This window comes from Leucoraja erinacea, chromosome 15, assembly GCF_028641065.1.
Source record: "Leucoraja erinacea ecotype New England chromosome 15, Leri_hhj_1, whole genome shotgun sequence".
NCBI classification, from domain to species: Eukaryota; Metazoa; Chordata; class Chondrichthyes; order Rajiformes; family Rajidae; genus Leucoraja; species Leucoraja erinaceus.
In genome coordinates, this window is record NC_073391.1 from 42,957,523 (window position 1) to 43,101,701 (window position 144,179).

Here is a 144,179-nt window from a genome sequence, read left to right on the forward strand (position 1 = left end):
GTGGGAGGAAAGCGAAGATCTCGGAGAAAACCTACGCAGATCACGGGGAGAACATACAAACTTTGTCTATCTCTGCCTTAAAAATACCCATTGACTTGGCCTCCACAGCCCTCTGCGGCAATGAGTTCCACAGATTAACACAAGAAGTTCTTCCTTACCTCCTTTCCAAAAGAGCACCCTTTGATTCTGAGGCGATGACCTCTGGTCCCAGACTCTCCCACCAATGGAAACATCCTCTCCACATCCACTCTATCTATGCCTTTCATTAATCTGTAAGTTTCAATGAGGTCCCCCCCTCAATCTTCTAAACTCCAGCGAGTCGAGGCCCCGTGCTGTCAAACGCTGTCAGAGGCTTTTGGAGAAATGCATGTATATGCAGGGGTTAGAGGGGTATAGATTGCATGAAAGGAGATAAGAGTTAGTCTTTGTATCATGTTTTGCACATTGTTGGACAAAGAGACTGTTCTTTTACTGTGATGTTCTTTGTTCTAATTACACAGTCATTATAAGGGGTATTTTAACTGGGAAAATTCTTAAAATCTTCCCAACACTTGCTTCCTGTTGTTGTAAAAAGTAAAACTCAGATTGATACCAAATGCCTTGTCCGAAAAGCTAACGGCATAAATATTTAGCTTTGTTTAATTTATTTTCGAGATGCAATGCGGAAACAGGCCTTTCGGGCCCACCGAGTCCACTCCGACTGGCGATCCCCGCAGACTAACACTATCCTGCACACACTTGGGACAATTACCGATTCAAGCAAAGCCAGTTATCTACGAACCTGCACGCATTTGGAGTGTGGGAGGGAAACGGAAATCCCGGAGAAAACCCACGCAGGTCACGGGGAGAACGTACAAACTCCGTGCCGATAAGCACCCGCAGACAGGATCAGACCCAGGTCTCTGGCGCTGTGAAGGCAGCAACTCTACCGCTGCGTCACCGTGCCGCCATGACACAGTTTCTTCCGACGCGGCGTTCAAATTTTGCCTGTGATCCAAGAAATCTCCTTCGTGCAGTAGTTTAGTTTAACGTATTGTCATGTGCCCCCAGATACAGTGAAACTTGTTTTTCGTTGCGTGCTGTCCAGTCAGTGGAAAGACTAGACATGATTACAATCGAGCCATCCACAATGTACCAGCTCAAAATGCTGGCGTAACTCAGCGGATCGGGCAGCATCTCCGGAGAAAAGGAATAGGTGGCGTTTTGGGTCGAGACCATTCTTCAGACCAAAGTCCGAAGCCTGAAATCGAAGTCAGTCTGAAGAAGGGCCTCGACCCGAAACATCACATATTCCTTTTCTCCAGAGATGCTGCCCGACCCGCTGAGTAACTCCGGCATTTGGTGTCCACCTCAGTTTAAACCAACATTTGCAGTTCCTTCCGACACAGTGTACAAATAATAATAATAATAATAATAATAATAATAATAATAAACTTTACTACGGACTCGAGGTCAAGACAAGGGGCAACATTACATAAAAATGCATTGCATATTAAAAAATATCATAAAGTACATATAACATCTTAGTATATCACTTATAAAAGCATCATAAATTATATATTTAAAAAAAAACACACAATATATGTATTAAAAAAGAAGATGCAGGTTAAAGGGAATAACGTTTAACGCAAGATAAATTCTAGTAAAATCCAATGAAAGATAGTCCGAGGGTCTCCGATGAGCTGGATGGCAGCTTCGGACCGCTCTCTAGTTAGTGGCAAGGCGGTTCAGTCGCCTGATAAGATCTGGGAAGAAACTGCTGTAGGAAGGAACTGCAGGTGCTGGTTTAAACCGAAAATAGACACAAGATGCTGGAGTAACTCAGCAGGCGAAGGCAGCATCTCTGAAGAGAAGGAATAGGTGACGTTTCGGGTCGAGATCCTTCTTCAGACTGACTTTGATTTCAGACTTCAGACTTTGGTCTGAAGAAGGGTCCCGCTGAGTTACTCCAGCATTTTGAGCCGGTACACTGTGGATGGCTCGATTGTAATCATGTCTAGTCTTTCCACGGACTGGACAGCATGCAACAAAAAAGAGTTTCACTGTATCTTGGTCCACATGACAATAAACTAAACTACTGCACAAAGGAGATTTCTTGGATCATCAGAACATTTTGAACACCGTATCGCGAGAAAATGTGTGTGGTGGCACAGCGGTAGAGTTCTGAGTCTGGAGGGGTGCGTTTCCACACTTCTGTGCCTCTTGGTTGACGGGAGAGGGGAGAAGAGGGAGTGACCGGATGTCGTGAACACTCAAAGAGGAAAATGAGTTCAGTACATCCGTCCGTCTGTCTGTCTGCCTGTCTGACTCTACCTCGTGCTAGCTCCCTCTCCCACTTCTTGTCACACAGTTTCGCAGCTTCTACATTCACAGAAACTGGATTCATTGAAAGAAACCCCAGTTTATTAGGTAGCAAATCTTGCGTCTTTACCGCCGCCATTGCAGAGAGCATGGTGTCGGGGGTAGAATGCTGACATGGATAGAAAATTGGTTGGCAGACAGGAAACAGAGTAGGGATTAACGGGTCCCTTTCTGAATGGCAGGCAGTGACTAGTGGGGTACCGCAAGGCTCGGTGCTGGGACCACAGCTATTTACAATATTAGATGAAGGGGTTTCAAAGTAACATCAGCAAATTTGCAGATTACACAAAGCTGGGTGGCAGTGTGATATGTGAGGAGAATGCAATGAAAATGCAGGGTGACTTGGACAGGTTGGGTGAGTGGGCAGATGCATGGCAGATGCAGTTTAATGTGGATAAATGTGAGGTTATCCACTTTGGCATCAAAATCAGGAAGGCAGATTATTATCTAAATAGTATCAAGTTGGGAAAAGGGGAGGTACAGCGGGATCTGGGGTCCTTGTTCATCAGTCTATGAAAGTAAGCATGCTGGTATAGCAGGCAGTGAAGAAAGCGAATGGCATGTTGACCTTCATAATGAGAGGAGTTGAGTATAGGAGCAGTAACTGCACCTTCTGCAGTTGTATAGGGCCCTAGTGAGACCACATCTGGAGTATTGTGTGCCATTTTGGTCCCCTAAATTGAGGAAGGACATTCTTGCTATTGAGGAAGTGCAGCGTAGGTTTACAAGGTTAATTCCCGGGATGGCGGGGGACTGTCATATGCTGAGAGAATGTAGTGGCTGGACTTGTATAATCTGGAATTTAGAAAGATGAAAGAGGGTTAAGGGTTGGACACGCTATGGAGGCAGGTTCTCTGGATGCTTTCATGAGAGAGCTAGATACGGCCCTTAAAGTGAGCGGAGTCAGGGGATATGGGGAGAAGGCAGGAACGGGGTACTGGGGGTACTGATTGGGAATGATCAGTCATGATCACATTGAATGGCGGTGCAGGCTCTAAGGGCTGAATGGCCTACTCCTGCACCTATTGTCTATTGTCTATTGTCTCCGTACAGGCAGCACCCGTGGTCAGCATCGAACCCGGGTCTCCGTCGCTGCATTCGCACGCTCTAAGCCGGGAAACCGGGGGAAACACATGCGGTCACAGGGAGAACATGCAAACTCCACACGGTCAGATAGGGAGAGGATGAGCAGGCTCGGATACCTGAAGAAGGGTCGCGACCCCAAACGTCACCAATTCCTTCTCTCCAGAGATGCTGCCTGACCCGCTGAGTTACTCCGGCATTTTGTGTCTTTCTACAACTTAGGTCACGACTATTTTTCCGACCTTCACTCGTTCCGATGAAAGGTCTTGAAGGGCCTGTTGTGTGGCACTTGCCCAAATCTGCATCAATGGTTCCCAAGATAGACACTTCCTGTCAGTCCTGCTGAGTAACTCAGCGGCACTGACAGCATCTCCGGAGAGAAGGAAATGGTGTAATTTCGGGTCGAGACCCTTCTTCGCACTGAGAGTTACGGGAAAGGGAAACGAGACATATAGATGGTGATGTGGAGAGATGCAGAATAAATGAATGAAAGATATGCAAAAAAATAACAATAATAAAGGAAACGGGCCTTTGTTAGATGTTTGCCAGGTGAGAACAGGAACCTGGTGTGACTTGGGTGGGGGAGGGTTGGAGAGAGAGGAAGTGCAGAGGTTACTTGAAGCCATACCGCTGGGTTGTGAGCCTGTGGAATTCCCTGCGTCAGAGGGCGGTGGAGGCAGGTTCTCTGGATGCTTTCAAGAGAGAGCTAGATAGGGCTCTTAAAAATAACCGAGTCAGGGGATATAGGGAGAAGGCAGGAATGGGGTACTGATTGGGGGATGATCAGCCATGATCACGTTGAATGGCTCGAAGGGTCAAATGGCCTACTCCTGCACCTAATGTCTATTGTCTATTGTCTATTGTTGTAAGCTGCCCAAGCAAAATATGAGGTGCTGTTCCTCCAATTTGCGCTGGGCCTCACTCTGCCAATGGAGGAGGCCCAGGACAGAAAGGCCAGTGTGGGAATGGGAAGGGGAATTAAAGTGTATAGAAAACAGGAGATCAGGTAGGACTGAGCGGACTGTGCGAAGGTGTCAGCGAAACGATCGCCCAGTCTACGTTTGGTCTCGCCAATGTATGAGAGTCCACAGATAGACACAAAAAGCTGGAGTGACTCAGCGGGACAGGCAGCATCTCTGGGGAGAAGGAATGGGTGACGTCTCGGGTCGAGACCCTTCTTCAGGCCATATCTTGAACGACGAGCACAGTGGAAATGGCTGAGAGGTTTATATGTTCCATGAGGTAAATATCAACGTTGATCTCTCATGGACTGACCACAGTGACATGGTTGCCAAAAAAAACAGGAACCAAACCCTGTCCACTTCCTCGGGAGGCCAAGGAAACTCGGCACGTCGCCAACACCTCCCACAAGCCTCCGCAGATGCTGATATCCTGCGTTGGGTTGCGTCACAGTATGGTCTGAGAAATGCTTTGCCCAAGAAACCCAAGGACATTTGCACACCCCTGTCCTGGATTTGGCCCAAAACTCTGATAACAGAGGGGGACAGAAACTGTGCCTGAGTCTGGTGGTACACGCCTTCAACCTTCCGCCTGGACCTACCTGATCTACCCTAGAGGTCAAGGTTTAAGAATAAGGGCTTGGCCATTTAGGACAGAGATGAGGAAAAACCTTTTCACCCAGATGGTTGTGAATCTGTGGAATTCTCTGCCACAGAAGGCAGTGGAGGCCAATTCACTGGATGCTTTCAAGAGAGAGTCAGATTTAGCTTTTCGGGGCTAACGGAATCGCGGGATAGGGGGAGAAAGCAGGAACAGGGTACTGATTGTGGATGATCAGCCATGGTCATATTGAATGGCGGTGCTGGATCGAAAGTCCCAATGGCCTACTCCTGCACCTATTTTCTATGTTTCTAGGACACAAAATGCTGGAGTGACTCAGTGGGTCAGGCAGCATCTCTGGAGAGTCAAGAGAGTCAAGAGTCAAGAGAGTCAAGAGTCAAGAGTCAAGAGTCGTTTCGGGTCGGAGAGAAGGAAATGGTGACGTTTCGGGTCGCTACTTTTCTTCAGGCATCTTAGCCGGCTCATCCTCTCCCTTCCTGACCATGCGGAGTTTGCACGTTCTCCCCGTCACCGTGTGGGTTTTCCCCGGTTTCCTCCCACGCACCAAAGACGTGCAGGCTTGCAGGTTGATTGGCTTTCTGTAAAAATTGTGAATTGTCCCTTTTTGTTCCAGTCCTTCGCACTGACCAGAGTCGCCACCGTCGACTGCGCCTCCACTTCACGCTGCCTCAGGAAAACAGCCAACGTCAGAGTCTGAAGACAGGCCCCGACCCGAAACGTCACCCGTCCCCATTTCTCCAGAGATGCTGCCTGACCCGCTGAGTATAATCTCGTACTCTGTGTCGATCTTCAACATAGTCAAAGACCTTTCCCGCCCCTCTTCTCCCCGCTCCCATCGGGCAGGAGGTACAGAAGCTTGAACGTGAGCGTCACCAGACTCAGGAACAGCTTCTTCCCCCTCTGTTGAGGCCAGTTCATTGGCTATATTTAAGAGGGAGTTAGATGTGGCCCTTGTAGCTAAGGGGATCAGGGGGTATGGAGAGAAGGCAGGTACGGGATACTGAGTTGGATGATCAGCCATGATTATATTGTATGGCGGTGCAGGCTCGAAGGGCCGAATGGCCTACTCCTGCACCTATTTTCTATGTTTCTATGTTTCTGTTATCAGGCTTCCCACCAGTCCTTCCAGAAGCCAAGAGCAGCCCCGATCCCCCAACCTACCTCATTGCGGCCATTGCAGTTTTTCTCCGGAAAGTACTTTCGTTTAGTTTAGAGATACAGCACGGAAACAGGCCCTTTGGCCTGCCAATTCCGCACCGACCAACGATACCCGCCCATTTACACTATCCTACACACACTAGGGCCAATTTACACATACACCAAGCCAATTAACCTACGTACCCAGAAGCCTTTGGAGTGTGGGATGAAGCTGAATAATCTCGGATAAAACCCACGTGGTCACGGGGAGAACGTACAAACTCCATACAGACAACACCCATAGTCGGGATCGAACCCGGGTCTCCAACGCTGCAAGCGTTGTAAGGCAGTGACTTACACCGCTGCGCCACCGTGACCGCTCCATACTTTAACGTTATCACATACACTTTGGCCTCAAGAAAAATTGGCCGTTACGTCCTCATAAATGCAGAGAAGAATCGAGCAATAGTTCAGCCAGGTACCTTCACAACATATAAGAGACATTTGGACCGATACATGGATAGGAGAGGTTTAGAGGGATATGTGAGCAAAACCCTGGCCGGTGAGATTAGCACTGAGTCACGTCAGCATTTTATCCTTTTGCGCAAGATTTTCACGGACATGTAGGAAACCCACGCGGGTCACGGGGAGAACGTATAAACCCCGTACAGACAGCAACCGCAGTCAGGATCGAACCCGGGTCTCCAGTGCTGAGAGGCCGCGAAAGTCCGATAAAAGGTCGCTCGAAGGTCTCCACTGATGTAGATGGGAGGTCAGGACCGCTCTCTAGCTGCTGAGTATAACGGTTGCGAGGTCATGTTGCAGTTGTATAAGACGTTGGTTTTTATTTTATTTAACCTTTATTTAACCAGGAGAAGTCTCATTGAGATTAAAAATCTCTTTTACAAGAGAGTCCTGGCCAAGACAGGCAGCAGCACAGTTCCACAGTTACAGACAATAATTTAAAAACAACAGAGAACATATAAACAGAGTCACAGTCAGAACATCATCAAACAAAGCATGTACAGACAGAAGAGCCCGCTTCAACATCATTAAGAAGGGATTTAAATCTGTTTATAGAAACCAGCTCCTTAAGTTTCAGTTCATTCTGCAGCTGGTTCCATGCGAAGGGAGCAGCAGAACTAAATGCCCTTTTCCCCAGTTCAGTACGGACTTTAGGTACAGTTAGTAAGGACAAGTCCTCAGAGCGGAGCTGATAAGTTCCTGTGCTTTTTCCAATTACATACTTCTGCAGGTATGAAGGAAGAACACCGAGGATAGTCTTATAAATAAGGATATTCCAATGATGGAGTCTGCGGTTGGACAGGGCAAACCATCCAACTTGAGCATACAAAGAGCAGTGGTGCGTGAGGGTTTTAAAATTAGTAACAAATCTCAGTGCTCCGTGGTAGTCCGTGTCCAAAGACTGTAGGCATTTTGAAGATGCATTCATATATATGAGACCGCATTTAGAGTATCGTGTTCAGCTCTAGGCACCATGTTTCAGGAAAGGAGTCGTCGAGCTGGAAAGGGGACAGAGCAGGTTTATGAGGATGTTTCCAGGACTAGAGGGTGTGAGCTATAGGGAGAGGTTGAGTAGGCTGGGGCTCTATTCTCTGGAGCGCAGGAGGAGGAGGGGTGATCTTATAGAGGTGCGTAAAATCATGAGAGGAATAGATCGGGTAGATGCACAGTCTCATGCCCAGAGTAGGTGAATCGAGGACCAGTTGGCATAGGTTTAAGGTGAATGGGAAAGGATTTAATAGGAATCTTTTTCACACAAAGGGTGGTGGGTGTATGGAACAAGCTGCCAGGGAAGGTGGTTGAGGCTGGGACTATCCCCAACATTTAAGAAGCAGTTAAACAGGTACACGGTTAGGACAGACTTGGAGGGGTATGAACCAAATGCTGGCAGGTGGGACTAGTGTAACTGGGGCATGTTGGTCGGTGTGGGCAAGTTGGACTGAAGAGCTTGTTTCCACACTCTATCGCTCTTTGACTCTATAAGACGCCGATTGGTGGTGAATCTGTGGAATTCATTGCCACAGACGGCTGTGGAGGCCACGTCAATAGGTATTTCTAAGGCAGAGATTGATAGATTCTTGATTAGTATCAAGGTGCCAGGGGTTATGGGGAGAAGGCAGGAGAATGGGGTTGAGAGGGAAAGATGGATCAGCGGTGATTCAACGGCGGAGTGGACTTGATGTGACGAATGGTCCTGTGAATTATGAGCTGACCCGTTGAGTCACTTCAGCACTTTGTGCCTGCTTTGGTGAACGAGCATCTGTGGTTTCTTTTGGCTACATTGAATTAGTGATCGCGTTCTATCTGAATGATGAACGAGGTTTCCACGGAACCACCACAAAACCATAAAACTCCTTTCAATTCCTTCTTCAACTGAAGTTTACGTCTTTAAGTATAACACATGATGTCCTTGGTTTAATAAGGATATACACTGATTTTTTTTATTGCTTGGGTTAGATTTAGCTTCGGCAAGTTACTTTCGTCTTAGTTTTTTAGTTTTAGAGATACAGAGCGGAAACAGGCCCTTTGACCCACCGAGTCCGTGCCTACCAGCGATCCCCGCACATTGAATCTCTGGAACTCTCTGCCACAGAAGGTAGTTGAGGCCAGTTCATTGGCTATATTTAAGAGGGGGTTAGATGTAGCCCTTGTGGCTAAAGGGATTAGGAGGTATGGAGAGAAGGCAGGTACGGGATACAGAGTTGGATGATCAGCCATGATCATATTGAATGGCGGTGCAGGCTCGAAGGGCCGAATGGACTACTACTGCACCTATTTTCTATGTTTCTATTAATACTATCCTACACGCACTAGGGACAATTTTTTTCACACACACCAAGCCAATTAATCTACATACCTGTATGTCTTTGGAGTATGGGAGGAAACCAAAGATCTCGGCAAAAACCCACACGCGCCACGGGGAGAACGTACACACTCCGTACAGACAGCACCCGTAGTCGGGGTTGAACCCGGGTCTCTGGTGCTGCAAGTGCTCCTGAAATGCATTTGGGTTGGGGTTAAGGTTCGTGAAGCCGCACACAATACTGCCGCAATGATGTCACTTGTGCGGCACGGTGGCGCAGCAGTAGAGTTGCTGCCTCACAGCGCCCGAGACCCGGGTTCGATCCCGACAACTGCCGCTGTCGGCACGGGCGATGTACGTTCTACCCGTGACCTGCATGGGTTTTCTTAGAGATCTTCGGTTTCCTCACACACTCCAAAGGCTTGTAGATTCTTCTTCTTGCGTTTGAGGCAGCAGAAGTTATGATGTTAGGGCTCATGTTGTCGACCTCCCCACGGTGAGCCCCTGTCAACTGACCTCAGTCAGGCAAACGGCAACAAACCGAGACAGCGGCAGGAATAACAACGAACAAACAACAGCAGCTTGCAGCCCGAATGCAACCTCAGTCGCCGCAGCTTGGCACCAACCTTTTAAGGGCGGGCACCTACGGATGTCGAACTGCATGGCATCGCCCCGCTGCAGCTGAATGCGGAAGGTCTCACCAAGACCAAGACCACCATCGTTGAACATCTGCTACAGACCCACAAAGTCATTGCAGGTTTGTAGGTTCATTGGCTTTCTATAAATATAAATTGTCCCTAGTTTGTGTGGGATGCTGTTGGTGTATGGGTATCGTTGGACGGTGCAGACTCGATGGGCCGAAGGGCCTGCTTCTGCACTGTATCTCCAAACTAAACTAAACTAAATGAAGTTTCACTAGTGAATTGTACAATTGCAACATAACATTCCAACGTTTAAAACTCTTTGCAAGTGAAAAGTAGAGTAGGAAATGTGACCAGGGCAGTCGTGTTTTCACACCTTACCCTTCCATATCTCTACTTTCCCTCTCCCTTGACTCTGTCCGAAGAAGGGTCTCGACCCGAAACGTCGCCCATTCCTTCACTCCAGAGATGCTGCCTGACCTGCTGAGTTACTCCAGCATTTTGTGTCTACCTTCGGTGAAACCGGCATCTGCATTTTCTTTTATTATACAGAGACAGTAGGAATGAAGGTTCTTGCACAAGTTATCGATCAATGTCTACTCTGTATATTCAGCCTGATCACTGAGTGTTTCTAGAGTCATGGAGTGATAGATTTACTGCATCGGTTTTGTTTTCGTTGACAAGTAGTTTAAATTTAAAATGTCCCTGCAAGGGTTAATGTAAGCACCCAAAGTGGTTCACTTTATGATGACTGCATATTCCAATAGGCCAGGTTTGGAGGGATATGGACCAAACGCAGGCAGGTGGGGGCTGGTGCAGCTGGGACATGTTGGCCGGTGTGGGCAGTTTGGGGGCGAGGAGCCTGTTTCCATTCTGTATCACTCAATGATTAGAACTGGTGTCAAGGGTTATGGGGAGAAGGCAGGAAAATGGGATTAGGAGGCAGAGATCAGCCATGATTGAATGGCGACTCGATGGGCCGAATGGCCTAATTCTACTGCTATAACCTGTGAACTTGTGACTATTGGGATCATTCTATTGTTGGGGGATTTCCACTGACTCCTGAACAGTGGATTATTGGCTCCAAAGACGAGTCCTGACCCCAAACATCACCTGTCCACGTTCTCCAGAGAAGACACCCAGCAACTGGTGATGTCTGAATCGCAGACTTCAAGCAGTCATTGCATGCAAGGGATATGCAGCAAAATTCCAAACATGGCCCACAGCTGTAATGTATAAAAATGGCCTTTATCAAAATCTGACAATGTGCACTTTAACCGCATGTGGTTTTGTTTGTATTACAAATCTCCCAAATTGTGGAGTACAGATGGGTCTTTGTCCCAAACATCATGGAGGACACTGTAAGTATGTTCTCTTTGCAAGTTTGTTTGCATTGCTCGACTTGATTATGGGGGTGGGCTGTTATTGCATGTTGATGTCCTGTAAAGTACCGATGTGTCATCAGCGATTATTCCAGGAACACCAGCGAATCTTTCAAGTCAAGTCATGCTAGGCTTATGTTATTAGTGCCCCATGGTTCAGGCGCTGCAAAAACCCGCAGCGTTAGAGGCACACAGACTCTGCAAACACTTTCAATAGCAACACGGTCTGTATTTTGTATCCCGCCTTGCAGGTAAGCTTGCATGCTCCATCCCCTTCTGTCGTGGTGTAGACTGACTACCCCCCCCCCCCCCCCCCCCCCCCGTCACTCTTTGCACATCACCAATCCTGGACTTTTCACTCATCCCTTTAATTTCACCGTTTAGAACATAGGAAAATAGGCGCAGGAGTAGGCCATTCAGCCCTTCGAGCCAGCATCGCCATTCAATATGATCTTGGCTGATCATCTAAAATCAGAGTTCAAGAAGGAACTGCAGATGCTGGAAAATCGAAGGTACACAAAATTGCTGGAGAAACTCAGCGGGTGCAGCAGCATCTATGGAGCGAAGGAAATAGGCAACGTTTCGGCCCGAAACGTTGCCTATTTCCTTTGCTCCATAGATGCTGCTGCACCCACTGAGTTTCTCCAGCATTTTTGTGTACCATCTAAAATCAGTACCCTGTTCCTGCCTTTCTCCCTTGATTCCGTTATCCCTCAGAGCTAAATCTAACTCTCTCTTGAAAACATTCCGGTGAATTGGCCTCCACTGCCTTGTGTGGCAGAGAATTCCACAGATTCACAGCTCTCCGGGTGAAAATGATTTTCCTCATCTCAGTCCTAATATATTTTGTTATGTTTCATGACTGTTGGCAAACTAATTTCCCTCCTGGGATAAATATCGTATCGTATCATACACACGAGGCTAATGTATGAGTGCCATTCATTGCATTATGCTGCATTTTCTAGCATTGGGTAACCATTCAGAAGCCGCATGAATAACATGGTCAAATGCAATTTAACCACAATTTAAAATATCGTGAACTTCCCTATAATAGCAGTCTGAGCAAAAACGTCATTTGGTACTTTGGTTAATAGTGATACTAAATCCAGTCAAACAGATGAAATGTATATGCACACACGCACTGGCACACAGAGGCACAAATGCATACACACACACACACACACACACAAAAACACACACACACACACACACACACACACACACACACACACACACACATATATATATACACACACACACACACACACACACACACACACACACACACACAAATGCATATATGCATGCGCACCCACACACACACACACACACACAAATGCAGGCACACACGCATGCACTCACACACATCCTCTCTCTCACACACTCACAAACACAAATGCAGGCATGCACGCATGCACTCACACACATGCACTCACACACATACTATCTCTCACAAACACACGCATGTAACTAATTGAGAATCTGCCTGTTAAACCATAATAAATGTAACTTGCTAGTGCAAGGTAAAGTCAGAAAAGTCCGATCAAGGATAGTCCGAGGGTCACCAATGAGGTAGATAGTGTGTGTAAGCAGGAACTGCAGATGCTGGTTTAAACGGAAGATAGACACAAAATGCTGGAGTAACTCAGCGGACCAGGCAGCATCTCTGGAGAGAAAGAATGGGTGGCGTTTCAGGTCGAGACCCTTCTTCAGACTGAAAGTCACGGGAAGAGGAATCGAGGACCAGAGGACATAGGTTCAAAGTGAAGGGGAAAAGATTTAATAGGAATCTGAGGGGTATCTTTTTCACATAAAACGAGCTGCGGGATGAGGTGGTTGAGGCTGGGATTATCGCAGCACTTAAGAAACAGTTAGACAGGTACATGGATAGGACGGGTTTGGAGGGATATGGACCAAACGCGGGCAAGCGGGACTAGTGTAGCTGGGGCATGTCGGGCAAGCTGGGCCGAAGGGCGTGTTTCCACGCTGTATCACTCTATGACTCGTGTTCTCCTGTAGGCTGGGCAACATTTGCCAACAGCTGTGCAGTGAACAGTTGTAGAACAGAAACCTGGCGAGACGGGAATAGAGGAAGGGGATGGGAGCGGAAATCCCAGTGAAGAACTAACTTGTCCCAAACAAACCCTCAGTTCCCCATTTATCAACATTCCCCTTTGCTACTCTCAGTTACTAATCATCTGCTTGGCAATGTTGCAAAAATTAAAACTCCTTCACAAATAGTACTTGGGCAAAAACTAAGGAAGGAATGAAAATGGATAAGAGGGAGGGAGGGGGCTTGTTTCCCCCCCCCCCCCCCCTCACCTGTATCCACCTATCACTTGCCAGGCGTTGTCCTGCCCTCACTTTTGAACTCAGGCTTTAGATGCAGCATGGAAACAGGCCCTTCGGCCCATCGGGTCTGCGCCGACCAGCCATCTGTCGGCGACCCCGTACACTGCCAGCACTATCCCACACACACTGGGGACAATTTAGCCAAGTGGCCCACAAACCTGTACGTCTCTGGAGCATGGAAGGAAACCGGAGCATCCCGGGGAAAACCCACGCAGGTCACGGGGAGAACGTGCAACCTCCGCACAGACAGCACCCGTGGTCAGGATCAAACCCGGGTCTCTGGCGCTGTGATACAGCAGCTCTACCAGCTGCCACCAAACATTTACCAACATGTATAGCTGTTGTTCTTCAGCGGCGGATTTGGCTCATCTCATGGAATGCCCGAGTAACTCAGCGGGGCAGGCAGCCTCTCCGGAGAGAAGGAATGGGTGACATTTTTGATCGAGACCCTTCCACAGCTGCACGATGTGACTTGCCAGTTACTCACAGTCATTTCCTAGACTCATTTACTTGAGAAAGTCTTGAACTTTATAAGTCACGCGAATTGTGCAAGAGACTCGAGTTTACGCCAAGTAAATTGTGTATCTTATAAAACTGAACATTGGCTGGAAATGTTTTATTGATAGCATCTGTAATGTGCCATTCTTGGATTCAAAAATTCGACTTCGACACACTAAAGTGCCTGTCCCAAGAGCATGCGACTCCATGCGGCAAGCGCGACCTAGCGTGGTCGCTTGAGCCGTACGGCCTCAAGGGGCCGGTCCCACTTCGATCGCCGGAGCCGTATGGAGTTGTGCGGAGCTGGTCCCGACATCCGAAAAACTGACCGTGTTCAAAAATTTCGCGCAACAGCGGCCTGCCGGCCCGCAGCCGTCTCGACGCTGTACGCACCGCCTCGACGGGCGTGCGCTGTGCCTATGTCACGCGCGAACTTCCCGCGGACTTTACTCAAACTTCACGTCACTCACTCAACCTCCGCGCGGCCCCCGCTTCCAATTTGGTCGCGCTTGCCGCATGCAGGTCGCATGCTCGTGGGACAGGCCCTTTACACACAGAACGTTCTCAGTAAGATCGCCTAGTGTTACCTGCCACAGGCTCACTGGGCGCTGCGGTGTATTTGCTGCCTTACAGCGCCAGCGACCCGGGTTCGCTCCTGACTCCGAACGGGTGATGTCCGTCTGTGCAGAGTTTTCACCTTCTTCCCGTGGCCAGCGTGGGTTTTTCTCCGGGTGATCCGGTTTCCTCCCACATCCCAAAGACGTGCAGGTTCAAGCCAAGTCAAGTTTATTTGTCACATACACATACGAGATGTGCAGTGAAATGAAAGTGGCAATGCTCGCGGACTTTTGTGCAAAAAGACAAACAACCAAACAACCTATAAACACAATCATAAACACACATATTCTTTTACATAATAAATAATGGAAGGAAAAACGTTCAGTAGAGTTAGTCCCTGGTGAGATAGGCGTTTACAGTCCGAATGACCTCTGGGAAGAAACTCCTTCTCAACCTCTCCGTTCTCACCGCATGGCAACGGAGGCGTTTGCCTGACCGCAGCAGCTGGAACAGTCCGTTGCAGGGGTGGAAGGGGTCTCTCATGATATTGTTGGCTCTGGAGTTGTACCTGCTGATGTATAGTTCCTGCTGGGGGGCAAGTGAAGGTTTGTAGTTGGCTTGGTGTATAATGTGAAAATTGTACCCAGTGGGCAGGAAGGAACTAATGTATGAGTGATCGATGGTTGGCGTGGACCCGTTGGGCAGAAGGGCTTGTTTCCACACTGTATCTCTAGACCAAACTAAACTAAACTAAATTAAACTAAACTAAACGAAACTAAACTAAACTAAACTGCTTTCTTGGATCTCGACCCGAAACGTCACCTATTCCTTTTTTCCAGGGATGTTGCCTGACCCTGTAGGGAACCTTCGTTCGACTTGTTAATTTATAATTACCAGTAATTAATTGATTAATTGAAAGATTCCGCACGGAAACAGGCCCTTCGGCCCACCTAGTCCGCACAGTCTCTGTGGTGGGGCCCTCTCCGCTGGGTGATGCTGTCACTGGTGGAGCTGGGTCTGGTGGAGCTGGCTCTGGTGGAGCTGGCTCTTCTCCCACCGGTGGCTCATCCGCGTCGACTACCTCACTGTTGGTCTGCACACTTTGCCATAATGTCCCTTTTTGCCACAGTTGTGACACACAGCATCTTTAGCAGGGCATTCCAATTTTCCATGCGAGGGCATTTTTCCACATCTATAGCAGGCCTTTGAACCTGGCTGTGGCTGTGTATTAAATTTATTTTTGCCTGGTGTTTGTGCTTGTGGCTGAGGCTTTGAGGGAAATTTGGGTTTTCTGTAGCTTTTAGCATGCACAGCATCAACATTTGAGCACTTGCTAGCACCGCTATTTTCTCCTCTTAAGTCAAACCGCTGTCGTCTAACTTCTTCAGACTGCCTTGTCTTTGTTATAGCAGTTTCAAGGGTTAGGTCTCTGTCTAGCTGTAGCTTTTCGGACAATGAGACGTTTCTCAGCCCATGCAATACACTAGCGTGTTCACCTGGTTTTCTGCCGACGTCGCGTTTAAATTGCTTGCAAGCCTGAAGCGGTCGAATCTCCTGATCCAACGCTCCCATTCTTGAGGCTTGGTAAAATCGAATGGCTCTGGAGGTTGTATTGTGAACGTAGCAGTTGGTGTAGGTTGCGCCATATCTGCCAGCTCGTCTCCTATTTCCCGCCAAAACGATACACCGTCCTCTTCTTCTTTATTTATTTTCTTGCTTACAAGTATCCCACTTCTGACACCATGTCGAGTTATGCTTGTAATAAGGCTCGTACCACGACGTAAACAGAGTATACCTTTAATCTGTACAATAACAGCAGCCACTGCAACAGCCTCGTGTAAGCCCAGGCCTCTCTCTCCAACTGCCGACACCCTGGGTTTTCCAGACACAACCGGTTACTGGAGCCTGGCTTCTGGCAGGGTCCTAGTGCCCCTCTGCTCAGCCTTACACTATTAAAGCATAATACCACACTCCTTACACACTATGGGACAATTTACAGATGGCCAATTAACCTACAAACCCACGGGTCTTTGGGATGCGGTTTTTAACCCACATGGTCACAGGGAGAACGTGCAAATTCCACACGGACAGCGTCCAAGATCAGGATTGAACCCGGGTCTGTGGCGCTGTGAGGGAGAGGCTCGACCAGCTGCGCCACCGTGCTGACCAGAATCGTGTAAATACCCCAAAATTGTGGTACAAGACATCGTTTCAATCAGACTATTCAAGTCAAGAGTATTTTATTGTCATACCTGTATGTCCCAACAAAAGAACAACAACATTGGGCAGTCACGGTGGCGCAGCGGTAGAGTCACTGCCTTACAGCGGATGCAGCGCCGGAGACCCGGGTTCGATCCCGATTACAGGTGCTGTCTGTACGGAGTTTGTACGTTCTCCCCGTGCCCTGCGTGGGTTTTCTCCGAGATCTTCAGTTTCCTCCCACATTCCAAAGACATACAGGTTTGCAGGTTAATTGGCTTGGTAAATGTAAAAATGGTCCCTAGTGGGTGTAGGATAGTGTTAATGTGTGGGGATCGCTGGTCGGCGCGGACCCGGTGGGCTGAGGCGACTGTTTCCTCTCTGTATCTCTAAACTAAACTAAACTAAACATTCTTACTTGCAGCAGCATAACAGCCCCCGCAAACATAATATGCACAGAAATACAGTCCGAAGAAGGATTCCGACCCGATACGTCACCTATTTCTTAGAATCATAGAGAATAGGTGCAGGAGTAGGCCATTCGGCCCTTCGAGCCTGCACCGCCATTCAAAAAGATCATGGCTGATCATCCAACTCAGTATCCCGTACCTGCCTTCTCTCCACACCCCCTGATCCCTTTAGCCACAAGGGCCACATCTAACTCCCTCTTAAATATAGCCAATGAACTGGCCTCCACTACCTTCTGTGGCAGAGAGTTCCAGAGATTCACCACTCTCTGTGTGAAAAATGCTTTTCTCATCTCGGTCCCCAGCTTCTCTCCAGAGATGCTACCTGACCTACTGAGTTACTCCAGCGTTTGGTGTCTATCTTCAATACAAACCAGAACCTGCTGTTCCTTCCCATGCACAGAGATAAAGTATAATAAACAAAAGAGATAATTCATATATCAAAGCTGAAAAAGGTTATACATTAATGATAGGGTTTTTTAAGCTGAGTAAATCATTTAACAGCAATATTGTGGAAGAATGAGTCCCCGCGACGTATAACACACGGTTTTCTAGTTATGTATATGCTGATCATTCAAGGAAACAGGCTATTTTGGATTTATTGTGTTGAGCAATGAGAAAGGAGAATTAATAATCTGTTTCGTAATGTAATAGAATTATATTTAAACAGTTGAGTCATTCAGGTCAAAAGTGGGAAGGAGAATTTTTATTCAAAATCTGGTGAATCTTTTTTTCGCCAGAGCGTTTTATCAGGTAATTTTTTTTACTAATCTTTTACTTATCCTCCAAGATTGTGGAACCAGGTGTTTTAGACTTTAGGCTTCATAGAAACATAGAAACATAGAAACATAGAAAATAGGTGCAGGAGTAGGCCATTCGGCCCTTCGAGATTGCACCGCCATTCAATATGATTATGGCTGATCATCCAAATCAATATCCCATCCCTGCCTTCTCTCCATACCCCCTGATCCCTTTAGCCACAAGGGCCACATCTAACTCCCTCTTAAATCTAGCCAATGAACTGGCCTCAACTACCTTCTGTGGCAGAGAATTCCACAGATTCACCACTCTCTGTGTAAAAAAATATTTTCTCATCTTGGTCCTAAAAGACTTCCCTCTTATCCCTCTTACAGCAGGTAAACAGGCCTTTCGGCCCATCGAGTCCACGCCGACCAACGATCGTCCCGTACACCAGCACTATCCTGCGCGGGTACACAAAAATGCTGGAGAAACTCAGCGGGTGCAGCAGCATCTATGGAGCGAAGGAGATAGGCAACGTTTCGGGCAGCTCTTCCAGCACTTTGTGGCCTTTTGGGCATTAATCAGCAACAGCAGTTCTTTGTTTAATTTAGTTTCATTTAGTTTAGTTTAATGATACCCACCGAGTCTGCGCCGACCAGCGATCCCCGCACACTGAGGAAGGACATTCTTGCCAGAGAGGGAGTACAGAGAAGGTTCACCAGACTTATGCCTGGGGTGTCAGAACTTTCATATGAAGAAAGACTGGATAGACTTGGCTTGTACTCGCTAGGATTTACAAGATTGAGGGGAGATCTTAGAGAAACTTACAAGATTCTTAAGGGGTTGGACAGGCTAGATGCAGGAAGATTGTTCCCGATGTTGGGGAAGTCCAGAGCAAGGGGTCACAGTTTAAGGATAAGGGGGAAATCTTTTAGGACTGAGATGAGAAAAACATTTTTTACACAGAGAGTGGTGAATCTCTGGAATTCTCTGCCACAGAATGTAGTTGAGGCCAGTTCATTGGTTATATTTAAGAGGGAGTTAGATGTGGCTCTTGTGGCTGAAGGGATCAGGGGGTATGGAGAGAAGGCAGGTACAGGATACTAAGTTGGATGATCAGCCATGATCATATTGAATGGCGGTGTAGGCTCGAAGGGTTGAATGGCCTACTCCTACACCCATTGTCTATGTTTCTATGTTTATACTAACACTATCCTGCACACACTAGGGACAATTTACAGTCTTTACCGAAGCCAATTAAATTTCAAACCTGCACGTCTTCGGAGTTGGGAGGAAACCGGAGCACCCGGTGAAAACCCATGCTGGTCACGGGGAGAACGTACAAACTCTCTACGGCTGCGCCATCGTGCCGCCCCACTGCTTAGACGATGATAATCCCTTACTCAGTTATTGCGGATAATCGGCAATAACGAACTCCATTCCTCCTCTCCACGTTCCGTTATAACGAGGGTTTCACAGCAATACTCTAGATAAATACCAGCAAGCCACAATCAACTGCAATAGATAGAGCAAAGGGGAAGGTACAGAGTGCAGAATATAGTTGGAGGAAGGAACAGCAGATGCTGGTTTAAACCGAAGATTAGGGCTCTTAAAAATAGCGGAGTCATGGGATATGGGGAGAAGGCAGGAACGGGGGGTACTGATTGGGGATGATCAGCCATGATCACATTGAATGGCGGTGCAGCCTCGAAGGGCCGAATGGCCTACTCCTGCACCTATTGTCTATTGTCTATTGACACAACATGCTGGAGTAACTCAACGAGACAGGCAGCATCTCTGGAGCAAAGGAAAGGGCAGCCACAGTGGCGCAGCGGTAGAGTTGCAGCGCCGGAGACCCGGGTTCGATCCCGACTACAGGTGCTTGTCTGTAGGGAATTTGTATGTGACCACGTGGGCTTTCTCCGAGATCTTCGGTTTCCTCCCACACTCTAAAGACGTACAGGTATCTGGGTTAATTGGCTGGATGTATGGGTAAATTGTCCCTAGTGTGTGTAGGTTAGTGTTAGTGCGCGGGGATCGCTAGTCGGTGCAGACGCGGGGGGCTGAAGGGCCTGTTTCCGTTAAAAACTAAAAACTGAACAGGTGGCGTTTTGGCTCGAGACCCTTCTTCATCAACTTCTGCAGGATATGGTCCTCCGCATCGGAGCACATCAGCTCGATCAACAAAGTCCAATGTTCTGCACTTTGCAGAAGGTCTCCAGAGGTGGTCAGTGGGTCAGGGCCACTCTCTAGCTGGTGAGAGGACGGGTTCGGTTGCCTGATAACAGCTGGGAAGAACCTCTGCAGGAAGGAACTGCAGGTGCTGCTTCAAACCGAAGATAGACACCAAAAGCTGGAGTAACTCAGCGTGGCGGGAGAGGAGGAATGGGGGACGTTTCGGGTCGAGAGACCCTCCTTCAGACTGGTTAGGGATGAGGGAAACGAGAGATATAGATGATGATGTTGATAGATGGCAGGTATAGGATACTGAGTTGGATGATCAGCCATGATCATATTGAATGGCGGTGCAGGCTCGAAGGGCCCAATGGCCTACTGCTGCACCTATTTTCCATGTTTCTATGTTTCTATGAGATAAAGAACAATTAAGAAACTTTCCCTGAATCTGGTGGCGTGCGTTTTCACACGTCTGCACCTCTTGCCTGATGGGAGAGGGGAGAAGTGGGAGTGACCGGGAGGTGAGACTGGTCCTCGATTAACATTAATTAACCTACCAATCTTGGAATGTGCGCAGGTGTTTATTACCTCCTAAAATTCTGGAGATTCCAGAAATGTTTCCTCAATGTGAAAGGCAACAAAGAAAAATAAACACAGCAGCGAAAGAGAGATAGGAAAGGGGAAGCACACCCGGCTAACCCTGACGTAGGGAAATTGTTTGCGTCTATTAATACGAAACCAGATAAAGTTCCGCTTTGAAGTCATGGAAATTTGCAGAATGATCATTGATCAATAAAAGTGAAATCATGCCTCATAAATCTGTTAAAAGATTAGAACGTTTGAATCAAAGATTCAAATTCCTCAAGGTGGAAGTTGTAGGTGAACCTTTTATGTTCTGGTGCTCCGCAAAACTGATTGTGGACTTTGGAAGGAGTAGGATGGGGACCCACAGTCCCGTTTATATAATGGTTGAAAGGGTCAAGAGCTTCAAATTCCTGGGCGTGCACCTAGGTTATTAAACTTGGCTCAGACAAAACTCTGAACATTAATAGCCCGTTATCTGTTATTTGCACTTTACCAGTTTATTCATTCACATCAAATATTTTTATAATGGTATATGGACACGCTGATCTGCTCTGTAGTCATGCCTACTATGTTCTGTTGTGCTGAAACAAAGCAAGAATTTTATTGTCCTTGCTTTGGGACACATGTCAATAAACTCTCTTGAATCTTTTGAATCTTGATAATTCCTCAAGATAAAAGGTCGCACCTTTAGGAAGGAGATAGGGACGAATTCCTTTAGTCGGAGGGCGGTGAACCTATGGAATTCATTGCCACAGGCGGGCATGGTGGCCAAATCAATGGAAATATCTAAGGTGGAGTTTGACAGATTCTTGACGGGATCGAACCCGGGCCTCATGGCGCTGTAAAGCGGCAACTCTACCGCTGCACCACCGTGCCGTCACATGGAACAATGGCACAGAGAGGCGAGAGGGTGTGTAGCGAGCACATGGATGGGTTTTGAAATAACACATGGCGTTCCACGTCACGGTGACACTCGGTGACATTTAGTGACAAAGAAAGCAAACAATGCTGGCATTTATTTCCAGAAGGCATGGACAAAAACAGGGATGTAGTGCCGAGGCTCTCTATAAGATGCTGGGCTGGCCGCATTTGGAATATTAAGAGCAATTGTGGGGTCCATATCCGAGGAAGGATACGCTGGCTCTGGAGAGGGTCCAGAGGAGGTTCACAAGAATAATCCCAGGAATGAGTGGGTTAACCTATGATGAGCATTTGTCGGCACTGAGCCTGTACTCGCTGGAGTTTAGAAGAATGAAGGGAGGGCCACCAAGCCCACCCTGTCCAGCGATCACTCCTACACACTAGTTCAAGTTAACCCACAGATTTAGTGAATGAATTTTATTTACAGCATTTAAGCACAACTTTATTAAATCACAGATATAGAGTCATAGAGTAATACAGTGTGGAAACAGGCCCCTCGGCTCAACTTGCCACAACGGCCAACATGCCCCAGCCACACTCGTCCCACCTGCCTGCGCTTGGTCCATATCCCTCCAAACCTGTCCTATCCATGTACCTGTCTAACTATTTCTTAAACACTGGGATAGTCCCTGCCTCAACTACCTCCTCTGGCAGCTTGTTCCATATACCCACCACCCTTTGTGTGAAAAGGTTATCCCTTAGATGTCCTCTGGTCCTCGATTCCCCTACTCTGGGCAAGAGATTCTGTGCATCTCAAAAGGATTTGAGTATAGGAGCAGGGAGGTTCTACTGCAGTTGTACAGGGTCTTGGTGAGACCACACCTGGAGTATTGCGTACAGTTTTGGTCTCCAAATCTGAGGAAGGACATTATTGCCATAGAGGGAGTGCAGAGAAGGTTCACCAGACTGATTCCTGGGATGTCAGGACTGTCTTATGAAGAAAGACTGGATAGACTTGGTTTATACTCTCTAGAATTTAGGAGATTGAGAGGGGATCTTATAGAAACTTACAAAATTCTTAAGGGGTTGGACAGGCTAGATGCAGGAAGATTGCTCCCGATGTTGGGGAAGTCCAGGACAAGGGGTCACAGCTTAAGGATAAGGGGGAAAATCCTTTAAAAACCGAGATGAGAAGAACTTTTTTTCACACAGAGAGTGGTGAATCTCTGGAACTCTCTGCCACAGAGGGTAGTCGAGGCCAGTTCATTGGCTATATTTAAGAGGGAGTTAGATGTGGCCCTTGTGGCTAAGGGGATCAGAGGGTATGGAGAGAAGGCAGGTACGGGATACTGAGTTGGATGATCAGCCATGATCATATTGAATGGCGGTGCAGGCTCGAAGGGCCGAATGGCCTACTCCTGCACCTAATTTCTATGTTTCTATGTTTCTATCTACCCGATCTATTCCTCTCATGATTTTACACACCTCTATAAAAGCTATAAGATATGGTGCGGTGCAGAATGGTTTCAATTTCATAAGTTCATGATAGGAGCAGAATTAGGCCATTCGGCCCAACAAGTCTACTCTGCTACTCAATCATGACTGAGCTATCCCTCCCTCCTAACCGCATACTCCTGCCTTCTCCCCATAAACCCTGACACCCGTACTAATAGTAAGATTAAATGAGAACTTACCAGTTTGACGTTTGATCTTTAATTTATGAGGAGTCACGTTGAGGGACTACGTGAAGAAGAAGGCCCGTCCAGGCGCACAGCGTCAATCTTCAAAGCAGCGGTGTGAAATCACGGTGTGAAACCGAAGGAAAATAGTAAGCTACTTGATACCAACTTAACTTACCTTTGATCTTTATTAGGGCGGGAGCGGAGGGCACGTAGTCCCTCAACGTAACTCCTCATAAAATAAAGATCAAACTTCAAACTGGTAAGTTCTCGTTTAATCTTACTATTTTACTTCAGAGTCACGTGAGTGACTACGTGAAGGTTTTAAAGCTTCTGTGATTTCAGGCCGTAGATTCAATTTCCGGCGTATCACTGCATTTGATTGATTCTATGAGTGAAAGACAGTCAATAACATGCAACCATAACATTTATGTAATTAGTTAATGGTTTATTTATGATAAACATTTTGTGTCCCCTTTTAATCACATTTAATACTGAATCCAAAACAGTACCACCAAATACACCAGGGTCTGCAATCTCTTTGTGGTAATACTTGTAAAACATCTTTTCATTTGCCCATCCTGCGGCCGCGAGGATATGGTCTATTGGATCGTCCGAATCCTTGGCCGCCGTTGGTGCTGCCACCCTGGTGGAATGAGATTTGTCAGTATCAATTCCTGCATCCAATAGGACCTGCTTCAGCCATCTGGAAATTGTTTATGTTGACACTTTTTTGTGTGTTTTCTTATGGCTGATAAATAATGCGGATTCTAAACCTCTAAGGTGCTTAGTGGTCTCAATGTAGTGTTTCAAATATGTCACTACACAAAGTCTTTGATCTGTAGGATATGCTGAAAAGACCAATTTACACCCCGTGACTCCTGGTCTGCTCTGTTTTAGCAAGTCATAGACATAGAATGTAATTTCCTCTGTTGTCATTCCCATTCTGTCTATACGTAATTTGTGCTGAAACTAATGCCATTAACATGACTACTTTCATGGTAATTTTGTCTAAAGACAAATTTGAGATGGGACTCAATCCCTAAGTAACATGAGTACATCCCACACATTCCAGATTTCCGTATATCTCGGTCTGTGAGGTTAAGCATTAAAGATGCCCTTCATGTATTTACAGACCAAGGGGTGTGATCCTAGAACCTGTTGTTCAGATGCTCTCGATAACTATGCAGAGAGGGCACTCCTTGCAGTGTTGATCGCACTATAACTTAAATTTGCATCAAAATGTAATGTAGACAAGAATTCTACAGCATCTGAAGTGTCTGCAGTGTGGTATGAAATGTTTTGTGTTGCACAAAACTCCTCCCATTTCTTAATGTAAGAAATGTACTGCTTCTGGGTACTATCCCTCCAGGATCCTGCAATTACATCCATAGTGCGATCTGATAGTCTTCTTCCGACATATGGCCTTTTTAGAATCTGCAAATCAACAAATCAATACGATCATGTAAAGGATGAAAATCACCAGTTACAGGGTGCACGAGTAGGTTTTCTTGTCTTGAGATATGCATTAGAGGTTCTGTAACCATTTTTAACACTAGTGGATACCATGGTTGTGTGGGTCAATCTGGGACAACCAGTAATGCTGAAGCCTTATCTTGTTTGATCTTTTGTCGACATCTACTGATAAGACAAAAAAGGGAGGAAATGCACGTAAAACATTCCACCCCAATTTAACGAGAATGCATCTACCCCTGTTGCACCTGGTTCTGGTTCCCATGAAACATATTGAGGCAACTGATGGTTCAATCTGGATGCAAATAAGTCCATTTCTGGTTTTCTAAATTTTTGAACAATGTTATGGAAAATGTCACAATTTAACTTTGTCATTAATTTTCGTGACCTAATATCTGTAATTATATTGAATTTACCTGGGAGGTAAATTGCAGAAAGCCAAATGTCTCTTGTAATGCACCAGTGCCAGATCATGTTTGCCAATCTGTCACATGCTTCTGACTTGATTCCACCCATATGATTGACATATGCTACTGCCGTAGTGTTGTCAATCTGAACCTGCACATGCAAATTTTGCATCTTAGCGCAAAGGGCTTTAAGCCCATGAAATGTACTCAATAATTCAAGATAGTTAATGCCATGTGCCTCGAGCAAAGGTTCTTCCTCAGCATTCTACCTACCTCCACAGCTCGAGATGGTATCAGCAGCTCCCCAACCTAGTGCGCTTGCATCGGTTTGTAGAATGATAGCTGGTGATTCGACCAGAATTTTTTCTGTAAGAATAATGAACATTCATAATCCACCATAATATATCATCAATTGCTAGTTGCATGGGTCTATCAAATGCCTGGAATGTCTTTTCAATGCTTGGACTTTTGCTCGCTGCAGTTGTTGGTAATGCAGTGGACCAAACTGAACAACTGGAAAATAAGCAATTAGTTTGCTAAATAGGCTTGCCACTTTCCTGATTGATGGTTGTTGATCTGAAATTAGTTTGTTACAACCTTCAATTAACTGCAGCTTGTCCTTGGGTAAGGTCACTATCATGTGCTCTGAATTAATAGTGAACCCCAAGTATTCAATTATTTTATTAGGTGACAGTCTAGATTTATCTGGATGTATAAGAAAGCCCAGATTTTGAAATGTTAGTTTGATTTCTAAAACTGATACTGTTGTTGTGGCTTCACCACAATAAAATATCATCTAAATAAGCCATTGTTCAAGCGCTTTTGATTGCAACATGCGCCTTAATTTAGTTCAACAAAGAAACTGACAAGTTACTAAAGAACTGGCCCTGGGCTCTTAATAATGCTAAAATTGGTTTTAGCAGTTTTGTAAACAATCTAGGGCTGATGTTATCTCATTAGGCAATGCTTTGAATTGCCACAATTGATTCATCCAGATAAATTTCAAATATCTACGATCGTTAACATGCACGGCCACAGAGTAATATGCATCTTGGAGATCTATGCTTTCCATACAGCAATCTGTTGAAATTAGACGCAAAGCATTAGCAAATGTCTCCATTTTGAAATGTTTATATTGTACAAAAGGGTTGAGACTTGTTAAATCTGAAATGATTCTACAGCCACCATCCTTTTTTGGTCTAGAAAATACTAGATATAAATTGGTGGTTTTGATACACTGTTTTTTCCATCACCCCTTTTTTACTCAAAATGTCAAGTTCTACTTGAATGATTCTATTCTCTTCTTTAGAGAAAGAATGTATTTGGCTTGGGATATGTTGAGTAGGGGAATTATCATGTTGGTAGAATTCAATTCTAAACCCCTTTATACTGCAGAGTATATAAGCGTTAGATGTTATTATACGCCATTCTTTTTAGGAAGAATTGTAACCTTCCCCCAATTTGTGAATATGAAACATCTGATATGTTTCTATCAGAACCAGAACCACCTACCTCAGGGTTTACTGGTGTCACTTTTTGTACCTTGCCCCTTGTGGGAATACCATGTCCTCCACGTCCTGGGGTCGTGCGCCAATAGCGCGTATACGGGTACGAGCGACTTGTTCCTTCACCAGCTCCAGCCACCCTTCGGTACGGAATTTGCCTTCGAACTGTTCTGCCAAACATCGGTGGTTTCATCATACCCATCGTTTAAGACTTTCAGTTTTTTGGCTAGATCTTCTCCAAAGAGTAAGTTCAGCAATTGTTTATTCGATGGTTTACAGAGCCCTGCAAACATATGATGCATCGTAGTTTTACGAATACAGTTTATTTCAAAGTGTGCATTACACATCATCCCCATAACATCCTGTTGTGACGTTGTCACATTCCCTTCTTCCAGGTCTTCCAGGCAAACGCCGTGATGCTTGACCCCATTAATCTTAGTACCCGCTGTAACCTAATTTCTTGTGCGCGTATTGCGGTGCCCATATAACTCCATATTTCGCTGTTTTGTGCTGGGGCTGCTTAGCAGAGCGCAATTCTGCGGGATTTCGTATTTGTTCACAATCTTATCCATCGTTGGTTCTTCCAAGTGATGGGAAAGCAGGTAATTTATACTTTCTGCTATATCCTCTGGTCGAGGTTGTCCCTTGTGTGTGGGACTATAGAATTTTTGGGCCAGACCTGGTACTTTGCGTTGTTTGTATTGGGCTGTGGTCTTCATATGATTCTCTGTGATGAATCTTCTGGATATTCCTCCTCATAATAGGGTTCACCTGACATTTCATGCGCTGGCTCTCTGATAGGCCTACGCTTCGTCACCCCTTTTTTGGGTATCGCAGGCTCTTCCATAGAACCATATTCTTGCAGCCTTCTCTTGGATGCTGCTTCATATGCTGGCTTTCCTGTAGGCCTGTATTGTTACACTAGTTCACCTGCCTGCGCTTGGTCCATATCCCTCCAAACCTGTCCTATCCATGTACCTGTCTAACTATTTCTTAAACACTGGGGTAGTCCCTGCCTCAACTACCTCTGCTGGCAGCTTGTTCCATACACCCACCACCCTTTGTGTGAAAAAGTCATCCCTTAGATGTCCTCTGGTCCTCTATTCCCCTACTCTGGGCAAGAGATTCTGTGCACCCAATCTATTCCTCTCATGATTTTACATACCTCTGTAAGATCTATAAGATATGGTGCAGTGCAGAATGGTTTCAATTTCATAAGTTCATGATAGGAGCAGAATTAGGCCATTCGGCCCATCAAGTCTACTCTGCTACTCAATCATCACCGATCTATCCCTCCCTCCTAACCGCATTCTCCTGCCTTCTCCCCATAAATCCTGACACCTGTACTAATCAACAATCTATCTATCTCTGTTGACTTGGCCTCTACAGCCTTCTGTGGCAAATAACTCCATGGATTAACCACCCTGATACCTAGATTAGAGTGTATTAGAAACAGGAACAGCTTGGACATACTTGGATTGATTACTCTGGAACGCCAGAGATTGCAGAAAGACCCGATGGAAGTATATTAAATGATGACAGGCATAGATCTTGGTGAGACCACACCTGGAGTATTGCGTACAGTTTTGGTCTCTAAATCTGAGGAAGGACATTATTGCCATAGAAGGAGTGCAGAGACGGTTCACCAGACTGATTCCTGGGATGGCAGGACTGTCTTATGAAGAAAGACTGGATAGACTTGGTTTATACTCTCTAGAATTTAGAAGATTGAGAGGGGATCTTATAGAAACGTACAAAATTCTTAAGGGGTTGGACAGGCTAGATGCAGGAAGATTGTTCCCGATGTTAGGGAAGTCCAGGACAAGGGGTCACAGCTTAAGGATAAGGGAGAAATCCTTTAAAACCGAGATGAGAAGAACTTTTTTCACACAGAGAGTGGTGAATCTCTGGAACTCTCTGCCACAGAGGGTAGTTGAGGCCAGTTCATTGGCTATATTTAAGACGGATTTAGATGTGGCCCTTGTGGCTAAGGGGATCAGGGGGTATGGAGAGAAGGCAGGTACGGGATACTGAGTTGGATGATCAGCCATGATCATATTGAATGGCGGTGCAGGCTCGAAGGGCCGAATGGCCTACTGCACCTATTTTCTATGTTTCTATGTAGGTGGGTCGCCAGGAGGTCCTAGTGGGTTTTGTACGTTTGTACGTGCGCCCCCGTGACCCTGCGTGGGTTTTCTCCAAGAAGCTCCGGCTTCCTCCCACACTCCAAAGACGTACAGGTTTTGTAGGTTAATTGGCTTGGTATAAAGGTAAAATTGTATAAAGGAAAATGTGTGGATGCAGGGATCGCTGCTCAGTGCGGACTCGGTGAGCCGAAGGGCCTGTTTCCATACTGTATATAAAATCTTGAGAGGAATAGATTGGGTAGATGCACAGAGTCTACCAGAGGACATAGGTTTAATGTGAATGGGAAAAGATTTGACATGAATGTGAGGGGTGACTTTTTCATACAAAGGGCAGTGGGTCTAAGGAACGAGCTGCCGGAGGAGGTAGTTGAGGCAGGGACTATCGCAACTTTTGAGAAACAGTTACAGGCGCATGGATAGGACAGGTTTGGAGGGATATGGGCCAAACGCGGGCAGGTGGGACCAGGGACATGTGGGCACGTTTGGGCTGACCGGCTTGTTTCCGCACGGTATCACTTTCTGACTCTATGTCTCAATGTATATCCAAACTAAACTAAACTAAAGTCTGAAGATCAGTCCTCCAACTTTGCTGACTGATACAAGACGAGAAATTGAAGAACATCTCCTAGCTGCCCGACACACTGAACCTTTGGTTTATCATTGCTCAATGTTCTTCCAGTATGAATTTTGCCCTGAAGTTACTATTTTAAGACGTGCCACAGTGTCAGGCACAACTTAATTATATCAGTTGATACTGAAATCTAATCTCTTTTGTAGGTTAGCTTCATGCTACAGTGGCAAAGAACAGAGCAAGGACAGTAAAGGTTTTGACTGTAATTACAAATGACACTGAGTGTCCTGTTACCATCTTTGAATCCAACTAAAGGGTCCCTGTCCCACTGTACGAGTTTACCCAAGAGCTCTCCCGAGTTTAAAAAAATCAAACTCGTGGTAAGTACGTAGTGGGTACGTCGGAGCTCGGGACGTCTCTTAGCAGCTCGTAACGATAACGGCAGGTACTCGGGAAACGCGGTAAGCTCGTGAAGTTTTTTCAACATGTTGCAAAATGTCCACGAGAGCCCCGAGTAACTACGAGCGGCTGTTACCGTAATTCTCTGAGTTCGAATCAGGGGAAACTCGGGAGAACTCTTGAATTACCTCGCACAGTGGGACAGGCCCTTAAGGCTTCATTACGAAGATAATGTGGCACAGTGGTAGCTGAACACACTTTTCGGCATCTGCATACAATGGGTGTCTGTCTTGTCGCAGCGCCAGAGACCCGGGTTCGATCCTGAGTAGCGGTGCTTGTCTGTACGGAGTTTGTACATTCTGACCTGCGTGGGTTTTCTCCGAGATCTTGCATTTCCTCCCACACGCCAATGACGTGCAGGTTTGCAGGTTAATTGGCTTGGTATAAATGTTATCAATTGTCCCTGGCATGTGTAGGGCGGCAGACCAAGGCCACGCCGACTAGCGATCCCCGCACGTTAACACTATCCAACACACACACCAGGGACAATTTAGACTTCTGGGCCTGTCCCACTCAGGTGACTTTTTAGGCGACTGCAGGAGACTATGCGGTCGCCACGTGGTCGCCACACGTTCGCGGGTGGTTGCCAGGGAGTTGCTGTCATGGCCGTGAGGAGTTCCCGCAATCTGGGACCTAGTCGCGGCCTCATTGTGGTCGCTGCAAATCTTTCAACATGTTGAACAATTAGCGGCGACCGGAATGAAGCCGCCATGGGGTGTAGCGAGAATTCGCGTGCCGTAGGAATCGGCCACCATTTATTATCTAAATAGTAATTTTAAAAAAACAAATATATAAATAAGTGGTATCAGGACCTGGTAACGGGAGGTAAAATAACAAAAACAGACTTGGTTGGTAGTCCCCCTTCTGCGGAGTTTAATGGTATAATAGAGCGATTGTTTCTATTTTCTCTTTCTTTCTTTTCTAGGGTCTATTTTCTCACTTTACTTCCTTCTCTAACTTCTTTCCTAAGGGGCTTTCTTTTCCCAACACTCTTGCACTTCACGACTCTCTTGCACTTTCTTTACTTTCCTTACTTCTACCTTTTTCTTAAAGCTCAAAAAAAATGAAGCGGTACAAAAAATGTATTAAGATATATGTGTTGTGTAGGATTGTAATTTACCGTACTTCTAATAAAAATAAAATTAAAAAAAAAAAAAAAAAAAAAAAATGGTGGCCGACTGGGAAATGGGGAGATGCAGCGAGACCTGGGTGTCATGGTACACCAGTCATTGAAGGTAGGCATGCAGGTGCAGCAGGCAGTAAAGAAAGCGAATGGTATGTTAGCTTTCATTGCAAAAGGATTTGAGTATAGGAGCAGGGAGGTTCTACTGCAGTTGTACAGGGTCTTGGTGAGACCACACCTGGAGTATTGCGTACAGTTTTGGTCTCCAAATCTGAGGAAGGACATTATTGCCATAGAGGGAGTGCAGAGACGGTTCACCAGACTGATTCCTGGGATGTCAGGACTGTCTTATGAAGAAAGACTGGATAGACTTGGTTTATACTCTCTAGAAGTTAGGAGATTGAGAGGGGATCAAATAGAAACTTACAAAATTCTTAAGGGGTTGGACAGGCTAGATGCAGGAAGATTGTTCCCGATGTTAGGGAAGTCCAGGACAAGGGGTCACAGCTTAAGGATAAGGGGGAAATCCTTTAAAACTGAGATGAGAAGAACTTTTTTCACACAGAGAGTGGTGAATCTCTGGAACTCTCTGCCACAGAGGGTAGTTGAGGCCATTTCATTGGCTATATTTAAGAGGGAGTTAGATGTGGCCCTTGTGGCTAAGGGGATCAGGGGGTATGGAGAGAAGGCAGGTACGGGATACTGAGTTGGATGATCAGCCATGATCATATTGAATGGCGGTGCAGGCTCAAAGGGCCGAATGGCCTACTCCTGCACCTAATTTCTATGTTTCTATGTTTCTATAAGGTAGACAGTCAGAACCTTTGTACCTATACTTTTTTTTTACGAGTAGTAGCTCTATTCAATAACCAAAAATCTGTAGCCTCCTTTTGCTCTGGTATTTTATGTAATTCACATGTTTAATCAATAATGTTTAATTATTAATGTTTAATGGTTTATGTGTCATTCCTAACTGTCACTGTACGTCATGTTGTCACTTGTGTGCGGAGCACCAAGGCAAATTCCTTGTATGTGAATACTTGGCCAAGGAAATTATTCATTCATTCATTCATTCATTCATTCATCACAGACATTGTGGGTCAAAGGGCCTGATCCTGCGCCATATTTGCACATGTTCGATGTTTTACACTTCAGGCATAGTTGAAATGGGGTGAAAGAAATAAATCTTCGGCCTCTTGAATGGGTCTAAAATGTTCGGCCTCCTTATTTAAAGGTAAAAAGGACTATTCTCGCGCCGAGGTCAACATTTGATCATTGCTGTGATAAATGTCACAAATTCTGCACATTCCAAAAGTCCACTTCACCATTTAATCTGGAGATAGACACAAAGTGTTGGAGTAACTCAGCGGGACAGGCAGCATCTTCGGAGAAAAAGGGTGAGCGACTTTTCAGGACGAGACCCTCCTTCAGACTCTTCTGCACCGGTTTTTTTTTGTTTTCGTAACTTTTTGAAAAGGGCTTGAGACAAGCTCAGTTAAGTTTTTTTTAAATAGTTTAGAGATACAGCGCTGAAACAGGCCCTTCTGGCCCACCGAGTCTGCACCGACCAGTGATCCCACACTTTAACACTACCCTACACACACTAGGGATAATTTTACGTTTAAACCAAGCCAATTAACCTACAGACCTGCACGTCTTTGGAGTGTGGGGGGAAACCAAAGATCTCGGAGAAAACCCACGTGGGTCACGGGGAGAACGTACAAACTCTGTACAGATAAGCACCCGTGGTCGGGATCGAACCCGGGTCTCCAGCGCTGCAAGCGCTGTAAGGCATCAACTCTACCGTTGCACCACCTTGACAAGTCCGTGAAAAGTCCTGTCAATTCCATGACCATAGTCTTTGTTCATATCACAATACTGAGAATGCCAGTTCTGATGGTGCAGAGTCTGCTGCCTCACAGCGTCAGAGACCCGGGTTCGATCCTAACCACGGGTGCAGTCTGTACGTTTACCCCCGTGACCTGCGTGGGTTTTCTCCGGGCACTCCGGCCCCCTCGCACGCTCCAAAGACGTGCGGGCTTGCAGGCCAATTGGCTTGGGAAACAACCGTAACTGTATAAAGTGTGTGCGCGGGATAGTCCCAGTGCGCACTATCGCTGGTCGCAGTGGCGTAGGGTGGGTTTTGAGCGCCCGGGGCAGTTTAAAGTTTTGCGCCTCCTCATTAGCGGGGGGGGGGGGGGAGAAGGGGGGGAAAGGGGAAAGGGAAAGGGGAAGGGAAAGGAAGGGGAAGGGGAAGGGAAGGGGGAAGGGAAGGGAAGGGGGGGAAGGGGGAAAGGGAAAGGGAAGGGAAGGGAAGGGGGAAGGGAAGGGAAGGGGGAAGGGAAGGGGGAAGGGAAGGGGGAAGGGAAGGGAAGGGGGAAGGGACACGTTTTTGGTCTCTGCCTTCGGGGGATGCGACTTCTTTTGTCATATCCCCCGTCTCCACCTGTGCCCGAGGCCTAGTGGCGGATCTGGCGGCCTTGGAGCTGGGGCAGAGGCAGCGGCGGCTGGGACAGCGGCAGCGGCGACCAGAACTCGGAGCGGGGACAGCGACAACGGCGGCCTGGCCTCGGAGCTGGGACGGCGGCAGCAGCTGGGACGGCGGCAGCAGCAGCGACAGCCTGGCCTCGGAGCGGGGACAGCGGCCTGGCCTCGGAGCTGGGCAGCAGCAGCGGCGGCCTGGCCCGTGCTGCTTTTATACTCACAGCTCCAGGTAACCCCTCCTTGCTCCAACGGCTCCCCGGGCCTCTTAATTTTATTTAAAAAATGTATCCAACAATTTTTTTTTGAGCCCCTAAAAATTTAGTGCCCGGGGCAACCACCCCACTGCCCCCCCCCCACGCTATGCCACTGGCTGGTCGTCACGGGCTCGGTGGGCGGAAGGGCCTGTTTCCGCGCTGTGTCTCTAAACGAAACTAAAAAAAAAGTTCCTTCCCACATAGTCAACACTTAGCCGGCAATCTGCGATGCCTTGCGTAAGACATTGTCAGTCATCGTGTGTGATCTTAGAGACAGAACATTCTCGGGAATGAAGACTGTGGTAGTCAAGAGATCAGATGGCCATTAGTAAGATTTGGCAGCCACACAATACATACACAATGTAAAACATTATTTCATTCCCATCTATTCAACAGCCGCTGGGAATAAGATCAAACAAAGTCCTTTCCAGGAATAACAAGGCATGGAATTAACAAAAACACTGCTGGAACCACTGAAGGCACAGAAAACAAAACCCTTGGAGTGGAGATGAGGAAGAATTTGTTTAGTCAGAGGGTGGTGAATCTGTGGAATTCTTTGCCACAGAAGGCCGTGGAGGCCAATGGGTATTTTTAAGGCAGAGATAGATAGATTCTCGATTAGTACGGGTGTCGGGGGTTAGGGGGAGAAGGCAGGAGAATGGGGTTGAGAGGGGGATTAGATCAGCCATGATGGAATGGCGGAGTAGACTTGATGGGCCGAATGGCCTAATTCTGCTCCTGGGAGTCATAAACATGAACTTCTGAAAATAAAAATTGCTAGCAATACATTGTGGGTGGAAAAAGTACCCACTGGTTAAAGTTTAGAACAAAACTTCCCTGAACATTAGCGCAGAGCTGGACGATTTGGAAAGGGTGCGGAGGAGGTTTACCAGGAACTGCAGAGGCTGGTTTACGAAGAAGGACATGACGGGTCAGGCAACATCTCTGGAGAACATGGATAGGTGACATTTCAGGTCGGGGCATTTCTTCTGCCTAGACAATGTCAGTCTATGCAATGGGGGTCAAGGAAAGAGTGTTCACGCCACGGCCTCCTGTTTCCACCAATCTTTCCACCGCCACGCACAAGAAGCCACAAAGCAGTCACCATTGTATGTAGATGTTGAGACATGTGTTCATCTCTGGCTGGACAGCTTCTAATCTTGTGTGCGGACTCGATAAGAAGAAGGAGTCTATTCAACCAGTCTGAAGAAGGGTCTCGACCAAAAATATAGATACATAGAAAATAGGGGCAGGAGTAGGCCATTCGGCCCTTGAAGCCTGCACCGCCATTCAATATGATCATGGCTGATCATCCAACTCGGTATCCTGTACCTGCCTTCTCTCCATACCCCCTGATCCCTTTAGCTACAAGGGCCAAATCTAACTCCCTCTTAAATATAGCCAATGAACTGGCCTCAACTACCTTCTGTGGCAGAGAGTTCCAGAGATTCACCACTCTCTGTGTGAAAAATGCTTTTCTCATCTTGGTCCCCAGCTTCTCTCCAGAGATGCTACCTGACCTACTGAGTTACTCCAGCGTTTGGTGTCTATCTTCAATACAAACCTAAATCCTAATGGATTTCCCCTTTATCCTTAAACTGTGACCCCTTGTTCTGGAAACGTCACCTATCCATGTTCTCCAGAGATGTTGCCTAACCAGGTGAGTTACACAACTAGGCCACAGTCCAGACCTCCCATCCACCTCTGGAGACCTCAAACTATCTTTCAATGGACTTTATCTTACATTAAATGTTGTACCTTTTATCATTACCTGTGTCCTTACAGTTTGCAATAGTGTATAGTCTTTGACTGGATAGCAGACAAATTCACTCTACCGAGGCACATGCGGCAATAATACATTAAACTGAAATGCTGTAAATTTCAGTGTGAAAAAGGGTCTTGTCCCGAAACATCACCTGTCCGTGTTCTCCAGAGATGTTGCCTGACCCGCTGATTACTCCAGCATTTTTGTGTCTACCTTGGGTGTAAAGCAGCATCTGCAGTTCTTTCTTTATTGCACAGGTCCACTACCAATTTTCCGGCACCCTTGGTTCCCGAGCCTTGCCGTATTATCCATTTTGCCGGATCCACGGAAGTCACAGCCTCAGAGGAGCCGAGAAACCGGCTCGTAAACCCGGCCTCGGAAGTCGGCTATGGGATCGGATCTGCCGGCTCCGGCCGAGCCGGAGTTCCAGAGCCCCAGCCTCAGGGGGCAAATTTGACCCGCCGATCGGCCGCGGAAGTCCCAATGATGTCGAGATCGGTCGCCTCATCCGGCCCAGGCGCCACATTTTCGGAGGGACTTCGGGGGAGTGCGTTCTCATAATTTTGTCCGGATTGAAGGAGGTGCCGGATTGCCAGTTGCCAGATAATCGGTGATGGACCTGTGATCTGTCCATGTTATTCAGTCAGTATACTGGATCTGTACACTGTGGGTGGAATCATGTACAGACTTTCCGCTGACCGGGTAGCACGCAACAAAAAAACTTTTCACCGCACCCCGGTATGGGGCGGCACGGTGACGCAGCGTTAGAGTTACCGCCTCACAGCGCCAGAGACCCGGGTTCAAACCTGACCAGGGGTGCTTGTCTGTACGGAGCTTGTACCTTCTCCCCGTGACCTGCGCGGGTTTTCTCTGAGATCTTCGGTTTCCTCCCACGCTCCAAAGACGTACAGCTTTGTAGGTTAATTGGCCTGGTGAAAATGTATGAATGTAAAATTGTCCCTGGTGTGCGTAGCGTAGAGTTAGTGCGTGGGGATCGCTGGTCAGTGCGAACTCAGTGGGCCGAAGGGCCAGTTACTCGACTGTATCTCTAAACTAAACCATACTAAACTGAGTATAGAAGTTGGGAGGTCATGTTGCAGTTGTATAAAATGTTGGTGAGAGTATTGTGCATGTTATAAGAAAGATATCGTCAAGCTTGAAAGAAGGGTTCAACGAAGATTTACGAGGATATTACCAGGACTAGAGGATGTGAGCTACAGTGAGAGATGTGGGGTAGGCTGGGTCTCTATTCCATGGAGTGCAGGAGGATGAGGGGTGATCTTATAGAGATGTACAAAATCATGAGAGGAATAGATTGGGTAGATGCACAGGGTTTCTTGGCCAGAGCAGGGGAATCGAAGACCGGAGAACATAGGTGAAGGGGAAAAAGTTTAATAGGAATCTGAGGGGTAACTTTTTCACACAAAGGGTGGTGGGTGTATGGAACAAGCTGCCAGAGGAGGTAGTTGAGGCTGGGATTATCCCAACGTTTTAAGAAATAGTTAGACAGGTACATGGATAGGGCAGGTTTGGAGGGATATGGATATGTACCTGGGACATGTTGGCCGGTGTGGGCAAGTTGGGCCGAAGGGCCAGTTTCCGCACTGTATCGCTCCATGACTATGACTTTAACCTAATCAATGATACTAAACATGGCAATAATAGACAAAACAATATTCGTAGATCGGACAGATTTTCCAAGGTTCCCGAAAAGAAAAATTACGTGTAATTCCGTATTCTCTTTTCTGAGGTTCTGCATAACGTACAGGACATGACAACTGCGTATTCTGAACTTTCAGACAAGAATACTTTCAGATCAGACAACTAGCAGTGGAAAGTTTGTGGAAAATGACAGGAAGCTCTGCTTTGTAAAGAAAGGTTGAAGGCGGAAGGAAACTTATTCTTGCCCACGGGACACTTAGATAAGAAGGCCTGGTATTCCCCTATGTTATCTGTTATGTTAACATTTTTAAAAAAAACACAGTTTGAAAGATTACAAATCAAACATAAAGTGTTTATGTTATAACTACAGGATAAGCGCTCACTCAACTCAGAAAATCAAGCCCAAAGCCAAAGTATTATCTAACTATCTAACTAAATATACCAACTCACAATAAATGACTCCACATGCAAGAAACAGCGACAATGGGCAATAGACAATAGGTGCAGGAGTAGGTCATTCGACCCTTTGAGCCAGCACCACCATTCACCGTGATCATGGCTGATCATCCACAATCAATCAATCAATCAAGTTTTATTCGTCTCACAGTATGGTATGGCAACTGCTCTGTCTCCGACCGGAAGGCATTGCAGAGGGTGGTGAAAATTGCCCAACGCATCACCGGTTCCTCGCTCCCCTCCATTGAGTCTGTCCAAAGCAAGCGCTGTCTGCGGAGGGCGCTCAGCATCGCCAAGGACTGCTCTCACCCCAACCATGGACTGTTTACCCTCCTACCATCCGGGAGGCGCTACAGGTCTCTCCGTTGCCGAACCAGCAGGTCGAGGAACAGCTTCTTTCCGGCGGCTGTCACTCTACTAAACAACGTACCTCGGTGACTGCCAATCACCACCCCCCCGGACACTTATTATTATTTATTCAAATCGTTTGCTATGTCGCTCTTCAAGGGAGATGCTAAATGCATTTCGTTGTCTCTGTACTGTACACTGACAATGACAATTAAAATTGAATCTGAATCTGAATCTGAATCTGAATCTCTTGCACATAAGTGCAAGTGAAATGAATTTGTCAGCAGCGGTACAATAAAAAAAGAACACACAATACACAATAAAAATTTACACAAACATCCACCACAGTATTCATCACTGTGGTGGAAGGCACGAAATTTGCACAGACAGTCCTCCTCCATTTTCACCCGTGGTCGGGACCTCAACCCTCCGCAGTCGCCACTGCAGGCGTCCAGATGTACAGACAAGGTAAGTCCAGGTAAATCCTGAAGGTGCCTCCCCACCGGAGACCGCGGCTTCAAGATGGTGTAGGCCGCAGGCCGGCGGTCGAAGATTTAAAGTCCCCGCCGCGCCTCAGCCAGAGGCACCGCAGGCCGCAGGGCCGGCGGTCAGAGCTCCTCTCTAGGGATCCCTGGCGAGGGACCCCGCTCCTGATGATAAGTCCCTGCCGCGCCCACGGTAGAAGTTGGCCGCGGGCTGGCCGTCGGAGCAATTCGTCTCCGTCCCCAACACGGACGCTGCAGCAGCTGGAGCTCCGCAGACAGCGGCTTCAGGCTGCCGCGGGCCAGCGAATGGAGCGCTCCCTCCGGCGACCCCCGGCGAGGGCTCGCCCGCTCCGCGACGAAAGTCCTCGCTGCGCCCACTGCGGAAGCCCCGGGTGCGTCTCCGGGAAAGGCCGCACCGATCCTTGCTGTTAGGCATGGAAAAAGTCGCCTCTCCGTGGAGAAGGCAACCAAAGCGGTTTCCCCCTCACCCCCCCACACAAGACACACAAAGAAACATTAAAAACATACATTAAAACATACTAAAAAAACAAAAAAAGTTGAAAAAACTAACACGCTGCTGGCAGGGCTGCCGGCTTGCAGCGCTCCCACCGACCCCTTTCCAGTACCCCGATCCTGCCTTCTCCCCATATTCCGTGATGCCACTATCTGTAAGAGCCCTATCTAACTCTCTCTTGAAAGCATCCAGAGAATTGGCCTCCACTACCTTCTGATATTCTTCTTAGCCCCCCCCCCCCCCCCCCCCCCCCCCACGGTCCTGGCTGACCATGGGTGTCTCCAGGGTTGGAGGACGCCAGTGCGTGACTTTATTTAATGTGGGGAGACTGGTGCACAGACAGACACCTCACGGTCCTTGACAGATCTGGCTCAGGATCCAGTGGCATGGAGTCCAAGACGACCGGAGACCCTTTTCTGCTGCAGCCTTCATCAAATCCGGTTCAATGCATAACACTAAACCCAGAATTGCCTTCTCCCTGGTTGGCTCCAATACAAGCTGTTCAAAGAATCCATCATGAAGGCATTCTACAAAGTCCCTTTCTAGGGGTCCAATACCAACCTGATTTTCCCAGTCTACCTGCATGTTGAAATCTCCCATAACAACCACAGCATTATTTTTGCTACATGCCAATTTTAACTCCCGATTCAACTTGCGCCCTATGTCCAGGCTACTGTTTGGGGGCCTGTAGATTAGTCCCATTAGGGTCATTTTACCCTTCCTTAGTTCTATCCATACCAGTGGTTCTCAACCTTTTTTTGGCCATGCCCCACCTAATCACCTCTAAAATCCTGATGTTTCCCCCAATGTGGTGATATATAATTCTTATCATTTAAAAAGTGAACTCCGTTTCAGCTGAAGAAGCTTAAAACGGCAATACCTTGGTTTAAACAAGCTTCAAAAGAACATGGCCTCGCACGCTTCGTGCGACGTGCATGAAGAGCGATGGCGCGGTGATTATGTAATAACTACACAATAAAGACACTTTTTTCCCCAAAAAAATTATTTACTCAAAATAACATCTGAAACATAAACTACATATGTTTACCTGATGGAAAATCCAAAAAAATAAAAATTGAAAATTTGGACCCAGACCTCCTCAGTCGCGCTCAATTGCCCCCCTTAAAAATCAAATTGCCCCCCTGTGGGGCGTGCGCCCCATGTTGGGAACCACTGATCCATACTGACTCCACATCTCCTGTTTCAATGTCATCCCTTGCAAGGGACTGAATTTCATTCCTCACCAACAGGGCAACCCCAACCCCTCTGCCCACCTGTCTGTGCTTTCGATATGAGGTATACCCTTGAATATACAGTTCCCAGCCATGGCCCTCTTGCAGCCATGTCTCAATAATTCCCACAACATCATAGTTGCCAGTTTCTAACTGAGCCTCAAGCTCGTCCACTTTATTCCTTATACTTCGCGCATTCATATACAGCACTTTGACCTCCGTATTCACGTCCCCCCTCGCAATTGGCCCTGACCTTACTCTGTTGTCCAATTCTCAAACTTCCCCTTCAACTCCATCTTTATACTCCCAATTTGTCAACCCCTCCCACTATTTAGTTTAAACCCACACGTGTAGCCCTAACAAACCTGCCTGCCAGAATAACGGTCCCCCTCTAGTTAAGGTGTAACCCGTCCCTTTTGTACAGGTCACCCCTACCCCAGAAGAGATCCCAGTGGTCTATAAATCTAAATCCTTGCTCCCTGCACCAGCCCCTCAGCCACACATTCAGATCCCCAATCTCCCAGTTCCTGTCCTCACTAGCACGAGGTACTGGAAGCAATCCAGAGATAACCACCCTAGAAGTCTTCTTCCCAACTCTCTGAAGTCACGTTGGAGATCCTCCTTCCTCTTCTTCCCGATGTCGTTTGTGCCCACGTGCACAACTACTGCCGGCTGTTCACCTTCTCTCTCTCTCTCTCTCGAGGATGTTCAGAAGTCGGCTCGTGACATCCTGAACCCTGGCGCCATGGAGGCAACAGACCACCCTCGCATCTCGTCTGCTGCCACAGAATGTCCTGTCCGCTCCTGGAGTCTATGATGGAGTCACCCACCACTAGGGCTCTGCCCGATGTCTGTCTCGCCGGTCGAGTCCCATCTCCAGGATTGGAGCCACCGACTGGAATCTTGTGTTGGAATCTTGTGTTGGAATCTTGTGTTGGAATCTTGTGTTGGAATCTTGTGTTGCAACGCCAAGTGCTGGAGTAACTCAGCGGGTCAGACAGCATCTCGGGAGAAAAAGGATGGGTGACGTTTCGGGTCGGGACCCTTCTACAGACCGAAACATCACCGTCCTTTCTCTCCAGAGATGCTGCCTGACCCACTGAGTTCAGCTCCGTTTAGAGGAGCATTGCAGAAACAGGTCCTTCGGCCCATCGAGTCTACACTGAACAACAATCCCCGCGCATTAACTGGGGGACCATTTTTACACATACACCAAGTCAATTAACCTACAAACCTGTACGTCATTGGAGTGTGGGGGAAAACGGAAGATCTTGGAGAAATCGCACGCGGGTCACGGGGAGAAGGTACTAATTCCGTACAGACAAGCGCTCATAGTCTGCATCGAACCCAGGTCTCTGGCGCTGTAAGGCAGTAGCTCTACCGCTGCGCCACCGTGCCTCCCTAGTGCTCCGAGTTACTCTAGCACTTTGTTTACCTTTGGTGTAAACCAGCACCTGCAGTTCCTATTGTACGCAGTCAGTGGGCCAGTATGTACCGCATGTTGCCACACGCATAGATGGAAACAAACTACACTTATGTCAAACATAATTACGTTTCAGAGCTGAGGTTTATTTGCATTGTAGAGCAGCCAACAACTAATTATATTCCAGCGAACAAACTTTAAAGCCAGTCTCTGACGCATTCTGCACATCGCTCTCATTGTGCTCCAGTCCGTAACATTACCTATTACAGTTGCTAGAATCGTTATCAAATAGATCTTACACCGCCCAACTAGTTCCATCTGTATAGAGGTATGTATATGTATAAAACCCCCCCCCCCCCATCTCCCTTCTGTTTTTTTTTCTGTTTCTTGTTTGTTGCGCTAAATTGTATGTATGCACTGAGTACGAGCAGCTTTCAGTTTCACTGTACATGTATAGTGACAATAAATGGCATATCTATATCTATATCAGATAGATCTTTAACTAATCTCATAGAGGTGTATAAAACCATGAGAGGGTCGATGCACAGAGTCTCTTGCCCAGAGTAGGCGAATCGTGGACCAGAGGACATTGGTTTAAGGTGAAGGGGGGGGAAAGAATTAACAGGAATCTGAGGGGTAACTTTTTCACATTAAGGGTGGTGGGTGTATGGAACGAGCTGCAGGAGGAGGTAGTTGAGGCAGGTACTATTGCAGCGTTTAAGAAGCATTCAGACAGGTACATGGTCAGGATGGAACCCGGGTCTCCAGCGTTGCATTCGCTGTAAGGCAGGAACTCTACCGCTGCACCACAGTGACCGCCCAATGCCCTGTGTCTTTATCAAGTTGTCAAGCTGGAAGCAACACACATGGAGATACACATGTACACACACACACTCATGGAAACAGGTCCTAGGGTGAACTGGCTTAGCAGCTTTAAGTCTGCAATAATTTCCGTTCAGCATGGCAAGACGCCAAGTTTGAAATGGTGGTGACTCATGAATTATCTTGGGGCAATGTCTGTAATCCAGCGACAGAATGTTCCTGTAGCTGGAAACGAGACAATGATCGCATTTATGTCGTATTTCATCACTTTCTAAAGACGCTACAAAAATGCCTCCCCGCCCCGTTTGTGATCTCGAACATCCAGGAACAAAAGAGACCGTGGAGTAAACACTGCCTGGTCTATCATGGATACTGACCTCCCCACCATTGATTCAGATTCAGATTCAACTTTAATTGGCATTGTCAGTGTACAGTACAGAGACAACGAAATGCAGTTAGCATCTCCCTGGAAGAGCGACATAGAATATGATTTCCATAAATAAATCTATTTACATGTATACAGACATAGCGATTTTCCTGTGGGAGGAGTGTCGGGGGGGGGGGGGGTGATTGGCAGTCACCGAGGTACATTGAAGGGATCTAAAGGAGTCGCTGCCACAAAGCATCGTCAGAGACCCACACCACCCTGGCCACACTCTCATCTCACCCCTGCCATCAGGAAGAAGGTTTCGTTTAGTTTCGGACGGAACTGCAGATGCTGCTTTAAACCAAAGATAGACACAAAGAGCTGAAGTAACTCAGTGGGATGAGCAGCATCTCTGGAGAGAAGGAACGGGTGACATTTCCGAAGAAGAGTCTCGACCCACACCAAACGGCATTTCGTTTGGACCTCAAGGGGTCCAAATGACAATTAAATGTATCTTGTATCTTGTATCTTGTATCTTGTATCGACCCGAAACGTCACCCATTCCTTCTCCCCAGAGATGCTGCCCATTCCGCTGAGTTACTCCAGCTTTTTGTGTCTATCTTAGTTTAGTTCAGTTTAGTTGAGAGGTACAGCGCGGAAACAGGCGTTTCGGCCCACCGTGTCTGCGCCGACTAGCGATCCCCGCACGCTCCTTCTTCTTCTTGCATATGGCGTGCACACTAGCCCCTGTCCCACTTAGGAAAGCTGAACGGAAACCTGTAGAGACTTTGCGCCCCACCCAAGGTTTCCGTGCAGTTCCCGGAGGTTCCCAGAGGTTTGTGTCAGTCTCCCTACCTGCTTCCACTACCTGCAACCTCCGGCAACCACCTACAACCTCCAGGAACTGCACGGAAACCTTGGGGCGCAAAGTCTCCAGAGGTTGCCGTTCAGGTCTCCTAAGTGGGACAGGGGCATCGAGTTGTAGGTCCATTTGTTCTATTTGATCTTGTTCGTGCACGTCGGATTGATTGCATTAGTCGAAACAGGGTGGACCATGTGAAGGTTGCAATCTCCCAACCCCCCCTTCCCCCCCCCACCGCACACCAACACCACCCTACAGAAGTATGTCTTTGGAGTGTGAGAGGAAACTGAGGATCTCGGAGAAACCCACAGAGGGAACATACAAATTCCGTACCATAGACAAGCACCCGTAGTCGGGATCGAACCCTGGTCTCCGGCGCTGTAAGCGCTGTAAGGCAGCAACTCTGCCACTGAGCCACCGTGGCCGGCTTTGGTACATGATACATGATACATGATAAGCCTGAAAACTCTGACCACCAGGTGGAGGAACTGCCTCTTCCAAACTATTAGCCTCTGGGAGTCGTGCAAACAGCATCGTAACTGCAGATTGAAACCCATCCACCAACAAAGCCGCAATCCCACATTCCTTCCCTCCAGTGATGCGGCCTGTCCCGCAGAGTTACTCCCACGCTTTGTGCCAAACTTCGCACTAATTGTTGGCACTGATACCTTCAGAGGAACCTGAAACTGAACCACAGACTGTCCAGCCTGCTTTCATCACGATGAATGAATGGTAGAACAATGAGTGCAATCTGTTCTTTATTCCGTGCTGGAAGGAACAGCAGACGCTGGTTTACACCAAAGACAGACAGCACAGAAAATGCTGGTAGTGACTCAGCAGGACAGGCGGCATCTCTGGAGTGAAGGAATGGGCGACGTTTCTGGGTCGTGACCCCACCTTCAGACTCTTGACCCGAAACGTGACTCTCGACCATCCTTCTTCAGCCTGAGTTACTCCAGATTTCTGTGTCTCCCTCCGAGCTGCCGAGCTGTATTGAGAGAAGCGCGGGTTGGGTACTGTGCAGAAATGTTCAGGTCAACCTGGAGACCACGGAGACACAAGGAACTGCAGGTGCTGGAATCGTGAACAAAACACAAAGTGCTGGAGTCCCTGGGGAAAAGGGATGGGTGACGTTTCGCGTCGAGGCCTTTAGTTTAGTTTAGTTTAGAGATACAGCGTGGAAACAGGCCATTCGGCCCACCGGGTCTGCGCCGACCAACAATCCCCGCACATTAACGCTGTCCTACACCCGCTAGAGACAATTTTTACATTTACCAAGCCAATTAACCCACAAACGTGGGAGGAAAGCGAAGATCTCTGAGAAAACCCACGCAGGTCACAGGGAGAACGTACAAACTCCATAAAGACAAGCACCCGTAGTTGGGATTGAACCCGGGTCTCTGGCGCTGCATTCGCTGTAAGGCAGCAACTCTACCGCTGCGCCACCGTGACCGCCCTTTTACTCGGACTGAAAGAGTCCCCCTGAGACTGGGAAGTACTTTTTCTCCAGAGATGCTGCCTGACCCGCTGACTTACTCCAGCTTTTTGCGTCAACTACGAGACGCTCTGAAGCAGATCCTGAGAAGGAATGGGCGACGGTTCGGGTCGGGACCCTTCTTCGGAGTCGGGAAAGAGAGGGGGAGACTAGAGACATGGCAGGGCAAGGCGTGAAAATGACAGATCAAAGCAGATTACGATTAGGAAATGTAGAATGCTTCATTGTTAACTGAGGGGAAGGTGACAACGAGGCTTCCAATTAGTAACATTTAATCAGGAGGACTTTGGACTCAGGAAGAGCTGGAAGGAGTTCTGACAATAGACAATAGGTGCAGGAGTAGGCCATTCGGCCCTTCGAGCCAGCACGGCCATTCACTACGATCATGGCTGATCATCCACAATCAGCACCCCATTCCTGCCTTCTCCCCATATCCCCTGACTCTGCTATCTTTAAGAGCTCTATCTAACTCTTTCTTGAAAGCATCCAGAGAAATGGCCTCCACTGCCTTCTGAGGCAGAGAATTCCACAGATTCACAACTTTCTGAGGTGCAAGGCCAACAAATTCAAATGCAGATTCCTACCACAATTAATAAGTTTTATTTTTCATCAATAGGAAAGATCCTCTTGTCCTGCGCAGCGGAGGGTGACTCTGAGTAAGATGGCCAAAAATCACAGCCGTAAGTGGTAGCGTTTTAAAAAAAAATCAATATGCAGTGCAAACAGGAAGTGGTCAAGATTTGAGTTTTAATTATATAGATAAGAGAGTGATTCAGCCAGCCTTTATTGTCACAAGTCACACACTCTGTCTGATGCTCGAGTTATAACAGTTTTGTGATTAATGATCCATATCTCTGGACTCATATTCCACTCAATGTAATTTCATGAGTTTAGTAACTCAGCGGGACAGGCAGCATCTCTGGGGAGAAGGAATAGATGACGTTTCGGGTCGAGACCCTTCTTCAGACCGTTTAGTTTAGTGAGAAGGTAGACGCACAGTTTCTTGCCCAGAGTACGCAAATCGAGAACCAGGGGACAAAGGTTTAAAGATTTAATAGGAATCTGAGGGGTCAAACACAGGCAGGTGGGACAAGTGTAGCTGGGACATGTTGGCCAGTGAGGGCAAGTTAGGCCAAAGGTCCCGTTTCCATACTGTATCACTCTATGACTCCAGTTTACTTTAGATATACGGTGTGGAAACAGGCCCTTCGGCCCATTGAGTCCACGCCGACCAGCGATCGTCCCGTGCACTAGCACTATCATTCACACTAGTGAAAATTGCAATTTTACCGAAGCCAATTAACCAACAAACCTGGAGTGTGGGAGGAAACCAAAACACCCGGAGAAAACCCACGCGGTCACAGGGAGAACGTACAAACTCCGTACTGACAGCACCCATAGTCTGGATCAAACCCGGGTCTCTGATGCTGTAAGGCAGCAACTCTACCTCTGCGCCACCGTGCCAGCCCTAAAAGAAGACAAAGCAGAGGCAAGCCACATTAATATAGTCCAAAAGTCATTACCGCAGTTCCTTGCCTCGGCTACTCCAACCACACATTCCATATGTACAAATATATATTTTATCTAGGGTCATAGAAGCAGCATGGAAACAGGTCCTTCGACCCAACTTGCCCACACTAACCAACATGTCCCATCTACACTAGTCCCACATGCCTGCATTTGGCCCGTATCCTTCTAAACCTGTCCTATCCATGCACCTGTCTAAATGTTTCTTAAACGCTGCGATAGTACCTCCTCAACTATCTCCTCCGGCAGCTCGTTCCATGCACCCACCACCTTCTGTGGAAAAAAGTTGGCCCTCAGGTTCCTATTGAATCTTTCCCTCCTCACCTTAAACTTATGTCCTCTGGATCTCGATTCCCCTACTCTGGGCAAAATATCTGATCTATTCCTCTCATGATTTTTTACACCTCAATAAGATCACCCCTCATCCTCCTGCGCTCCAAGGAATAGAGTCATAGCCTGCTCAACCTCTCCCTATAGCTCAGGTCCTCGAGTCTTGATAAAGACCCACTATTCTGTGGAGAAAGGCACTAACAGGCTTACACTTAGTGTAAACTCTTTAAAGGATCTCACAGCAGAGACAAAATGACACTAATAGAGTAATAACAAGTACCTGCAACAGACTCCAGTACCCTTGTGTCTTTGTGCCGGAGCCCCCAGAGGAAACCAACCAGGGTCGCGGGGAGAACGTGCAAACTCCGCGCAGACAGCACCCGTAGTCATGATCGAATCCGGGCCTCTGGCGCTGCAAGGCAGCAACTCTACCGCTGTGCCACCATGCCGCACCACTTCATGCAGCACCACGCAAGGTATTTCTGCAGCTCTGCAGTAATTATCACCTGTAGCTAATAATCATTAGCCAAATAACACTCATGCAATCAATGACATTCCAAGCACTATTTTTAGCATTTGCCGGTTGTAAATTACATGCGTTGTTCTTCAATAAAGCCACTATGATCATGTCTGGCGTGATTCATTGGTGACTTTCGACAACTAGGTGAGCTGCAATATTATATTATATCGGTGTGGTGAAATTAAGCTGTAAATCAGCATTGTCAGGGCCAACTGGCACTAATGCAATACTGGATTTAGTGTTATGTAATCAACCAGATTTGATAAAGGAATTTAAGGTTAAGGAGTCATTAGGAGGTAATGACCATAACATGGTCAGGTTTAATCTACAATTGGAGAGGGAGAAGTGTAAATCGGAGGTGTCTGTGTTACAGTTGAATAAAGGAGACTATGGGGCCATGAGGGAGGAGCTGGCCAAAGTTGACTGGAAAGATACCCTAGCACGGATGACAGTGGAACAGCAATGGCAGGTATTCCTGGGAATAATACAGAAGGTGCAGGATCAGTTCATTCCAAAGAGGAAAAAAGATTCCAAGGGGAGTAAGGGGCGGCCGTGGCTGACAGGGGACGTCAGGGACAGTATAAAAATAAAAGAGAAGAAGTACAACGTAGCAAAGATGAGCGGGAAGCTAGAGGATTGGGTAATGTTTAAAGAGCAACAGAAGATAACTAAAAAGGCAATACGGGGAGAAAAAGATGAGGTACGAAGGTAAGCTAGCCAAGAATATAAAGCAGGATAGTAAAAGCTTCTTTAGGTACGTGAAGAGGAAAAAAATTAGTTAAGACCAAAGTTGGACCCTTGAAGACTGAAAAAGGTGAATTTATTATGGGGAACAAGGAAATGGCAGATGAGTTGAACAGGTACGTGAATCTGTCTTCACTAAAGAAGACCCAAACAATATTCCTGATATAGTGTTTAAGAAGGAACTGCAGATGCTGGAGAATCGAAGGTTTGTATTTTAACATTGTGTTTTTTTACCTGCTTTTAACTATTTATACTGTTCCATCAGGGACTGGATTGTTTTTTAGTGTTATTATGTGTGAAGTGTTTTAAATTTTATGTGCGATGCTCCGCTATTCACTGGGAAACGTCTTTTCATTTTGCACTGTAACAACTGTTGCTTGCAAGATGACAATAAAGGTTGATTGATTGATTGATTGATTGGTACACAAAAAAGCTGGAGAAACTCAGCGGGTGCAGCAGCATCTATGGAGCGAAAGAAATAGGCAACGTTTCGGGCCGAAACCCTTCTTCAGACTGATCGGGGGCGGGGACAAGAAAGGAAAAAGGAGGAGGAGCCCGAAGGCTGGGGGATGGGAGGAGACAGCAGGGGGACTGAGGAAGGGGAGGAGACAGCAAGGACTAACAAAATTGGGAGAATTCGATGTTCATGCCCCCAGGATGCAGACTCCCCAAACGGAATATGAGGTGCTGTTCCTCCAATTTCCGGTGCTGCCACTGTGACCATGGAGGAGACCCAGGACAGAGAGGTCAGAGACGGAGTGGGAGGGGGAGTTGAAGTGCTGAGCCACCGGGAGGTCAGCTTGGTTATTGCGGACCAAGCGGAGGTGTTCGACGAAACGTTTCTGGATCTGTCCTGGGTCTCCTCCATGGCCACAGTGAGCAGCACCGGAAATTGGAGGAACAGCACCTCATATTCCATTTGGGGAGTCTGCATCCTGGGGGCATGAACATCGAATTCTCCCAATTTTGTTTGTCCTTGCTGGCTCCTCCCCTTCCTCAGTCCCCCTGCTATCTCCTCCCAACCCCCAGCCTTCGGGCTCCTCCTCCTTTTTCCTTTCTTGTCCCCGCCCCCGATCAGTCTGAAGAAGGGTTTCGGCCCGAAACGTTGCCTATTTCCTTCGCTCCATAGATGCTGCTGCACCCGCTGAGTTTCTCCAGCTTTTTTGTGTACCTTCCTGATATAGTAGTGGCCAGAGGAGCTGGGGTGATGGAGGAACTGAAGGAAATCCACATTAGGCAGGAAATGGTGTTGCATAGACTGATGGGACTGAAGGCTGATAAATCCCCAGGGCCTGATGGTCTGCATCCCAGGGTACTTAAGGAAGTGGCTCTAGAAATCGTGGACGCATTGGTGATATTTTTCCAGTGTTCTATGGATTCAGGATCAGTTCCTGTGGATTGGAGGGTAGCTAATGTTATCCCACTTTTTAAGAAAGGCGGGATAGAGAAAACAGGGATTAGATAGACCTGTTAGACGGACATCGGTGATGTGGAAGATGCTGCAGTCAATCATAAAAGATGAATTTGCGACAGATTTGAATAGCAGTAACAGGATTGGTCCGAGTCAGCATGAATTTTTTGCAGAGGTTACTCAGGAAATTGACGAGGGTAAAGCAGTGGATGTTGTATATATGGACCTCATAAGGCCTTTGACAAGGTTCCTCATGGAAGGTTGGTTAAGAAGGTTCAATGGTTGGGTATTAATGGTGGAGTAGCAAGATGGATTCAACAGTGGCTGAATGGCAGATGTCAGAGAGTAATGGTGGATGGTTGTTTGTCAGGTTGGAGGCCAGTGACTAGTGGGGTGCAACAGGGATCTGTGTTGGGTCCACTGTTGTTTGTCATGTACATCAATGATCTGGATGATGGTGTGGTAAATTGGATTAGTAAGTATGCAGATGATACTAAGATAGGTGGGGTTGTGGATAATGAAGTAGATTTTCAAAGTCTACAGAGAGATTTATGCCAGTTGGAAGAGTGGGCTGAAAGATGGCAGATGGAGTTTAATGCTGATAAGTGTGAGGTGCTACATTTTGGCAGGACAAATCAAAATAGGACGTACATGGTAAATGGTAGGGAATTGAAGAATGCAGGTGAACAGAGGGATCTGGGAATAACTGTGCACAGTTCCCTGAAAGTGGAATCTCATGTAGATAGGGTGGTAAAGAAAGCTTTTGGTGTGCTGGCCTTTATAAATCAGAGCATTGAGTATAGAAGTTGGGATGTAATATTAAAATTGTACAAGGCATTGGTGAAGCCAATTCTGGAGTATGGTGTACAATTTTGGTCGCCTAATTATAGGAAGGACGTCAACAAAATAGAGAGAGTACAGAGGAGATTTACTAGAATGTTGCCTGGGTTTCAGCAACTAAGTTACAGAGAAAGGTTGAACAAGTTAGGGCTTTATTCTTTGGAGCGCAGAAGGTTAAGGGTGGACTTGATAGAGGTCTTTAAAATGATGAGAGGGATAGACAGAGTTGACGTGGATAAGCTTTTCCCACTGAGAGTAGGGAAGATTCAAACAAGGGGACATGACTTCAGAATTAAGGGACAGAAGTTTAGGGGTAACATGAGGGGGAACTTCTTTACTCAGAGAGTGGTGGCTGTGTGGAATGAGTTTCCAGTGAAGGTGGTGGAGGCAGGTTCGTTTTTAACATTTAAAAATAAATTGGATAGTTATATGGACGGGAAAGGAATGGAGGGTTATGGTCTGAGCGCAGGTATATGGGACTAGGGGAGAATACGTGTGGCACGGACTAAAAGGTGAGATGGCCTGTTTGAGAATGCAGGGTGTAATTGTTACATGGTGGGTGATGGGCATATGCATTACAATGGGGAAATCATGCTGGACTAATCTTCTGGAATTTTTCCACTTGTAACTAGGAAAAAACAAGGGAGAGCCAGATGTATTTTAAATGGACTCAAGTCAGGAAAAGGGAAGTATAAGGTCCCGACATAGGGGTCCTTGTTCATCAGTCTATACGGTTTTATTCATCACATTGCACATAGAGTGCAAATTCATTTCACTTGCAATGCGACGAATAAATCAGTATTGTATTGTATTGCCTGTAGGTTAATTTGCCCCTATACACTGCTGCCGGTGTGCAGGGAGTGGATGAGAAAATGGATAACATGGAACTAGTGTGAACGGGTGATCGATTGTCAGTGTGTATTCGGTGGGCTTGAAGGGCCTGTTTCCATGCTATCTTTGATAACAAACACAAAACACTAAAGGGGCAATCAGTAGAGGCAATCTACGAATTATAAAAAGGCATGCGCTCCTGGAAATAATTTAATTTACCCTTCATCAGACCCGTCTTGACTTGGAATTCTACCATTAATTTCTTGTCACCGTTTAAGATCTTGGAATACCTCAGGGAATGATGAGAATACTTTCGCCAAACGATTACTGGGAATTCCCCATTGTTGAGAATGCTGAGAATTCCCTAATGTTGATGTCTGTAATACTTTTGCCTAACATCCGCTGGGAATTCTCAAAGACATTCCGGGAGACAAATTAAATGACTCATGAAATGATGGTTTAAATAAATCAATCATTTATGTATATTTTTTAGATTAAAGAGGGGCTTTTGGTCCTCGCACCACCCGGCGTGGCTTCAATGGCCGCGGGACAATCGCCATCGCCAGCCGGGGGCTTTGACTTTGACTCTGACATCGGGGGGGGGGGAGAGTGCAGTGGAGAGATAAGTTTTTTTTGGCCTTCCATAACAGCTATGTGATGGATGTTTATGTAAAATGTAATTATGTTGTGTCTGGGTCTATTTGTGTGTAATGTATGGCTGCAGAAACGGCATTTCGTTTGGACCTCTAGGGGTCCAAATGACAATTAAATTGACTCTCTCTCTCTTGACTCTCTTTTAGATAAATAATTAAAGAGGAAACCTCATGCCTGTATATCGGCCATCGTATTTAAACTCACCGCCATTAGGCTATTAAACACCACAATCTCAAACAAGCAGATAGAATGTGTAGGAAGGAACTGCAGATGCTGGTTTAAACCGAAGATAGACACAAAATGCTGGAGTAACTCAGCGGGACAGGCAGCATCTCTAGAGAGAAGGAATGGTGACATTTCGGGTCGAGCCCCTTCTTCAGAAGCTCATATAAGCTCTGAAATGCATAGACTATTATTCTGATTATTGCACTATTATTGTTTGTTTGTTTTTTATGTGTCCATATGCATGTGTGTGTGTGTGTGTGTGTGTGTGTGTAGGTGTATGTACACACACTGAACCTTTTTTAGGTAGGAAAGAACTGCTGGTTTAAATCGAAGGAAGGTTAAATCTGAAGAAGGGTCTCGACCCGGAACGTCTCTCTCCAGAGATGCTGCCTGACCCGCTGGGTTACTCCAGCATTTTGCGTCTACCCTGAAATGTTTTTATTCATTAATTATATTCTTTACAGTGTACTATGTTTACATGTTGTGTTGTGCTGCTGCAAGTAAGAATTGCATCGTTCTATCTGGGACGAATAACAATAAAACACTCTTGACTCTAATTAACGTCTATTTCATTCGCCCCAGTGACAACTTGAGCAAAATTCACCATTCGGCCCGGCACGGTGGCGCAGCGGTAGAGTTGCTGCCTCACAGCGCCAGAGACCCGGGTTCAATCCTGACCTCGGCTGCTGTCTGTACGGAGTTTGTACATTCTTCCCCGTGACCTGCGTGGGTTTGCTCCGGGTGCTGCGGTAACCTCCCACACTACAAGGACGTATGGGTTTGTAGGTTAATTGGCATCGGTAAAATTGCAAATCGTGCCTGGTGTGTGTAGGATAGTGCTCGTGTGTTAGGGCATCGCTGGGGGGCTAAAGGGACAGTTTGGCGCCGTGTGTCAAAAAAAAAACATCCACTGAGATCCTCCTATTATCTCTAAAAACTGGATCAAAAACGAAACTGATTTGTTCCACACAAACAAGTCACCACAACTGCAAGTTGAGGCATTAACATTTAAGAATGTCCCTAAGGCGTATGAAAATTTGGCTCTTTTAATATATGTTGTGTTTTCAGAATTTGTGCAACAAATTTTATATTATGCAGAACACAAAGTGCTCGAGTAACTCAGCAGGTAAGGCAACATACCTGGAGAATGTTTAGGAAGGAACTGCGGATGCTGGTTTTCATCGAAGATAGACACAAAATGCTGGAGTAACTCAGCGGGAGAGGCAGGGATGGAAATGGTGATGTTTTGGGTCTGAAGGAAGGTCCCAACCCGAAACATCACCCATTCCTTCTCTTCAAGAGATGCGGTCTGTCCTGCCGAGTTACTCCAGCATTTCGTGTCTATCTTCAGTGTAAAGCAGCATCTGCAGTTCCTTCCTGAACATATCTGGAGAACATGGATAGGCAATGTTTCAGGTAGGATAGTTTAGTTTAGTTCAGTTTAGAGATATAGTGTGGAAACAGGCCCTTCGGCCCACCCAAGTCCACGCCCACCAGCGATCCCCGCATATTAACGCTATCCTACACACACGGGACAATTTACACTTATACCCAGCCAATTAACCTGCAAACCTGTACGTCATTTGAGTGTGGGAGGAAACCGAAGATCTCGGAGAAAACACAAATTGCTGGAGTAACTGAGCGGGCCAGGCAGATTCTCTCTGGAGTAAAAAAGAATGGGTGACGTTTCGGGTCAGGACCCTTCTTCAGACTCCAAAGGGACTGCCAGTTACTCCAGCACTTTGTATTCTATGCACCTGCAGTTCCTTGTATTATACTTGGCTGAAGTTCCTGAACGCATAATATAGAGAGTGTATGGAACATAAAACAGTGCAGCACAGGAACATGCCCTCGAGCTCTCCATTCCATGCCCAATGTGATGCGTAGTTAGACTAATCTCCTCTGCCTGCATGTTTCGTTCAGAGATACAGCGCGGAAACAGGCCCTTCGGCCCACCGAGTCCGCGCCGACCAGCGATCCCCGCACATTAACGCTACCCAACACAGTGTGGGGACAATTTACATTCAACCAAGCCAATTTACCTACAAACCTGTACGTCTTTGGAGTGTGGGCGTGAAACCGAAGATCTCTGAGAAAACCCACGCAGATCACGGGGAGAACGTACAAACTCCGTACAGACAGCACCCGTAGTCAGGATTGAAGCCGAATCCCTGGCGCTGTGATTGAGCTATTCTTGCTATTGAGGGAGTGCAGCGTCGGTTTACAAGGATAATTCCCGGGATGGCGGGACTGTAATCTGCTGAGAGAAGGGAGCAGCTGGGCTTGTACACTCTGGAGTTTAGAAGGATGAGAGGAGATCTCATTGAAACATATAAGATTGTTAAGGGTTTGGACACGCTGGAGGCAGGAAACATGTTCCCGATGTTGGGGGAGTCCAGAACCAGGGGCCACAGTTTAAGAATAAGGAGTCAGCCATTTAGAACGGAGACGAGGAAACACTTTTTCTCACAGACAGTGGTGAGTCTGTGGAATTATCTGCTTCAGAGGGCGGTGGAGGCAGGTTCTCTGGATGCTTTCAAGAGAGAGCTAGATAGGGCTCTTAAAGATAGCGGAGTCAGGGGATAGGGGGGAGAAGGCAGGAACGGGGTACTGATTGGGGATGATCAGCCATGATCATATTGAATGGCGGTGCTGGCTCGAAGGGCCGAATGGCCTACTCCTGCACCTGTTGTCTATTGTCTCTTGTGAGGCAGCAACTCTCCCGCTGTGCAACCCTGTGATGTGATGCAGATCCCTCCATTCATTCCACCCTTATACAAAACAGTGGTGAACACTGCCCAGTCTGTCACAGTTACTCTCCTCCCCACCATGGAAGGGGTCTACACAATAGTTACTTGTGGATTCCACGGTCAATGTCTCTTTAGCCGTTCATCTTTGTCTCTCCCCAGAGTTATCTTTAACCTTACCTTCCCTGTTGTTCAGAAAACCACAGGTTTACTAAATACCATCATGGATGCTGACCTCCCCGCCATCGAAGAAGGGATCTACAGGAGTCGCTGCCTGAAAAATGCAGCCGGCATCATCAGAGACCCACACCACCCAGGCCACGCTCTCATTTCACTCCTGCCGTCGGGTGGAAGTTACAGGAGGTACCGAACGTACCAAAGTGTCAGCGGTTCTGGGGAGAAACATAGAAAATAGGTGCAGGAGGCGGCCATTCGGCCCTTCGAGCCTGTTTCGCCATTCAATATGATCATGGCTGATCATCCAACTCAGTATCCTGTACCTGCCTTCTCTCCATACCCCCTGACCCCTTTAGCCACAAGGGCCACATTTAACCCCCTCTTAAATATAGCCAATGAACTGGCCTCAACTACCTTCTGTGGCAGAGAATTCCAGAGATTCACCACTCTCTGTGTGAAAAATGTTGTTCTCATCTCGGTCCTAAAAGATTTCCCCCTTATCCTTAAACTGTGACCCCTTGTTCTGGACTTTCCCAACATCGGTAAATATATATCTAAACCTGTCCTATCCATGCACCTGTCTAAATGTTTCTTAAACGCTGCGATAGTACCTCCCTTAACTATCTCCTCCAGCTGCTCGTTCCATGCACCCACCACCTTCTGTGTAAAAAAGTTGGCCCTCGGGTTCCTATTAAAATCTTTCCCCCCTCACCTTTAACTTATGTCCTCTGGATCTCGATTCCCCTACTCTGGGCACAATATCTGATCTATTCCTCTTGAGATATTTTTACACCTCATCTTCCTGCGCTCCAAGGAATAGAGTCCTAGCCTGCTCAACCTCTCCCTATAGCTCAGGCCCTCGTGTCTTGGTAAAGACCCGCTATTCAGTACCACTTCATCCAGTACCACACAAGGTATTTCTGCAGCTGGAGTAATTAATACCTGTAGCTAATAATCTTTAACCAAATAACACTCATGCAATCAATGACATTCCAAGCACTATTTTTAGCATTTGCCGGTTGTAAATTACATGCGTTGTTCTTCAATAAAGCCACTATGATCATGTCAGGCGTGATTCATTGTTGACTTTCCACAACTAGGTGAGCTGCAATATTATATTATATCAGTGTGGTGAAATTAAGCTGTAAATCAGCATTGTCAGGGCCAACTGGCACTAATGCAATACTGGATTTAGTGTTATGTAATCAACCGGATTTGATAAAGGAATTTAAGGTTAAGGAGTCATTAGGAGGTAATGACCATAGTATGGTCAGGTTTAATCTACAATTGGAGAGCGAGAAGGGTAAATCGGAGGTGTCTGTGTTACAGTTGAATAAAGGGGACTATGGGGCCATGAAGGAGGAGCTGGCCAAAGTTGACTGGAAAGATACACTAGCACGGATGACAGTGGAACAACAATGGCAGGCATTTCTGGGAATAATACAAAAGGTGCGGGACCAGTTCATTCCAAAGAGGAAGAACAATTCCAAGGGGAGTAAGGGGCGGCCGTGGCTGACAGGGGACGTCAGGGACCGTATAAAAATAAAAGAGAAGAAGTACAACGTAGCAAAGTTGAGTGGGAAGAAGATGATTGGGTAATGTTTAAAGAGCAACAGAAGACAACTAAAAACATCCACTGAGATCCTCCTATTATCTCTAAAAACTGGATCAAAAACAAAACTAATTTGTTGCACACAAACAAGTCACCACAACTGCACATTGAGGCATTAACATTTAAGAATGTCCCTAAGGCGTATCAAAATTTGGCTCTTTTAATATATGCTTTGTTTTCAGAATTTGTGCAAAAAATATTATTTTATGCAGAACACAAAGTGCTCGAGTAACTCAGCAGGTAAGGCAACATACCTGGAGAATGTTTAGGAAGGAACTGCGGATGCTGGTTTTCATCGAAGATAGACACAAAATGCTGGAGTAACTCAGCAGGACAGGCAGGGAAGGAAATGGTGATGTTTTGGGTCTGAAGTGAGAAAATCTTCCTGCATCTAGCCTGTCCAACCCCTTAAGAATTTTGTAAGTTTCTATAAGATCCCCCCTCAATCTTCTAAATTCTAGAGAGTACAAGCCGAGTCTATCCAGTCTTTCTTCATATGAAAGTCCTGACGTCCCAGGAATCAGTCTGGTGAACCTTCTCTGTACTCCCTCTATGGCAAGAATGTCTTTCCTCAGATTAGGAGACCAAATCTGTACGCAATACTCCAGGTTGGTCTCACCAAGACTCTGTACAACTGCAGTAGAACCTCCCTGCTCCTATACTCAAATACCTTTGCTATGAATGCTAACATACCATTCGCTTTCTTCACTGCCTGCTGCACCTGCATGCCTATTTTCAATGACTGGTGTACCATGACACCCAGGTCTCGTTGCATCTCCCCTTTTCCTAATCGGCCACTATTCAGATAATAGTCTACTTTCCTGTTTTTGCCATCAAAGTCGACAACCTCACATTTATCCACATTATACTGCATCTGCCATGCATTTGCCCACTCACCCAACCTATCCAAGTCACCTTGCAGCTTCCTAGCATCCTCCTCACAGCTAACACTGCCCCCCAGCTTCGTGTCATCCGCAAACCTAGAGATGTTGCATTCAATTCCCTCGTCCAAATCATTAATATATATTGTAAATATCTGGGGTCCCAGCACTGAGCCTTGCGGTACCCCACTAGTCACTGCCTGCCATTGTGAAAAGGACCCGTTTACTCCTACTCTTTGCTTCCTGTCTGCCAGCCAGTTCTCTATCCACATCAATACTGAACCCCCAATACCGTGTGCTTTAAGTTTTTATACTAATCTCTTATGTGGGACCATGTCGAAAGCGTTCTGAAAGTCCAGATATAACACATCCACTGGTTCTCCCTTATCCACTCTACTAGTTACATCATGTGTTTATCGTTGTTTTATTGTATGGTATTATATGTATGACTGCTGCAATTTCGTTCAGACTTCGGTCTGAATGACAATAAAAGGCTATCTATCTATCTATCCTCAAAAAATTCTATAAGATTCGTCAGACATGATTTGCCTTTCATAAATCCATGCTGACTTTGTCCAATGATTTCACCACTTTCCAAATGTGCTGCTATCCCATCTTTAATAACTGACTCTAGCAGTTTCCCCACTACCGACGTTAGACTAACTGGTCTGTAATTCCCCGTTTTCTCTCTCCCTCCCTTTTTAAAAAGTGGGGTTACATTAGCTACCCTCCAATCCTCAGGAACTGCTCCAGAATCTAAAGAGTTTTGAAAAATTATCACTAAAGCATCCACTATTTCTGCGGCTACTTCCTTAAGTACTCTGGGATGCAGCCTATCTGGCCCTGGGGATTTATCGGCCTTTAATCCATTCAATTTACCTAACACCATTTCCCGGCTAACCTGGATTTCACTCAGTTCCTCCATCTCATTTGACCCCCGGTCCCATGCTATTTCCGGCAGATTATTTATTTCTTCCTTAGTGAAGACGGAACCAAAGTAGTTATTCAATTGGTCCACCATATCCTTGTTCCCCATGATCAACTCACCTGTTTCTGACTGCAATGGACCTACATTTGTTTTAACTAATCGTTTTCTCTTTACATATCTATAAACACTTTTGCAGTCAGTTTTTTATGTTCCCTGCCAGTTTCCCTTTCATAATTAAGCCCTTTGTCCTCCTCTGCTGAACTCTGAATTTCTCCCAATCCTCTGGTAGGCTGCTTTTTTTGGCTAATGTGTATGCTTCATCTTTTGTTTTGATACTACCCCTGATTTCCCTTGTTATCCACGGATGCACTACCTTCCCTGATTTATTCTTTTGCCAAACTGGGATGAACAATTGTTGTAGTTCATCCATGCAGTCTTTAAATGCCTTCCATTGCATATCCACCATCAACCCTTTAAGAATCAATTGCCAGTCTATCTTGGCCAATTCACGTCTCATACCCTCAAAGTTACCTTTCTTTAAGTTCAGGACCCTCGTTTCTGAATTAACAACCTCCCTATAAATGTAAATTGTGCAGAATAGTATTAATGTGCGGGGATCGCTGGTTGGTCCAAAACGCCGCAGCGAGACTCTTGACGGGCACCCGAAAAAAGGGACCACATCACCCCGACCCCGGCCTCTCTCCACTGGCTCCCTGTGCGGTTTCGAATAAATCTCAAGATCCTCCTGTATGTCTACAAAGCCCTAAACGGGCTCGCCCCCACCTACATCAAAAGTCTGCTTACCCACCACACCACCTCCAGGTCCCTCAGATCGGACGACTTGGGGTTACTGAACATCCCGCGGTCTAGGCATAAGCTCAGGGGCGACCACGCCTTTGCGGTTGCAGCTCCTAGACTGTGGAACAGCATCCCTCGTCCCATCAGAACTGCCCCCTCCATCGACTCCTTTAAGTCGAGACTTAAAACTCATCTTTACTCCCAAGCCTTTCTTGACGTCCTCTGAGTGAGGGCTATATGTATGTAGTGATGTATGTACTTAATCTATGAACCACTGTTGTATAACGTTAGTACCTCCACCAATGTAAAGCACTTTGGCCAACGAGAGTTATTTTTTAAATGTGCTGTAGAAATAAAAGTGACTTGACTTGACTTGACTTGTGCGGACCCGATGGGCCGAATGGCCTGTTTTCGCGTTGTATCTCCAAACTAAGCTCCTTCGCCTGTGGACATTTAAACCTGACACACGTGCTAACAGAAACTCGCTGCCACCTTCCCCTCAGCTAACAATGTATCATTCTACATTTCCTTGAACCTCGCCCCCTTTGATCTGTGTTTTCACACCTTACCCTTCCATATCTCTGTGTCTCCCTCCCCCCTGACTCTCATTCTAAAGAAGGGTCTCGACCCGAAACGTCACCCATTCCTTCCCTCCAGAGATGCTGCCCGTCCCGCTGAGTTACTCCAGCGTTTTGTGTCTATCTTCGGTGCAAACCAGCATTTGCAGTTACTTCCTAAAGCTTTCATTGCGTGCTGTAAGATACCCCCCACCACCCCCCATCAGTCTGAAGAAGGGTCTCGACCCGAAACGTCGGCTATTCCTTGTCACCATAGATGCTGCCTCACCCGTTGAATTTCTCCAGCATTTTTTGTCTACTTTCGCTATTCAAACATCACACCGAATGCTCATATATAAATAAATTTCAATTTTTTAATTCATATATTAAACACATAAATATATCAGTGCAAACTTTGCGAATATTAATTGTAAAAACTCGCGAAAAACGTCTGTAGCAAAAATAAATCAATGCTTTACAATTTGAAAAATGTTACACACTTCCAGCCAGACTTTCAGAGTCTTTGCTAACTCCGTGTCAACGTGATTACCGACCGGCAGTAATGACCGATATTTGCATTAGAAACTCGAAGCAACGAACTTCAAGTAAAAACATTTAAAGTGCTTTGCAGTTATTTCAGTTATTGTGTTACGAGTTCTTTATTTACACACGGCGACCACAGTCTCAGGTGGGTGACCGTAGTGTAGCAATGTTCCTTTCATACAAGTAAAAGTCCTTTGTTGAAAACGTCTCTTCAGCAGAATCGCTCTTCAGTGGATAACCGAAGATGGGCACAACGTGCTGGAGTAACTCAGCGGGGGACTCAGCAGCATCTCTGGGGAGACGATGTTTCGGGTCGAGACTTGTTCTTCAGGCTTGAGAGTCGGGTCCAGGGACACGACAGATGCGGTCGAAGTGGTGGAGAGACAAAGAACAATGAATGAGAGAGTTGCAAAGTCTTGAGCTAAACAAACATCTCTTCGGTGAAGTCAGTCTTTTTTTTGTTTGCGTTGAAAACATCATGCTTTGATTGTGGATGATCAGCCATGATCACATTGAATGGCAAGTGCTGGCTCGAAGGGCCGAATGGCCTACTCCTGCACCTATTGTCCATTGTCCATTGTCCATTGTCTATTGCCTATTGTCTCCCCATCAATATCTTTTCCCGGACAAGCGTTTTTGGGATCCACGGTCTCACGTGGATTTGGCGTGGAGCGTGGCGAGGGTGCCCAGAAGCCGGTCCCAGTGCGTGAAGTATGGTGCATAGTTGGCCTTGAACTTCATGTGGTGCAGGTCGTGGTGGGGTGCACCCCCGAACAGGCCGAATGGCACCAGGCGGTGGGTGGCCCAGGGGAGGTCATAGCCCGAGTGGTCCTCCACCGACAGCCAGATGTTGACGGTGAAGAAGAGGAAACTGCAGAGCGGGTGGCACCCGAGGATGACCGGGTTGACGGCGGCGAAGAATCCCAGGGACAGGGTCTCCCAGGCGCCGGAGTGCTCGGTGGTGAGGGCGAAGGTGGCCGTGTACTTGTGGTGGGCCTTGTGGAAGGTGCGGTAGAGCCAGGGCACCTTGTGGTGAAGGAGGTGCCACACGAAGTACTGGAAGTCGAAGAGCAGCAGGCAAGCCAAGATGTCCAACACCGTCCTGGGCAACTCGGGCGCTGCGAGCGGAAGGTCCATCGGGCTCCAGTACCAGTGTCCCACGGACAAGGGGAAGATGAAGATGAGGTGGTTGTACAGGGTCTGGACCAGGCAGTTGGCCATCATCTTGACGCTGGGGTGGTTCTGAGCCTGGATCTTGTACCTCTGCAGGGCGACCACCCGTGGGGCTAGGAGGTCCATGACCACGTACGGGAGGCAGAAGGACAAGTAGACCCCCAGCGAGAAGCTCACGGGGAAGAAGGGGGACCTGATCCAGCCTTCCAAGCCCAGCAGGCGGTCCCATAGTGGCTGCAGGCAGAGAGTCGGAGATCCCGGCGGCGGAGCGCTGCAGTTCATGGTGCAAGTTCTTGTTCCTTTCACCAGTCGTTGCAAACCATTTATATGCTGCCCGAGACCGGAGGGGCGGGATCTACTGGGACAACCCCCTCGTCATCTCCTACTGGAGGTGCCTCGTAAGACAGCCGGGAGTAAAAAAAGTTATACGCGACTTTAAAACAAAAAAAACCTGGGTTTACTCAACTCAGCGAGTAACTGAAGTCTGAAGGTTTAAAGGTTTAAGTCTGAAGTCTGAAGGTTTGAACCAGCATCTGCGGTTCCTTCCCTGCACCAAGTTCACGGAGCTGCGCAAAAATGCTGGAGAAACTAAGCGGGTGCAGCAGCATCTATGCAGCGAAGGAAATAGGCAACGTTGCCTGTCCCAAAAACAGCGGGACAGGCGACATCTCTGGAGAGAAGGAATGCGTGGCGTCTGGGGGGTCGAGACCCTTCTTCCAATTAGTGTTGTTGCTCGGGCCAAGAGAAATACAGTTGGTGAACAATACTGGAAGCTGTGGGCTGATTCTAGGGGAAGTCTGAATCAGAATCAGAATCGCACTTTTTTTGCCAAGTATGTTTTGCAACATACGAGGAATTTCATTTGCCAGGTCAGTCATACAATTAAAAGCACCAAGTCACTCAACAACACATTTTAACATCAACATCCACCACAGTGACTCCTTCCTACACATTCCTCACTGTGATGGAAGGCGAAATAACGTTCAAGTCCCTTCCCTTAGTTCTTCCTCGGTCATGGGACGTTGACGGGACGATCTTGACTCCTGTAGCCGATGGCATTGGGCCTCTCCGCATCGAGGCGATCAGCTCCAGCATCGGGGAGGGGGATGTCAGCTCCCCCGCGCCGGGCGGTCGAACGTCGCGTCGGGGCTGGTCGAACCTTCCGCGACGCTGGGGCTCCCGACTCGGCCTCACCCGAGACTGCGAGCTCTTGATGGTAAAGTCCGCGGTGGGAGCGATCCCAGGCAAGGGATCCGCTCCGATGTTAAGTCCGCGCATCGCGATAGAGCTCAAAGTCAGTCCGAGGAGGCTTCCAGCTTCATCGATGGAAGGCCGCAGAGCGCGTCGGAGAATGTGATCCGAAAATGAATCGCATCTCCGGCAAGGTAAGAACTTGGAAAAAAGTTCTTGGAAAAAAGTTGGAAAAAAGTTTCCCCCGATCCCCTCCCCCCTCCCCCACGTAAAACAAACCGAAGAACATTAAAACAAACTTTTATCAACACGAAAAACAACAAAAAGAATGAAAAAAAGGAACAGACTGCCAGAGGAGCAGCCATCGCCGTAGGTATTTATTAAAATCAGTGGGGTCAAGGAAAGAGAATTCACGTCGCGACCCTGTTTCCACCAATCTTTCCACCGCCACGCACAAGAAGCACAAGAAACAGAATTATATGCAGATGCCGAGAAGTGTAGCCAGGTTTGGCTGAACAATGACTAATCTTGTGATATGGGCTCGATAAGATTAAAATCAGTAGTCTGTGATGTGTGAAACAAAAGGGAACTTCTAAATGGCAAACTTCAATTAAATATGGTACTTTAAAATGAACTCTGAGACCGTGGCTGATCCATTTAGTAACACATATGTGTGAACTTCACTGATAAGATCCAAAGATGTTCTGATAATTCTTACTCAGAACCACTTCACTTTCATACAAAGGGTAGTTTCCCGTCGGTGGGAAATCCATAACTTTTTACATTTTGCTTTGTAACTCATCTTACTTTTTTTTTCCACTTATTTTTCTTTGCATAAAGTTCTATTTAAGGGCTTTTCCGTTTGAATAAGGGCTGCTGCCAGGTTTATTTAAGATCATTTTGTTTGATTTATCTTTCAGCAAAAATTGGGCGGATTTGAATCTGACCTCCGCGTGGAGTCTGACCTCTGTGTGGAGTTTGCATGTTCTCCCTGTGTGGTTTTTAAGTTTAGTTTAGTATAGAGGTGCGGCGCGGAAACAGGCCCTTCGGCCCATCGAGTCAGCCCCCACCAGCGATCCCCGCACAATAACACTATCCCACACACACTAGAGACAATTTACACTTATACCAAGCCAATTAACCTACAAACCTGTACGTCTTTGGAGTGTGGGAGGAAACCGAAGATCCCGGAGAAAACCCACGCAGGTCACGGGGAGAACGTACAGACTCCATACAGACAGCAGCCATATTCAGGATTGAACCCGGGTCTCCGACACTGCAAGCGCTGTAAGGCAGCAACTCTACCGCTGCGCCACCGTGCCTTCCTATTTTCTCCGGGTGCTCTGGTTTCCTCCCACACTCCAAAGACATGTGGTTTATGTAAGTGTGTAAGTTAATGCATTTCGTTGTCTCTGTACTGTACACTGACAATGACAATTAAAATTGAATCTGAATCTGAATCTGAATCTTGGGTTAATTGGCTTCAGTAAATTGCTCCCCCTAGTGTGTAGGATGCGAAAGTGGAATAATATCAAACCCGCGTCAGGGTGATCGACGGTCGATGGGCTGAAGGGCCCGTTTCCTAAACCGTAGATGCTGGAATACAAAACAAAAAGATACTAAGCGCTGGAATAACTCAGCGGGTCAGGCAGCATCTCTGGAGAAAATGGAAAGGCAATGTCTCAGGCTGGGACCCTTCTTCTTTCAGGCAAAATGGTCCAGACCCAAAACGTCACCTATCCGTTTTCTCCAGAGATGCTGCTTTACCCGCTGAGCTACTCCAGCACTTTGTCCTTTTCGTGTATTAACCAGCATCTGCAGTTCCTTGTTTCTATTGGAGATAGACACAAAGTGCTGAAGTGTCTGTTCCTGTTTAGGTGTTTACTTTCCTCCAATTCTTTCCCTTCGTCTGAGCAAACAATTCCACCATGCTCATCAACAAGGAACGTGGGATTACCTGGAACTAGTGTGAACGGGTGATCGATGGTCGGCGTGGGCTGGGCGGGCCAAAGGGCTTGTTTCCATGCTGTGGCTCCATTCTGGGGGCCTTTTCAGAGGTTGTAGTGTTTAATAGATTGATGGCTGTAGAGAAGAAACTTCTCCTGAACCTGGACGTTACGGTTTTCAGGCTCCTGTACCTTCTTGGCAATGACAGGAGTGAGATGAGAGCGTGGCCAGCATGGTGTGGGTCTCAAGTGATGGTGGCTGCGTTTCTAAGGCAGCGGCTCCTGGAGATCCCTTCAATGGTGGGGAGGTCAGTACCCGCGATGGACAGAGTAGCAGTCACCACTGTTTGAAAATCTTCTTTGATCCTGGGCGCTCGAGTTGCCGAACCAGCCCGTGATGCGTTCAATCAATATGCTCTCCACTGTACACCTGCAGAACTTCAAGAGACTATCCGTTGACATACTGAACCTCAAAAGCAGGAAGAAGAAGGATTGTCTTTCTACACATCACACAGTGATTCCCCAGCAAACCCCCACCCCAAGATAACCACTGATATTAGTAACTCAGCGGGACAGGCAGCATCTCTGGAGAGGAGGATTAGGTGACGTTTCGCTTGGAGACACCTCTTTGAGAGCCAGTGGAAAGAAAAGGGAGCGATATTGCACACACATACACACGTACTCACACACAAAAATGCGTACACGCATGCGCACACACACACACACACACAAATGCAGGCTCGCACGCATGCACTCACACACATACTCTCTCACACACACACACACACACGTAACTCATTGAGAATCTGCCTGTTAAAACATAATAAAAGGAAAAGCCAGAAAAGTCCGATCAAGGATAGTGCGAGGGTCACAAATGAGGTAGATAGTGTGTGTAAGAAGGAACTGCAGATGCTGGTTTAAACCGAAGATAGACACAAAAAGCTGGGGCAACTCAGCGGGACAGGCAGCATCTCTGGTGAGAAGGAATGGGTGATGTTTAGGTTCGAGACCCTTCTTCAGACAGAGAGTCGGGGGAAAGAGAAGCGAGGGATAGTGACGATGATGTTGAGCAGTGGTTCCCAACGTGGGGCGTACGCCCCACAGGGGGGCAATTTGATTTTTAAGGGGGGCAATTGAGCGAGACTGAGGAGGTCTGGGTCCAAATTTTCGATTTTTATTTTTTTGGATTTTCCATCAGGTAAACATATGTAGTTTATGTTTCAGATGTTATTTTGAGTAAATAATTTTTTGGGGGTAAAAAAGGTCTTTATTGTGTAGTTATTACATAATCACCGCGCCATCGCTCTTCATGCACGTCGCACGAAGCGCGCGAGGTCATGGGAGAACCTTATTTATTGAATTGGATTTAGAAATGCGATTCAAAGAGCTTTTGCTAAGTTACCCTTATAATATCTATTTCCTCCGTTTTCTCTCAAGGGAAAGCAAGGGGGGGGGGGGGGGGGGGCATCGGGATTTTAGAGGTGATTAGGTGGGGCATGGCCAAAAAAAGGTTGGGAATCACTGATGTAGAGAGAAAGAAAAATGAATGTAAGATATGCAAAAAAGTTATAATGATAAAGGAAACCGGCCGTGTTTGTTGGGTGAAAATGAGATTACTTGAAAACGAGAAAACGAGATTACTTGAAGTTAGAGATTCTAACTTCAAGTAACCGGGGTTACTTGAAGTTAGAGAAATCATCATTTATACACTAGGCGGTAAGCTGCCCACGCGAAATATGAGGCACTGATTTTGGACAACATTAGCAAGTTTGCAGATGACACAAAGCTGGACGGCAGTGTGAACTGTGAAGAGGATGTTAGAAGGTTGCAGGGTGACCTGGACAGGTTGAATGAGTGGGCAGATGCGTGGCAGATGCAGTATAATATAGATAAATCTGAGGTTATCCACTTTGCCGGCAAAAACAAGGGGGCAAATTATTATCTCAATGGGGTTAGGTTAGGTAAGGGGTAGGTGCAGCAAGACCTGGGTGTCCTTGTACACCGGTCACTGAAAGTTGGCGTGCAGGTACAGCATGTGGTGAAGAAAGCTAATAGAATGTTGGCCTTCATAACCAGAGGATTTCAGTATAGGAATAAAAAGGTTCTTCTGCAGTTGTATAAAGCTCTGGTAAGACCACATCTGGAGTATTGTGTACAGTTTTGGTCTCCTAATTTGAGGAAGGATATCCTTGTGATTGAGGCAGTGCAGCGTGGGTTCAAGAGATTGATCCCTGGGATGGCGGGACTGTCATATGGGGAAAGATTGAAAAGACTAGGCATGTATTCACTGGAGTTTAGATGGATGAGGGGGATCTTTTAGAAACATATAAAATTATAAAAGGACTGGACAAGCCAGTTGCAGGAAAAATGTTCCCAATGTTGGGCGAGTCCAGAACCAGGGGCCACAGTCTTAGAATAAAGGGGAGGCCATTTTAGACTGAGGTGAGAAAAAACTTTTTCACCCAGAGAGTTGTGAATTTGCAGATTTCCATGCCAGAGGGCAGTGGAGGCCAAATCACTGGATGGAGAGAGAGTTAGATAGAGAGAGTTAGATAGAGCTCTAGGGTCTAGTGGAATCAAGGGATATGGGGAGAGGCAGGGACGGGTTATTGATTGGGGACGATCAGCCATGATCACAATGAATGGCGGTGCTGGCTCGAAGGGCCGAATGGCTTCCTCCTGCTTCTGTTTTCTATGTTGCTATGTTTCTAAACAGGTCCTTTGGCCCAACTTGCCCACACTGGCCAACATGTCCCAGCTACTCTAGTCCCACCTGCCAGCATTTGGTCCATATCCCTCCAAACCTGCCCTGTCCGTGATTCTCGAAAATCAGAGGACATAAGTTTAAGGTGACGGGGGAAAGATTTAATCGGAATCTGAGGGGTAATTTTTTCACACAAAGAGTTATAGGAATACGGAGCAAGCTGCCGGAGGAGGTAGTTGAGGCAGGGAATGTCACAACGTTTAAGGAACATTTAGACAGGTACATGGATGGGACATATTTAGAGGGATAAGGACCAAACGCAGGCAGGTGGGATGGGGGCATGTTGGTCGGTGTGGACAAGTTGGGCCGAAGGGCCTATTTCCACGCTGTATCACTCTATGACACTGTGAATCAAAGACAGTATCAATTGTGGAAAAGCACACACACACACACACAGATTAGAAATGAGATGAAAGAGGAAGAGACCGTCACGAAGGGCAGGGCTGGGATTACAGAGAAGCTTTTGGGGGAAATACCGATACCGAGTCCCAAGTCCAACACAGGAACCAAATCTGGCCCCAGCCAGGCAAACAGGTGGTTATCTTGCAGCGCGGAGGTGTTGGGGAATAACTGTGTGATGTGCGGAAAGTCGTTCCTTCATCTCCACGCTCCCCTCGGGCAGAAGAAAGTGCGCAGCACCAGACTCAGGAACAGCTGCTTCCCCTCTGCTTCACAGGTACTGAGACCGCACCCTCCCCACCACCATCAAAGGGATCGACTGAAGTCACTGCCTCAAAAATGCAGCCAGCATCATCAGAGACCCACACCACCCTGGCCATGCACTCATTTCACTCCTGCCATCGGGAGGAAGGTACAGGAGCCTGAAAACCGTAACGTCCAGGTTCAGGATCAGCTTTTTTCCCTACAGCCATCAGGCTATAGAATCATAGAAATATAGAAACTAGGTGCAGGAGTAGGCCATTCAGCCCTTCGAGCCTGCACCACCATTCAATATGATCATGGCTGATCATCCAACTCACTATCTCTCCATACCCCCTGACCCCTTTAGCCACAAGGGCCACATCTAACTCCCTCTTAAATATAGCCAATGAACTGGCCTCAACTACCTTCTGTGGCAGAGAATTCCAGAGATTCACCACTCTCTGTGTGAAAAATGTTTTTCTCATCTCGGTCCTAAAAGATTTCCCCCTTATCCTTAAACTGTGACCCCTTGTTCTGGAACAATAATGGGACACTACAATTTCCAAATCAACTCCGAACTACATAGACTTGGTAACATTGTTTTTTTTCTATTTACACAATTATTGTTTATCTGTTTTACATGTATGTATGTATGTATGTATGTATGTATGTATGTATGTATGTATGTATGTATGTATGTATGTATGTATGTATATATATATGGGGGCCGAAACTGCTCACAATACTCCATATGTATATATGCTGGGCAAGTACTTGCTGGAGCTTAGAAGGATGAGGGGGCACCTCATTGAAACTTACCGAATAGTGAAAGGCTTGGATAGAGTGGATGTGGAGAGGATGTTTCCACCAGTGGGAGAGTCTAGGACCAGAGGCCATAGTGTCAGAATTAAAGGACGGTTCTTTAGTAAGGAGATGAGGAGGAATTTATTTAGCCAGAGGGTGGTGAATCTGTGGAATGCATTGTCACAGACGGCTGTGGAGGCCAAGTAGGTGGATATTTTTAATAATAATCATAATCATAATAAATTTTATTTATGGGCGCCTTTCAAGAGTCTCAAGGACACCTTACAAAAATGTAGCAGGTAGAGGAAAAACATGTAAGGGGAATGAAATAAATAGTAGAGACTTGACTAGTACACAAAGTAAATACAGAATTCAATACAAAACACAGTATGAGGCAATTAATGCACAGATGAAAAGGGACGGCACGTGGGGCTAAGGATAGGCAGAGGTGAAGAGATGGGTCTTGAGGCGGGACTGGAAGATGGTGAGGGACACGGAATTGCGGATCAGTTGGGGGAGGGAGTTCCAGAGCCTGGGAGCTGCCCTGGAGAAGGCTCTGTCCCCAAAACTGTGGAGGTTGGACTTGTGGATGGAGAGGAGACCGGCTGATGTGGATCTGAGGGACCGTGAGGGTTGGTAGGGGGAGAGGAGGTCAGTGAGATATGGGGGGGGGGGGGGGGGGCAGATGGTGGAGGGCTTTGTAGGTGAGGACCAGGATTTTGTAGGTGATCCGATGGGAGATGGGAAGCCAGTGAAGTTGTGAAGTGTGAAGTTGTTTGAGGACTGGAGTGATGCGATGCCAGGATTTGGTGTGGGTGATGAGTTTTAAGGCAGAGATTGACAGATTCTTGATTAGTACAGGTGTCAGGGGTTATGGGGAGAAGGCAGGAGAATGGGGCTGAGAGGGAGAGACTGACCAGCCATGATTGAATGGCGGAGTGGGCTAGACGGGCCAAATGGCGTAGTTCTACTCCTAGAACCTCTGCTCCAAAAATGACACAAGGTGCTGGAGTAACTCAATAGGTTAGGCAGCATCTGTGGAGAACATGGATAGTCTTAAGATGTGCCCCGACATTATGTATCGATGTTCTCCAGAGATGCAGCCTGTCCAGGTGAGTTCCTCCCGCATTTTGTGTCTTTTCCTGACAATTAAACTCCCTTGACTTGGAATAATGGAACAACGGCGCCCACTGCTGGTCAGAATAGTTTTGAGTTCTTTGTTTGTTAACAGCAGGAGGGGTAGAAACATGTAAACATTGAAAATAGGTGCAGGAGTCGGCCATTCGGCCCTTTGAGCCAGTACCGTCATTCAATATGATCATGGCTGATCATCCAAATTCACTACCCCGTTCCTGTTTTCTCCCCATATCCCTTGATTCCGTTCGCCCTAAGAGCTAAAACTAACTCTCTCTTGAAAACATCCTGTGAATTGGCCTCCACTGCCTTCTGCGGCAGAGAATTCCACAGATTCACAACTCTCTGGGTGAAAAGGTTTTTCCTCATTTCAGTCCTAAATGGCCGACTCCTTATTCTTAAACTGTGACCCCTGGCTCAGCGCTTCAATAATCTTCCGGCAAGATGGCGCAGCGGTAGACTTGATGCCTCGGAATGCCAGAGGCCCGGGTTCGATCCCAACTACGGGTGCTTGTCTGTGCGGAGTTTGTACATTCTCCCCGTGACTTGCGTGGGTTTTCCCCGGATGATCCGGTTTCCTCCTACACTCTAAAGACCTGCAGGTTTGTAGTTTGACGGGCTTCAGTAATAATTGTAAATAATCCCTGGCATGTGGGGTAGTGCTAGTGTACGGGCTGATCAATGGTCAGCGCGGAGTCGGTGGGCCGAAGGGCCTGTTTCCGCGCTGTAGACATCTAACAAATCTCCCCTTTATCCATTCTCCCCACTCTAGTACTATCCTAAAGATGTCTCCGGACACCCCCACAAATGTGCATATTAGTCGCCTCTACTCTCTGATCATCCTCGCAAATAAACCACATATTTCTACTGTAGAGCTACGCTGGGCGAACTGCTGCCTCACAGCGCTAGATTTTGGCTAACTGTCTGTGTGGGCCCTGTACGTTCTCCCCGTGACCAAGTGGGTTTCCTCCGGGTGCTCCGGTTTCCTGTGGAATCCCGAAGACGCGCGGGATTGTGGGTTAATTGGCCTCTGTAGACTGCCCCCTAGTGGGCGGGGAGCGGGATGAGAAATTGGAACAACATAGAACTGGTGTGGACAAAAGTGCTGGAGAAACTCAGCGGGTGCAGCAGCATCTACGGAGCAAAGGAAATAGGCAACGTTTCGGGCCGAAACCCTCCTTCATACTGATGATGTTGGGGGGGGGGGGGGGGGGGGCGTAGAGAAGAAAGGAGAAGGAAGAGGAGGAGCCCAAGGGCTGAGGGAGAGCTGAGAAGGGGAGGAAACAGCAAGGGCTACCGGAAATTGGAGGTCAATGTTTATGCCGCTAGGGTGCAGACTGCCCAAGCGGAATATGAGGCGCTGCTCCTCCAATTTCCGGTGGTGCTCACTCTGGCCATGGAGGAGGCCCAGGACAGAAAGGTCGGATTTGGAATGGGAGGGGGAGTTGAAGTGCTGAGCCACCGGGAGATCAGGTTGGTTCATGCGGACCGAGCAGAGGTATTCGGCGAAACGATCGCCAAGCCTACTGCTTGGTCTCACCGATGTAGATCAGCTGACATCTAGAGCAGCGGATGCAAAAGGTGAGGTTGGAGGAGATGCAGGTGAACCTCTGCCTCACCTGGAACGACTGCTTGGGTCCTTGAATGGAGTCGAGTGTGAACTACTCGAGTCGAACTAGTGTGAACGGGAGATCGATGGTCGGCGTGGACTCATTGGGCCAAGCGTGTAAGAAACATAGAAACATAGAAAATAGGTGCAGGAGTAGGCCATTCAGCCCTTCGAGCCTGCACCGCTATTCAATATGATCATGGCTGATCATCCAACTCAGTATCCTGTACCTGCCTTCTCTCCATACCCCCTAATCCCTTTAGCCACAAGGGCCACATCTAACTCCCTCTGAAATATTGCCAATGAACTGGCCTCAACTACCTTCTGTGGCAGAGAATTCCAGAGGTTCGCCACTCTCTGCGTAAAAAATGTCTTTCTCATCTCAGTCCTAAAAGATTTCCCCTTTATCCTTAAACTGTGACCCCTTGTTCTGGACTTCCCCAACATCGGGAATAATCGGGAAAGGAATGCAAATGTGAGATAACATAGAACTAGTGTGAACGGGTGAACAATAGACGTGGATGTTTTGTGCATGGAATTAACCACCTATTCCACAGAACACAGATACATGAGAAAGGGCACCACATTTAGTGCAATTGAGCAAAGAACACAAAACTATTCTGACCAGCAGAGGGCGCCGTTGTTCCATTATTCCAAGTCATGGATACGTAATGTCAGATTCAGATTCAGATTCAGATTCAATTTTCAGTGTACAGTACAGAGACAACGAAATGCATTTAGCATCTCCCTTGAAGAGCGACATAGCAAACGATTTGAATAAAAAATAATAAGTGTCCGGGGGGTGGGTGGTGATTGGCAGTCACCGAGGTACGTTGTTGAGTAGAGTGACAGCCGCCGGAAAGAAGCTGTTCCTCGACCTGCTGATTCGGCAACGGAGAGACCTGTAGCGCCTCCCGGATGGTAGGAGGGTAAACAGTCCATGGTTGGGGTGAGAGCAGTCCTTGGCGATGCTGAGCGCCCTCCGCAGACAGCGCTTGCTTTGGACAGACTCAATGGAGGGGAGCGAGGAACCGGCGTTGGGCAATTTTCACCACCCTCTGCAATGCCTTCCGGTCGGAGACAGAGCAGTTGCCATACCATACTGTGATGCAGTTGGTAAGGATGCTCTCGATGGTGCAGCGGTAGAAGTTCACCAGGATCTGAGGAGACAGATGGACCTTCTTCAGTCTCCTCAGGAAGAAGAGACGCTGATGAGCCTTCTTGATCAGAGTAGAGGTATTGTGGGTCCAAGAGAGGTCATCGGAGATGTTGACTCCCAGGAACCTGAAGCTAGAAACACCTCCGTCCCGTTAATGTGAATGGGGGTGTGCGTGCCGCCTCTGGACTTCCTGAAGTCTACAATGAGCTCCTTGGTCTTCTTGGAGTTAAGGGCCAGGTTGTTGTCAGCGCACCATGCTGCTAAGTGCTGGACCTCCTCCCTGAAGGCCAGCTCATTGTTGTTGCTGATGAGGCCAATCACCGTTGAATCATCTCCATACTTGATGATGGTGTTAGTACCATGTACAGGTGTGCAGTCATAGGTGAAGAGGGAGTAGAGGAGGGGGCTCAGCACACAGCCCTGAGGAACGCCGGTGTTCAGGGTGAGGGTTGAAGAGGTGTGCTTGTCTAACCTCACAGACTGGGGTCTGTTGGTTAGAAAGTCCAGTATCCAGTTGCAGAGGGAGGGGTCGATGCCCAGGTTACCGAGTTTGGTGATCAGTTTTGATGGAATAATGGTGTTGAATGCTGAGCTGTAATCGATGAACAGCATTCTTACATAAGTGTCTCTGTTGTCGAGGTGGAAGAGGGCGGAGTGAAGTGCCGTTGAGATGGCATCCTCCGTACTCCTGTTCTTGCGGTAGGCAAACTGATAGGGATCCAGTGTGGGGGGTAGGCAGCTTTTGAGGTGTGCCAGGACCAGCCTCTCGAAGCACTTGGTGATGATGGGGGTAAGTGCAACTGGGCGGAAGTCGTTGAGGCTTGCCGCAGTGGAGTGTTTTGGCACTGGCACGACGGAGGTGGCTTTAAGGCAAGTGGGGACAACTGCTTGGGCAAGTGACAGGTTGAAGATGTCAGTCCAGACGTCTGTCAGCTGCGCAGCACAGGCCCTGAGCACGCGCCCGGGGATGCCGTCAGGGCCACTAGCCTTACGTGCATTAGTCCTACTCAGTGCCACGTACACGTCGTAGGGGGTGAGTGTGAGGGGTTGGTGATCGGCAGGTAGCACAGCCTTGATGGCCGTCTCTAGATTGTCCCTGACAATCTAGAGACAATGTCGGGACACATCTTAAGACGTTCCATGTTCTCCACAGATGCTGCCTAACCTATTGAGTTACTCCAACAACTTGTGCCGTCTTTGAAGTCCAGTGAAGTCCGGATATAACATTGAAGTCAGATAAACTCAGTTATAAAAAGAGGGTGTGAGCAGAGGAAACTGGGGGATGTTCATCTGGAGACATATAAAATCCTAAGGGGCATTGATAAGGTGAACATCCACAGTCTTTTTCACTCGGGCAGTTCATATCTTCGTGTTCATAAGTGAGATGAGTAGAATTAGGCCATTTGGCCCATCACGTCTACTCCGATCTATCTCTCCCTCCTAACCCCATTCTCCTGCCTTCTCCCCAGACACCCTGGCAGAGGTTGGTGGCACGGCGGTGCAAAGATGGAGTTGCTGCCTCACAGCGGCAGAGACCCGGGTTCGAACCCGACTAGCGGTGCTTGTCTGTACGGCGTTTGCACGTTCTCCTGGTGACCAGCGGGGGTTTTTTTTCCGGGATCTCCGGTTTCCTCCCTTACTCCAACCACGTGCAGGTTAGTAGGTAGGGTTGCCAACTTTCTCACTCACAAATAAGGGACAACAGGTCAAAATACAGGACAAATTCCCGACGGCAATTCGTTGACCGACTCGGCCGTGGCTGGGTGAATGATGAGTTGGCCCGGGTGCTGGACTGCACACAAAGCCCAGCCGGCGGGCCAGCTGAGGAGTTTTGCAAAGTCCGACTCATGATCGGCCACGAGAAGGAAGGGTGGTGGTGTCGGCGGTAAGCGAAGGTCCGATGTTCGGACAGCTGGCCGGACTGCCGGCCGACGGGGCCACGGGCGAGGCGCTGCTGCTGCACTCCATGGGCTGCACTATGTCGGGATGGGAGAGGCGGGGCCGGACGCGAGTAGTAGCAGTCAAATACGGGACAATGGTGGTCCCGTACGGGACAAACCAATTTAGCCCAAAAAACGGGATGTCCCAGCTAATACGGGACAGTTGGCAACCCTATTAGTAGATTAATTGGCTTTGGTAAAATGGTAAATTGTCCCTAGTGTGAAGGATTAAGATTCATAGAATAGATTCATAAAAAATAGGTGCACGGGTAGGCCATTCGGCCCTTCGAGCCTGCACCGCCATTCAATATGATCATGGCTGATCATCCAACTCAGTATCCTGTACCTGCCTTCTCTCCATACCCCCTGATCCCTTTAGCCACAAGGGCCACATCTAACTCCCTCTTAAATATAGCCAATGAACTGGCCTCAACTACCTTCTGTGGCAGAGAGTTCCAGAGATTCACCACTCTCTGTGTGAAAAATGCTTTTCTCATCCCGGTCCCAAAGGATTTCCCCCTTATTCTTAAACTGTGACCCCTTGTTCTGGACTTCCCCAACATCGGGAACAATCGTCCTGCATCTAGCCTGTCCAACCCCTTAAGAATTTTGTAAGTTTCTATAAGATCCCCCCTCAATCTTCTAAATTCTAGCGAGTACAATCCGAGTCCATCCAGTCTTTCTTCATGTGAAAGTCCTGACATCCCAGAAATCAGTCTGGTGAACCTTCTCTGTACTCCCTCTATGGCAAGTATGTCTTTCCTCAGATTTGGAGACCAAAACTGTACGCAATACTCCAGGTGTGGTCTCACCTGTTAGATCACGGGTGATCGCTGGTCGGCACGGACTTGCTGCGCATGTTTCCACAATGTATCTCTGAAGTCTAAAGTAAAGTCTACAGTTTAAAAGAATCTAAACTTCAAGGGCAGAGGTTCAAGGTGAGAGAGTAATGAGAGTAAAAGGGACCCAAGAAGCATCTTGTACATGAAGAAAGTGCGAGGTACATGAAAATGGATGAATATCTGTCAGAAGATACGGTACAGATGGGTACACACATTACTTTTTAACCACACAGGGGCAATAGACAATAGGTGCAGGAGTAGGCCATTCGGCCCTTCAAGCCAGAACCGTGATTCAATGTGATCACGGCTGATCATCCCCAATCAGTACCGGCAGGTAGACAGATAGGAAAGGTTTGGGGGAGATGTTAGCCAGGGGCTGCAGATGGATCTAGCTTGTTAAGGCAGCTTGGTTAGCATCGAGGAGATGGGGCTGAAGGGTCTGATCTGTGCTGTAGGACTCCTTGACCATGCTTCTAAATAGGAGACATAGCTTTCGAATAAGGGGTCATCTATATAAAATGTTTTTAAGAGGAATTGTCGGAACTTCGCAAACCAAATAGGAGTGGCAATTGAATTATTAAATGTGTTCACGGCCGATAAACGTTTGTACTTTTAATCTTGAGCATAACATTGGGACAAGTGGGAATAGGAATGTGGCCAAGATCAGACTAATAGTAAACACAAAATGCTGGAGTGACTCAGCGGGTCATAGAAACATAGAAAATAGATGCTGGAGTAGGCCGTTCGGCCCTTCAAGCCAGCGCCGCCATTCAATATGATCATGGCTGATCATCCAAAATCACGACCCGTTCCTGCTTCCTCCGCCTATCCCTTGACTCCGTTAGCGGTAAGAGCTAAATAAAGGGCCTGTCCCACTTGGCGGTTTTTTTTCCGGCGACTGCCGGCATCATTGACTGACGTATCAGGTCACCGAAGAATTCTCGGCGTGATGCGGCGGTGATGATGTATTGAAGTGTCGCAACATTTATTTTGTGTCGCCGCTGGATTTTGAAATGTTCAAAATCTTTTGGCGACCCTGATATGACGCTGGCAGTCGCCGAAAAAAAATCGTTAGCTCTCTATTGAATATATCCAGTCAATTGGCCTCCGCTGCCTTCTGTGGCAGAGAATTCCACAGATTCACAACTCCCCGGGAGAAAAAGTTGTTCCTCAACTCAGTCATAAATGGACTACCCCTTCTTCTTAAAGTCCTAAATGGCCTGTCCCTTATTCATAATGGCCTACCCCTTATTCTTAATCAGGAATTCTTAAAAGGAATAGGTGACGTTTCAGGTTGAGACCCTTCTTCAGATTGAAGATTGTAGAAGGGTCTCAACCAGAAACGTCACCTATTCCTTTTCTCCAGAGATGCTGCCTGACCCGCTGAGTTACTGCAGCATTTTGTGTCTGCCTTCGGTGTAAACCAGCATCTGCAGTTCCTTCCGACACATTTTAACAGACTAATAGAACAAGCAAGAGAGTTTGTTAATATGAAATTACAAGAAACTAAGTAACAAAGATGCCCCATGGATAAGACAGGTTTGGAGGGCGATGGACCAGGCGCAGGCAGGTGGGGCTAGTGTAGCTGGGATATGTTGGCCAGTGTGGGCAAGTTGGGCCGAAGGGCCTGTTTCCACACTGTATCACTCTGTGACTTTGCATCTGGCCCATATCCCACTAAACTGTCCCTACCCACATACCCGTCCCAATGTCTTTTAAATATTGTTATATTACCTGCCTCACCAACCTCCTCCGACAGCTCGTTCCATACACCCACCACCCTCTGTGTAAAAACGTTGCCCCTCAGGTTCCGTCACGGTGGCGCAGCGGTAGAGTTGCTGCCTCACACCGCCAGAGACCCGAGTTCGATCCTGACTGTGGGTGCTTGTCTGTGCGGAGTTCGTGCCTTCTCCCCGTGTCCCAGCGTGGGTTTTCTTCGAGATCTCCGGTTTCCTCCCGCACTCCAAAGGAGCGCAGGTTTGCAGGTTAATTGGCTTGGAATAAATGTAAATATTAAAATTGCAAGTTGTAAACTGCCCCTGGTGCATGTAGGACACTGTAAGTGCACGGGCATCGCTGGTCGGCACGGTCTCGGTGGGCCGAAGGGCCTGTTTCCGCACCGTAGCTATAAAGTCTAAAGTCAGGGGGTTTGCCAGAGGTGATGAGATGGGTGACGATCTGGGAGGTGGTGGCATGGTGCGTGTCCACGGGCTCATGGTCAAGGATAGACAAGTGGATGGCAGCACGGTGGCACAGCGGTAGAGTTGTAGCCTTACAGCACTTGCAGCGCCAGACACCCTGGTTCGATCCGGGTTCAATGGGCCGAAGGGCATGTTTCCGCGCTGTGGGGGAGGGGGGGGGAGTCAGTCTCAGTCTACCCCACGACAGAAGGGGGAGGAGTTGTACAGTTTGATAGCCAAAGGGAAGAAGGATCTCCTGTGGCGTTCCGTCCTGTATCTCGGTGGAACCAGTCTGTTGCTGAAGGTGCTCCTCAGGTTGACCAGTGTGTCATGGAGGAGGTGAGCTGTATTGTCCAGGATGCTCCGCAGTTTGAGGAGCATCCTCCCCTCCAAGACCAACCTCCCGTGAACCCAACTCCACCCCCAGGACGGAGCCAGCCTTCCCGATGAGTTTGTTGATCCTGTTGGCACCCGCGGCCTTTGCCCTGCTGCCCCGGCACAAGGCAGCAAAGAAGATAGCACTGGCCACCACCGATTGGTAGAACATCTGCAGCATCTCACTGCAGAAGGAGCGGAGCGGAGAGTACTCTCAAAAAGTACAGCCAGCTCTGTCACTTCTCGTATAGGGCCTCAGCATAGAAACATAGAAACATAGAAATTAGGTGCAGGAGTAGGCCATTCGGCCCTTCGAGCCTGCACTGCCATTCAATATGATCATGGCTGATCATCCAACTCAGTATCCCGTACCTGCCTTCTCTCCATACCCCCTGATCCCCTTAGCCACAAGGGCCACATCTAACTCCCTCTTAAATATAGCCAATGAATTGGCCTCAACTACCCTCTGTGGCAGAGAGTTCCAGAGATTCACCACTCTCTGCGTGAAAAAAGTTCAGCATCCCTGGACCAGTCCAGTTTACTGTCCAGGTACACTCCAACGTATTAGTACTCCCTGGTAAACTGATGTAAAGATACATCTGTCAGAAGGTAAGGTAGAGATGGGTACAAGTATGACTTTTAAAACACACAACAGCAGGTAGACAGATAGGAAAGGTTTGGGGGGAATGTTAGTCAGGTGCTGCAGATGGGTCTAGCTTGTTAAGGCAGCTTGGTTAGCATTGAGTAGATGGGGCTGAAGGGTCTGATCTGTGCTGAAGAACTCCCTGACTATATTTCTAAATAGGAGACCTAGCTTTCGAATAAAGGGGTCATCGATTTAAAATGTTTTTAAGAGGAATCGTCGGATCTCCGCAAAATAAAAATAGGAGTGGCAATGAATCATTAAATGTGTTCAAGGCTGATAAACTTTTCTACTCTTAATTTCGAGCATGGGGATGAACTATCTGGACTCAGCCCACCCAGTGGACTATAAAAACACCGCCCACTGTCTCTGGTCCAGCCAGTTCTCGGAAGGAAGACGGAATCCTGAACAGCAGCATGAGGTAAGGGACATCTTCACTCTGCACAATGATATCGGAGATCAGGACCTTCTCAAGGCACTGACGCCGACATTAGCCGGGTGAGTGGAGAAGTTCTCAGAATAGAGATACAGCGCGGAAATAGCAACTGCGGCTCACCGAGTCCACCCGACAAGCGATCCCCGCACATTAACACTATCCTGCACTCACTGGGGACAATTTACATTGATACCAAGCCAATTAACCTACAAACCTGTACGTCGTTGGGGTGTGGGGGGAAACTGAAGATCTTGGAGGAAACTCACACAGGTCACGGGGAGAACGTACAGCCAAGAGCCCGTAGTCAGGATCGAACCCAGGTCTCTGGTGCTGAAAGGTAATAGCTCTACCGCTGCGCCAACCCCGTCACCCGTTAGGAGTTGAGAGGTCATGTTACACTTATATAAGACATTGGTCGGGCCACATTTAGAGTATATGGCGTGTTGAATTTTGGGCACCGTGTTATATGTCAAGCTGGAAAGGGTGCAGAGAAGATCTATCAGGGTGTTGCCAGTAATCGAGGGTTTGAGCTATAGGGAGAGGTTGAGCAGGCTGGGTCTTTATTCCTTGGAGTGTAGGAGGATGAGGGGTGATCTTATAGAGGTGTTTAAAATCATGAGAGGAATATATGGGATTAATGTATAGAGTCTATTTTTACCCAGAATCAAGAACCAGAGGACATAGGTTTAAGGTGAGAGGGGGGGGGGGGGTTTAATAGGGACCCGAGGGGCAACTTTTTTACAGAAAGGGCGGTAGGTGCATGGAACGAGCTGCCGGAGGAGGTAGTTGAAGCAAGTTCTATCGCTGCGTTTAAAAATCATTTGGACAGGTACAGGACAGTTTTAGAGGGTTTATGGGGAAAAGCCAGGAGAATGGCACTGAGGGGAAAGATAGATCAGGCATGATAGAATGGCGGAGTGGATTCGATGCCCTAATTCTGTCAAATGGCCTAATTCTGCTCTATGATTTATGAACTTACGATTAATTCTAAATTAGGATAGTGTAGAGATACAGCGCAGAACCAAGCCCTTCCACGGTGACCAGTGACCACCCCATACACTCACACTATTCTACACGCAAGGGACTATTTACAGTTCTCGGAGAAAACCTACGCATGTCATGGGGAGAACGTGCAAACTCCATACAGACAAGCATTGTTATCATTACAGTGTTGTCATTCTTATCCACGATGCACCTATCCACTTATAGTAGTGGCCTGAGGACCTAGGGTGACGGGGGAACTGAAGGAAATCCACATTAGGCAAGAAATGGTGTTGGATAGACTGATGGGACTGAAGGCTGATAAATCCCCAGGGCCTGATGGTCTGCATCCCAGGGCACTTAAGGAAGTGGCTCTAGAAATCATGGATGCATTGGTGATAATTTTCCAATGTTCTATAGACTAAGGATCAGTTCCTGTGGATTGGAGGGTAGCTAATGTTATCCCACTTTGTAAGAAAGGCAGGAGAGAGAAAACAGGGAATTGTAGATCAGTTAGCCTGACATCGGTGGTGGGGATGATGCTGGAGTCAATTATAAAAGATGAAATAGCCTGGATAGCAGTAACAGGATCGGTCCGAGTCAGCATGAATTTACGAAGAAGAAATCATGCTTGACTAATCTTTTGGAATTTTTTGAAGGTGTAACGAGGAAAATGGACAGGGGAGAGCCAGTGGATGTAGTGTACCTGGACTTTCAGAAAGCATTTGATAAGGTCCCACTTAGGAGATTAGTGGGCAAAATTAGGGCACATGGTATTGGGGGTAGAGTGCTGACATGGATACAGAAGTGGTTGGCAGACAGGAAACAAAGAGTAGGGATTAACGGGTCCCTTTCAGAATGGCAAGCAGTGACTAGAGGGGTACCGCCAGGTTCGGTGCTGGGACCGCAGCTATTTGCAATATACATCAATGATTTGGATGAAGGGATTCAAAGTAACATTAGCAAATTTGCAGATGACACAAATGTGGGTGGCAGTGTGAACTGTGAGGAGGATGCTATGAGAATGCAGGGTGACTTGGACAGAGTCTGAGGAATTCTCGGCCTCAGAGGGCGGTGGAGGCAGGTTCTCTGGATGCTTTCAAGAGAGAGCTAGATAGGGTTCTTAAAAAAAGCGCAGTCAGGGGATATGGGGCGAATGGGGTACAGATTGGGGATGATCAGCCATGATCACATTGAATGGCGGTGCTGGCTCGAAGGGCCGAATGGCCTACTCCCGCACCTCTTGTCTATTGTCTATAACCCCCCCCTCGCACCAATCAGCGTTCAGGGAAGGCCTCACACGTCCCCGTGAACGCAACGCACGCCCGGAAGAGGGGCAGGTGGTCGACAGGCAGAACCCTCGACTGTCCATCGCTGGGACCTGTGAGTGGCAGCATCTTGGTCGGCGGCCATCTTCGGCAGGCCCAGCGGCAAACGGACAGGGAGGTCCCCCTTCCACCCACTGAACAACCGACCAAACCTCCCTATTCTGTTCCGGGCAACCTAAGATCAGGAGCGTGGGGCTGAAATGCAGCTAAAACTTGAGGAGCTTTTTTTGCCTTGTGCTATTCAGTCAGCACAGGCACGGGATTCGCTATCAAAATATGGAGGGGGCCGGGGGACACAATTTCTTGGCGGCCACGCGCGCATGCGCACACTCACACACACGCGCGAGGCACAATCCAGCGCTAAATGCAGCTCAACTCTGCCTGTCTCGCCGGGTTAACCTGCAGCCCTACCTGGACTGACGGGACGCCAACGCTGCTTCTCCGTGCTGGCTGTAAACCTGGCCGATATTTCCCGCAAGTCCAGGCAGGGCTGTAGGTTAACCTGGTGGGACAGGCAGAGTTGAGCTGGGTTTAGCACTGCTTCTCTGTGCTGGCTGTGAGCCTGGGGGCACCGCGCCCAACGTCTCTGGCCACCCCCGGGGGGGGGGCACTCAGGTGGGGACGGGCACTCAGGTGGGGACGGGCAGCACAGGTGAGCCGGGATCGATCCTGGCTGCGGATGAGGCACAGGTCGGTGCCAAGAGCGTTTTGGCACGTCTCCCTCCTCCAATCACCGCACCCTATCCTCAGTCCCATCCCCATTGCCTGCTGACCGACGTCTCTCTCGTCCAATCGGCGCCGTCGATCAGCAGTCCCACCCCCACTGTCTCGCGGAAAGCAGAGATTTCTCCGGATTTTAAAATCCGGATTACAAAAAATGCGGGGTATTGTCCCCCATCTCCCAAAATAGGGGGGGGGGGACGTGTCCCCCCCTGGCCCCCCGGGATTTCCGCCCCCGAGTCAGCAGAATGACTATACATGATTACAATCAAGCTGTCCACAGTACACAGATCCAGGAAAAAGGGAGTAACGTTTAGTCCAAGGTAAAGTCCGATAAAAGATAGGGATGTACTGTACAAAAGGGACGGATTGCATCTTAACAGGTGGGGGACCAGCATTCTGGCAGGCAGGTTTGCCACTGCTACACGAGTGGTTTTAAACTGAATAAGGAAGGTGGGGTGTCAAATGGGATAGTTGAGGATGGAGTTAAAGGGATAGTTTCTTAAATGTGTGAGCGTAGAGACAGAGGGGTGTAAAATGAGGGGAGAAGGAATAGGTAGCAAGTTGAAAAGTAAAAGTGGCAGGCAGACTAATCCAGGGCAAAAATCAAAAAGGGCCACTTTTCAACATAATTGTATAAGGGGTAAGAGTGTTGTAAAAACAAGCCTGAAGGCTTTGTGTCTCAATGCAAGGAGCATTCGTAATAAGGTGGATGAGTTGAATGTGCAGATAGCTATTAATGACTATGATATAGCTGGGATCATGGAGACATGGCTCCAGGGTGACCATGGCTGGGAGTTGAACATCCAGGGATATTCAATATTCAGGAGGGATAGACAGAAAGGAAAAGGGGGTGGGGTAGCGTTGCTGGTTAGAGAGCAGATTAACGCAATAGAAAGGAAAGACATTAGCTTGGAGGATGTGGAATCGATACGGGTAGAGCTGCGAAACAATAAGGGGCAGAAAACGCTAGTGGGAGTTGTGTACAGGCCAGTAGTACTAACAGTAGTAGTGGAGTTGGGGATGGCATCAAACAGGAAATTAGAAATGCGTGCAACAAAGGTAAAACAGTTATAATGGATGACTTCAATCTACATATAGATTGGGTGAATCAAATTGGCAAGGGTGCTGACGAAGAGAATTTCTTGGATTGTATGCGGGATAGTTTTCTAAACCAACATATAGAGGAACCAACGAGAGAGCAGGCCACTCTCGATTGGGTATTGAGTAATGAGGAAGAGTTAGTTAGCAGTCTTGTTGTGCGTGGCCCCTTGGGCAAGAGTGACCATAATATGGTTGACTTCTTCGTTAGGATGGAGAGTGACATTGTTAGTTCACAGTGGTGTTAGGTAAATTGAATGGATTAAAGGCCGATAAATCCCTGGGGCCAGATAGGCTGCATCCCAGAATACTTAAGGAAGTAGCCCCAGAAATAGTGGATGCATTATTGATAATTTTTCAAAACTCTTTAGATTCTGGAGTAGTTCCTGCGGATTGGAGGGTAGCTAATGTAACCCCACTTTTTAAAAAGGGATGGAGAGAAAACGGGGTATTACAGACCAGTTAGTCTAACGTCGGTAGTGGGGAAACTGCTAGAATCAGTTATTAAAGATGGGATAGTGGCACATTTGGAAAGTGGTGAAATCATTGGACAGTCAGCATGGATTTATGAAAGGTAAATCATGTCTGACGAATCTTATATAATTTTTCGAGGATGTAACTAGTAGCGTGGATAAGAGAGAACCAGTGGATGTGGTGTATCTGGACTTTCATAAGGCTTTTGACAAGGTCCCACATAAGAGATTAGTATACAAACTTAAAGCACACGGTATTGGGGGTTCAGTATTGATGTGGATAGAGAACTGGCTGGCAGACAGGAAGCAAAGAGTAGGAGTAAACAAGTCCTTTTCACAATGGCAGGCAGTGACTAGTGGGGTACCACAAGGCTCAGTGCTGGGACCCCAGCTATTTACAATATCTATTAATGATTTGGACGAGGGAATTGAATGCAATAACTCCAAGTTTGCGGATGACACGAAGCTGGGGGGGGAGTGTTATCTGTATGGAGGATGCTAGGAGGCTGCAAGGTGACTTGGATAGGCTGGGTGAGTGGGCAAATGCATGGCAGATGCAGTATAATGTGGATAAATGTGAGGTTATCCACTTTGGTGGCAAAACAGGAAGTAGACTGTAATCTGAATGGTGGCCGATTAGGAAAGGGGGAGATGCAACGAGACCTGGATGTCATGGTACACCAGTCATTAAAAGTAGGCATGCAGGTGCAGCAGGCAGTGAAGAAGGCGAATGGTATGTTAGCATTCCAAGCAAAAGATTTGAGTATAGGAGCAGGGAGGTTCTACTGCAGTTGTACAGGGCCTTGATGAGATCACACCTGGAGTATTGAGTACAGGTTTCGTCTCCTAACCTGAGGAAAGACATTCTTGCCATAGAGGTAGTACAGAGAAGGTTCACCAGACTGATTCCTGGGATGTCAGGACTTTCATATGAAGAAAGACTGGATAGACTTGGTTTGTACTCGCTAGAATTTAGAAGATTGAGGGGGGATCTTATAGAAACTTACAAAATTCTTAAGGGGTTGGACAGGCTAGATGTAGGAAGATTGTTCTTGATGTTGGGGAAGTCCAGAACAAGGGGTCACAGTTTAATGATAAGGGGGAAATCTTTTAGGACCGAGATGAGAAAAAACATTTTTCACACAGAGAGTGGTGAATCTCTGGAATTCTCTGCCACAGAAGGTAGTTGAGGCCAGTCCATTGGCTATATTTAAGAGGTAGTTAGATGTGGCCCTTGTGGCTAAAGGGATCAGGGGGTATGGAGAGAAGGCAGGTACAGAATACTGAGTTGGATGATCAGCCATGATCATATTGAATGGCGGTGCAGGCTCGAAGGACCGATTGGCCTACTCCTGCACCTATTTTCTATATTTCTATGTTTCTATAAACCGATGAGGTAGCTGGAAGGTCAGGACCTCTCTCTAGTTGGTGATAGGATGGTTCAGTTGCCTGATAACAGCTTGGAAGGAACTGTCCCTGAATCTGGAGGTGTGTGTTTTCACACTTCTGTGCCTCTTGCCCATTGGGCGAGGGCAGGAGAGGGAGTGACCAGGGTGCGACTCATCCTTGATTATGCCTGACCCACTGAGCTACTCCAGCTTTTTGTGTGTTGTCCCATTGATCACCTTGTGCTCTCTTGCAGCGACACACTGAGGGAGTCCTTGTTGGTGAAGCTCGGCCAGCTTCAGTGCCACTTCACGTGGGGCCCACAGATGGACATCGTCGACCTGGACGACGTGAAGCAGAGGTTGCAGGATTCGATTATCATCGGCGGGAAGCACCAAGGCGTGCCGCACAACCAGCTGGCTTACATCAACTACCTGCAGGGCAACTACGAAGAAGCTCTCCGTGACTTAGAGGAGGCGGAGAGACGTCTGAGGGAGATCCACGGGGATGGATTTGAGAGGAGGAGCATCGTCACCCATGGCAACCGGGCCTGGTTGCATTACCACATGGGGCAACTCAGCGAGGCCCAGTCCTACCTCGACAAGCTGGAGGTGATGTGTGGCCCCCTCACACAGGGCCCGCACGTCACGGCAATGGTGCCCGAGGTGTTGGGGGAGAAGGGGTGGTCTTTGCTGAGCTCCCGCTCTCGGTGCTACGAGGAGGCGAAGGAATGTTTCGCCAGGGCTCTGGAGGAAGATCCCGACAACACGGAGTGGAACATGGGCTACGCCACCGCTCTGTACCGTCTGGAATCGATTTCCGGAATCGCAGAAAACCCCGAAGTGAGTCAGTCGGTGAAACAGCTGAGACGGGTGCTGGAGCTCGATCCGGGTGAATCTGTGGCCAGGGTGATGCTGGCCCTCAGGCTCCAAGAGTTCCAGCAAAAGGCAGAAGCGAATGAATTGGTTGAAGAAGCGTTGCGGACAAGCCCAGATTCTCCATATGTGCTCCGCTATGCAGCAAAGTTTTACAGAACAGAGCGCAATGTTGATAAAGCGATAGAGATGTTGAAGAAAGCCTTAGAATTCACTCCGCTCTCTTCCTTCTTGCACCATCAAATGGGTATCTGTTACAGGGAAAAGCTAATGGCTCTGCGTAAAAATCAAGGCATTGGAGACCCAGGTGTGGAGGCTGAGTTGATCAGCCATTGCAAGCACCATTTTGGAACGGCATTTCAACTGAAGCCATCGTTTATTCTTGCACAGCTGGATTTTGCCGGGATCTGCTTAATGAATGGTGAATCAGACAGGGCGATGAAGATATACAACGACCTCCAGAGTTTAGAGGATGTCACTCCAGATAAAAAGCAGGCAATAGAGTTACAGCTTGGATTATATGAAATGTATCACACCAAGTCTGAATCAAACGCCATCCACCATTTTATGGAAGGCCTTAAAATCCAGCACGGCACGAAATATTGGAAAACTTGTTGCACCAAGTTGGAGCAGATTGCAAGAAGGTAAATTAACAGGAACCCGGACAACAGCAGAGCCTGGGGAATCCTGGAGTTTATTCACCGAGAAGCCGGGAAAAATTCTGAAATTTCCAAAGCCTCCACATCCTTACAGCAATGGACACCCTGAACTACATGTGATACTCCAAATTAACTCCAAATAACCAAAGTCCGATAAAGATGCATCATGACTCCCTGACTGATACAAAAGTTAGTGGTTTTGCAGATAGTGAAGATGGTTGTGAAAGATTGCAGCAGGATCTGGATCGATTGGCCAGGTGGGCGGAGGAATGGTTGATGGAATTTAATAGAGAGAAGTGTGAGGTGTTGCATTTTGGGATGTCGAACAAGGGCAGGACCTACACTGTAAATGTTAGGCCTCTGGGTAGTGTTGTAGAGCAGAGGGATCTCAGAGTACAGGTGCATGGTTCCTTGAAGGTCGAGTCACAGGTAGATAAGGTGGTCAAAAAGGCTTTTGGCACTTTGGCCTTCATCAGTCAGTGTATTGAGTAAAGTTGGGAGGTCATGTTGCAGTTATATAAGACGTTGGTGAGACCGCATTTAGAATATTGTGTTCAGGTCTGGGCACCAAGTTACAGGAAAGATATTGGTAAGCTTGAAAGGGTTCAGAAAAGATTCACGAGGATGTTGCCAGGACTAGAGGGTGTGAGCTATAGGGAGAGGTTGATTAGGCTGGGTCTCTACTCCATGGAGCGCAGGAGGATGAGAAGTGATCTTATAGAGGTATACAAAATCATGCAAGGAATAGATCGGGTAGATGCACAGAGTCTCTTCCCCAGAGTTGGGGAAATGAGGAGCAGAGGACACAAGATTTAATAACAATCTGAGGGCTAACTTTTTCACACAAAGGGTGGTGGGTGTATGGAACAAGCTGCCAGAGGAGGTAATTGAGGCTGGCACTATCCCATCGTTTAAGAAGCAGTTAGACAGATACATGGATAGGACAGGTTTGGAGGGATATGGACCAAGGGCAGGCAAGTGGGACCAGTGTAGCTGGAACATTGTTAGCCGATATTGAGTTGGGCCGAAGGACCTGTTCCCAAACTGTATGACACACTCAATGCATGGACCTATGAAGGCAAACATAGTATACGGTGACAGACACAAATAGCTGGAGTAACTCAGTGGTTCAGGCTGTATTGCCGGAGAAAATGAATAGGTGACATTTCGGGTAAAGTCCCTTCTTCAGACCCGAAACGTCAACTATTCCTTCTCTCCAGAGATGCTGCCTGACCCGCTGAGTCACCCCAGCTTTTAGTATCTATCCTCGGTGTAAACCAGCATCTGCATTTTCCTTCCTCATCTTACCGTACGCCTTCTTCACCACTCGATCTACTTGTGCGGCCACTTTCAGGGCGTTGTGGAGTCGGATGCCATGATTATTACAGAGTCTGACCAAGCTTGTGTGCGGTGCCTTAATGGAGACACTTGAATTGACATTTTGTTGATGATCTTCTGCAGGTTTGGTGCCCGTTTCTCTGACTGATCTACAGTGATCCCATCTCTCAACATACCTTCACATTCAACCAGAGGTGGATCAGAGCTGCGTTGTGGAGGATGTGACGCCATTTCACGTGCGTCCGATGCGATGGTCAGAATAGAGGCACCAGCAGTGACTTCCCAGCCCGTTACTCAATGGTCACAAATTCACCTGGACGTTAATTGTTTGTCCACTAAATTCTGGAGTTAAAAGTTTAGGATTAAGTTTATTGTTGCCACGTGTACTAAGATACACTAAAAAGCTTTGTTTTGCTTCCTATCCAAACGGATCAGAGAATACTGTACATATGTACAGCCGTTAAACTCAAGTACAATAGATAGAGCAAAGGGGAGATTAGTTCAGTTTAGTTCATGGTCACGTGTACTGTTAAAGGTTTAGGATTAAGGTTTATGTTCATTATTGTCACGTATACCGGGGGACAATGCAGAGCTTTGTGTTGCATGCTATCGAAATATATCAGAGGCTTAAGGTGAGGTGGGGGGGGGGAGTTAATGAGAACCTGAGGGGTGCAAAACTATAAAAGAGGGAGTTAGAACTGATTTTTGTGTGAGAAGCACCATCGATGATGTGCAATCTGATTTAGTTTCTAGGATATAATGCTGACAATTAAGCGTTTCAACATTTGCAATTTTTGTTTGTGGCTTTGTGAACATTGGGGCACGTTTCATGATCAATATTGTTTAACATTCTGTAATATCAGAGTTTATGCATTAAAGTAATGAATAAATCACTTGTAAAATGCGACAATTCTAGTGCATCATTACGCGTCAACGGTGCAGTCTAAGTGGTTTTCTTGGTCCACACTAAGGTGAACAGGATCAGCTCCAGGGGATTCAAGGGGCGGCACGGTGGCGGAGCGGTAGCGTTGCTGCCTTACAGCGCCCGGGACCTGGGTTCGATCCTGACTACGGGTGCTGTCTGTACAGAGTTTGCACGTTCTCCCTGTGACCGCGTGGGTTTTAACCGGGTGCTCCGGTTTCCTCCCACGCTCCAAAGACGTAAAGGGTTGTAGGTTATTTGGCTTTGGTAAGTTGTAAAATATTCCCTAGTGTGCAGGGATCGCTGATCGCTGAAGGGCCTGTTTCCGCATCGTATCTCTCAATCTAAAATCTAAAACTTGCACAACAGCCTTGCGCTGCTGTTAATAAAGTTTCACCTTCTTCAATGGTTCAACGGTTCTTTATTGTCACGTCTTTGGCATGTGGGAGGAAACCGGAGCACCACGAGAAAACTCATGCGGTCGCTGGGAGAACGTGCAAACTCCGCACAGCCAGCCCCCGTAGTCAGGATCGAACCCGGGTGTCTGGTGCTGTGAGGCAGCAGCTCTACCCGCTGCACCACCGTGCCGCCCGAGAGAGGAATCTGCACCCTAAGTATTTCCCTTTTCCACCTCCTCATCTACTCCCGCCTTCGAAACGCTCCTTCGTTTAGCAGTATTGCAAAATTGAGGGAGTGCAGCGTAGGTTCACCAGGTTAATTCCAGGATGGCGGGATGGACATCTGATGAAACTATGCACCATCCACACAAGCAAAGCGGTTGGGCTAAGCCAAAGAAAAGCCAAGGCCAGCACAATCAGGAAGCGAAAGCCTGCAAGTATTGTGGCAAGGAGCGTGCAATGGACAAACAGCAATGTCCAGCCTACAGACAGACCCTGTAGGGCATGTGGCAGTCGCAACCACTTTGCCAAAGTGAGCAGAAAGAGGAAAGTGCACAAAGTGGACGGCCAGGCACGAGCATTGAGTACATTGATAGTATCACGCTCACAATTAGCACAGTGCGGCCTAGAGATGATGTCCACGCACCGATGCTCGTCAATTGGAAGCTGGTCGACATCACAGTGGACAGCGGAGCGAGCGTGAACATCTTGCCACGGTGATATTTACACGGCGTAGACCACACACTAGCCCCATGTCAAAACAAGCTCATGATGTGGAATAAGACTACGATGGACGCAGAAGGAGTTTGCCGGGTTAAGCTGCTCAACCCCAAGACAAACCGCAAATATTCTGTGGTGTTCATTGTGGCCAGGTCACACCACTGCTAGGAAACAAAGCTAGTCGGCGAATTAATTTGATCACTGTAAATGACGACAGCTTTCACCGTGTACACACGTCGACTGTCATAAAGGAGAAAGCGTGTAAGGCTGAAGAACGCTATGCAGAGGTGATGGACGGTAAACTAGGAGAGTTGCCTGGTGAAGCACACCTGCAGATTGACGAGGAAGTGCAACCCACAGTCTCACCGTCACGACGTTTACCTCATGCGATAAAGCAGAAGGTGAAGACGGAGCTAGAACGCATGGTGGAGCGTCACGTGATCGCACCAGTTCACGAGCCGATGAGTTGGGTCAGCCAGCTCATGGTCGCGGAGATAATAAATTTAATAAAAGAAGGTGAAAGCCTGTCTTAGTTTCAGTGGGATCCATTTTGTAAGTTTAAATCTTTTTAACTTCCCCAACGTTAACAACAAAAGAAAACCAAAGTCAGCACCAGCGACAACCTACGTCACCTGGTGACAACCTACGTTAACCTGGTGACAACCCATGACAGCCCCTACGTCAGGAGAAGTCAAGCAACGCTCATTGGTGTCAAACCCACCATCGCCGACTGTCGCCGAAAAATGCTCAACATGTTGAAAATCCAGCGGCAACCAGAAAGACGCTACGACTCTTTGGGCGACTGAGGAGACGACTCACGACCACACAGGCAACACCTCGGCGACCATGTGGCGACAGCCTAATTGCCGACAGTCTCCTAAAAAATGGCCTAAGTGGGACAGCCCCATAAAACAGCAAATATTTCAAATTGTTCAAGACTTTCATTCTTTAAGGCACATCATAAAGCTGTCATTGTGATTTGATGGTCTGTATGAGGTTACATGTGTGTTAGCCAAGTTTACGAAAGTTAGATAATGAAATGGAAAGGAATTTTTACTTGAAAAAAAAAAGCGAGCATATTCTACATCTGTACATTTTTCTCTTTTGGAAAAAGGGGGAATATTATGGTATAGCATATGCATGTAATGTATGCTACGAGAGATTGCACGAGTTAATAAAGTCCACTCATGTGTGTGGGGTTTCACTCCAGAAATATGTCACCATAGAGTTAAGACTAGATTGTTTCAGTTTCATTTCCACTTTCAGGGTGTGAACTATGTGGACTCAGCCCACCCAGTGGACTATAAAAACACCGCACACTGTCACTGGTCCAGCCAGTTCTTGGAAGGACGACGGAATCCTGAACAGCAGCATGAGGTAAGGGACATCTTCACTCTGCACAGAGATATCGGAGATCAGGACCTTCTCAGGAGGAGGGCGGGGGGATTAGGGGGGGAGGAGAGGGGGGGGAGGGAGGGGGGGGGGGGGAGGAGAGGGGAGGGGGGAGGGGGGAGGGGGGGGAGAGGGGGGGGGGAGGGGGGGGGGGAGGAGAGGGGGGAGTGGGGAGGAGAGGGTGGGGGCAGAGGAGATGGGGGGAGAGGGAGGGGGTAGGGGTTTTGTGGAGGGGGGAGGGGGGTTTAGGGGAGGGACGGTGGGGGAGGGGGAGGAGGGGGGAGGAGGAGGGAGGGGGAGAGAGGCGGAGGGAGGAGGGGGGGGGGGAGGAGGGGGGGGAGAGAGGAGGAGGGGGGGGGGGAGGAGAGGGAGGGGGGGGGGAGGGGGGAGGGGGAGAGGGGGGGGGAGGGAGGGAGAGAGGGGAGGGAAGGAAAGGAGAGGGGGGGAGGAGGGGGGAGGGGAGCGGGAGGGGCGAGGGGAGGGGGGGGAGGGAGGGGGAGGAGGGGGGGGGAGAGGAGAGGGGGGCAGAGGAGAGGGGGGAGAGGGGGGGGGGGGGGGGGGGGGGGGGGGGAGGGGGGGGAGGGGAGGGGGGGGGGGGGGGTGGGGGGGGGGGGGGGGGGGGGAGGGGAGGGGGGGGGAGGGAGGGGGGGGGGGAGAGCGTGCCTTTTTACTTCAACCCAAACAACCATTTGCAGGCAGTGCTTTTTTTATCTCTAACCATATTTTCATTTTCAAACCAAATTCAATCAATCAAGCACTTTATTCATCCCCGAGGGGCAATTTAAAAGGGCGCATTACAGTAGCTTTTAAAAAAAAAAAAAAGAGACACAATCAACGAAGAGACAAACATTCAAAGCTACTCTCTGCACCTACCGGTCGACCGCACGAGCAGTGACCCGGCAAGGATTGGGTTGTCAGCAGCGATACAATAATAAAGAACACACAAAATGTAACACAAACATCCACCACAGCATTCAACACTGTGGTGGAAGGCACAAAAATTTGGCCAGGCCTCCTCCATTTCCCCCCCGTGGACAGGACCAGAGTCCAGAGTCAGTCCAGGATCGGCTCTTCCTCACCGGAGACCGCGGCTTTAGATTGTTGTAGGCCGCAGGCCGGCGGTCAAGATTTAAAGTCCCCGCCGCAGCCAGAAGCACCGTAGACTGCAGGGCCGGCGGTCGAAGCTCCCCTCCAGGGGTGATGGTAAGCCCATGCCGGCCCCGCGGTAGAAGATGGCCGCCGGCCGGCAGTGATGGCTTCTTCCTCCCCCGGGACCCCACGAGGGATCCCGGGCTGTAGACGCCGTGCCAGCTGGAGCTGTGCAGACCGCGGCTTCAGGCTGCCGGCTGCCCCGGGCCAGCGAAACGGAGCGCTCCCCTCCAGCGAGCCCCAGCGAGGGCTCACCTGCTCCACACCGAGAGGGCTCACCAGTCCACGCTGCGCCCGCCGCTGAAGCCCCGGGCACGTCTCCGGGAAAGGCCATGCCGATCCTTGATGTTAGGCCACGGGGGAGGCAACCTGGAAAAAGTCGCCTCTCCATGGAGGAGGCGACCGAAGCGGTTTCCCCCACACCACCCACACCACCCCCCACACAAGACACACAAAAAAAACATTAAATACACACTTTAAAACATACTAAAAAATAAAAAAAAGTTGAAAAAACTGACGCACTGCTGACATTGCTGCTGCCAGAACAGCGCCCCCCCGAGCACCTTAAGGGTACTCACAGTGCTGTAGACATTTGTCAGTGTCATTAAGCCCATCGCACACTGTTTAAATGGCAATGTAACTGCAGTCTAATTATTCCATTTGACATTCATGGAACCGAAATCTGCAGGTGTTGGAAATTCAAAATAAAGCAGAAATTGTTTTACAGATGAGTAAAAACCATGAGGGGAATATATAAGGTGGGAAATGTGATTCCAGAACTATTGGGCATCAGTTTAAAGCAGGGGTGTCAAACTACCGGCCACGTGAAGGGGTTTAGACGCTAAACTAAACTACACGTTCCCGTGCAGGTGGTCTGACCTGCTGAGTTACTCCAGCATTTTGTATCTACCTGCCATTCAGATGATAATCTGCCTCTTGTTCTTGCCACTAAAGTGGATAACCTCACATTTATCCACATTATACTGCATCTACCATGCCTCAAAACTAAGGAGATGGTGGTTGACTTCAGGAGGGCGGGGAAACAACACCATACACCTCTGCACATCGACGGAGCTGATGTGGAAAGGGTCAGCAGCATGAAGTTCTTAGGACTACATCTGTCTGATGACCTGACGTCCACGGCCAACACCACAGCTCTGGTCAAGAGAGCCCAGCAGCGACTTCACCCTCTCCGAAGACTACGTAAAGCAGGCCTCCCCACCACACACCTACGGACTTTTTATAGGGGGACTGTCGAGAGCACACTGACATACGGCATCACTTCCTGGTTCGGGAGCTGCAAGGCGTACGAACGGCACCAACTGGACAGGATAGTGAAGACCGCAAGCAGGATTATTGGTGCTCCACTCCCCTTCCTGCTGGACATATACAGGAAGAGATGTATCAACAGAGCCATCTCCATCATCAAAGACCCTTACCACCCATCGCATGACATTTTCTCCATCCTCCCATCTGGGAAGAGGTACAGGAGCATTAGCTGCAAAACCAGCAGGATGCTCCTCAGCTTCTTCCCACAGGCTATAAGACTGTTAAATGGACTTTGCCCCCTGCCAAGTATCGCGCACAAACCCCCACACTGCAGCAGAGCCACTGTTGTGCCGCTGCCGGTCGGAACGGCTGTTGAATGTTTAGTAGAGTGTTAAATTTGTTCATGACATGTATTTTTTATTTTCATTTCTATTTATGTTTTCATGCACACTGAATGGACACTGGTTGAGCAACGTTTTTTTGTTTCCTCTGGGTATGCGAATACTCAGGAAATGACAATAAAGATATACAATACAATCTTCCCACTCACCCAACCTATCCACGTCACCTGCATCCTCATAACATCCTCTTCACAGTTCACGCTGCCGTCCAGCTTTGTGTCATCTGCAAATTTGCTAATGTTACTTTTAATTCCTTCATCTAAATCATTAATATATATTGTGAATAGCTGCGGTCCCAGCACCGAGTCTTGAGGCATCGCACTAGTCACTATCTGCCATTCTGAAAGGGAACTGTTAATTCCTACTCTTTGTTTCCTGTCTGCAACCAATTTCTATCCATGTCAATACCCTATCCCCAACACCATGTGCTCTGATTTTGCCCACTGTGTGGGACCTTACCAAAGGCTTTCTGAAAGTCCAGGTACACTACATCCACTGGCTCTCCCTTATCCATGTTACTGTCAACCTGAACTTAGTTGTGAGGGATAACATTCATTTCTTATCTTTCATTTTTGAATGACAAATAATTGCAATTCAATTCAAAATGTACAGGTCTATTACCAAGAAGATCTTGGAACATTTCACATTGTTTGTCAATGCTCTGCATAGTCTACTCTTCTGCCTCACTTTCCCAAAGTTTACTTAAATTTAGAGCCTTGTTTTCTGACTCATCTTTCTCCCTCTTAACTAGTTTATCAAATACCATTCAACGGTGACTGCTAGCCAAGCGTTACTGCACCATTAACTAATTGACAAACTCAGACTAATTATTCATTATTTTTGTTAGCTAAAGGACATATCGTTCCAGAAAAATTGAACACATTATTCAATGCACAACCAATGATCTATACAAATTTTCTATTGTCCTCTTAAGCATTATTTCCCATTTGAAAATGTAGCATATCATTTGCTTTTGAAGGTTTGTATACCTGAACCCTGACATTTTATGCATTTTGTTTCTCCAAAATACCTCCAAAAATACATCATCGAGTTTTCGAGAGCGGGGAGAGTGGGCGGAGAGGGGAGAGCGGGGGAGGGGAGAGCAGCAGAGAGGCACAGAGCCAGAGAGGCAAATAAAATAACATGGAATAATAAAATAACGTGACTTTCCCTGAGCCCGTGCTCACGGTCCGGTAGCCCTGACAGTGAGTTTAAGAAATTCTCCCTTTAATTTTATTCAAAGGAACACGGTGTTTAAACACAATTACATTTACTGAGGAATGTGGATCAATGTAACAATGACACATTGTATAACTACCGTTAACTGCTGGCTGTTAACAAGTGCTAACAGTGGCAGTTAACAAATCGTTTTCATCTGAGTTGAATGAAGTGAGAAACGGCTCGAATCTTTCTGCAGTGCTCAGTAAACCTGAGTAGGAAGTTGAAAACTAGGGGAACGCCGTACCCCTGCGTACCCCCCCATTTCCATCACTGGTCACGGGCGTGCAGGATAGAACTGGTGTATGGTAGATTGCTGTTCAGTGTGGACATGCTGGGCCGAAGGGCCTGTTTCCATATATATGTTTTACATGCAGAACTTAATTTCATTGATTTTGTTTTGTTTCTACAGTCAAAGAGTAAGGTTGATTAATTTATTTGTGCAGAACAGTGATGGAAGTCCGACAACTCTTGCCTTGTTTCTATAGTTTTTTTCTCTATATCTTTGCATAACAGCGTGAATTATAATCTGATTTCCATACATGAATATACTAAGGTCATTCATGTGCTGCACCTGTTGATCGGAGCCTGGTTCGACTGCGGAATGTAATTAGGAAAGTAATTTAGCTTAACCTTATTCATACCTAATCCAATTTAAAGCGTAAATGTTGCATTCAAATGTAAGTTAAAAGACTCGCTACAGTATTCACCAATTGCCTGATAACAGCTTGGAAGGAACTGTCCCTGAATCTGGAGGTGTGCGTTTTCACACTTCTGTGCCTCTTGCCCGTTGGGTGAGGGTAGGAGAGGGAGTGACCAGGGTGCGACTCATCCTTGATTATGCCTGACCCACTGAGCTACTCCAGCTTTTTGTGTGTTGTCCCATTGATCACCTTGTGCTCTCTTGCAGCGACACACTGAGGGAGTCCTTGTTGGTGAAGCTCGGCCAGCTTCAGTGCCACTTCACGTGGGGCCCACTGATGTACGACAGTGACCTGGACGATGTGAAGCAGAGGTTGCAGGATTCGATTATCATCGGCGGGAATCACCAAGGCGTGCCGCACAACCAGCTGGCTTACATCAACTACCTGCAGGGCAACTACGAAGAAGCTCTCCGTGACTTAGAGGAGGCGGAGAGACGTCTGAGGGAGATCCACGGGGATGGATTTGAGAGGAGGAGCATCGTCACCCATGGCAACCGGGCCTGGTTGCATTACCACATGGGGCAACTCAGTGAGGCCCAGTCTTACCTCGACAAGCTGGAGGTGGTGTGTGGCCCCCTCACAAAGGGCCCGCACGTCACGGCAATGGTGCTTGAGGTGTTGGGGGAGAAGGGGTGGTCTTTGCTGAGCTCCCGCTCTCAGTGCTACGAGGAGGCGAAGGAATGTTTCGCCAAGACTCTGGAGGAAGATCCCGACAACACGGAGTGGAACATGGGCTACGCCACCGCTCTGTACCGTCTGGAATTATTTTCCGCGATCCCGGAAAACCCCGAAGTGAGTCAGTCGGTGAGACAGCTGAGACGGGTGCTGGAGCTCGATCCGGGTGAATCTGTGGCCAGGGTGATGCTGGCCCTCAGGCTCCAAGAGTTCCAGCAAAAGGCAGAAGCGAATGAATTGGTTGAAGAAGCGTTGCGGACAAGCCCAGATTCTCCATTTGTGCTCCGCTATGCAGCAAAGTTTTACAGAACAGAGCGCAATGTTGATAAAGCGATAGAGATGTTGAAGAAAGCCTTAGAATTCACTCCGCTCTCTTCCTTCTTGCACCATCAAATGGGCATGTGTTACAGAGAAAAGCTAATGGCTCTACGTAAAAATCAAGGCATTGGAGACCCAGGTGTGGAGGCTGAGTTGATCGGCCATTGCAAGCACCATTTTGGAACGGCATTTCAACTGAAGCCATCGTTTATTCTTGCACAGCTGGATTTTGCCAGCATCTGCTTAATGAATGGTGAATCAGACAGGGCGGTGAAGATATACAACGACCTCCGGAGTTTAGAGGATGTTACTCCAGATAATAAGCAGGCAATAGAGTTACAGCTTGGATTATATGAACTGTATCACACCAAATCTGAATCAAACGCCATCCACTATTTTATGGAAGGCCTTAAAATCCAGCGCGGCACGAAATATTGGAAAACTTGTTACACTAAGTTGGAGCAGATTGCAGGAAGGCAAATTACCAGGAACCCGTACAACAGCAGAGCCTGGGGTATCCTGGGGTTTCTTCACCGAGAAGCCGGGAAGAATTCTGAAGCTGTTGAATGCTATGAAAAGGCCTTGCGGTGGGATCGTGGCAACGAAGAATATCTCAGCGCTCTTCGTGAATTGCGCCTTTCTACTTAGGCAGGCGATACCAGGACCAGGAGGTAAGGGCGAGAAAGGTCCTTCCTCAACCATTCCTCACTAGAACATAGAACGTAACACAGTACAGCGCAGGAACAGGCCCTTCGGCCCACGGTGTCTGTGCAGAACACGATGCCAAGACCAAATCCTATCTGCCACCATTCCCTGTATATCCATCGGCCAATCCAAAAGTCTGTCAAATGCCACGATCGTGCCTCAACCACCACTCATGGCAGCAAGGTCCGGGCGCACACAGCCCTCTGTGTAAAAAAACACCCCACGCACATCTCCTGTAGCTAATACCCTCTAGTCCAGGCACCTCCTCTGCACCCTTTCCAAAGCCTCCACATCCTTACAGCAATGGGGCGCCCTGAACTACATGTGATACTCCAAATGATCTCCAAATTACCAAAGTCCAATAAAGCTGCATCGTGACACTATGACATACTCAATACATGGACCTATGAAGGCAAGCATAGTATACGGTGACAGACACAAAAAACTGGAGTAATTCAGCGGGTCAGGCAGCATCTCTGGGGAAAAGGAATAGGTGACATTTCAGGACCAAGACCCTTCTTCAGACCCCAAACGTCACCTATTCCTTCTCTCCAGAGATGCTGCCTGACCCGCTGAGTCACCCCAGACTTTTGTGTCTATCCTCGGTGTAAACCAGCATCTGCATTTTCCTTCCTCATCTTACCGTACGCCTTCTTCACCACTCGATCTACTTGTGCGGCCACTTTCAGGGCGTTGTAGAGTTGGATGCCATGATTATTACACAGTCTGACCAAGCTTGTGTGCGGTGCCTTAATGGAGACACTTGAATTGACATTTTGTTGATGATCTTCTGCAGGTTTGGTGCCCGTTTTTCTGACTGATCTACAGTGATCCCATCTCTCAACAAACCTTCACATTCAACCAGAGGTGGATCAGAGCTGCGTTGAGGAGGATGTGACGCCATTTCACGTGCGTCCGATGCGGTGGTCAGAATAGATGCACCAGCAGTGATTTCCCAGCCCGTTACTCAATGGTCACAAATTCACCTGGACGTTAATTGTTTGTCCACTAAATTCTGGAGTTAAAAGTTTAGGATTAAGTTTATTGTTGTCACGTGTACTAAGATACACTGAAAAGTTTTGTTTTGCTTCCTATCCAAACAGACCAGAGAATACTGTACATAAGTACAGACGTTAAACTCAAGTACAATAGATAGAGCAAAGGGGAGATTAGTTCAGTTTAGTTCATGGTCACGTGTACCAAGGTGCATTGAAAAGCTTTTGTTGCGTGCTAACCAGTCAGCGGAAAGACAATACATGATTACAATCGAGGCGTCCACAGTGTAAGAAATGTTGCTGCAGGACTAGAGATTGTAATATGTGATTGTAGATCTGCTTCTGTGGTTAGCACGCAAATAATCGCCTGGGTTCGACACCATCTTTCTACACAAAGTGTAAAATACAGAGTGCAAAACTATAAATGATGGGGTGAGAACTAATTGTTGTGTAAGAAGCATCATAGATGAGGTGCCATTTGATTTAGTTTGCAGGATACACTCCTGCATTTAAGAGTTCCAACATATGCAATATGTTAGTTTAATTTCCGTTTAATGCTTTATGACCATTTGGGCACCTTTTTCTGGTCAATATTTTTAGTTTAGTTTAGCGATACAGAGCAGTAACAGGTCCTTCGGCCCACCGAGTCCGAGCCGACTAGCAATCCCCGCACACTAACGGTATTTACACACACTGGGGACTATTTACATTTATACTAAGCCAATTAACCTACAAACCTGTAAGTCTTTAGAGTGTGGGAGGAGACCAGTGCACCCGGGGAAAAACCCACGCTGTCGCGGGGAGAACGTACTAATGCCCCTGTCCCACTTAGGAAACCTGTACAGAAACCTCTGGAGACTTTGCGCCCCACCCAAGGTTTCCGTGCAGTTCCCGGAGGTTTTTGTCAGTCTCCCGATCTGCTCCCACTACCTGCAACCTCCGGCAACCACCAGCAACCTGCGGGAACCGCACGGAAAGATTGGGTGGGGCGCAAAGTCTCTAGAGGTTTCCGTTCAGGTTTCCTAAGTGGGACAGGGGCATAACTCCTTCCAGACAGCACCAGTAATCGCGATCGAACCCGGGTCTCTGGCACTGTAAGTCAGTAACTCTACCGCTGCGCCACCATTTCTGATCAATATTGTACAACATGCCGTAATATCAGAGCTAAAGCATTAAAATAATAAATAAAGCAGTAATAAAATGCAACAACTTTGGTGCATCATTCCACATCAATGCTGGAGGCTTAGTCGTATTCTTGGTCCACTCTACGGTGAACTGTGTCAGCTCAAAAACATTCAAGTCTAAAGTCTAAAACCTGCACTCCAGCCTTTAGCGCTGATAATAATGTTTACCCTATTTCAGTGGTATTTTCATGTGTTGCAGTGAAATTAGATTTTTGAATACATGAGGTGCAGTGAGATTCTAATTTTGCATACAGCCCAGCAAAGTATTACTATATTTAAGTACAAAGTGTACAGAAATAGACCACTGAGACCAAACACCAGAGTTCGCCAGGTTTTGGCTCCATTTTCAAAGTCCTAGTAGCTTTCTGTGCAGTGGAGAGTGGGAGGGAGACACAGGGAGATTGTTGGGAGTCTGTGAGGCACAGGAGAGGGGGAAGGGGGGAAGAAAGTTGTGGAGGTTGCGTGGGGGTGGGGGAGGATTCATAGAGTTACCTAAAGTTGGACAAGTTATTGTTCGTACCATTACTTTTGTAAGTTACCCAAGTGGAATATGAGGTTCTCTTCCTCCAGTTTGCTTGTGCTCTCACTGTGGCAATGGGGGAGGTTCATGGCAGAAAGGTCAGTGTGGGAATGGGGAGGGGAGTTAAATCAATTAGTAACCAGAGATCCAGTCGGCCTTGGCAGACCAAGCGTACGTTTAGTTTAGTTCAGTTTAGAGCTACAGCACCGAAACAGGCCCTTCGGCCCACCGAGTCCACGCGGACAAGCGGTCCCAACGCACTAACACTATCCTACACACATATTAGGGACAATTTACATTTTTACTGAAGCCAATTAACCTACAACCTGTACGTCTTTGGAGTGTGGGAGGAAACTGGAGCAACCGGAGAAAACCCACACAGGTCTCGAGGAGAACGTACAAACTCCGTACAGAGAGCACGCGTGGTCAGGATCGAACCTGGATCTCTGGCATTGTGAGGCAGCAACTCTACCGCTGCACCACCGTGCCGCTTCAGCAAAAAACATGGATCAGACTTGATGGAATGGCGGAGACTTGATGGGCCGAATGGCCTAATTCTACTCCTAGAACTTATGTAGATGGTCACCGAGTCTCCGCTTGGTCTCGCCGATGTACAGGAGCCCACAGTGGGAACTCCAGATGCAATAGGTTTCCCACACGACAGACATACAGGTTTGTAGGTTCATTGGCTTTGGTAAAATTGTAAATTGTCCCTAGTGTGTGTTGGATAGTGCTGGTGTACGGGGATTGCTGGTCGTCACGGACTCGGTGGGCCGAAGAGCCTGTTTCTGCACTGTATCTCCAAAGTCATGGGCAACAGCGGTCCAGTGAGCAGCTCGAGGAAGGAGAGGGTAGAGAAGAGTATTTAGGTTAAAAAAGGAGGCATGAAATTTCCTTGGAAGGAAAAATGAGTTAGAAGCCAATGATGTTCCATGAGATTACTAATAGCATGAGGGTGACCAGGGGAGTCATCTCTGGTTGGAAGCAGGGGGTGAGGATGGGGCCTTAGGTCCAGAGAAGCAGCGTGGAAACAGGCCCTTCGGCCCATCGATACCATGGAGACCACCGATCGTTCAATGTCATCCCACTTTCACATTATCTACACATTTGGGGAATTTACAGAAGCCAATTAACCTACAAATCTGCTCGTTGTTGGAATGTGGGATGAACCCGGAGGAAAGCCATGCGGTCACAGGGAGAACATGCAAACTCCACACGGACAGCCCCCAGAGTCAGGGTCGAACCCAGGCCTCTGGTGCTGTAAGGCAGCAGCTCCACCCGCTGTGCCACCGTGCCGCCCGAGAGAGGAATCTGCACTCTAAGTATTTCCCTTTTCCACCTCCTCATCTCCTCCCACCTTCGAAACGCTCCTTCGTTTAGCAGTTTTGCTAAATTGAGGGAGTGCAGCGTAGGTTCACCAGGTTAATTCCCAGGATGGCAGGACGGACATCTGATGAAAGAACAGGTCGACTGGGCTTAAATTCACTGGAATTTAGAAGGATGAGAGGGGATCTTATAGAAACATATAAGATTCTTAAGGGATTGGACAGGCTAGATGGAGGTGAAATGTTTGATCGATGTTCAGGGAGTCTAGAACCAGAGGTCACAGTTTAAGCCCAGAGACGTTAGGTTAGATGAACTAGGTACCAATGTCTGACTATGGGAGTGTGTAGGGGGTCACCTGAAATGAACGGAATTGGGAGTCTGCCGGGCATCACCCGCTGTGTGAAGACCTGGGGGACCCCCCCAAGGGGCCAAAAAATAGGTGTTAAATAGATGAGTGAGGAACCACTTAAATCCACGACCATGGTGTGCTCACTGCCACGCCTATATCAGCAACACTTATGGCAGAAATGTTTCCTGCTGCAAAATGCCCGCCAGACCCCCCCACAAAGGGCTTTAAAAAATGGGCTAGCATATAGACGAGCAAGGTACCACTCACAAATAATGCTGAATGAACAAGTTGAGTTCATAGAGTACAAAATGGGTTACGCCAGACAAATAGTCCGCTGCGCTACAGGTACCAGACACCCCAAACATGGACACCCGAGACCCTGCTGTCCAACTAGGCTAGCCTAGATATTGTGGGTATCAGTTAAAACCAAGTTTAAATGATCTACCACACCTTGGGGGATATAAAATGACAGATGACAGAACAATTATCCGTTACCTTGGGTCTACCAGACCCCTTAAATGGACCCTTGGGCCCATCTAGTCTAGCCTAGATATTAAAGGTAATGGCTAAAACCAGGTTGAGATGATCAATCACAGCCTAGGAAATACAAAATCACCCATGCCAGAATAATAATCCATCGCCTTGGTCTTACCAGACTCCCCAAATAGTCCCTTAATTGCCCAACTGGGGGAGGGGGGGGTCTATAAGATCCCCCTCATCCTTCTAAACTCCAGTGATAACAAGCCTAGTCTTTTCAATCTTTCCTCATATGACAGTCCCGCCATCCCAGGGATCAGTCTCGAGAACCTACGCTGCACTGCCTCAATCACAAGGATGTCCTTCCTCAAATTAGGAGACCAAAACTGGACACAATACTCCAGATGTGGTCTCACATGAGCCCTCTACAACTGCAGAAGAACCTCTTTACTCCTATACTGAAATCCTCTTGTTATGAAGGCCAACATTCCATTAGTTTTCTTCACTGCCTGCTGTACCTGCAAGCCAACTTTCAGTGACCGGTGTACAAGGACGCCCAGGTCTCGCTGTGCCTCCCACTTACCTAACCTAACCCCATTGAGATAATAATTGGTAACGGCCCTGCTGTTCCTTTGGATCGATCAGCGACATGGAGAGGGGGGATGTGTTGCATGGGCAACGACATATGACATCGCCCAGGCTTGCATCCGACCACACATCACCTGCATCACCCATGGTCACCCATAGCCTTCTGCTATCTTCTTGATCTGTGATATAAGGTAAGTAAATATTGCAAATGTTCCAAAATTCATACTTACAATTTTAAACACGAGACTGAATGTAATGAATCTAAAGTACAGAACAAGTATCTTCAAACTATTTGCTGACCATGCCACAGATGAAACATCCTAGAATGGCACAAATTGAGTCTGACAATAAACAACATTATTGAGTTTAATATTTTAAGCAGACACTCACTGCATCACTACTGATACTGCAATTATGTCCATACTATAGGAGGTCTGATACGGCTTTCTGTAGTTTTTCTTAATGACGGGAGATGACTCTGCAAGCTTATCAAATTAACGTCCATCCCTATTTAACATAAATCACTATCAAATAACATAATATTCCACCTTAAATTGTACTTAGACCTTAGATAGTTTATGTTGTATTATTGATCGTTTAGTCTATTTTTCTAATTTCTTTCTTTCTTTTTTTCTATCTATAAATATAAATAAATAATTAGAGGCAATGTTAATAGGTAACTGATAAAGGAGGATCCCAGCTACTTTGGTAACTGGGTACCTGGAAATCTGGATAGTTAATATGTAACCGCTAAACAAAGTCTGTACCAGTTTGGATTATGATATGCAGTCATTGTGTACCTCTCTCAGGACGTGTGCTCTGGGCTTGGCATTGCCCCATGGCATTGGTTTTAATGTAAATTATTAACTGAACACTATAACTGAATCATGCATGATTATCCCTGCATTATAACAGCAAACTATAATTATGTACCATAGTAAAACAACTTACCTCAAACAGCTGTAAACAGTGATTCTTTACTGCAAAAACTTCCATCCAATGCGATGTTGATGTATTTTTTGGCTGCAGCTAAGGAGAGCTTGTCACCACATTCAGCCAAATGGCCAAATATATAGAAAGACAAACAGGACACTCCAACAGTTTATACTGACTATTAGCCTCTTGTCCCTCTTTTCTCGTTGAAATGGGTTGTTGTGGAAATGGTCGATAAAGTGGTTAATTTTTTGACATGAGTCACTTTGTGTTCACTAGCCGAAGGTTGTCGTTGATCAGATAAACCTGGTTGAGCTCATATCTTTACTATCTAGACTAGCCTATTTGAGCCCAAGGACTTATTAGGGAGGAGTCTGGTAAGGCCAAGGCAATGGATTATTAATCTGGCATGGGTCATTTTGTATTTCCTAGGCTGTGATTGATCATCTCAACCTGATTTTAGCCGGTACCTTTAATATCTAGGCTAACCTAGATTGGCCCAAAGGCCCATTTAGAGAGTGGGATAGGCCCAATGCAGCAGATCATTGTCCTGTCATAGGTCCATTTATATTCCCCAAGGTGTGGTAGATCATTTAAACTTTGTTTTAACTGGTACCCACAATATCTAGGCTAGCCTAGTTGGACAGCAGGGTCTCGGGTGTCCATGTTTGGGGTGTCTGGTACCTGTAGTGCAGCGGACTATTTGTCTGGCGTAAACCATTTTGTACTCTATGAACTCAACTTGTTCATTCAGCATTATTTGTGAGTGGTAACTTGCTCATCTATATGCTAGCCCATTTTTTAAACCCTGTGTGGGGGGGTCTGGCGGGCATTTTGCAGTGGGAAAAATGTCTGCCATTAGTGTTGTTGATATAGGCGTGGCAGTGAGCACACCATGGTCGTGGATTTAAGTGGTTCCTCACTCATCTATTTAGCATCCATTTTTTGGCCCCCTGGGGGGTCCCCCAGGTCAACACTCAGCGGGTGGTACCCGGCACACCCATTTCCGTTCATTTCAGGTGACCCCCTACACACTCCCACGGTCAGACATTGGTACCTAGATCGTCTAACCTAATGTCTCTGGGCTGAAGGTCTATAAGGGGTAGGCCTTTTAGGACTGAGTTGAGGAAAAAACCATTCACCCAGTGAGTTGTGAATCTGTGGAATTCTCTGCCACAGAAGGCAGTGGAGGCCAATTCACTGGATGTTGTCAAGAGAGAGTCAGATTTAGCTCTTAGGGATAACGGAATCAAGGGATATGGGGAGCAAGCAGTAATGATTTTAGATGATCAGCCGTGATCACATTGAATGGCGATGCTGGCTCGAATGGCTGAATGACCTACTCCGGCAACTATTTTCTATGTTTCTAGTAGAGCTGCTGCTTTGGTCTTCGTTGATCAAGGGGAGGTGTGAGGAGGGAAGACTGTGAACTAAATTGGGAAGAGCTACATGAAAATTGCAGCTTTGCAAATGGAGACGGAGCTCACGGAATGGAGGCGACCCACAGCGGCACAGAGCGGTTGAGCAGCGGTGGAGGACTCCTACACCTTCCCTTGGCCAGGCCCACCCTGCAACGTCGCCAGGACAACGGGCCTTCATGGCCAGCTGCACCTAAAGCAACTTGGACTTTGAAAACGGTGGCAAAACCACCGTTGGTCTGGGTGGGCTATTTCTATACACTTTGCACTTAATCCAGGATTGCAACTCTTCAACCCTGTCACACACCTTCCACTTTTATCTCCAACCATCTGCCTACCTGTCCTTGTTCATCTGTTGCCGACCCCGTTTTATTCTGGCCTTTATTTACCATCGGTTCCCTGCACTATACTTCCAGTCTGAAGCAGGATTCTGACCCATAACGTCAGCCATCCTTTTTCTCCAGATGTGCTGCCTGACCTGCTGAGTTACTCCAGTACTTTGTGCCTACCTTTGGTGTCAACCAGCATCTGCAGTTCCTTTCTGCACATACCTATCAACGGCCCTGCTGCTCTTAAAGGAACTGGGACTTTGAAAAAATGGCGCCAAAACCCTGGCGACTCTTGTAAATGGTCTTAGTGGACTATTTCTGTACACTTTGTACTTAATCCAGGATTGGCCTTATATATACAGTAATACTTTGCTCAACTGTATGCCAAAAAAAATGTTTTCACTGTACCTCGGTACACGTGACAATAAAGAACCATTGAACAAGCGCAAACTTTATTAACAGCGGCTCAAGGCGGAAGTGTCTATCCTATCCTCCACACTAGTGACAATTTTACATCATACCGAAGCCAATTAACCCACAACCCTGTATGACTTTGGAGTGTGGGAGGAAACCAGAGCACCCGGAGAAAACCCACACGGTCACTGAGAGAACATACAAACTCCGTACAGTCAGCACCCCTAGTCAGGATCGAACCCAGGTCCCGGGCGCTGTGAGGCAGCAAAGCTACCGCTGCGCCACCGTGCCGCCTCTGGAATGCCCTGGAGCTGATACTGTTCACCTTATGCCCCTGTCCCACTTAGGAAACCTGAACGGAAACCTCTGGAGACTTTGTGCCCCACCCAAGGTTTCCGTGGAGTTCCCGGAGGTTGCAGGTGGTTGCCGGAGGTTGCAGGTAGTGGAAGCAGGTAGGGAGACTGACAAAAACCTACGGGAACCGCACAGAAACCTTGGGTGTGGCGGAAAGTCTCCAGACGTTTCCGTTTAGGTTTCCTAAGTGGGACAGGGGCATAAGTGTGGACCAAACAAACCACTTAGACTGCACCGTTGACGCGTAATGATGCACTAGAATTGTCGCATTTTATGAGTGATTTATTCATTGCTTTAATGCACAAACTCTGATATTACAGAATGTTAAACAATATTGATCATGAAACGTACCCCAATGTTCATAACGCTTTAAACAAAAAAGTTGAAACTCGTAATTGTCGGCATTATATCCTAGAAACTAAATCAGATTGCACATCATCGATGGTGCTTCTCACACAAAAATCAGTTCTAACTCCCCCTTTTATAGTTTTGCACCCCTCAGGTTCTCATTAACTCCCCCCCCCCCCCCCCCCCCCCCTCCACATCACCTTAAGCCTCAGATATATTTCGATAGCATGCAACACAAAGCTCTGCATTGTCCCCCGGTATACGTGACAATAATGAACATAAACCTTAATCCTAAACCTTTAACAGTACACGTGACCATGAACTAAACTGAACTAATCTCCCCTTTGCTCTATCTATTGTACTTGAGTTTAACGGCTGTACTTATGTACAGTATTCTCTGATCTGTTTGGATAGGAAGCAAAACAAAGCTTTTCAGTGTATCTTAGTACACGTGGCAACAATAAACTTAATCCTAAACTTTTAACTCCAGAATTTAGTGGACAAACAATTAACGTCCAGGTGAATTTGTGACCATTGAGTAACGGGCTGGGAAATCACTGCTGGTGCCTCTATTCTGACCATCGCATCGGACGCACGTGAAATGGCGTCACATCCTCCACAACGCAGCTCTGATCCACCTCTGGTTGAATGTGAAGGTTTGTTGAGAGATGGGATCACTGTAGATCAGTCAGAGAAACGGGCACCAAACCTGCAGAAGATCATCAACAAAATGTCAATTCAAGTGTCTCCATTAAGGCACCGCACACAAGCTTGGTCAGACTCTGTAATAATCATGGCATCCAACTCCACAACGCCCTGAAAGTGGCCGCACAAGTAGATCGAGTGGTGAAGAAGGCGTACGGTAAGATGAGGAAGGAAAGTGCAGATGCTGGTTTACACCGAGGATGGACACAAAAAGCTGGGGTGACTCAGCGGGTCAGGCAGCATCTCTGGAGAGAAGGAATAGGTGACGTTTCAGTTCTGAAGAAGGGTCTTTACCCGAAATGTCACCTATTCATTTTCTCCAGAGATGCTGCCTGACCCGCTGAGTTACTTCAGCTATTTGTGTCTGTCACCATATACTATGCTTGCCTTCATAGGTACAAGCATTGAGTATAAGTCATAGAATGATACAGTGTGGGAACAGGCCCTTCGGCCTAAGTCCTAAACCTGTCCTATCCTTCTACCTGTCCTATCCTTCTACCTGTTTCTTAAACAATAGGATAATCCCAGTCACAATTAACTCCTCTGGCAGCATGTTCCATACATCCGCCACCCTTTGTGTGAAAAAGTTACCCCACAGATTCCTATTAGCACTTTTCCCCTTCACCTTGAACCTATGTCCTCCATTCCCCTACTCTGGGCAAACGACTCTGTGCTATTCCTGATCTGATCAATTCCTCTCATGATTTTGAAATCCTCGATAATATCTCCCCTCATCCTCCTGCGCTCCATGGAGTAGAGACCCAGCCTACTCAACCTCTCCCTATAGCTCACTCTCTCTAGTCCTGGCAACATCCTTGTGAATCTATTCTGAACCCTGACAAGCTTGCCAATATCTTTCCTGTAACTTGGTGCCCAGAACTGAACACAATATTCTAAATGCGGTCTCACCAACGTCTTATATAACTGCAACATGACCTCCCAACTTCTATACTCAATACACTGACTGATGAAGGCCAAAGTGCCAAAAGCTTTTTTGACCACCTTATCTACCTGCGACTCGACCTTCAAGGAACCATACACCTGTACTCCAGGATCCCTCTGCTCTACAACACTACCCAGAGGCCTACCATTTACTGTGTAGGTCCTGCCCTTGTTCAACATCCCAAAACGCAACACCTCACACTTCTCTGTATTAAATTCCATCAACCATTCCTCCGCCCACCTGGCCAATCGATCAAGATCCTGCTGCAATCTTTCACAACCATCTTCACTATCTGCAAAACCACTAACTTTTGTATCAGTCAGGGAGTCATGATGCAGCTTTATCGGACTTTGGTTATTTGGAGTTAATTTGGAGTATCACATGTAGTTCAGGGCGCCCCATTGCTGTAAGGATGTGGAGGCTTTGGAAAGGGTGCAGAGGAGGTGCCTGGACTAGAGGGTATTAGCTACAGGAGATGTGCGGGGCATGTTTTTTTTACACAGAGGGCTGTGTGCGCCCGGAACTTGCTGCCGTGAGTGGTGGTTGAGGCACAATTGTGGCATTTGACAGACTCTTGGATGGGCCGATGGGTATACACGGAATGGAGACAGATAGGATTTGGTCTTGGCATCGTGTTCTGCACAGACACCGTGGGCCGAAGGGCCTGTTCCTGCGCTGTACTGTGTTACGTTCTATGTTCTAGTGAGGAATGGTTGAGGAAGGACCTTTCTCGCCCTTACCTCCTGGTCCTGGTATCTCCAGCCTAAGTAGAAGGGCGCAATTCACGAAGAGCGCTGAGATATTCTTCGTTGCCACGATCCCACCGCAAGGCCTTTTCATAGCATTCAACAGCTTCAGAATTCTCCCCGGCTTCTCGGTGAAGAAACCCCAGGATACCCCAGGCTCTGCTGTTGTACGGGTTCCTGGTAATTTGCCTTCTTGCAATCTTCTCCAACTTAGTGTAACAAAGTTTCCATTCTTTCGTGCCGCGCCGGATTTTAAGGCCTTCCATAAAATGGTGGATGGCGTTTGATTCAGATTTGGTGTGATACAGTTCATATAATCCAAGCTGTAACTCTATTGCCTGCTTTTTATCTGGAGTAACATCCTCTAAACTCCGGAGGTCGTTGTATATCTCCTCCGCCCTGTCTGATTCATCATTCATTAAGCAGATGCTGGCAAAATCCAGCTTTGCAAATACATACGATGGCTCTAGTTCAAATGCCGTTCCAAAATACTGCTTGCAATGGCCGATCAACTCAGCCTCCACGCCAGGGTCTGCAATGCCTTGATTTCTACGCAGAGCCATTAGCTTTTTTCTGTAACAGATACCCATTTGATGGTGCAAGAAGGAAGAGAGCGGAGTGAATTCTAAGGCTTTCTTCAACATCTCTATCGCTTTATCAACATTGCGCTCTGTTCTGTAAAACTTTGCTGCATAGCGGAGCACATATGGAGAATCTGGGCTTGTCCGCAACGCTTCTTCAACCAATTCATTCGCTTCTGCCTTTTGCTGGAACTCTTGGAGCCTGAGGGCCAGCATCACCCTGGCCACAGATTCACCCGGATCGAGCTCCAGCACCCGTCTCAGCTGTTTCACCGACTGACTCACTTCGGGGTTTTGCAGGATCCCGGAAATCGATTCCAGACGGTACAGAGCGGTGGCGTAGCCCATGTTCCACTCCGTGTTGTCGGGATCTTCCTCCAGAGCCTTGGCGAAACATTCCTTCGCCTCCTCGTAGAACTGAGAGTGGGAGCTCAGCAAAGACCACCCCTTCTCCCCCAACACCTCGGGCACCATTGCCGTGACGTGCGGGCCCTGTGTGAGGGGGCCACACATCACCTCCAGCATGTCGAGGTAGGACTGGGCCTCGCTGAGTTGCCCCATGTGGTAATGCAACCAGGCCCGGTTGCCATGGGTGACGATGCTCCTCCTCTCAAATCCATCCCCGTGGATCTCCCTCAGACGTCTCTCCGCCTCCTCTAAGTCACGGAGAGCTTCTTCGTAGTTGCCCTGCAGGTAGTTGATGTAAGCCAGCTGGTTGTGCGGCACGCCTTGGTGATTCCCGCCGATGATAATCGAATCCTGCAACTTCTGCTTCACTTCGTCCAGGTCACTGTCGTCCATCTGTGGGCCCCACGTGAAGTGGCACTGAAGCTGGCCGAGCTTCACCAACAAGGACTCCCTCAGTGTGTCGCTGCAAGAGAGCACAAGGTGATCAATGGGACAACGCACAAAAAGCTGGAGTAGCTCAGTGGGTCAGGCATAATCAAGGACGAGACGCACCCTGGCCACTCCCTCTCCTACCCTCACCCAACGGGCAAGAGGCACAGAAGTGTGAAAACGCACACCTCCAGATTCAGGGACAGTTTCTTCCAAGCTGTTATCAGGCAACTGAACCATCCTATCACCAACTAGAGAGAGGTCCTGACCTTCCAGCTACCTCATCGGTCTATATATTATCGGACTTTACCTTGGACTAAACGTAACTCCCTTTATCCTGGATCTGTGCACAGTGGACAGCTTGATTGTAATCATGTACAGTCATTCTGCTGACTGAATAGCACACAGCAAAAAAATCTTTGTGGAAGGTCTGCTGCTCAAATGTTAGCTGCATTTCAGCCCCACGCATCTGATCTTAGGTTTCCCGGTACAGAAGGAGGAGGTTCATTCGCTTGTCCAGACTTGGGAGGAAGGGGGACCTCCCTGTTGATTTGCCCCTGGACCTGGCCAAGATGGCTGCTCACCTGTCCCAGCAACGGACAGTCGAATGTTCCACCCGAGTCGATCGCATGCCCCACTTCCTGGCCTACGTCCGTGTCCACCGGGACTCGTGAGGTAATAGACAATAGCCATTCGTGAGGTAATAGACAGGAGTAGGCCATTCGGCCCTTCGAGCCAGCACCGCCATTCAATGTGATCATGGTTCATCATCCCCAATCAGTTCCCCATTCTTGCCTTCTCCCCATATCCCTGGACTCCGCCATTTTTAAGAGCCCTATCTAGCTCTCTCTTGAATGCATCCAGAGAACCGGCCTCCACAGCCCTCTGAGGCAGAGAATTCCACACTCACAACTCTCTGTGAGAAAAAGTGGTTCCTCATTTCCGTTCTTAATGGCTTACCCCTTATTCTTAAACTGTGGCCCCTGGTTCTGGACTCCCCAACATCGGGAACATGTTTCCTGCCTCTAGCGTGTCCAACCCTTAACAATCTTATATGTTTCAATAAGATTCCCTCTCATCCTTCTAAACTCCAGAGTGTGCAAGCCCAGCCGCTCCATTCTCTCAGCATATGACAGTCCCGCCATCCCGGGACTTAACCTTGTAAACCTACGCTGCACTCCCTCAATAACAAGAATGCCCTTCCGCAAATTAGGGGACCAAAACTGCACACAATACTCCAGGTGTGATCTCACTAAGGCCCTGTACAACCACAGAAGGACCTCTTTGCCCCTATACTCGACTTCTCTTGTTATAACGGCCAACATGCCATTCGCTTTCTTCACTGCCTGCTGTACTTGCATGCTTACTTTCATAGACCGATGAATAAGAACCCCCAGATCCCGTTGTACTTCCCCTTTTCCAAACTTGACGCCATTTTGATAGTAATCTGCCTTCCTGTTTTTTTATACCAAAGTGGATAACCTCACATTTATCCACACTAATCTTAATCTGCCATGCATCTGCCCACTCCCCCAACCTATCCAAGTCACCTTGCATTCTCATAGCATCCTCCTCACAGTTCACACTGCCACCCAACTTTGTGTCATCTGAAAATTTGCTAATGTTACTTTGAATCCCTTCATCCAAAACATTGATGTATATTGTAAATAGCTGCGGTCCCAGCACTGAGCCTTGCAGTACCCCACTAGTCACTGCCTGCCATTCTGAAAGGGACACGTTAATCCGTACTCTTTGTTTCCTGTCTGCCAACCACTTCTCTATCCATGTCAGCACTCTACCCCCTATACCATGTGCCCTAATTTTGCCCACTAATCTCCTATGTGGGACCTTATCAAATGCTTTCAGACAGTCCAGGTACACTATATCCACAGGCTCTCCCTTGTCCATTTTCCGAGTTATATCCTCAAAAAATTCCAAGCATGATTTCCCCCTCATAAATCCATGCTGACGCGAACTGATCCTGTTACTGCTATCCAAATGTGCAGCTATTTCATCTTTATAATTGACTCCAGCATCATCCCCGCCACCGATGTCAGGCTAACTGGTCTACAATTCCCTGTTTTCTCTATCCTGCCTTTCTTAAAAAGTGGGATCACATTAGCTACCCTCCAGTACACAGGAACTGATCCTGAATCTATAGAACATTGGAAAATTATCACCAATGCATCCACAATTTCTAGAGCCACTTCCTTAAGTACCCTGGGATGCAGACCATCAGGCCCTGGGGATTTATCGGCCTTCAGTCCCATCAGTCTACCCAACACAAAAATAACAACACCATTTCCTGCCTAATGTGGATTTCCTTCAGTTCCTCCGTCACCCCAGATCCTCTGGCCATTACTATATCAGGAAGATTGTTTGTGTCCTCCTTAGTGAAGACGGATCCAAACTCCTCTGCTATTTCCTTGTTCCCCATAATAAATTCACCTTTATCAGTCTTCAAGGGTCCAACTTTGATCTTCACAAGTGTTTTCCTCTTCACATACCTAAAGAAATTTTAACTATCGTCCTTTATATTCTTGGCTAGCTTACCTTCGTACCTCATCTTTTCTCCCCGTATTGTCTTTTTAGTAATCTTCTGTTGTTCTGTAAACATTACCCAATCCTATTGCTTCCCGCTCATCTTTGCTACGTTGTACTTCTTCTCTTTTATTTTTATTCTGTCCCTGACGTCCCTTGTCAGCCACGGCTGCCCCTTACTCCCCTTGAACTGATCCTGCTCATTCTGTATTATTCTTAGAAACTCCTGCCATTGTTGTTCCACTGTCATCCCTGCTAGTGTATCTTTCCAGTCAACTTTGGCCAGCTCCTCCCTCATGGTCCCATAGTCCCCTTTATTCAACTGCAACACTGACACCTCCGATCTACCCTTCTCCCTCTCCAATTGTAGATTAAACCTGACCATGTTATGGCCACTACCTCCTAATGGCTCATTAACCTCAAGTTCCTTTATCAAATCCGGTTCATTACATAACACTAAATCCAGAATTGTATTCTCCCTGGTAGGCTCCAATACAAGCTGCTCTAAGAATCCATCACGAAGGCACTCTACAAAGTCCCTTTCTCGGGGTCCAGTACCAATCTGATTTTCCCCAGTCTACCTGCATGTTGAAATCTCTCATAACAACTGTAGCATTACCTATACGACCTGCCAATTTTAACTCCCGATTCAACGTGCACCCTATTGTCGAGGCTACTGTTTGGGGGCCTGTAGTTAAGTCCCATTAGGGTCTTTTTACCCTTACAAATCCTTAGTTCTATCCATACTGACTCCACATCTCCTGTTTCAATGTCACCCCTTGCAAGGGACGGAATTTCATTGCTCACGAACAGAGCTACCCCACCCCCTTTGCCCACCTGTCTGTGTTTTCGATATGAGGTATACCCTTGGATATTCAGTTCCCAGCCCTGGCCCTCTTGCAGCCATGTCTCTGTAATTCCCACAACATCACAGTTGCCAGTTTCTAACTGAGCCTCAAGCTCGTCCACTTTATTCCTTATACTTCCCGCATTCATATACAGCACTTTGACCTCCGTATTCACGTCCCCCCTCGCACCACTCGCAATTGGCCCTGACCTTACTCTTTTATCCCTTCTCGAACTTTCCTTCCCATTAATTCAAGAATCTTTTGTAATTTTTCCTGTAGTTACTTTCCCTTCAACTCCATCTTTATACTCCCAATTTGTCAATCCCTCCCCCCCACTATTTAGTTTAAACCCACACGTGTAGCCCTAACAAACCTGCCTGCCAGAATGTCGGTCCCCCTCTAGTTAAGGTGTAACCCGTCCCTTTTGTACAGGTCACCCCTACCCCAGAAGAGATCCCAGTGGTCTATAAATCTAAATCCTTGCTCCCTGCACCAGCCCCTCAGCCACACATTCAGATCCCCAATCTCCCTGTTCCTGTCCTCACTAGCACGAGGTACTGGAAGCAATCCAGAGATAACCACCCTAGAAGTCCGGCATTTCAGTCTTCTTCCCAACTCTCTGAAGTCACGTTGGAGATCCTCCTTCCTCTTCTTCCCGATGTCGTTTGTGCCCACGTGCCCAACTACTGCCGGCTGTTCACCTTCTCTCTCGAGGATGTTCTGAATTTGGCTCGTGACATCCTGAACCCTGGCACCAGGGAGGCAACAGACCATCCTCGCGTCTCATCTGCCGCCACAGAATGTCCTGTCCGCTCCTCGGACAATGGAGTCACCCACCACTATGGCTCTGCCCGACGTCTGTCTCGCCAGTCGAGTCCCATCTCTAGTATTGGAGCTGCCGACGTGTCAGTCGCTCGGACTGGAAACATCGTCTCCCCCGATAGTTTGCAAGAGAGCGTACCTGTCTTCATTAGGCTCAGCCACCTGGGTCTTCTGCACTCCACGATTTCCACCCTTTATCTCCGTCTCACACCTTGGTTCTTCCCGTATCCTCAGCGTGACAACCTCACTGTAGGTCCTGTCCAGGAAACTCTCATTTTCCCGGATGTCCCTGAGGTCGTCCAGCTGCTTCTCCAGTACCCACAACACGGTCCTTTAGGAGCTGAAGCTGGATGCACTTGCCACGGTTGTAGCAACCAGAGGCTCCATCCGTGTCCCTGGGCTCCCACATTCTGCAAGCCTCACACTGTCTCATCCGCCCTGACTTGTGTTCACCGCGTTCCATCCTCTCCAGCTTTATGCGTAGCCTCCTCTCCTCAGCCTCCTCGCCGAAGACTCTCGAGTCAAATACTCACAATTTACTCACAAGCCACTTGCCTCACAAGGCCACCTCCTCACTCCCGCTCCCCTAGAGCAGCCTTGGTTATATTGGACTGATAAATTGCCTAATTTACCAATTTGCAAACCAAATTCCTCAGTTTTAAACTTTTTTTCCCCTTGACTTACTCACCTTTCCTACGGGGTTTCAGCCAATAAGGTCTTCTCCCTGCTTCTTTTTGATTGCTGCTTGTCCAAGATCCACGTAAGCACTGGGGCCTTCCGTGAGCACTGATTGCCGCGAGGTGGGTGGTTAGGTGCATCGTGGATAAGAATGAAAACACTGTAATGATAACAATGCTTGTCTGCAGGGCCGGATTTACCACTACGCTTCATAGGCTGAAGCCTAGGGCCTCGAAATCTAGGGGGCCTCCGGCCAAGGCAGGACACTTGCCGTTCAACTCTGAGCGGGCCCCTCTCTATCTCTCCCTCTCTGTCACCCTCCATCTCCGCCGGGTCTCCACTCATCGCTCGCTGCTCATCCGCCGGCACGGCACGGCAGGCCGCCTTGCACATGCGCATTGCTACAGCCAGCACATCCTCCCCTTGTCGTTGCGCACAACCACGGCCAGCACATCATCGACCGCCCTGCACATGCGCACTGCCACGGCAACTGGTCGGCGCTGGGCACTTTCTCCCTCACTTTGAATTGTGGGAGATCTGGCTGCCATTGCTGTCCGGTCGCCGCCTCGCTATGACCACTGAAAACCAACGCAGAATCACTCCCTGGAGCTGGAGTAACTTTCTGGAGTAACTTACTGGAGTAACTCTTGCTTCTGGTTTCCTGGTCCTCCAAAAATATTCTAAATGGAATTTAAACTGGAGGTGGTGGAGGGTACATCACCAAACTCCAAACTCTGAACAATAACAGCCTATTGCATTTTATCTGTTTATTTATTGTGTATACAGTGGCTTGCAAACGTTTTCATACCCCTTGCACTTTTCCACATTTTGTCACGTTACAACCACAAACGTAAATGTATTTTATTGGGATTTTATGTGATAGACCAACACAAAGTGGTGCATAATTGTGAAGTGGAAGGAAAATGATACATGGTTGTCAATTTTTTTTACAAATAAAAAACTGAAAAGGGTGGCGTGCAAAAGTATTCAGCCCCCCTCAGTCAATACTTTGTAGAACCACCTTTCGCTGCAATTACAGCTGTAAGTCTTTTGGGGTATGTCTCAACCAGCTTTGCACACCTGGAGACTGAAATTTTTGCCCATTCGTCTTTGCAAAATAGCTCAAGCTCAGTCAGATTGGATGGAGAGTGTCTGTGAACAGCAATTTTCAAGTCTTGCCAGAGATTCTCAATTGGATTTAGGCCTGGACTTTGACTGGGCCATTCTAACACATGAATATGCTTTGATCTAAACCATTCCATTGTAGCTCTGGCTGTATGTTTAGGGTCATTGTCCTGCTGGAAGGCGAACCTCCGCCCCAGTCTCAAGTCTTTTGCAGACTCTAACAGGTTTCCTTCCAAGATTGCCCTGTATTTGACTCCATCCATCCATCTTCCCATCAACTCTGACCAGCTTCCCTGTCCCTGCTGAAGAAAAGCATCCCCACAGCATGACGCTGCCACCACCATGTTTCACAGTGGGGATGGTGTGTTCAGGGTGATGTGCAGTGTTAGTTTTGGGATCCCACTACTGGCCGCATCTTCCCATCTCCACCATTTCTGCTTTCCACAGAGACTGTTCCCTCCGCAACTCCCTGGTTAACTCGTTCTTCACACCCAAACCACCCTCTCCCCAGGTACTTTCCCCTGCAACCGCAGGAGATGCAACACTTGTCCTTTTACCTCCCTGCTCGGCTCCATCCACGGACCCCGACAGTTTTTTCAGGTGAGGCAGAGGTTCAGTTGCACCTCATCCAACCTCATCTACTGTATCCGCTCTTCCAGGTGTCAACTTCTGTACATCGGCGAGACCAAGCGCAGACTCGGCGATCATTTTGCTGAACACCTCCGCTCAGTCTGCCTTAACCTACCTGATCTCCCGGTTGCTCAGCACTTTAACTTCCCCTCCCGTTCCCAATCTGACCTTTCTGTCTTGGGCCTCGTCCATTGTCAGAATGAGGCCCAGTGCAAATTGGAGGAACAGCCGCTCGTATTTTACACCCCAGTGGTATGAACATTGACATCACTAACTTCAAATAACCCTTGCTTTCTCTCTCTCTCTCTCTCTCTCTATCCCTCCCCCCTTCCCAGTTCTCCCACCAGTCTTACCGTCTCTGACTGCATTCTATCTCTGTACCGCCCACTCCCCTGACATCAATCTGAAGATGGGTCTCGACCCGAAACATCACCCATTCCTTCTCTCCAGAGATGCTGCCTGTCCCGCTGAGGTACTCCAGCATTTTGTGTTTATTAATAATAATAATAATAATAATCTTATTTATATACCACATTTTTAGTCAACTTGCATTGACCCCAAAGTGCTTCACATAATTACATTACATTTACACCCAGGCAAAGGTGGGTGAAGTGTCTTGTCCCAAGGACACAACGACAGTATGCACTCCAAGCGGGATTCGAACCGGCTACCTTCCGGTCGCCAGCCGAACACTTAGCCCATTGCGCCATCTGTCGTCCCAATCTCGCCAATGTACAGATGTTGACAGGTCGTGCCAATGCCAATCTGTCGTATTATCTGAATGGTTTCAGATTAGGAGAATTTGAAGGTGCAACGACACCTGGGTGGCCTTGTACATCAGATACAGCAGGCAGTGAAGAAAGCAAATGGCATGTTGGCCAGTTGGAGGTCACACCTGAAGTATTGTGTGCAATTTTGGTCTCCAAAGCTGAGGAAGGACATTCTTACTTTTGAGGGAGTGTTGTGTAGGTTCACCAGGTTAATTCCAGGGATGACGGGAATGACATATGATGAAAGAATGGGTCAACTGGGCTTGTATTCACTGGAATTTAGAAGGATGAGAGGATATCTTATAGAAATATACAATTCTTAAAGGATTGGACAGGCTAGATGGAGGGAAAATGTTCCCGATGTTGGGGGAGTCCAGAACCAGGGATCACAGTTTAAGAATAAGGGGTAGGCCATTTAGGACTAAGATGAGGTAAAAATGTATTCACGCAGAGAGTAGTGAATCTGACAGAAGACAGTGGAGACCAATTCACTTGATGTTTTCAAGAGAGAGTTAGATTTAGCTCTTAGGGCTAACGGGATCAAGGGATATGGGGAAAAAGGGGAAACGGGGTAATGATCATATTGAATGGCGGTGCTGTCTCGAAGGGCCGAATGGCCTACTCCTGCACCTATTTTCTATGTTTCGGGTCGAGACCCTTCTTCAGACAGGACAGTCAGGGGGGAGGTGAGGAGGGTCTTCCTTCAACTCCTGCACCCAACCCAATATCAGTCCAGTTTCTGTAATCTTTCATCACACTTTACTGCTTCCTGTGACCGCACCCACTGACTCAAGTCCTGTCTTTGGCACGGTGACCAGAACTCACGCCAGAGCTCCCGATGTACTTTGACCAGAGATTAACACATATGCACCCGTGATCACCACCCCACCCCACCTTGTCAGCTTCAGTTTGTCACTTAGATCATCCCCTCAGGAGATTTGGTGCCCTCTGCACGGAGTTTGTACGTTCTCCCCGTGACCACATGTTTTTTTTCCCTGGGTGCTGCGGTTTCCCGTCAAACACTCCAAAGACGTCCAGGTTTGTAGTTTGATTTCACGTCGGTTAAATTTGCAAATTGTCCCTGGGTTGAGTCGGATAGTGCGAGTGTACGGGGTGATCGCTGGTCGCCGTGGACCCGGTGGGCTGAAGGGCCTGTTTCCGCGCTGTATCCCTAAACTAGACTAATATAGAATTAATCGTAAGTTCATAGATCATAGTGCAGAATTAGGCCATTTGGCCTACTATCATGTCTGATCTATATTTCCCCCCTCAGTGCCAGTCTCCTGCCTTTTCCCCATAAACCCATTAAACCTGCCCTGTTTATGTACCTGTGTAAATGTTTTTTAAACGTCACGAAAGTACCTCAACTATCTCCTCCGGCAGCTTGTTCCATTCACCCACCACCCTTTCTGTAAAAGAGTTTCCCCTCAGGTCCCCATTAAATCCCCCCTCCCTCACCTTAAACGTATGGCCTCTAGTTCTAAAGTCCCCTACTCTGGGTAAAAGACTATTCCTCTCATGATCTTATACACCTCCATAAGATTACCCCTCATCCTCCTGTGCTCCACGGAATAAAGTCCTAAAATATGTTCCGCTCGTAGATCCATTGCCAGACCTTGGTCCCTTTTCCTGAATAATTACTGATGGAATGGATTAGAAACCCTGACCCCACATGATCACCCTTCCCAAACATGCTCACCGATTCAGAGACATTAAATATGACCAATCCAGTAATCATCGTCATAGAATCACACAGCATGGAAACGGGCCCCTCAGCCCAACTTGCCCACGCCGGCCAACATGCCCCATCTACACTAGTCCCACCTGCCCTTGTTTGGCCCGTATCCCTCTAAACCTATATAATCCAGTTACCTGTACAAATGATTTTTAAATGTTGTGATGGTACCTGCCACAACCGCCTCTGGCAGCTTATTCCATTTAACGACCATACTTTATGTAAAAAAACTCCCCCTCAGGATCCTATCAAACCTGTTCCCTCCCCCCTCACCTTAAACAAATGTCCTCTGCTTCTCGATTCCGTTACCCTTGCTGTGTTTACCAGATCGAATCCTCTCATGAATTTAAACACCTCTATAAGATCACCTCACATCCTCCTGCACTCCAAGGAATAAAGTCCCAGCCTGATCAACCTCTCTCCTTAAGTCCCAGCCTCAACCTCTCTCCTTAAGTCCCAGCCTGATCAACCTTTCCAGCCTGGCAACATCTTTACTATAACACGGTGCCCAAAATTGAACACGATACTCTAAATGTGGTCCGACCAATGTCTTATATAAGTGTAACATCACCTCTCAACTACTAATATGCGGCGGGGTGGCGCAACGGTAGAGCTATTGCCTTTCAGCACCAGAGACCCGGGTTTGATCCTGACTACGGGTGTTTGCCTGTATGTTCTCCTCGTGACCTGCGTAGGTTTCCTCCGAGATCTTCGGTTTCCTCCCACACCCCAAAGACGTACAGGTTTGTAGGTTAATTGGCTTGGTATCAATGTAAATTGTCCCCAGTGTGTGCAGGATAGTGTTTTTGTGCGGGGATCGCTGCTCGGGGCGGACTCGGTGAGCCGGAGGTGCTGTTTCCGCGCTGTATCTCTAAAGACTGACAACTAAGCTTCTCTACTCATCCACCTAATGTCAGCGTCAGTGCCTTGAGATGGTCCTGATCTCCGATATCTATGTGCAGAGTGAAGATGTCCCTTACCTCATGCTGCTGTTCAGGATTCCGTCTTCCTTCCGAGAAATGGCTGGACCAGAGACAGTGTGCGGTGGTTTTATAGTCCACTGGGTGGGATGAGTCCAGATAGTTCACGCCCTGAAAGTGGAAATGAAACTAAAACTGGAATCTGGAACAATCAAGTCTTACCTTTTCTCTGTGCAGCCTAGTTGTGAAACTGAAAAACCTTGGTTCAAATCCCAAACCAGTGATGTTAGATTTACAGACAAGTGCGGGCTAACTTCAATTTTTAATCCTTACACGTGCAAATTATAACCACGTCTCAAGAGTTAAGATTAGGATTAATAATAATAATAATGATAATAATGCAGGGCTGCCAACATTGGGTGAGAGTTGAGTTAGAATTGCGAGGGAGTACAATGATCAAGCCCCAGGGCGTGCAGCGACCGAGGAGGGGAGGACACCTTACACTTGCATGCAACATTTAACTCACACTTGAATGCAACATTTATGCTTTAAATTGGATTAGGTATGAATAAGGTTAAGCTAAATTACATTCCTAATTACATTCCACAGTAGAGCCAGGCTCTGATCAACAGGTGCAGCACATGAATGACCTTAGTATATTCATGTATGGAAATCAGACTATAATTCATGCTGTTATGCATATATATATATATATATATATATATATATATATATATATATATATACATAGAGAGAAAAAAACAGAAACAAGGCAAGAGGAGTTGGACTTCCACCACTGTTCTGCACAAATAAATGAATACTTTGATTATAGAAGCAAGACAAAAATAATGCCACATATTCAACTAAGTATATGGTTCAATTAAATTAAGATATATACGCAAAACTTATATATGGAAACAGGCCGTCCGGCCCACCATGTCCATACTGACCAGCAATCAACCATACACCAGTTCTATCCTACACGCCAGGGACTATTTACAGAAGCCAATTAACCTACAAGCTTGCACTTTTCCAGATGTGGGAGAAACCGGAATATCTGGAGAAAACCCATGCGGTCATAGGGAGAATGTACAAATTGGGAGAATAGGGAGAATGTGCAGACAGCACCCAAAGTCAGGATCAGACCTGGGTCTGTGGTGCTGTAAGGCAGCAACTCTACCGCTGCGCCACCCCATTAAATTATTTTTTCTGTAATATATTTATTATGGTGTCATGTCAATAAAGATGAACACATGATTCTGATTTCTGCCCTCTTCAGTCTGAAGGTCTCAACCTGAAACATCACCCATTCTTTCTCTCCAGAGATGCTGCCTGTCCCGCTGAGTTATTCCAACTTTTTGTGTCTATCTTCAGTTTAAACCAGCATCTGCAGTTCCTTCTTACACTCTTTGTGAGGCAAAACAGGTTCTATTTTCATAATATTATTCACCTCAATAAAGTATTTTCTTCACCTCCGTTGCTGCAGAGAATACAATCCCAGTTATCAAATCTTTTACTGGCCCAGGTGCTGTGTGTCCAGCTGGGGTCCGAGGGAGGTGAGGGTCAGTGACCCTGGGGTCGGGCATTGGAGCGGAGCCTTAGCCCGAGATTCATCCCCGCGGCTCCGGAGATGGCACCGACATCCCCACTCACCCACTTACTGTAAATAACCAAAGTCCGATAAAGATGCATCATGACTCCCTGACTGATACAAAGGTTAGTGGTTTTGCAGATAGTGATGATGGTTGTGAAAGATTGCAGCAGGATCTGGATCGATTGGCCAGGCGGGCGGAGGAATGGAATTTAACACAGAGAAGTGTGAGGTGTTGCATTTTGGGACGTCGAACAAGGGCACGACCCACACAGTAAATGGTAGGCCTCTGGGTACTGATGTAGAGCAGAGGGATCTAGGAGTACAGGTGCATGGTTCCTTGGAGGTCGAGTCGCAGGTAGATAAGGTGGTCAAAAAGGCTTTTGGCACTTTGGCCTTCATCAGTATTTAGTATAGAAGTTGGGAGGTCATGTTGGAGTTGTATAAGACATTGGTGAGACTGCATTTAGAGTATTGTGTTCAGTTCTGGGAACCAAGTTACAGGAAAGATATTGTCAAGCTTGAAAGGGGTCAGAAAAGATTTACAAGGATGTTGCCAGGACTAGAGGGTGTGAGCTATAGGGAGAGGTTGAGTAGGCTGGGTCTTTATTCCATGGAGTGCAGGAGGATGAGAGGTGATCTTATAGAGGTATACAAAATCATGCGAGGAATAGATCGGGTAGTTGCACAGAGTCTCTTGCCCAGAGTAGGGGAATCGAGGAGCAGAGGACATAGGTTTAAGGAGAAGTGGAAAAGCTCATGCTCCTAGTAATCTCATGGAACATCATTGGCTTCTAACTCATTTTTCCTTCCAAGGAAATTTCATGCCTCCTTTTTTAACCTAAATACTCTTCTCTACCCTCTCCTTCCTCGAGCTGCTCACTGGACCGCTGTTGCCCATGACTTTGGAGATACAGTGCAGAAACAGGCTCTTCGGCCCACCGAGTCCGTGACGACCAGCAATCCCCGTACACCAGCACTATCCAACACACACTAGGGACAATTTACAATTTTACCAAAGCCAATGAACCTACAAACCTGTATGTCTGTCGTGTGGGAAACCTATTGCATCTGGAGTTCCCACTGTGGGCTCCTGTGCATCGGCGAGACCAAGCGGAGACTCGGTGACCATCTACATAAGTTCTAGGAGCAGAATTAGGCCATTCGGCCCATCAAGTCTCCGCCATTCCATCAAGTCTGATCTATGTTTTTTGCTGAAGCGGCACGGTGGCGCAGCGGTAGAGTTGCTGCCTCACAATGCCAGAGACCTGGGTTCGATCCTGACCACAGGTGCTCTCTGTACGGAGGTTGTACGTGCCTCACACAAAACCTACCTGAATCGTGGCTGAGCATCTGCCCCACCCCTTGTGTGTGATTTTGGCGATGTTTGGCGAGGGGGCGGGTTTAAAACGCGATTTTTACTAGGCTGTTGCAATCGAAAATGTTCAGCCTAGTAAATCATTAACGGAAAATCGCTGAAAGACCCCGTCGCAAAAGGTATTACCTTGTAAAATAGAGAGTAATTTTATCTCACTCCGCAACCTCTCGTCGCAGCTCCCCATTAAATGGGGCTTGACCTGTGTTCATTTTGGGCTTTATATCCCGCAGTCTGGGCATTTGCTCTAGCAGTTTCTAAACCAGCGCGTTCCCACACTGAACCCACTAGAAAGCCTATTTAAATTGACGCAATTGAACACTAAATTCCTTCCATTTGGCCTATAAATTGATGTAAATGAGATTTAAAAATCATGTTTTATTGTGAAATTTGTGAATATGGACACTACTATTGTCCCTAAAATTGAAGTTTGAAATTAGCTACAATTGGGTAACTAGCTTTAAATTCAGGTCATCCAGTTAGTTATTTTATATTTGTTTCAGAATGGTTCAATCTATGATAACTGAAAATTTCCGCTCTGAAGGTCTTTTGACTGTCCACGATCACAGCTTTTTTGTTATGTCCACAATAGGGAACAAGATGCTAATTTCCGAGTATGAAAATGGCCGAAGGAATTATGTGTCAAATTAAACTGCTTTCGGGATGCTGTAGCTCGAAAGTTTCCTGACGTACAGGTAAACTAAAAAATGTAATTGTCCCTAATATGTACGCTTGGTGGACTCGGTGGGCCCAAGGGCCTGTTTCTGCTGTATCTAAACTGGTTACTAAATTACGCTTGGTCTGCCATTTTACTAATTGATTTAACTCCCCTCCCCATTCCCACACTGACCTTTCTGCCATGAACCTCCCCCATTGCCACAGTGAGAACACAAGCAAACTGGAGGAAGAGCACCTCATATTCCACTTGGGTAACTTACAAAAGTAATGGTACGAACAATAACTTGTCCAACTTTAGGTAACTCTATGAATCCTCCCCCACCCCCACGCAACCTCCACAACTTTCTTCCCCCCTTCCCCCTCTCCTGTGCCTCACAGACTCCCACCAATCTCCCTGTGTCTCCCTCCCACTCTCCACTGCACAGAAAGCTACTAGGACTTTGACAATGGAGCCAAAACCTGGCGAACTCTGGTGTTTGGTCTCAGTGGACTATTTCTGTACACTTTGTACTTAAATATAGTAATACTTTGCTGGGCTGTATGCAAAATTAGAATCTCACTGCACCTCATGTATTCAAAAATCTAATTTCACTGCAACACAATATACCACTGAAATAGGGTAAACATTATTATCAGCGCTAAAGGCTGGAGTGCAGGTTTTAGACTTTAGACTTGAATGTTTTTGAGCTGACACTGTTCACCGTAGAGTGGACCAAGAATACGACTTAGCCTCCAGCATTGACGCGGAATGATGCACCAAAGTTGTTGCATTTTATTACTGCTTTATTTATTATTTTAATGCTTTAGCTCTGATATTACAGCATGTTGTACAATATTGATCAGAAATGGTGGCGCAGCGGTAGAGTTACTGACTTACAGTGCCAGAGACCCGGGTTCGATCGCGATTACTGGTGCTGTCTGGAAGGAGTTATGCCCCTGTCCCACTTAGGAAACCTGAGCGGAAACCTCTAGAGACTTTGCGCCCCACCCAATGTTTCCGTGCGGTTCCCGCAGGTTGCTGGTGGTTGCCGGAGGTTGCAGGTAGTGGGAGCAGATCGGGAGACTGACAAAAACCTCCGGGAACCGCACGGAAACCTTGGGTGGGGCGCAAAGTCTCCAGAGGTTTCTGTTCAGGTTTCCTAAGTGGGACAGGGGCATTAGTACGTTCTCCCCGCGACAGCGTGGGTTTTCTCCGGGTGCACTGGTCTCCTCCCACACTCTAAAGACTTACAGGTTTGTAGGTTAATTGGCTTAGTATAAATGTAAATAGTCCCCAGTGTGTGTAAATACCGTTAGTGTGCGGGGATTGCTAGTCGGCTCGGACTCGGTGGGCCGAAGGACCTGTTTCTGCTCTGTATCGCTAAACTAAACTAAAAATATTGACCAGAAAAAGGTGCCCAAATGGTCATAAAGCATTAAACGGAAATTAAACTAACATATTGCATATGTTGGAACTCTTAAATGCGGGAGTGTATCCTGCAAACCAAATCAAATGGCACCTCATCTATGATGCTTCTTACACAACAATTAGTTCTCACCCCATCATTTATAGTTTTGCACTCTGTATTTTACACTTTGTGTAGAAAGATGGTGTCGAACCCAGGCGATTATTTGCGTGCTAACCACAGAAGCAGATCTACAATCACATATTACAATCTCTAGTCCTGCAGCAACATTTCTTACACTGTGGACGCCTCGATTGTAATCATGTATTGTCTTTCCGCTGACTGGTTAGCACGCAACAAAAGCTTTTCAATGCACCTTGGTACACGTGACAATAAACTAAACTGAACTAATCTCCCCTTTGCTCTATCTATTGTACTTGAGTTTAACGTCTGTACTTATGTACAGTATTCTCTGATCCGTTTGGATAGGAAGCAAAACAAAGCTTTTCAGTGTATCTTAGTACACGTGGCAACAATAAACTTAATCCTTATCCTTTTACCCCAGAATTTAGTGGACAAACAATTAACGTCCAGGTGAATTTGTGACCATTGAGTAACGGGCTGGGAAATCACTGCTGGTGCCTCTATTCTGACCATCGCATCGGACGCACGTGAAATGGCGTCACATCCTCCACAACGCAGCTCTGATCCACCTCTGGTTGAATGTGAAGGTTTGTTGAGAGATGGGATCACTGTAGATCAGTCAGAGAAACGGGCACCAAACCTGCAGAAGATCATCAACAAAATGTCAATTCAAGTGTCTCCATTAAGGCACCGCACACAAGCTTGGTCAGACTCTGTAATAATCATGGCATCCAACTCCACAACGCCCTGAAAGTGGCCGCACAAGTAGATCGAGTGGTGAAGAAGGCGTACGGTAAGATGAGGAAGGAAAGTGCAGATGCTGGTTTACACCGAGGATGGACACAAAAGTCTGGGGTGACTCAGCGGGTCAGGCAGCATCTCTGGAGAGAAGGAATAGGTGACGTTTGGGGTCTGAAGAAGGGTCTTGGTCCTGAAATGTCACCTATTCCTTTTCTCCAGAGATGCTGCCTGACCCGCTGAATTACTCCAGTTTTTTGTGTCTGTCACCGTATACTATGCTTGCCTTCATAGGTCCATGTATTGAGTATGTCATAGAGTCACGATGCAGCTTTATTGGACTTTGGTAATTTGGAGATCATTTGGAGTATCACATGTAGTTCAGGGCGTCCCATTGCTGTAAGGATGTGGAGGCTTTGGAAAGGGTGCAGAGGAAGTTCCTGGACTAGAGGGTATTAGCTACAGGAGATGTGCGGGGCATGTTTTTTTTACACAGAGGGCTGTGTGCGCCCGGAACTTGCTGCCGTGAGTGGTGGTTGAGGCACGATTGTGGCATTTGACAGACTTTTGGATTGGCCGATGGGTATACAGGGAATGGTGGCAGATAGGATTTGGTCTTGGCATCGTGTTCTGCACAGACACGGTGGGCCGAAGGGCCTGTTCCTGCGCTGTACTGTGTTACGTTCTATGTTCTAGTGAGGAATGGTTGAGGAAGGACCTTTCTCGCCCTTACCTCCTGGTCCTGGTATCTCCAGCCTAAGTAGAAGGGCGCAATTCACGAAGAGCGCTGAGATATTCTTTGTTGCCACGATCCCACCGCAAGGCCTTTTCATAGCATTCAACAGCTTCAGAATTCTCCCCGGCTTCTCGGTGAAGAAACCCCAGGATACCCCAGGCTCTGCTGTTGTACGGGTTCCTGTTAATTTGCCTTCTTGCAATCTGCTCCAACTTAGTGTAACAAATTTTCCCTTGTTTCGTGCCGCGCCGGATTTTAAGGCCTTCCATAAAATGGTGGATGGCGTTTGATTCAGATTTGGTGTGATTCAGTTCATATAATCCAAGCTGTAACTCTATTGCCTGCTTTTTATCTGGAGTAACATCCTCTAAACTCTGAAGGTCGTTGAATATCTCCACCGCCCTGTCTGATTCATCATTCATTAAGCAGATGCTGGCAAAATCCAGCTTTGCAAATACATACGATGGCTCCAGTTCAAATGCCGTTCCAAAATGCTGCTTGCAATGCCTGATCAACTCAGCCTCCACGCTTGGGTCTGCAATGCCTTGATTTCTACGCAGAGCCATTAGCTTTTCTCTGTAACACATGCCCATTTGATGGTGCAAGAAGGAAGAGCGCGGAGTGAATTCTAAGGCTTTCTTCAACATCTCTATCGCTTTATCAACATTGCGCTCTGTTCTGTAAAACTTTGCTGCATAGCGGAGCACATATGGAGAATCTGGGCTTGTCCGCAACGCTTCTTCAACCAATTCATTCGCTTCTGCCTTTTGCTGGAACTCTTGGAGCCTGAGGGCCAGCATCACCCTGGCCACAGATTCACCCGGATCGAGCTCCAGCACCCGTCTCAGCTGTTTCACCGACTGACTCACTTCGGGGTTTTCCGGGATCGCGGAAAATAATTCCAGACGGTACAGAGCGGTGGCGTAGCCCATGTTCCACTCCGTGTTGTCGGGATCTTCCTCCAGAGCCTTGGCGAAACATTCCTTCGCCTCCTCGTAGCACTGAGAGCGGGAGCTCAGCAAAGACCACCCCTTCTCCCCCAACACCTCGGGCACCATTGCCGTGACGTGCGGGCCCTGTGTGAGGGGGCCACACATCACCTCCAGCTTGTCGAGGTAGGACTGGGCCTCGCTGAGTTGCCCCATGTGGTAATGCAACCAGGCCCGGTTGCCATGGGTGACGATGCTCCTCCTCTCAAATCCATCCCCGTGGATCTCCCTCAGACGTCTCTCCGCCTCCTCTAAGTCACGGAGAGCTTCTTCGTAGTTGCCCTGCAGGTAGTTGATGTAAGCCAGCTGGTTGTGCGGCACGCCTTGGTGATTCCCGCCGATGATAATCGAATCCTGCAACCTCTGCTTCACATCGTCCAGGTCACTGTCGTCCATCTGTGGGCCCCACGTGAAGTGGCACTGAAGCTGGCCGAGCTTCACCAACAAGGACTCCCTCAGTGTGTCGCTGCAAGAGAGCACAAGGTGATCAATGGGACAACACACAAAAAGCTGGAGTAGCTCAGTGGGTCAGGCATAATCAAGGATGAGTCGCACCCTGGTCACTCCCTCTCCTACCTTCACCCAATGGGCAAGAGGCACAGAAGTGTGAAAACGCACACCTCCAGATTCAGGGACAGTTCCTTCCAAGCTGTTATCAGGCAATTGGTGAATACTGTAGCGAGTCTTTTAACTTACATTTGAATGCAACATTTACGCTTTAAATTGGATTAGGTATGAATAAGGTTAAGCTAAATTACTTTCCTAATTACATTCCACAGTCGAACCAGTCTCCGATCAACAGGTGCAGCACTTGAATGACCTTAGCATATTCATGTATGGAAATCAGATTATAATTCATGCTGTTATGCAAAGATATAGAGAAAAAACCTATAGAAACGAGGCAAGAGTTGTCGGACTTCCATCACTGTTCTGCACAAATAAATTAATCAACCTTACTCTTTGACTGTAGAAACAAAACAAAATCAATGAAATTAAGTTCTGCATGTAAAACATATATATGGAAACAGGCCCTTCGGCCCAGCATGTCCACACTGAACAGCAATCTACCATACACCAGTTCTATCCTGCACGCCAGTGACCAGTGATGGAAATGGGGGGGTACGCAGGGGTACGGCGTTCCCCTAGTTTTCAACTTCCTACTCAGGTTTACTGAGCACTGCAGAAAGATTCGAGCCGTTTCTCACTTCATTCAACTCAGATGAAAACGATTTGTTAACTGCCACTGTTAGCACTTGTTAACAGCCAGCAGTTAACGGTAGTTATACAATGTGTCATTGTTACATTGATCCACATTCCTCAGTAAATGTAATTGTGTTTAAACACCGTGTTCCTTTGAATAAAATTCAAGGGAGAATTTCTTAAACTCACTGTCAGGGCTACCGGACCGCGAGCACGGGCTCAGGTAAAGTCACGTTATTTTATTATTCCATGTTATTTTATTTGCCTCTCTGGCTCCGTGTCTCTCTGCTGCTCTCCCCTCCCCCGCTCTCCCCTCTCCGCCCACTCTCCCCGCTCTCGAAAACTCGATGATGTATTTGTGGAGGTATTTTGGAGAAACGAGATGCATAAAATGTCAGGGTTCAGGTATACAAACCTTCAAAAGCAAATGATATGCTACATTTTCAAATGGGAAATAATGCTTAAGAGGCCAATAGAAAATTTGTATAAATCATTGGTTGTGCATTGAATAATGTGTTCAATTTTTCTGGAACGATATGTCCTTTAGCTAACAAAAATAATGAATAATTAGTCTGAGTTTGTCAATTAGTTAATGGTGCAGTAACGCTTGGCTAGCAGTCACCGTTGAATGGTATTTGATAAACTAGTTAAGAGGGAGAAAGATGAGTCGGAAAACAAGGCTCTAAATTTAAGTAAACTTTGGGAAAGTGAGGCAGAAGAGTAGACTATGCAGAGCATTGACAAACAATGTGAAATGTTCCAAGATCTTCTTGGTAATAGACCTGTACATTTTGAATTGAATTGAAATTATTTGTCATTCAAAAATGAAAGAAAAGAAATGAATGTTATCCCTCACAACTAAGTTCAGGTTGACAGTAACATGGATAAGGGAGAGCCAGTGGATGTAGTGTACCTGGACTTTCAGAAAGCCTTTGGTAAGGTCCCACACAGTGGGCAAAATCAGAGCACATGGTGTTGGGGATAGGGTATTGACATGGATAGAAATTGGTTGCAGACAGGAAACAAAGAGTAGGAATTAACAGTTCCCTTTCAGAATGGCAGATAGTGACTAGTGCGGTGCCTCAAGGCTCGGTGCTGGGACCGCAGCTATTCACAATATATATTAATGATTTAGATGAAGGAATTAAAAGTAACATTAGCAAATTTGCAGATGACACAAAGCTGGACGGCAGCGTGAACTGTGAAGAGGATGTTATGAGGATGCAGGGTGACGTGGATAGGTTGGGTGAGTGGGAAGATGCATGGTAGATGCAGTATAATGTGGATAAATGTGAGGTTATCCACTTTAGTGGCAAGAACAAGAGGCAGATTATCATCTGAATGGCAGGTAGATACAAAATGCTGGAGTAACTCAGCAGGTCAGGCAGCATCTCTGGAGCAAAGGAATTCCCCCCCCCCCCCCCCCCCCGTCTCTCCCCCCCCCCCCCCCCCCCCCTTGGGAATGTGGGCCAGCCCAGGTGCTCTGTGTCCAGCTGTGGTCCGGGGGAGGTGAGGATCAGTGACACGGGGGTCGGGCACCGGAGCGGTGCCTTAGCCCGAGATTCATCTCCGGAGGTGGCACCGATGCCCCCACTAACCCGGTCCGCTCCTGGCTCCGTGCAGGGGTTAAAATTCCATGGGGTGTGGACAGAGCGGCCGACGGACACAGAGCCGCCGGAGGTGAGGGTGGGAGGTGTGAGCGGTGCCTCAGGGGTCGATGCTGGGACCACCGCCGTGCCTCACTTATCACACCACCTGCACGGGAACGTGTAGTTTAGTTTAGCGTCTAAACCCCTTCACGGGCCGGTAGTTTGACACCCCTGCTTTAAACTGATGCCCTATAGTTCTGGAATCACATTTCCCACCTTATATATTCCCCTCATGGTTTTTACTCATCTCTAAAACAATTTCTGCTTTATTTTGAATTTCCAGCACCTGCAGATTTTGGTTCCATGAATGTCAAATGGAATAATTAGACTGCAGTTACATTGCCATTTAAACAGTGTGCGATGGGCTTAAGACAATCAAATTGCTCGTTCTTTACGGGAAACCCGCCGACAGAAAACTATTCTCATTGGTGAGTGCGGAGGAGATCTGGAAACCTTGGGCGAATTGAAATGATCGTGACTTTCTTTATTGAATCTTTTTTTTTAATCTATATTACTAAAACTCTGTTCTTGACCGGTTTTGGCTTTCTGTGCTGCGGTTCCCGAGTATATGCCGCCACCTACGGCTGTCATTTTTGGCCACCTCGCTCAGAGCCCCCCTCCGCCGCATGTGTGCTGAGGATTTTTCCCGTCGATGAAAATTGACAGAGATATTAATGTTTTTACAACATTCCCCATTCTCTCTGCTGCACCTGCTGGAGGGAGGGGGAGGGACTATAAAACCAGGAAGTGGTGTGCCTCAATCAGTCTCTGCAAGTGGTGTGCCTCAATCAGTCTCTGCAAGTGGTGTGCCTCAATCAGAGCTTTGAATGACACTGACAAATGTCTACAGCACTGTGAGTACCCTTAATTTGGTTTGAAAATGAAAATATGGTTAGAGATTAAAAAAAAGCACTGCCTGCAAATGGTTGTTTAGGTTGAAGTAAAAAGGCACTCTCTCTCCCCCCCTCCCTCTCCTTCCGCCCCCCTCCCTCTCCTCTCCCCCCCCCCCCCATCTTTCCTCTCTCCCCGTCTCCTCTGCCCCCCTATCCTCTGCCCCCCCTCTCCTCTGCCCCCCCCTCCCTCTGCCCCCCCCTCCCTGCCCCCCCCCCTCCCCTCACCCTCCCCCCTCTGCCCCCCCCTCCTCTCCCCCCCTCCCTCCCCTCCCCCCCCCGGACTGACTCTGGACTCTGGTCCCGTCCACTCTCCCCCCCCCACCCTCCCTCTCCCCCCTCCCTCCCCCTCCTCTCCCCCCCCCCCTCCCTTCCCTCCCTCCCCCCCCTCCCCTCCCTTCCCCCCCCCCCCTCTCCCCCCCCCTCTCCCCCCCTCCCCCCTTTCTCTCCCCCTCTCCCTTTCCCCCCCCCCCTCCTCCCCCCCCCCTCCCCTCCCCCCTCCCCCCCCTTCCCCCTCCCCCCCCCTCCCCCCCCCCCTCCCCCCCCCCCCCCCCCTCTCCCTCTCCCCCTCCTCCCCTCCCTCTCGTCCTCTCTCTATCCGTCTCTCCGCCCTCCCCCCTCTCCACCCTTTTCTCCACTAGCTCTCTCCTCTCTTCCTCTCACCTTCCTTCCCTCTCTCCCCCCCTCTCCCCCCCTCTCCCCTCCCCCCCCCCTCCCCCCTACCCCCCCTTCCCCCCCCCCCCCCCCCCCCCCCCCCCCCCCCCCTCTCCCCCCCCCTCCCCCCCCCCCCCCCCCCCCCCCCCCCACCCTCCCCCCCCCCCTCCCCCCCACCCCCCCTACCCCCCTCCCTCCCCCCCCACCTCCTCTCCCCCCCCTCATCTCTCTCCCCCCCCCTCTCTCACCCCCCCTCCCCTCATCTCCCCCTCTCTCCTCCTCTCCTCTCCCCCCCTCCTCCCCCCCTCTCTCCTCCCCCTCTCTCCCCCCCTCTCTCTCTCTCTCTCTCTCTCTCTCCCCCCCCCCCCCTCCCCCCTCTATTAGCGTGAGTGCGGGGGAGGGGGGGGGTAGTTAGTGTGTGATGCTGCATGCCGCCTCCCCCCCACAACCGCACGTTGGGGGAACAGACCCAACGGGTCTGCACTTGGTCTAGTAATATATATTTTTGAGCGTGAGAAGTTCTGTGATCGGCGCGAGAGCGTGAGAATTTAGTGATATGCGTGAGTCTCACGCTCAATGCCTAAAGGGCGGCGGGGTGGCGCGGCGGTAGAGCTATTGCCTTGAAGCATCAGAGACCCGGGTTCGATCCTGAGTACGGGTGCTTGTCTATAGGTTCTCCCCGTGACCTGCATGAGTTTCCTCCAAGATCTTCGGTTTCCTCCCACACCCCAAAGACGTACAGGTTTGTAGGTTAATTGGCTTGGTATCAATGTAAATTGTCCCCAGTGAGTGCAGGACAGTGTTTTTGTGCGGGGATCGCTGTCCGGGGCGGACTCGGTGAGTCGCAGTTGCTGTTTCTGCACTGTATGTCTAAAGACTGAAAACTAAGCTTCTCTACTCATCCACCTAATGTTGGCGTCAGTGCCTGAGAAGGTCCTGATCTCCGATATCTCTGTGCAGAGTGAAGATGTCCCTTACCTCATGCTGCTGTTCAGGATTCCGTCGTCCTTCCAATAACTGGCTGGACCAGAGACAGTGTGCGGTGTTTTTATAGTCCACTGGGTGGGCTGAGTCCACATAGTTCACTCCCTGAAAGTGGAAATGAAACTGAAACAATCTAGTCTTAACTCTATGGTGACATTAGAGATAATATATATAAGCAACTGGATAAACAGGGTCTGATTAGGAACAGTCAACATGGATTTGTGCCTGGAAGGTCATGTTTGACTAATCGTCTTGAATTTTTTGAAGATGTTACTAGGGAAATTGATGAGGGTAAAGCAGTGGATGTTGCCTATATGGACTTTAGTAAGGCCTTTGACAAGGTTCCTCATGGAAGGTTGGTTAAGAAGGTTCAACTGTTGGGTATAAATGCAGGAATAGCAAGATGGATTCAACAGTGGCTGAATGGGAGAAGCCAGAGGGTAATGGTGGATGGCTGTTTGTCGGGTTGGAGGCAGGTGACTAGTGGGGTGCCTCAGGGATCTGTGTTATGTCCTTTGTTGTTTGTCATGTACATCAATGATCTAGATGAAGGGGTGGTAAATTGGATTAGTAAGTATGCAGATGATACCAAGATAGGGGGTGTTGTGGATAATGAAGAGGATTTCCAAAGTCTACAGAGTGATTTAGGGCATTTGGAAAAATGGGCTGAAAGATGGCAGATGGAGTTTAATGCTGATAAATGTGAGGTGGTACACCTTGGTAGGACAAATCAAAATAGGACGTACATGGTAAATGGTAGGGAATTGAATAATACAGTTGAACAGAGGGATCTGGGAATAACCGTGCATAGTTCCTTGAAGGTGGAATCTCATATAGATAGGGTGGTAAAGAAAGCTTTTGGTATGCTAGCCTTTATAAATCAGAGCATTGAGTATAGAAGCTGGGATGTAATGTTAAAATTGTACAAGGCATTGGTGAGACCAAATCTGGAGTATGGTGTACAATTTTGGTCGCCCAATTATAGGAAGGATGTCATCAAAATAGAGAGAGTACAGAGGAGATTTACTAGAATGTTGCCTGGGTTTCAACAACTAAGTTACAGAGATAGGTTGAATAAGTTAGGTCTTTATTCTCTGGAGCACAGAAGGTTAAGGGGGGACTTGATAGAGGTCTTTAAAATGATGAGAGGGATAGACCGAGTTGATGTGGACAAGCTTTTCCCTTTGAGAATAGGGAAGATTCAAACAAGAGGACATGACTTCAGAATTAAGGGACAGAAGTTTAGGGGTAACATGAGGAGGAACTTCTTTACTCAGAGAGTGGTAGCGGTGTGGAATGAGCTTCCAGTGGAAGTGGTGTCGGCAGGTTCATTGGTATCATTTAAAAAATAAATTGGATAGGCATATGGATGAGAAGGGAATGGAGGGTTATGGTATGAGTGCAGGCAGGTGGGACTAAGGGAAAATAGTTGTTCGGCGTGGACTTGTAGGGCCGAGATGGCCTGTTTCCGTGCTGTAATTGTTATATGGTTATATGGACATGTTTCCGGAGTGAAACCCCACACACATGAGTGGACTTTATTAACTCGTGCAATCTCTCGTAGCATACATTACATGCATATGCTATACCATAATATTCTCCCTTTTTCCAAAAGAGAAAAATGTACAGATGTAGAATATGCTCGCTTTTTTTTTTTTTTCAAGTAAAAATTCCTTTCCATTTCATTATCTAACTTTCGTAAACTTGGCTAACACACATGTAACCTCATACAGACCATCAAATCACAATGACAGCTTTATGATGTGCCTTAAAGAATGAAAGTCTTGAACAATTTGAAATATTTGCTGTTTTATGGGGCTGTCCCACTTAGGCCATTTTTTAGGAGACTGACGGCGATTAGGCTGTCGCCACATGGTCGCCGGGGTGTTGCCTGTGTGGTCGTGAGTCGTCTCCTCAGTCGCCCAAAGAGTCGTAGCGTCTTTCTGGTCGCCGCTGGATTTTCAACATGTTGAACATTTTTCGGCGACAGTCGGCGACGGTGGGTTTGATACCAATGAGCGTTGCTTGACTTCTCCTGACGTAGGGGCTGTCATGGGTTGTCACCAGGTTAACGTAGGTTGTCACCAGGTGACGTAGGTTGTCGCTGGTGCTGACTTTGGTTTTCTTTTGTTGTTAAAGTTGGGGAAGTTAAAAAGATTTAAACTTACAAAATGGATCCCACTGAAACTAAGACAGGCTTTCACCTTCTTTTATTAAATTGCAAAGTCAGCAAAAAATCGAGCACCTGATGTAATCTTCATTCTAAGATTTCAGACGACATGCTTATACCGAATGGCAGTCGATCGAGACCTGGCAAGATGTCCTCAATAACTGGGGGCGTATAGTGTTCCCGCTTTAACGCTTGGTTTAGCGGTCGTGGATCGATACATACACGGAGATCGCCATTCTTTATCTCCGCGACCATGAGCTGGCTGACCCAACTCGTCGGCTCGTGAACTGGTGCGATCACGTGACGCTCCACCATGCGTTCTAGCTCCGTCTTCACCTTCTGCTTTATCGCATGAGGTAAACGTCGTGACGGTGAGACTGTGGGTTGCACTTCCTCGTCAATCTGCAGGTGTGCTTCACCAGGCAACTCTCCTAGTTTACCGTCCATCACCTCTGCATAGCGTTCTTCAGCCTTACACGCTTTCTCCTTTATCACAGTCGACGTGTGTACACGGTGAAAGCTGTCGTCATTTACAGCGATCAAATTCATTCGCCGGCTAGCTTTGCTTCCTAGCAGTGGTGTGACCTGGCCACAATGAACACCACAGAATATTTGCGGTTTGTCTTGGGGTTGAGCAGCTTAACCCGGCAAACTCCTTCTGCGTCCATCGTAGTCTTATTCCACATCATGAGCTTGTTTTGACATGGGGCTAGTGTGTGGTCTACGCTGTGTAAATATCACCGTGGCAAGATGTTCACGCTCGCTCCGCTGTCCACTGTGATGTCGACCAGCTTCCAATTGACGAGCATCGGTGCGTGGACATCATCTCTAGGCTGCACTGTGCTACTTTTGAGCGTGATACTATCAATGTACTCAATGCTCATGCCTGGCCGTCCACTTTGTGCACTTTCCTCTTTCTGCTCACTTTGGCAAAGTGGTTGCGACTGCCACATGCCCTACAGGGTCTGTCTGTAGGCTGGACATTGCTGTTTGTCCATTGCACGCTCCTTGCCACAATACTTGCAGGCTTTCGCATCCTGATTGTGCTGGCCTTGGCTTTTCTTTGGCTTAGCCCAACCGCTTTGCTTGTGTGGATGGTGCACACCAGCGCCTCTCTTGCTGCTCGGCTGTCTGATTCTGTGGACAGCAGCAGCAGACCTGCTACTTCCACCGTCGGTGAAAGCTTGGAGATGTGACTCAGCAGTCTCGGCACTCTTGCAGATGTCGATACGTCCGCTGAGAGCGAGCTTGCAGCAAACGTTCCCCGTCTGCGAGTCGCTATTGCCAAGCACGGTCTTCTCACGGATCAAGCTGTCCGTCATGCACTGGCAGAAATTACAGGACATCGCTGGTTTTCTCAGGCTAGCGAGGAACGATTCAATGTTCTCACCTGCTTCTTGCTGTCTCTTGCTGAAGAGGTATCGCTCACAAGTCTCATTCTTCTCGCCAATGGCGTAGCTCTCGAGCACGTGAATGATCTCGGCAAGTTCATGGCTCTCCTCGTCGTTGGCGAACATGAAACTGTCGTAAATCTCCAGTCCTGACGGGCCAATTGTATGGAGCAACAATGCCTCCAAGGACCACTGTAAATTGGAGGAGCAGCACCTCATATTTCGCTTGGGCAGTTTGCATCCCAGCTGTTTGAACATTGACTTCTCTAATTTCAGGTAGTCCTTACTTTCTCCTCCCCTTCTCAGCTTTCTCTCAGCCCACTGGCTCCACCTCTTCCTTTCTTCTTCCCGCCCGACCCTCCCCACCCTCACATCAGTCTGAAGAAGGGTTTCAACCCGAAACGTTGCCTATTTCCTTCGCTCCATAAATGCTGCCTCACCCGCTGAGTTTCTCCAGCATTTTTGTCAACTTATGTTAGATTTACAGACAAGTGAAGGCAAACATTCACTTCCATTTTTAATCCTTACACGTGCAAAATATAACCACGTCTCAAGAGTTAAGATTAGGATTAATAATACCAATAATAATGACAATGATGTCAGGGACCAGAGGGCACAGTCTCAGAAAAAAACGACAGCCCTTTAGAAAGGAGATGAGGAGGAATTTCTTTAGCCAGAGGGTGGTGAATCTAAATTCATTGCCACAGACGGCTGTGGAGGCCAAGTCAATAGATATTTTTAAGGCAGAGAGAGATAGATTCTTGATTAGTACAGGTGTCAGGGGTTATGGGGAGTCATCTCTGGTTGGAAGCAGGGGGTGAGGATGGGGCCTTAGGTCCAGAGAAACAGCGTGGAAACAGGCCCTTCGGCCCATCGATACCATGGAGACCACCGATCGTTCGATGTCATCCCACTTTCACATTATCTACACATTTGGGGAATTTACAGAAGCCAATTAACCTACAAACCTGCTCGTTGTTGGAATGTGGGATGAACCCGGAGGAAAGCCATGCGGTCACAGGGAGAACATGCAAACTCCACACGGACAGCCCCCAGAGTCAGGGTCGAACCCAGGCCTCTGGTGCTGTAAGGCAGCAGCTCCACCCGCTGTGCCACCGTGCCGCCCGAGAGAGGAATCTGCACCCTAAGTATTTCCCTTTTCCACCTCCTCATCTCCTCCCAACTTCGACATATACAGGAAGAGATGTATCAACAGAGCCATCTCCATCATCAAAGACCCCTACCACCCATCGCATCACATATTCTCCATCCTGCCATCTGGGAAGAGGTACAGGAGCATTAGCTGCAAAACCAGCAGGATGCTCCTCAGCTTCTTCCCGCAGGCTATAAGACTGATAAACGGACTTAGCCCCCTGCCAAAGTATCGCGCACCAACCACCAACCTGGACACACTGCAGCAGCTGTCGATCGGAACGCCTGTTGATGTTTAGTAGAGAGTAGAGTGTTTAATTTAATTTGTTCATGATATATGTATTTTATTTCTATTTACTTGTTGTTATTTGTACTGCACACTGAATGGACACTGGTTGAGCAACGTTTTTTTGTTTCCTCTGGGTATGTGAGTACTCAGGAAATAACAATAAAGATATACTGATACTGAAACGCTCCTTCGTTTAGCAGTTTTGCTAAATTGAGGGAGTGCAGCGTAGGTTCACCAGGTTAATTCCCAGGATGGCAGGACGGACATCTGATGAAAGAACAGGTCGACTGGGCTTAAATTCACTGGAATTTAGAAGGATGAGAGGGCATCTTATAGAAACATATAAGATTCTTAAGGGATTGGACAGGCTAGATGGAGGTGAAATGTTTGATCGATGTTCAGGGAGTCTAGAACCAGAGGTCACAGTTTAAGCCCAGAGACGTTAGGTTAGATGAACTAGGTACCAATGTCTGACTATGGGAGTGTGTAGGGGGTCACCTGAAATGAACGGAATTGGGAGTCTGCCGGGCACCACCCGCTGTGTGAAGACCTGGGGGACCCCCCCAAGGGGCCAAAAAATAGGTGTTAAATAGATGAGTGAGGAACCACTTAAATCCACGACCATGGTGTGCTCACTGCCACGCCTATATCAACAACACTAATGGCAGACATTTTTCCCACTGCAAAATGCCCGCCAGACCCCCACACAAAGGGCTTTAAAAAATGGGCTAGCATATAGACGAGCAAGGTACCACTCACAAATAATGCTGAATGAACAAGTTGAGTTCATAGAGTACAAAATGGGTTACGCCAGACAAATAGTCCGCTGCACTACAGGTACCAGACACCCCAAACATGGACACCCGAGACCCTGCTGTCCAACTAGGCTAGCCTAGATATTGTGGGTACCAGTTAAAACAAAGTTTAAATGATCTACCACACCTTGGGGAATATAAATGGACCTATGACAGGACAATGATCTGCTGCATTGGGCCTATCCCACTCCCTAAATGGGCCTTTGGGCCAATCTAGGTTAGCCTAGATATTAAAGGTACCGGCTAAAATCAGGTTGAGATGATCAATCACAGCCTAGGAAATACAAAATGACCCATGCCAGATTAATAATCCATTGCCTTGGCCTTACCAGACTCCTCCCTAATAAGTCCTTGGGCTCAAATAGGCTAGTCTAGATATTAAAGATATGAGCTCAACCAGGTTTATCGGATCAACCACAACCTTCGGCTAGTGAACACAAAGTGACTCATGTCAAAAAATTAACCACTTTATCGACCATTTCCACAACAACCCATTTCAATGAGAAAAGAGGGACAAGAGGCTAATAGTCAGTATAAACTGTTGGAGTGTCCTGTTTGTCTTTCTATATATTTGGCCATTTGGCTGAATGCGGTGACAAGCTCTCCTTAGCTGCAGCCAAAAAATACATCAACATCGCATTGGATGGAAGTTTTTGCAGTAAAGAATCACTGTTTACAGCTGTTTGAGGTAAGTTGTTTTACTTTGGTACATAATTATAGTTTGCTGTTATAATGCAGGGATAATCATGCATGATTCAGTTATAGTGTTCAGTTAATAATTTACATTAAAACCAATGCCATGGGGCAATGCCAAGCCCAGAGCACATGTCCTGAGAGAGGTACACAATGACTGACACGTGGTTAGGATCAAGTATCAGCAAGTGCATATAAAAACCCTGTGGTATTTGTGCAATAAACCTTGCTATTTAGGTCTAAGTACAATTTTTTTTTTTTTTTATTTAAATACATTTTTATTAGCGGCATCTGCATATCATAATCCAAACTGGTACAGACTTTGTTTAGCGGTTACATATTAAGTATCCAGGTTTCCAGGTACCCAGTTACCAAAGTAGCTGGGATCCTCCTTTATCAGTTACCTATTAACATTGCCTCTAATTATTTATTTATATTTATAGATAGAAAAAAAGAAAGAAAGAAATTAGAAAAATAGAATAAACGATCAATAATACAACTTAAACTATCAATAATACAACAGGTCTAAGTACAATTTAAGGTGGAATATTATGTTATTTGATGGTGATTTATCTTAAATAGGGATGGACGTTAATTTGATAAGCTTACAGAGTCATCTCCCGTCATTAAGAAAAACTACGGAAAGCCGTATCAGACATCCTATAGTATGGACATAATTGCAGTATCAGTAGTGATGCAGTGAGTGTCTGCTTAAAATATTAAACTCAATAATGTTGTTTATTGTCAGGCTCAATTTGTGCCATTCTAGGATGTTTCATCTGTGGCATGGTCAGCAAATAGTTTGAAGATACTTGTTCTGTACTTTAGATTCATTACATTCAGTCTCGTGTTTAAAATTGTAAGTATGAATTTTGGAACATTTGCAATATTTACTTACCTTATATCACAGATCAAGAAGATAGCAGAAGGCGTGGTCGTGGATTTAAGTGGTTCCTCACTCATCTATTTAGCATCCATTTTTTGGCCCCCTGGGGGGTCCCCCAGGTCAACACTCAGCGGGTGGTACCCGGCAGACTCCCATTTCCGTTCATTTCAGGTGACCCCCTACACACTCCCACGGTCAGACATAGGTACCTAGATCGTCTAACCTAATGTCTCTGGGGTGAAGGTCTATAAGGGGTAAGCCTTTTAGGACTTAGTTGAGGAAAAAAACTTTCACCCAGAGAGTTGTGAATCTGTGGAATTCTCTGCCACAGAAGGCAGTGGAGGCCAATTCACTGGATGTTGTCAAGAGAGAGTCAGATATAGCTCTTAGGGCTAACGGAATTAAGGAATATGGGGAGCAAGCAGTAATGATTTTAGATGATCAGCCGTGATCATATTGAATGGCGATGCTGGGTCGAATGGCTGAATGACCTACTCCGGCACCTATTGTCTATGTTTCTTGGAGAGCTGCTAATTTGGTCTTCGCTGATCAAGGGGAGGTGTGAGCAGGGAAGACTGTGAACTAAATTGGGAAGAGCTACAAGAAAATTGCGTCAGCCATCCTTTTTCTCCAGATGTGCTGCCTGACCCGCTGAGTTACTCCAGTACTTTGTGCCTACCTTTGGTGTCAACCAGCATCTGCAGTTCCTTTCTGCACACACCTATCAACGGGCCTTTATGACCTGCTGCTCTTAAAGGGACTGGGACTTTGAAAAATGGCGCCAAAACCCTGGCGACTCTTGTAAATGGTCTTAGTGGACTATTTCTGTACACTTTGTACTTAATCCAGGATTGGCCTTATATATACAGTAATACTTTGCTGAACTGTATGCCAAAAAAAATGTTTTCACTGTACCTCGGTACACGTGACAATAAAGAACCATTGAACAAGCGCAAACTTTATTAACAGCGGCTCAAGGCGGAAGTGTCTATCCTATCCTACACACTAGTGACAATTTTACATCATACCGAAGCCAATTAACCTACAACCCTGTATGACTTTGGAGTGTGGGAGGAAACCGGAGCACCCGGAGAAAACCCACACGGTCACTGAGAGAACATACAAACTCCGTACAGTCAGCACCCCTAGTCAGGATCGAACCCGGGTCCCGGGCGCTGTGAGGCAGCAACCCTACCGCTGCGCCACCGTGCCGCCCCTTGAATGCCCTGGAGCTGATACTGTTCACCTTATGCCCCTGTCCCACTTAGGAAACCTGAACGGAAACCTCTGGAGACTTTGTGCCCCACCCAAGGTTTCCGTGGAGTTCCCGGAGGTTGCAGGTGGTTGCCGGAGGTTGCAGGTAGTGGAAGCAGGTAGGGAGACTGTGGCGGAAAGTCTCCAGACGTTTCCGTTTAGGTTTCCTAAGTGGGACAGGGGCATAAGTGTGGACCAAACAAACTACTTAGACTGCACCGTTGACGCGTAATGATGCACTAGAATTGTCGCATTTTATGAGTGATTTATTCATTACTTTAATGCACAAACTCTGATATTACAGAATGTTAAACAATATTGATCATGAAACGTGCCCCAATGTTCATAACGCTTTAAACAAAAAAGTTGAAACTCGTAATTGTCGGCATTATATCCTAGAAACTAAATCAGATTGCACATCATCGATGGTGCTTCTCACACAAAAAAATCAGTTCTAACTCCCTCTTTTATAGTTTTGCACCCCTCAGGTTCACATTAACTCCCCCCCCCCCCCCCCCCCCCCACCTCACCTTAAGCCTCTGATATATTTCGATAGCATGCAACACAAAGCTCTGCATTGTCCCCCGGTATACGTGACAATAATGAACATAAACCTTAATCCTAAACCTTTAACAGTACACGTGACCATGAACTAAACTGAACTAATCTCCCCTTTGCTCTATCTATTGTACTTGAGTTTAACGGCTGTACTTATGTACAGTATTCTCTGATCCATTTGGATAGGAAGCAAAACAAAGCTTTTCAGTGTATCTTAGTACACGTGGCAACAATAAACTTAATCCTAAACTTTTAACTCCAGAATTTAGTGGACAAACAATTAACGTCCAGGTGAATTTGTGACCATTGAGTAACGGGCTGGGAAATCACTGCTGGTGCCTCTATTCTGACCATCGCATCGGACGCACGTGAAATGGCGTCACATCCTCCACAACGCAGCTCTGATCCACCTCTGGTTGAATGTGAAGGTTTGTTGAGAGATGGGATCACTGTAGATCAGTCAGAGAAACGGGCACCAAACCTGCAGAAGATCATCAACAAAATGTCAATTCAAGTGTCTCCATTAAGGCACCGCACACAAGCTTGGTCAGACTCTGTAATAATCATGGCATCCAACTCCACAACGCCCTGAAAGTGGCCGCACAAGTAGATCGAGTGGTGAAGAAGGCGTACGCTAAGATGAGGAAGGAAAGTGCAGATGCCAGTTTACACCGAGGATAGACACAAAAGTCTGGGGTGACTCAGTGGGTCAGGCAGCATCTCTGGAGAGAAGGAATAGGTGACATTTGGGGTCTGAAGAAAGGACTTGGTCCTGAAATGTCACCTATTCCATTCTTCTCTCAGAGATGCTGCCTGACCCGCTTCAAGAATTACTCCAGTTTGTTACAACACTAATCAGAGGCCTACCATTTACTGTCCTGCCCTCACCCAAAACGCAACACCTCACACTTCTCTGTATTAAATTCCATCAACTATTCCTCCGCTCACCTGGCCAATGGATCAAGA

At 47.5% G+C, this 144,179-nt stretch overlaps 6 protein-coding genes across 6 annotated transcripts in view; 2 read left to right on the forward strand and 4 right to left on the reverse strand.

Annotated features, from left to right (window-relative positions):
* Nucleotides 1-60,119: 60,119 nt before the first annotated feature.
* ch25h (cholesterol 25-hydroxylase) lies at nt 60,120-61,914 on the reverse strand. The gene has a single exon (XM_055647288.1). It carries the CDS (start codon nt 61,759-61,761, stop codon nt 60,958-60,960), a length of 804 nt encoding a protein of 267 aa, XP_055503263.1. The 5' UTR covers nt 61,762-61,914; the 3' UTR covers nt 60,120-60,957.
* Nucleotides 61,915-78,657: 16,743 nt separating this feature from the next.
* LOC129704270 (interferon-induced protein with tetratricopeptide repeats 5-like) lies at nt 78,658-89,115 on the forward strand. The gene is made up of 2 exons (XM_055647276.1): nt 78,658-79,206; nt 85,390-89,115. The coding sequence occupies exons 1-2, from the start codon at nt 79,016-79,018 to the stop codon at nt 86,654-86,656; spliced, it is 1,458 nt and encodes a 485-aa protein (XP_055503251.1). The 5' UTR covers nt 78,658-79,015; the 3' UTR covers nt 86,657-89,115.
* A 1,673-nt stretch (nt 89,116-90,788) lies between these two features.
* On the forward strand, nt 90,789-100,074 carry LOC129704268 (interferon-induced protein with tetratricopeptide repeats 5-like). The gene is made up of 3 exons (XM_055647274.1): nt 90,789-91,422; nt 96,385-97,842; nt 98,673-100,074. The coding sequence occupies exons 1-2, from the start codon at nt 91,322-91,324 to the stop codon at nt 97,817-97,819; spliced, it is 1,536 nt and encodes a 511-aa protein (XP_055503249.1). The 5' UTR covers nt 90,789-91,321; the 3' UTR covers nt 97,820-97,842; nt 98,673-100,074.
* Nucleotides 100,075-107,294: 7,220 nt separating this feature from the next.
* Nucleotides 107,295-121,119, reverse strand: LOC129704274 (interferon-induced protein with tetratricopeptide repeats 5-like). The gene is made up of 3 exons (XM_055647282.1): nt 121,053-121,119; nt 109,500-110,957; nt 107,295-107,820 (listed from the first exon to the last, which is right to left on the reverse strand). The coding sequence occupies exons 1-2, from the start codon at nt 121,055-121,057 to the stop codon at nt 109,523-109,525; spliced, it is 1,440 nt and encodes a 479-aa protein (XP_055503257.1). The 5' UTR covers nt 121,058-121,119; the 3' UTR covers nt 107,295-107,820; nt 109,500-109,522.
* A 4,261-nt stretch (nt 121,120-125,380) lies between these two features.
* Nucleotides 125,381-134,207, reverse strand: LOC129704267 (interferon-induced protein with tetratricopeptide repeats 5-like). The gene is made up of 3 exons (XM_055647273.1): nt 134,000-134,207; nt 127,637-129,094; nt 125,381-126,805 (listed from the first exon to the last, which is right to left on the reverse strand). Exons 1-2 carry the CDS (start codon nt 134,098-134,100, stop codon nt 127,660-127,662), a joined length of 1,536 nt encoding a protein of 511 aa, XP_055503248.1. The 5' UTR covers nt 134,101-134,207; the 3' UTR covers nt 125,381-126,805; nt 127,637-127,659.
* Nucleotides 134,208-143,136: 8,929 nt separating this feature from the next.
* The window catches only part of LOC129704271 (interferon-induced protein with tetratricopeptide repeats 5-like), a 7,471-nt gene continuing 6,428 nt past the window's right edge, over nt 143,137-144,179 (reverse strand). The window contains exon 3 of the mRNA XM_055647277.1: nt 143,137-143,694. The gene's annotated coding sequence lies outside the window, so the exon portion shown is untranslated. The remainder of the gene's footprint in view (nt 143,695-144,179) is intronic.

Excerpts from the sequence above, each read along its gene's own strand:
- LOC129704267 (XM_055647273.1), bottom strand. The coding sequence starts at position 134,100 with ATGTGGACTCAGCCCACCCAGTGGACTATAAAAACACCGCACACTGTC. Across the intron at positions 129,095-133,999 it reads ATCCTGAACAGCAGCATGAG|CGACACACTGAGGGAGTCCT; the intron begins GTAAGGGACATC and ends GCTCTCTTGCAG.
- LOC129704268 (XM_055647274.1), top strand. The coding sequence starts at position 91,322 with ATGTGGACTCAGCCCACCCAGTGGACTATAAAAACACCGCACACTGTC. Across the intron at positions 91,423-96,384 it reads ATCCTGAACAGCAGCATGAG|CGACACACTGAGGGAGTCCT; the intron begins GTAAGGGACATC and ends GCTCTCTTGCAG.
- LOC129704270 (XM_055647276.1), top strand. The coding sequence starts at position 79,016 with ATGGGGATGAACTATCTGGACTCAGCCCACCCAGTGGACTATAAAAAC. Across the intron at positions 79,207-85,389 it reads CTGACGCCGACATTAGCCGG|CGACACACTGAGGGAGTCCT; the intron begins GTGAGTGGAGAA and ends GCTCTCTTGCAG.
- ch25h (XM_055647288.1), bottom strand. The coding sequence starts at position 61,761 with ATGAACTGCAGCGCTCCGCCGCCGGGATCTCCGACTCTCTGCCTGCAG.